General features: G+C 38.5%; 6 protein-coding genes, 1 non-coding gene and 1 pseudogene across 8 annotated transcripts; 7 read left to right on the top strand and 1 right to left on the bottom strand.

Moving 5' to 3' along the window:
• Window positions 1-15479: 15479 nt before the first annotated feature.
• LOC101823115 lies at window positions 15480-16423 on the top strand (annotated as a pseudogene).
• A 10453-nt stretch (window positions 16424-26876) lies between these two features.
• Window positions 26877-27809, bottom strand: LOC101826460 (olfactory receptor 491). The gene has a single exon (XM_005075713.1). The coding sequence runs from the start codon at window positions 27807-27809 to the stop codon at window positions 26877-26879; it is 933 nt and encodes a 310-aa protein (XP_005075770.1).
• A 27973-nt stretch (window positions 27810-55782) lies between these two features.
• LOC101826193 (olfactory receptor 507-like) lies at window positions 55783-56728 on the top strand. The gene has a single exon (XM_005075712.3). The coding sequence runs from the start codon at window positions 55784-55786 to the stop codon at window positions 56726-56728; it is 945 nt and encodes a 314-aa protein (XP_005075769.1). The 5' UTR covers window position 55783.
• A 9714-nt stretch (window positions 56729-66442) lies between these two features.
• On the top strand, window positions 66443-67387 carry LOC101825937 (olfactory receptor 490). The gene has a single exon (XM_005075711.1). The coding sequence runs from the start codon at window positions 66443-66445 to the stop codon at window positions 67385-67387; it is 945 nt and encodes a 314-aa protein (XP_005075768.1).
• An 11428-nt stretch (window positions 67388-78815) lies between these two features.
• Window positions 78816-89716, top strand: LOC101822852 (olfactory receptor 483-like). Of its 2 annotated transcripts, XR_005871931.1 has the most exons (3): window positions 78816-78906; window positions 79726-79836; window positions 89436-89716. XR_005871931.1 is itself a non-coding variant. In XM_005075769.2 (2 exons), exons 1-2 carry the CDS (start codon window positions 82174-82176, stop codon window positions 89450-89452), a joined length of 942 nt encoding a protein of 313 aa, XP_005075826.2. In that variant the 3' UTR covers window positions 89453-89716. The 2 variants fall into 2 exon arrangements, 1 of the variants encoding a protein (XP_005075826.2); XM_005075769.2 differs by lacking the exons at window positions 78816-78906; window positions 79726-79836 and adding an exon at window positions 82174-83098.
• Window positions 89717-94609: 4893 nt separating this feature from the next.
• On the top strand, window positions 94610-94715 carry LOC121135660. The gene has a single exon (XR_005872764.1). It is a non-coding gene; the product is annotated as a small nucleolar RNA U13 (small nucleolar RNA).
• A 1988-nt stretch (window positions 94716-96703) lies between these two features.
• Window positions 96704-97648, top strand: LOC101825675 (olfactory receptor 484-like). Its single transcript, XM_013117509.1, has one exon. It carries the CDS (start codon window positions 96704-96706, stop codon window positions 97646-97648), a length of 945 nt encoding a protein of 314 aa, XP_012972963.1.
• A 22122-nt stretch (window positions 97649-119770) lies between these two features.
• LOC101822584 (olfactory receptor 494-like) lies at window positions 119771-120682 on the top strand. The gene has a single exon (XM_040733295.1). The coding sequence runs from the start codon at window positions 119771-119773 to the stop codon at window positions 120680-120682; it is 912 nt and encodes a 303-aa protein (XP_040589229.1).
• The last annotated feature ends 3870 nt before the right edge of the window (window positions 120683-124552 follow it).

Genomic DNA, 124552 nt, shown 5'->3' with positions numbered 1-124552 from the left:
GTATGATAGCAAATAGGCAAGAAAGTGTGGCTCAATCAGACAACGCCCTTGCTACTCTCGTCTAACCTCTCAAGAAGGTATGCATCTCTAGTCACTGATTACCCGACTCGTGATCAATTTGTCTGTGGCAGTTTCTCCATGTAGCTAGTCTAACAGTGATTTCTGATTAATAATTAGGTGAATGCATTTTTATTAATGCAGTTGTAGTGTTGGGCAAACCCTGTGAAGGCATGGAAACTCCAGTGCACAAATGGACTTCTCAGCCTTGGACTGTTCACTGGCCAGATCAAGCAGATGTCACCTTCTCCTGGAAAATCCTTTGGTAGTTCTCTGCTTCTGGTTTTGAAATTTGTTCATTATACCTCTCTGCTTATATCATTATGAACGTAGACTTTCACCAATGCGGCAGTTCTAGGGTAGAAGCCTACATAGACATACATGGCCTTTGGCACTCAAGGGTTTCACTTCTGCCTGGAAAAAGACTTTCAGCATCATGATGGGAGTCTGAACTCTATTTAATGAAGATTTTCGTTGTTTCTTTCTGGTCATCTTCATCTTTCCTTCCTCACTTTGCTCTTGAGGAAGGCAATGGTATTTCTGTTCCCTTAGAGGACAAATTTCTTCCCTGATGTTTGCTCCAAGACTCTCAAAGTCAGTGTGCTGTACTGAATTGGCTGTATCTCTAATCAATATCTTTTATAATCTACTTTCTTAATGCATACCACCTCGTAAAATGTCATCTTTTTTTTTAATTCATTACTGTGACCAAGTGCCTGATAGAAGCAGCTGAAGGGAGGAAGAGTTCTGTCATAGTGGGAAAGCATGGCACCTGGAATGACCGGTCTTGGTATCAAGAACTTACGGCTTATCACATTGTAGTGAGACAGGAAGCAGAGACGCATGCAGAAACTAATACCACCTTGAAGGCATGCCCCCAATAAAAGCTAGGCCACAGCCTCAAGGATTCCACAGCCTTCTCCTCTAAATACAGTTTCACCAGCAGGGGAGTAAGTAGTCAAATATATAAGCAGGGAATGTGGGAGGAAATGGAACATAGCATTTTATATACAAACTATAACAATTTTGGTACTCTCACAGGCATGGATGGACCTTACTGTAATCCCTTCTAAATGGCCAGTCTACCTCCGTCCTTCTCCTTCATTCAAAAGGAAGATATGCAACATCTTTATCTGAGTATTTTTTGTTCAGAAGTTCAATTTTACTCCAACTGATTATTATAATTTCATACAGAGCTATGCCACATGTTTTTCAACTCTAAGGAGTTCAAATTTTAACTTGCCCAGCTGTAAGGGGTGTGGGTAGATCTGACTTTGGTATAAGCCTTTTAGAAAATGAGGTAGATTCATGTTCTTTTCCCTTGTTCTGAGTAAACATGAAAGAGCAAGACATTATCTGTGCAAACAGAAGAAATGATGCAAGAAAATTCAGTTTATATGGATGGCCACATATTTTCATATTTGCTTTTGTCTTGATTTTGTTTTGGTGCTGGAGATTGAGCATGAAGGCTTGTGGATGCTAGGTGATCACTATACTACTTAGCTAGATCCACAACCCTGTTTTTACACTCTGAGATCTAGAATTTGATCCTTACTCTCTACTACTGGGAAGACATTTAGGCCTTCTCAAAGAAAGTATGTCTTTACCCATTGCTTTACCATATGGACAGAAACAGCCAAGAGTGCTGGGGGTGTGCACACTCCCAAGAGTAAGGTAATGATGGATTAGGGTGCAGTTTGTGGACAAATTGTGACTTTCTAAAATATGCATGAAAGATTTGGAATTCTCAGGATCATTGAGTGTTACTTTATTTGGGAACAGATTCATTGCAGATATAATATTTTAGGAAGATTACTACTGAAGTAAACTGAGCTCCCCATCCAGTATGACTAGGGTCATGGTTTTGAATGCAATCATCACAAAGAACAAAATCACATTATAAAGAAGACACAGATCTGGATGCCGTTGCTATATGCCAATGAAGGCCAAACACTACCTTAAGATTCATAAAACTGGTAGAAAGGAATGGAACAGATTCTCTCTCAGAGCCTTGAGGAAGCTCCCTCACTCTTGAACTCCAAACATCCAGAAATGCAAGACATGTATGTGTAATAAGACATCTAGCTTATGGGCACTTAGCAATAGTAACCTTAGCAAACAAATACAGTTGCATGTTTAATTTACCCTCAATTTTCACTATCAGCTAGAGTACTCCTGGAAAAGAAAGGAATGGAGGGTTGGAGAATACATGCTAAATGATGCGTTCTTTAGAAAAAATGACAAAAATAAAAAGAATATCAGTAGCAATGAAAAGTATTTTACCTGAATAGACTGTGTCAATAAACAAGAATCAATGATTCTACTCCCACTGAGACCAACTGAAAGTCTCTCTCTCTCTCTCTCTCTCTCTCTCTCTCTCTCTCTCTCTCTCTCTCTCTCTCTCTCTCTCTCTCTCTCTCTCCCTCCCTGTCCCTGTCTCTCTCTCTCTCTCTGTCTCTCTCTCTCTGTATGTGTGAAATCTTCACTTATGATCTGTAAGATTCCTAGTTAGAAGGCAGGGATTCAAACTGGAAAATGTTTAAAAACAGTTTTTGCTTCATCCTGTTTTTTCTTTATAAAACTTCCTGGCCTATATAAAATTCAGTAAAATTTCACTTCCCTAAAATGGATAGAGATTTAAGAACCATAAAATTTCTCAAGTTTCTTTAAAATACTGCAGTGGGTTGATGCTTAAAATTCTAAGGGAAGGGAATGAATTCCTAGGGTTGACAAAATTATTGTATATTATACTTGGCTAATAGTTATAGGAGCACATGTACTAGTAAAAAATCATCAGTCTGAATGTTCAAATTTGTGTATGTGATCATTTCAGTAAAGCTTTGCAAAAGAGTATATATGAGAGCTGTTTTTTCTCATTTAACCTGATCCTACAAGCTTGTTGATAAAGACATCAGCTACTAATCTACACAAGCCAAGAAATACTAATTATTTCTCAAAATTGCTGCCTAATCTCTCATGAACCTTATCTAATTTACTATGTATGGATTCTAGATTTTGCAATCCATTGCTTTCTTCAACTGATTTTTATTTTAAAATGTTGTTTCTTCCATAATTCAAGTTTATTGATAATAATTTTGTAATTAAATTTAATTTGCAAAGAAAACAAAATTGGGGTCACTTATTATTTAAATGATTCATAGATTCTAAGTTTTTCTGCACATATTTTAAATCTTAAACAACAATGATAAATCCATAAATCTGAAATCCCAGAATTGATTTTCATCTTTCTGCTCACTCACTTTTTAACTAACTTCTTAGCAGGATCCGGAACGTTACTTCACTTTTGGCACTAGCTTTTTTATTTCTTTGAAACGTATTTTAATGGCATTTTCCCTTGAAGAACTGTTGATGGATTTAGTGAGGCAATGCCTGGAAATGTTCAAAGATCCCTTGGCTCATTTGCAATACAACTTGTAAAAGAGTTTGCTAATAGAATTACCTCAAAGCAAACACACACTCTAGCTGTGTTTGCCTTTGTATTAACCATGGACTTTGGTAAAGCATGTGCTATTAATTTGCTTGTCTTAGACATTCTATTGAAAGCTTGAGAAAATCTGGGACTTATATCATTAATCAATAGCATGAAAATAAGATTAAATTTAATTATCAGATATATGCAACACTAGGAGTGACAACATATTCTTCCAAATGCTCAGTTCTGGATAATTGCAAGAATATTGCTGGTAGCACAGGGCCTCCTGATCAGTACTCTTGTCACAGTGACATTAGGAAAGGCCGCTAGGGCAATGTTGATGTTCTGTCCCTTCAGCCTTTAGCATTTTTAATTTTTTCAAAAACACTCTTATTTACATATCTGTGCCCCCATTCCCTCTCCTTCCCATATTACCATTCTTCCCAAGGATTCCCCAACCCACCCACCACCCACTCCCCAAGGATAGTGAAGACCCTCCACAGGGGATCATGAAAGTCCATCACATATTTTGGGGGAGGGCCCAGGCCCTCCTTTCCGTATCTGGGCTGCAATAGTATCCCTCCATAGAGAATGGGCTCCCCAAGTCCATTTGTGGCCTAGGAATAAACTCTGGCTCCACTTTTAGAGGCTCCATAGACTTTCTGGGCCTCCTACTCCCATTCAAAGGGTGTTGTTTGATCCAATGATGGTTCCCCTGCTTTGCAACTATTGTCTGTGTGCTCTCATTAAGTCAGGTCAACTGTTTCTGTGGGTATTTCCAGTTCTGTCTTGGTTCATTTAGTCATCTCTCCTCCCTCTCTGGAAATGGATTCCAGGAGTATGGCTCAGTGCTCAGCTGTGGGTGCCTGTTTTTGCTTCGATCCAGGCTCTACGAATGGTAACCAAGGTAGTCATCAATCTCATTATAGGGGAAGGGCATCGAAGGCAGCCTCTTCACCACTGCCTAGATTCTTAGTTGAAGCCATCCCTGTGGATCCTCTACCATTTCCTCTGAGTCAGACCTTTCTCCAAACCTTTAGTGGCTCCCTTTATCAAGGCATCTCCTTTTTTGTCCTCTTTTATTCCTCCCCAGTCTCAGTTCTACTCCCCCATTCTTCCATTCTCTTCTTTCCATCTCCCTCCTCTGACCCACACACCCCCGTGCTCCCAATTTTTTCAGGGGTTCTTGTCCCCCTTCCCTTCTTTGGGGGACCATGAATTTTTCTCTTGGGGCCCTCCTTGTTTTCTAGCTCTACTGGAGGTGTGGATTGTAGCCTGGTAATCCTTTTCTCTATGCCTAAAAACCATATATGAGTGAGTACATTCAGGTACACTATGTTTTCAAGAGACACATCTATAATAAATTTTAACATGTTTCTTTTTGTAAACTGACCTATTTTGCATTCTCAATTTTGAGTGTTTTTTTGTTTGGGATAGCATTATGTATTAACAGTTAGGAATATTGTTGCACAAAATGTCACTGGAATCTAGTTTCTATCATTTATTTTCAATGTAACCTATCATTTTAAAATTTTTCCTTCTTAAAGGAAATACATATTTTATAGTCAACAAGCTTCTCTCTCTCTCTCTCTCTCTCTCTCTCTCTCTCTCTGTCTCTCTGTCACCATCACCATCTCTGTCTCTTTATGCCACCTCTATCTTTTATAGTACTAAGAATCAAATTCACCTTCTAAGCAAGAATTCTACTACTGAACTATAACCTCTTCCCACAGTCCCTTTTTGACTTTCTGTAGATTTTTAATACTTTTCTTAAATGTAGACTGTTCTCATACTTCCCATGTTTGATTTTTTTCAGGCTTCAAAAGAAGTCTCAGCTCATGTTCTTTCACCAATTTGGAGATTTTTGGTGACTGTCTTTTTTAGCATGTCTTCTACCTCCTGGCCTCCCATTTTTAACTTCAATTTTCCATGTGTTAGATCACTTAACATCACTCAGAAAGCTCTTGGACTACTTACATTTTATACTGTGACATTTACTTTTTTCTACTGATACATCTTTCATCTACAAATCCCCATTTTTATTATGATTTAGTAACATACCTATTGAATCCTTCAATTAAACTTTATTTCTAAGATTAAAATTTCCTTTCCCCTTTTTATTTTCCCACCCCTTTTCAGCCTTCTCTTTTCCTCTCCCCTACTTTATCTTTCCTTCCTTCCATTTTTCAGTGTGTGTGTGTGTGTGTGTGTGTGTGTGTGTGTGTGTATTTCTAATGCTTGAATTATTTTAATTTGGTCTTCCTTTTGCCATGCCTTAGATTGTTTTTAGTTATTGAATAATGGACAGTGAAGATAAACACTGCAGAAATTAGATAAACATATCTCCCTCTAGGTTCCATTTTATTTTGGAGTCCAACAAATTTGAGTATCAGGTTGACACCTTTCAGGTAATGGAAAACAGGTCAGTCACACAGGAAAAGAGCAGGTGACTTTCTGTATAGTAACACATAAATTCATATTCCAACCTACTACTGAATTTGCAGTTTTGGCTATTGTTTGTAGTGGAGCACCTTCCTAGATTACCGTAAGTCTTCCTGAACTAAAGGAATCTTGAATAAAAGATTATAGGTTCACTCTTCCTCAAACTTACCTACCTCAGACAAATGAACTACAAAAACTAAAATATTTACTCAGATTATCATCTTACTCCTGTCCAGTCAGTTGCTGTGCATCTTGAAAATACTCAAATTTCTTAGTAAAAAATGGCCATGAGAATTTCAAACTCAGTTCTCTAGTCTCTTGCACTCCTGAATACTGTTCTCAGAATTCTTAGCTCCACTCTAATCTTTGGCATATAAATATAACTCCATATACACAGCCTGACACACTGGTATAAAGTTCCAGAACTTACCATTTTTCTAAGTCTTAGAATTCTTGTAAACTCAGAAAGGCCTCACTAACATAAATCTCAGAAACTCCACGAGGAAATGTCTACAGCTTGTAAAAAGTTTCAGAATACAAAATTGATACTCAAAAATCAGATGCCTTCTTATATACAAATGACCAATGGCCTGAAAAAGAGATCAGGGAAACAATGTAACAGTAATATCAAAAGATATATAACTCTAACAAAACAAGTGAAAGACTTGCATAATATTTTAAGACACTGAAAAAAATAAAAGAAATCAGAAGATGGAAAGTTCTCCCATGCTCATGGATTGGAATGATTGATATAGTGAAAATGGTAATCCTCCCAAAAGTAATATATAGAGTGAATGCAATTCCCAGAAAACTTTCAGCACAGTTTTCACAGATTTTGAAAGTACAATTTCAGTTTCCTATGCGAACACAAAAAGCCCATGAAAGTGAAAACAATTCTGAATAATAGAAACTTCTGGAGGTATCACCATCCTCAATTTCAAGTTGTGCCATAGAGTTATAGTAATAAAAACAGCATGATTTTGACATAAGAACATACATGTTGATGAGTAGAATCAAATTGAAGACCCAGACATAAGTTCACATTCCTATGGACTCCTGATATTTTACAAAGAAGCCCAAATTACACAATGGAAAAAAACAAATAATCAGCTTCTTCAAAAAATGGTGCTAGTCAAATCAGATGACTGCATGGAGAAGAATACAAATAGATCTATACTAATCATCTTGCAGAAAACTCAACTCTAAATGTGTCAAAGACCTCAATGTAAGGCTGGCTATCCTGAGTCTGACAGAAGAGTAAGTTGGGGACAGTCTTAAATTCACTGGCACAGTAAAGGACTTTCTGAACACGGAGAAGAATACAAATAGATCTATACTAATAAGGAAGCTGTGGTACATTGACACAATGGGATATTATTCAGCTGTTTAAAAAACAAAATAATGAGATTTGTGGATAAATAAATGGAGCTAGAAAAACAAAACAAAAACAAAAGCATAACAGCCTGAGTGCAGTAAGCCAGATCCTAAAAGATAAATATGGTATGTATCCTTTTACTTGTGAGTATTAGATTTTAAGCTTCAACAGGTGTGTTACTATCTGGGACACATGGATTAAATGAGGAGGGGGGACATGGAGGTAAGGGAGGGAATGTAGAAATGGGAACTAACCCTAAGGGCCATTTGAGTGTCATATGAAAACCTACTCTTAAGAGAAACCTAAATGTCACCAGATAATGGAGGAGACAAAGCCCCAACCAGACATCTCTTACCATCAAATGAAACCTCCAGTGCCAGGAATAGGTTACATCTAATTGAGTTTCTGTCTAAAGGAGCCTAGTGAATACCCCAAAACAACTCAAGCTATTGCCAGCACTATTAATTGCTCTCCACAACCTGATCTTAAGCCCCATTGCTGAAGATGAAATTTACATATCTCATTGAACATAGAGAAGTTAGGTTAGTGCTTTAGTAGAGTCTTTACACTTACTGACCAGTGTTCATTGCACTGGAAGTTACTCTGCACATCAGAGAGAGATAAAAACCAACTCAGCTACAAAAGAAGATAAGGCCATCTCAATCAATAAAACCTGAAGCAGCACACACAGGGCCTGCAATATCTGTTCAGTGTCCTCTGTGCTTATATCATTGTTATCACTTCAATGATTTTAGGGGATTCCTGAGTGTGAGGATGAGTGGGTCTCTGATTCTTGAACCTTCTCTTGGGCTCTTCCTTTGGTTTGTCTTGTCTAGACCCAAAGTGATAGTTTTTGTGTTATCTCATTATACTTTGTTTTGTTATACTTAAAAAAATGGGAGAATGAATAAGTGAAAAACTATGCACTAGGTTTTCTCCCATAGAGTGACACTGGCTCAGCCACTTCAGAACAGGCTTCATGCTTAGGAGTAGTTGACCAACATATAGTGGACTCCACAGTTTTAGTGTGCTTTTACTTGATTGCAGTTTGGTGTCTTGTTTTCTCTTTAAATATGGCTTTGTTGGTTTTTTTGTTGTTGTTTTTTTTTTGGAAAGGGAGATTGTAGTTGCATTGGGTTTTGTTTGTTTTTTTGAGAAAGAACTTAAAGTGTTGTGCCCAAATTCTGAACTCCGAAATCACCAAGAGGCCCATTTTGATGAAAAAGCGAAGAGTCTTTATTGTAGTTGTTTAACGAGCTAACCCCATTAGCTCGGGTCTTTCATCATTCATCCACCATAGCAGATGGCTGGAGAAAGACCCCCAAGAAACCATGAGGCAGGGATCTTACAGGGCAGAGGAAAGGGAGTGTCTAGGGGTACACAACAGTCTCAGGATTGGTGCACTTCCAGGCTTGGACAACCTGCACTGTGTTGATTCGTCAACTGATTGTTATGGCCTATAGACTGTCCCAGGGCGGTTGCTATGCTCTGCACATCACTGTTGTGTGCTTGTCTATAAAGCACACCCAGAGACGTAAAAGCACAGCCCTGCCAGCTAACTTCTGATTGGTTCCTTGCCAAGAGTGTATCTGACCTCCTAGTCAGTAGGACAGCAGGAGCAAGGTCAGGCAAGCACATGGTAGTCTGTCATGTCTGGTCCCTTCAAAATTTGTGTGGGAAGAGAGGGTGAGAAGACCTCTAAGGACTTGGGGAGAAGAAGAATATGATCAAAATATATTTAAATTAAAAAATTTTCTTAAATAATAAAAATATTGCCAGTAGCTATGTCAGAGGAGCAGCAGTAACTATTGAAGTTCAAGGTTTCAGCCCACCAGGAGGAAACTCTCTGATGGGTCAGTCTTGGATAGGCAAGGCCCTGATTGCCCAGACCCTGGAATGTCTTTTGCTTCTTTTGTGCCTTTATGTGTTTGCTGCTGCTATTTTTCTTTGGTATTTGACACGATGTGAATAAGTGTGAGGAGATCCCCACTGCCTGTAATATAGCTTGTTTATCTAATGGAAATATCCCATTCTATTTGGGTATTTTTGTCTATGGATTGTTATGAAGATGATTCCTCCCTAAGCTGTACTGTCTAATTGATAATAATAATGTTATACAGAATTTTGTTGAATAAAAGTAAATACAAGGAAATGTTACATAGCTAGGGCCTATGAGTTTCACTTAAGGAGCTACATAGATTACAGCTCAAGTTAATGATTAAGAGAAATAATTGAGTCTTAAAAGCAAGGTTGGCTCAAATTCTTTTAATTTTTTGTGGGTGATTACTATTCTATTTTATTTAAAAAGATTTATTTTTCATCTTATACATCAACTCCAGTTTCCCCTCTCTCTCCCTTCTCCTGACCCCTGACTTCCCCCTCCTACCCCCATCTACTCCTCAAAGGGGGTAAGGCCTTCCATGGGGAGTCACCAAAAACTGGCATACCAAGTGGAGGCAGAGTCAAGGCCCTCCTCCCTCTATCAAGGATGAACAAGGGACTCCACCATAGGGAATGGCTCGAAAAAGTGAGTTCATACACCTGGGATAGGTCCTGGTGCCATTGTCATCCATCACCCAACAAATCATGCCACATAACTGTCACTCACATTCAGAGGGTCTATTTCAGGCCCATGCAGATTCCCCAGCTGTCAGTCTGGAGTCCCTGAGGTCCCACTAGCCTGGGTCAGCTGTCTCTGTGGTTTTCTCCTTCATGGTCTTGATTCCCCTTGCTCATATGATTCCTCCTCCCTCTCTTCAATTGAATTCCAGCTCAATCCAGTGCTTGGCTGTAGGTCATTGCATCTGCTTCCATTCAGTTACTGGATGTAGGCTGTATGATGACAATTAGGGTAGTCACTAATTTGATTAAAGGAGAAGATCCATTCAGCCACCCTCCCCACTATTGCTAGGAGTCTTAGCTAGGCTCAGAGAATCTGGGTAAAAAGGAGGACCCTAAGAGAGACTCATATGGAGGGCCTTAAGAAGGGAAAATAGTTAAGATCTTCTGGGTAAACTGGGATGGGTTTGGAAGGAGGGAGATGGTGAATGGGGACATGAGTGATCAAGAAGAATATGTTGGGGAAGGGACAGAGGGGAAGAGCAATGAAAGAGATATCTTGATAGAGGGAGCCATTACTAGGTTAGGGAGACATCTGATGCTAGGGAAATTCTCAGGAATCCAAATTCCTTTAATCTTAATGCTGAAAGATGCAGTCAGGTTTTGGTGTGCATCATTAGCTGAAGCAAAGCCTTAAAATAACTTCAGGTTAGATCAGATGTTTAAGATGAATAACCCCAGAAAACAATTAAAGTTCACAAGGACACATAGCTGAGGTAAAAAATGCAAAGCAGTCCAACAGTTATTAGCTGCTGTATTTTCATGCTAAGGTTGATTGATGATCAGAGGTGATGATTAACTCCTTGTACCCACTCCTGCACTCAGCTTCCTGATATAAGAAACTATTGATAAATGGGCATACATCCTAAAGATCTAAAGTGCAACTGACTGTTTTCTCTTATTTATAAAAGTTTAGGTTAGTCCTTTAAGATTCCTCATAAGATTAACTTTCAAGAAAAATACTAAAATGATTGATTATTTCTTTGTAACCACAATATGCAACCTGCCAACAAAAGAGTTGGCTGTGAAAAAAATACTCTCTGCTTGCTCCTGTTATATAAGTCCGTAGCAAGATAACAAGTTGCTTAGATGTAAATATATGTATGTTATCTGGGTGACTTTGTTTTTAATCACATGCGGGAGAAAAAAAATCATGTTTTTACTTGTATTCATTGCAATCATTCACTTAACAAATGGAATGTAACCACATCAATTTTATTTTACATAACAATCTCAGTTCCCTCTCCCTCCAGCCCTCCACTCCCCTTATCTTCTCCCCACCCCACCCCTCATCCACTCCTCAAAGAAGGTGAGGCTTCCCATGTGGAAAAATCAAAGTCTGTCACATCATTTGAGTCAGGACCAAGGCCCTCTCTCCTATTTCTAGGCTGAGCAAGGTATCCCTCCATAGGGAATGGAGTTCAAATATCAAGTTCATGCACTCAGGATAAATACTGGTTCCACCACCAGTGGCCCCATAAACTGCCCAAGCCCCCTCCCAACTGTCACCTACATTCAGCAAGCCTAGTTAGGTCTTATGCAGCGTCCCCATCTGTCAGTCTGGAGTCCCTGAAATCCCACTTGCTCAGGTCAGCTGTTTCTCTGGGTTTCCCCAACATGGTCTTGACATTTTTGCTCATATTATCATTCCTCCCTCTCTACAATTGAACTTCAGGTGTTTGTCCCAGTGCTTAGCTGTGGATTTCTGCATCTGCTTCCATCGATTACTGGATGAAGGCTGTATGATGGCAATTATTACAGGGGAAGGGCAGTTAAGGTACCACTCTACACTATTGCTTAAATTGTTATTTGGTGTCATCCTTGTGGATTCCTGGGAATTTTCCTAATGCCAGATTTCTTGATAACCCCATAATGGCTTCCTCCATCAAGATATACCTTTCCTTACAATTATTCTCTGTTCTTCACCCAACTCAACCTTCCTGATCCCTCATATTCTCTTCCCCCTCCCCATACTCTGCTATAACCCTTCCCCCATGTTCCCAATTTACTCAGGAGATCTTATCTATTTTCTCTTCTTGGGGATCCATGTATGTCTCTCTTAGGAGTCCTCTTTGTTTCCTGGCTTCTCTGGGGATCATATTGTAATTTTTATACTGCCTGAAAATTTTGCTGGGGTATATAAGCTGTAAGGGAAAGAATAGAGATAGAGTTATATAGAGTTAAAATGGGCCAGAAGGAAAGCATTAAGAATGAGAGATAGACTATCCACACCACCAGAGAAACTAGGAAGCAAGGAGGACCCTAAGAGAGAAGCACATGCTCCCCCAAAGAAGGGAAAGGAGACAAGAACTCCTGAGAAAATTGGGAGAACAGGGATGGGGGAGAGGGGAGGTTGGTAGGAAAAAGAGAAAAGGAGAAGGGGGGAGGAGAACAAGAAAGATCAGGAAGACTGAGACAGAGGAGGGAAAGAGGAGAGAAAGAAAAGAGATACTTTAATAGAGGGAGCCAGTATAAGTTTAAAGACAAATCTTGCACTAGGGAAATGTTCAGAGATCCACAAAGATGACCCCCAACTAAGAATCTAGGCAGTAGTGGAGAGGCTGCATTTGATGCCCTTCCCCTATAATAAGATTGGTGACTACCTTAATTGCCATCCTAGAGCCTTCATCCAGTAGCTGATGGAAGTAGAAACAGGTACCCACAGCTAAGCACTTAGCCATACTCCTGGAATCCAGTTGCAGAGAGGGAGGAGTGTTGAGTAAACGGGTTAAGATGATGCTGGAGAAACCCATAGAGACAGTTGACCTGATCTAGTGAGAGCACAGAGACCCCAGTCATAAAGCTGGGTAACCAGCTTTGGACAGACCAAGCTAGGAGGCCTGGGACCTCTAACAGTGGAGTCAGTGTTTATCTCTAGTGCACAAATGGACTTTGGGAGCCCATTCCCTATGGAGGGATACTATTGCAGTCCAGAGACATGGAAGAGTACCTGGACCCTCCTCCAAATGATGTGACAGACTTTGATGATCCCCCATGGAAGACCTCACTATCCTTGGGGAGTGGGTGGGGGATGGGTTGGGGGTTTGGTGGGTGCATGGGATGATGGGAGGGAGAGGGAATGAGGGATTGATGTGTAAAACAAGATTGTTTCTAAAATAAAATAAAAAAGAATGAGAGTTAGAAGGAAAACAATGAGAGAGTTAGAAGGAACTAGAAGGGAAACATCATAGATAAAGATAGAGTTATAAGGAAAACATCAAGAATGAGAGAAGGAAATCACCAGAAACATAAAGAAGAGAGAATACAAAAGGAGAATGAAGAAAAGTTGTGATGGAAACCATCAAGAGAGTTGTGAGTGTCTTTTTCCCCTAACCACTCTGGCTAGAAAAGTCTGGAATATGCTGACACCATGGATTCCTTTCAATACCCTAACTTTGATAAAATATGATAAAAATAAAATAATATATTGCATAGATTTAGAATATAATATAACACAAATCTGCAAGAATTCAGTGTGAAAAATATAATTAGGTATACACTGTTTCTCACCAAACAATATTCACCTGAGATAATTTTTATCATGTTTTGAATAACTATCAGATGGAAGCAAGTTAATTCTTACAAAAGAGGAAACGACCACTTGAGATTGAGAGACCCCTTGAAAAGAAGTTGCGTATGTGTGCAATGAACTTCAAAGCACTCTCTGGTAATGACTTATTAGTCCCTGATGATTTTAATTCACCCTGGAATTCAAAGCCTCAGCAGGGGCTTAGTCTCAGTAACATAATGACCACAGAGACAGCCTTTCAGCTATAAAATCATAACAGCTTTGAAGTTCTTATTTCATAATGAATTCTTGTTTGAAGAGGTAAGTTTTGAGATTTGTGGGCAAATCTTGTTTACTGATTTGTCCCTTATCTTTGGTGACTATTTTTTAAAACAATATATTTAAATTTATAAGTTTTTGTGGATGCATAAGTCAGATGAAATAAAGCAATAAACTAGACCAAATATTAGCTGAATCAACATCTATTTCCATATACAAGCTCCTGTGAATATTGAGGTAATGTCAATTACTAAAGATTTCTTATTTGCCTACCTACTGACGAAATCAGAGTCCAGCAATATCTTTAAGAATATAGGAATTTACTGGTCAGGGAAATGGAGTCACTCTGTTTGAAAATGCTTTGATGGTAACCTCTTGTGGAAATACCTGCTTATTGACTGAATATTTCAGTGCCATTGGCACTAGATATTTGAAATAAACAGAAGATATAATGTCAAAACTCTTGAGATAAGAGTACATGTAGCCCCAAGCTGGATGAACCTCTGTAAACATCTTTACATTTTAGTTGGAATATTTACTCACCACTTTATTGTGTAATAAGAAAATTTATCTTGATGTTGTATTGCTTCACTAAAAGACCATATGTTCTGGGTACTAAGGAAACTCATATTTTGTGTATTCACCACATAGCTGCAAAACTACCCTACTATAACTCCCAAATTTGTTTTACTTTTAATTTAAATTAGAAGCAAGCTTGCTTCACATGTCAATCCCAGCTCCTTTTCCCTCCTCTTCTCTCCCACCTCCCACCAGCCCCCCAAACTCCCCACCCCTCCCCCTCCACTCCACAGGGAGGGTGAGGCCCTCTATGAGGGATCTCCAAAGTCTGTCATATCATCTGGGCAGGGCCTAAGCCCTCACCCATGTGTCTAGGTTGAGAGAGCATCTCTCCATGTAGAATGGGCTCTGAAAGTCCATTTGTATGCCAGGGATAAACACTGATCTACTATCTGAGGCCCTCTAAATTGCAGAGGCCTCCTCACTGACACTCACATTCAGGGAGTCTGGATCAGTCCCATGCTGGCTTCTCAGCCATTGGTCTGGCCTCCATGAGCTCCCCCTTGTTCAGGTCAGCTGTTTATGTAACTCCCAAATTTGTATGTGCTCTGAACTTCATTGTGAAACTTTAATAAATAGTATTTATTAATTAAAGGTTAGATGAAGTTCAACCTGCCTGTGCTTCATATCCTCACTCTTGTCTTCCTGTGAAGTCTTGTTTTTCACCAATAACCAAAGCAAAAAGTCTTGATGAAATAGAAATAACAATAGTGTTTAATACCACCTCTTTGAAATGAAAGAACTATATTTAACATCCCATGCCTTGTACTAGAGTTCAGTAATCATGTAGTAAGGTTAGCCATTATTTTTCTTCTTTACACAATTCTGTGATTCATGTTTTATCCTTGTGGTATTTACATAAGTATCACATTTTCAAACATCAGTTATAAAACCAACCACATAGGTATATTTTAACATATATAAATTTAAAAATAAGAGATATATAGTTTGAAAATTTTCTATCATTTGTGTTTAAAATTCTAAGTCATATTAATTGCATATAAATATGTATACAGTAAGAGTCCTGACTAAAACATTTCTAGATTAAACTGATAAATTCTCTTTGAATGATATACTTATTTGTGATAACCTCATGTTTGAGTTAATGGAAACAAGGGCATCTATTTATAATTTTTTTCTTAAATGTCTTTATCACAGCATTGTTCTTACAGCAACTACACCATCCCATGGCATTCTTAGAGGATGGGAACCACACTGCAGTGACAGTTCATTTTATTGGGATTGACAGATGACCCAGTCCTGAGAGTCGTCCTCTTCACCATCATCCTGTGCATCTACCTGGTGACTGTGTCTGGGAACCTCAGCACCATCCTTCTCATCAGAGTCTCTTCCCAGCTCCATCACCCTATGTACTTTTTTCTCAGCCACTTGGCTTTTGCTGACCTAGGCTACTCATCTTCTGTCACACCCAATATGCTTGTCACCTTCCTTGTGGAGAGAAGCACAATTTCTTACCTTGGATGTGGCATCCAGCTTGGTTCAGCTGCTTTCTTCGGCGGACTCGAATGCTTCATTCTGGCTGCCATGGCTTTTGATCGCTTCATGGCAATCTGCAACCCACTGCTTTATTCAACCAAAATGTCCAAACAAGTCTGTGTCCAGTTGCTCCTAGTGGCTTACATAGGTGGTTTTCTTGACAGTTGCTCTTTCACTGTAAGTTTTTATTCATTAGTCTTCTGTGGACCCAATGGAGTCGATCATTTTTTTTTGTGATTTGGCTCCATTATTAAAATTATCATGTTCCAACGTCAGTGTCACTGCAGTGGTTCTCTCATTCACAGTTGGATTCGTCATTGTGGTGACAGTGCTTGTCATAGCAGTCTCCTACACTTACATCCTCATCACCATCCTGAAGATGCGTTCCACCGAGGGACGCCACAAGGCTTTCTCTACCTGTACCTCACATCTCACTGCAGTCACTCTGTTCTATGGCACCATAACATTCATCTATGTGATGCCCAAGTCCAGCTACTCCACAGATCAGAACAAGGTGTTGTCTGTGTTCTACATGGTGGTAATCCCCATGTTGAACCCCCTCATCTACAGCCTCAGGAATAATGAGATTAAGGGTGCTCTAAAGAGACAACTTGATAGGAAAATATTTTCTTAGAGACATTTGTTATGTTATAGCTATTTGATATAGCAATATTGTTTCACAGATGTAGTCATGAAAGGAAGCTGAATATCCGTGATTGAAAATGTTTGCTGAAATATTTGTAAATGAGAAGTACTGTAATGAATATAGGAATTCAATTTTCAGAAAGAACAGGATCATAGTAAGTTACCTTTAATAAAATCAAATAAAGTTTTAATTAACAGCATATATTCATTCATATAAAACAAAATCTGCTGAAAATAGTTTGAAGTTATTTTCATGTTTTTTCAAACATTTCATAATTAACTTGTTAGAGATTGCATCTTAACTGTCCCCAAAGTGTCATGTGTTTGATATATGTCTGTCCCATAGTGCTGTTGGGAAGGGTTAGAATCAGAGAGGTTGAACCTAATGGGATATCTTTAGTTTACTAGAGGAATGTCATAAAGTAGACACTGGTACTCAGAATATTCTTTGTCTCTTCCCTTTTTTGACCACTAAGCTAGGAGTTTTGTTCCACTATGTGTTCCTTTGGTTATGTACAACACCAGATACACATGAACAGAGAGAGGTACCTCATAAGGGACAGAGACCTAAAAATATTGTGCTAAAAATAAACCTTTATCTTCAGTGCCAGTTGATAAGTGTGGCTACTTGTTTTAGCAAAAGAACACTTACTAACACCTATCACAAGGCGTCATTGTGCGATTGGTTCATCATCAGCTTATCCTGAGATAAGCCTGATAACTATGGTATTGTTGTGGACTCTTGGTTTCATTTTATTTTGTTTTGGGCATTTTTATCCTATTGCTTCTTTGTTTGAACTTTCATTGTGTGTATGTGTTTGTCTTTATGGTTTTTGTTTTGGTCTCTTGGTTGTCATTTTAGAGAGAGAGAAAAGAGGGAGAAGCTAAATTTTGGTGAATGGTGAGGTGGGAAAGGTCTGTGAGGAATTGGGATAGGGGAAAACATGATCAAAATATATCAAAATATATCATGAATTTTTTCAATTAAAAGAAGACTCAGAATAAGAAATAATATACTGAATTCCAAAGAGACAGTGGGGGAGGGTTTAAGAAGTTCACAAATGCAGGGGAAATACATCTGGATACTGTTGAGAAAATATAAACTGTGGTACCCAGCGAGCCCAGCTTCAGGTGAGATTGGGTCTCAGGCTGGGACCGCCCGCCCATCACCCATCCCCCCTCCATCTTCGGGGCCGCTCCCGGCTTCCAGAAGAGCTGCCCACACAGGAAAGAGATCAGCCCCTCCAAGACCCCAACCCAGCGAGCCCAGCTTCAGGTGAGATTGGGTCTCTGGCTGGGACCTCCCGCCCATCACCCATCCCCCTCCATCTTCGGGGCCGCTCCCATCTTCCAGAAGAGCCGCCCACACAGGAAAGACATCAGCCCCTCCAAGACCCCAACCCCAGCGAGTCTAGCTTCAGGAAAGAGATCAGCCCCTCCAAGATCCCAACCCCAGCGAGTCCAGCTTCAGCATCCTCAGCTTCAGCCCGCAGTAAGGAAGGAGACCAGTGGAGACGGAAAGACCCCACCAGCACCCACTGCAAGAAGAGATGGGAAGAAGACAGAATAAGAGATCACTCAGCAATAGAAACACCAACATGACCCCACCAGAATCCAGGGATCCAACACCAGCAAGACCCGAAAAGCACTACATAGATGAAGAAGAGGAGACAGACCTTAAAAATTATTTCATGAAGATGATGGAGAGCCTCAAAGAAGAAACGAGGAAATCCCTTAAAGAAATAGAAGAAAAAACAAACAAAAAAATCCATGAAATGGGGGGGAAAATTCAAGAAATAAACAAATCTCTCAAAGAATCTAAAGAGCACCAAGAAAAAAACAACCAAGAAAATTAAGGAAACAGCTCAAACAGTTGAAGGATTGAAAGCTGAAATAGAAACGATAAAGAAAACACAGAATGAAGGGATGCTGGAAATAGAAAAGCTCGGTAAACGGTCTGGAACTACAGATGCAAGGATCACCAATAGAATACAAGAGATAGAAGAGAGAATCTCAGGTGTTGAAGACTCATTAGAGGATATAGAGTCGTCAACCAAAGAAAATCTCAAAACCAACAAATCCTTAACACAAAATATCCAGGAAATATGGTACACCATGAAGAAGCCAAACCTGAGAATAATAGGTATAGAAGAAGGTGAAGAACTTCAACTTAAAGGTACAGAAAACATATTCAACAAAATCATAGAAGAAAACTTCCCTAACCTAAAGAAAGATATGCCTATGAAAGTACAAGAATCTTACAGAACACCAAATAGGCTTGACCAGAAAAAGAAGTCACCTCGCCATATAATAATCAAAACATCAAACCTACAGAGCAAAGAGAAAATATTAAGAGCAGCTAAAGAAAAAGGCCAAGTAACATACAAAGGCAGACCTATCCGAATTACACCTGACTTCTCAATGGAAACGATGAAAGCCAGAAGATCCTGGTCAGATGTCCTACAAACGCTAAGGGAACAAGGATGCCAGCCCAGACTACTATATCCAGCAAAGCTCTCAATTACCATAGATGGAGAAAACAAAATATTCCATGACAAAGCCAGATTTAAACAATACGTATCCATGAATCCAGCTCTACAGAAAATGCTAGAAGGAAAACCTAGAGCCAAGGAAGATAACTACATTCACAAAGACACAGGCAATATATAATCATACTTTACAAAACACTAAAAGAAAAAGGGAGGAGAAACAACACAAAATAACTTCACTAACAATAAATCAAGTGCAAACAAGGATCACCAATCAATGGTCATTAATATCCCTCAATGTCAACGGCCTCAACTTGCCTATAAAAAGACACAGACTAGCAGAATGGATACGAAGACAGAACCCTTCCTTCTGCTGCATACAAGAAACACATCTCAACAACAAAGACAGACGTTATCTCAGAGTAAAGGGCTGGGAAAAGATCTTCCAATCAAACGGCCCCAAGAAACAAGCGGGCGTAGCAATCCTAATATCTAACAAATTAGACTTCAAATTAAAATCAATCAAAAGAGATGAAGAAGGGCACTTCATATTCATCAAAGGAAAAATGCATCAAGACGAAGTCTCGATTTTAAACATCTACGCCCCAAATAGAAAGGCACCTACATTCGTGAAAGAAACATTACTAAAGCTCAAAATGCACATAAAATCTCACTCACTAATAGTAGGAGACTTCAACACTCCGCTCTTACCGCTAGACAGGACCACCAGACAGAAACTTAACAAAGAAACAAAAGAATTAATAGAAGTTATGACCCAACTGGGTTTAACAGACATCTATAGAACATTCCATCCAAATACAAAGGGATATACCTTCTTCTCAGCACCACATGGAACCTTCTCTAAAATTGACCACATAATAGGAAACATAGCAAATCTCCACAGATACAAAAAAATTGGAATAACCCCCTGCATCTTATCAGACCACCATGCATTAACATTAGAATTCAACAATAACACAAATCGCAGAAACCCTACAAACTCATGGAGATTGAACAATGCACAATTGCACCATCCCTGGGTAAAGGAAGAAATAAAAAAGAAATTAAAGACTTCCTCGATTTCAATGAGAATGAAGACACAACATACACAAACTTATGGGACACTTTGAAAGCAGTGCTGAGAGGAAAGTTTATGCCACTAAGTGCCCACATGAAAAAACTGGAGAACAGTCATACTAGAGAATTAATAGCACAGCTGAATGTTCTAGAACAAAAAGAAGCAAACTCCACCAGGAGGAGCAGACGCCAGGAAATAATCAAATTGAGGGCTGAAAGAAATCAAGTAGAAACCAGGAAAACACTGAGAGGAATCAATGAAACAAAGAGTTGGTTCTTTGAGAAAATCAACAAAATAGACAAACCTCTGTCCAAACTAACCAAAAGACAGAGAGAGAACATGCTAATTAACAAAATCAGGGATGAAAAAGGGGACATAACAACTGACTCTGAGGAAATCAACAGAATCATCAGGGCATACTTTGAAAATCTGTACTCCACAAAATTTGAAAATTTAAAGGAAATGGACAATTTCCTGGATAGATATCACTTGCCAAAACTAAATCAAGAACAGATAAATAATCTAAACAGACCTATAACCCCTAATGAAATAGAAGCAGTCATCAAAAGTCTCCCAAACAAAAAAAGCCCAGGCCCAGATGGCTTCAGTGCAGAATTCTACCAGAAATTCAAAGAAGAGCTCATTCCAATACTCGTCAAAGTATTCCACACAATAGAGGCAGGAGGCTCACTGCCAAACTCTTTCTACGAGGCTACAATTACCTTGATACCCAAGCCACACAAAGACACAACTAAGAAAGAGAAGTATAGACCAATTTCCCTCATGAACATCGATGCAAAAATACTCAATAAAATACTTGCAAACCGGATTCAAGAACACATCAGAAAAATCATCCACCATGATCAAGTAGGCTTCATTCCAGGAATGCAGGGATGGTTCAACATTAGAAAATCTATCAATGTAATCCACCATATTAACAATCTGAGAAAGAAAAACCACATGATCATCTCACTAGATGCTGAAAAAGCCTTTGACAAAATCCAGCACCCCTTCATGATAAAGGTCCTAGAGAGGTCAGGGATAACAGGAACGTACCTGAATATAATAAAAGCAATATACAGTAAACCAACAGCTAACATCAAACTAAATGGAGAAACTCAAAGCAATTCCTCTAAAATCAGGAACAAGACAAGGCTGTCCACTCTCTCCATATCTCTTCAATATTGTACTTGAAGTTCTAGCTACAGCAATAAGACAACAAAAGGAGATAAAGGGGATACAAATAGGAAAAGAAGAAGTCAAACTTTCATTATTTGCAGATGATATGATAGTTTACATAAGTGATCCAAAAAACTCCGCAAGGTTACTCCTAGAGCTGATAAACACCTTCACCAATGTGGCAGGATACAAGGTAAACTCAAAAAAATCAGGGGCCCTAGTATATACAGATGATGAAGTGACTGAGAAAGAAATCAGAGAAACATCACCTTTTCCAATAGCCAAAAACAGCATCAAATATCTGGGGATAATGTTAACCAAGGAAGTGAAAGACCTGTATATCAAGAACTTTGTGTCTTTGAAGAAAGAAATCAAAGAAGATACCAGAAAATGGAAAGATCTCCCATGCTCTTGGATTGGTAGGATCAACATAATAAAAATGGCAATCTTGCCAAAAGCAGTCTATAGATTCAATGCAATCCCTATCAAAATTCCATCACAATTTTTCAAGGACCTGGAAAGAACATTAATCAACTTTATATGGAAAAACAAAAGGCCCAGGATAGCCAAAACAACCCTATACAATAAAGGAACTTCAGGAGGCATCACCATACCTGACTTCAAGCTCTATTATAGAGCTATAGTCCTGAAAACAGCTTGGTATTGGCACAAAAATAGGCAGGTAGATAAATGGAACCGAATTGAAAGCCCTAATTTTAACCCACACACCTATGAACACCTGATTTTTGACAAAGAAGCTAAAACTGTACAATGGAAAAAAGAAAGCATCTTCAACAAATGGTGCTGGTATAACTGAGTACTGGTATGCAGAAGACTGCAGATAGATCCATGTTTATCGCCTTGTACAAAACTTAAGTCCAAATGGATCAAAGATCTCAACATACATCCAGCCACACTGAAACTTTTAGAAGAGAAAGTGGGAGATACTCTTCAACGAGTTGGTACAGGAGACCACTTCCTAAACATAACACCAGTGGCACAGGCACTGAGATCGACAATTAACAAATGGGACCTTCTGAAACTAAAAAGCTTCTGTAAGGCAAAGGACACAGTCAAAAAGACAAAAGGCAGGCCACAGAATGGGAAAAGATATTCACTAACCCTACATCTGACAGAGGGCTAATCTCCAAAATTTACAAAGAACTCAAGAAACACGTCTCCAAAACACCAAAGGATCCAATTAAAAGGTGGGGTACAGAGCTAAATAGAGAATTCTCAGTAGAGAAGGCTAAAATGGCCAAGAGACACTTAAGAAAGTGCTCAACATCCTTAACCATCAGGGAAATGCAAATCAAAACAACTCTGAGATACCATCTTACTCCTGTCAGAATGGCTAGAATCAAAAACACCGAAGACAATTTATGCTGGAGAGGATGTGGAGAGAGAGGAATACTCCTCCACTGCTGGTGGGAATGCTGACTCATACAGCCTCTTTGGAAATCAGTATGGAGATTCCCCAGGAAAATGGGAATTAATATACCACTAGACCCAGAAATTCCACTCTTAGGCATTTATCCAAATGAGGCAGGTTCATACAACAAGGGCATCTGCTCCACTATGTTCATAGCAGCATTGTTTGTAATTGCCAGAACCTGGAAGCAACCTAGATGCCCCTCAACTGAAGAGTGGATAGAGAAAATGTGGTACATTTACACAATGGAGTATTACTCAGCAGAAAAAAACAATGGAATCTTGAAATTCGCAGGGAAATGGATAGCACTGGAAGAAACCATCCTGAGTGAGGTAACCCAGTCGCAAAAAGACAAACATGGTATTTACTCACTCATATATGGATTCTAGATATGGATCAGGATAGTGCCAGTCTGCACTTCCACAGATAGAGAGTCTGGGAAACAGGAAAGAACCTAAAAGATATGCATATATGCATAGTACCCAAGAGAAGAGGATGGAGACAAGATCCTCTGAATGGATGGGGAACACGGCGAGGGGTGGGGGGGAGTGGGACCTGGGAAGAATAGAGGGGGTAAAGAGGAAGGGAGTTGGTCATGGGGGAACAGGAAGTTGAGGGGGTGGGGGTAGAATAGGGGGACGAGGGAATCATAGGATCGAATACAGATCAGGCACCAGAGTGACCTCGAGTGATCTAAAGGTATAACATCAATTGGCAAGCTAAACAATAGTGGAGGGACCACCTCGAATGCCCATTCCTGATAATGAACTTGATGTCTATAACCATCCGGGAGCCTTCATCCTGTGACTGATGGAAGCAGAGGCAAACACACAACTAAGCACTGAACTGAACCCAAGGAACCCAGTGACAGAGAGAGAGGAGTGATGAGCAAATTGGCAAAGAATGGGCTGGCAAAACCAGCAGAGACAGCTGATCTGAACAGGGGAGTGCTCTTAACCCCAGACCGACAGTGGGGAGGCCAGCATGGGACTGATCTGGACCCCCCAAATGTGAGTGTCAGTGAGAAGGCCTGGGCAACCTATGGGGCCCTGAGCTGTGGATCAGTGTCTATCCCTGGTATACAAACTGTCTTCATGTGACTATAGCACAAAGAGAGATGCTCTCTCAGCCTGGACTCTTAGGGGAGTGCCTTGACCCTACCAAGAGTAAAATGACAGACTCTAGATATCCCCTATGTGGAAGGATTTGGCAATAGGGTGGGAGGGAGGGGGGGAAGGGGAGTGTGGGAGGAGGGGAGGGAGAGGGAACTGGGATTGACATGTAAAACAAGCTATTTAAAATTAAAATAAAAAACAAATCAAATAAAAAAAGAAAATATAAACTGTGGAATAGACAGAAAAAAGATTTTTTTCAGGCAATATGCTGTGAAACTGTGTCTCCAAATAAGATCAGAAACTTCACTCAGGAAGTCTTACCAACAAAACTGCCTAAAAATGAACTGAACAAGGACAGTAACAATAGACAAGCTAAGGTGGATGGAGAATAGCCAATGATGCCTAACCCAACATAAAGAAACAGAGAGAGCCAAGTAAGAAATAAAGAATTTCTCTTCTTTACGTGGTTTTTGAATCTCACAGTGCCTTTTCCAATGGTAGCTATGGCCAAAGTGTTAATAAAAGATTTTACTAATACATACATTAGCCTCTGGTTTTCTACTTAATGTTGGAAACTCAATAGAAGAATATTGCATATCACATGGTCTCTGTCTCCTGGAAACCTAGAGTTTACTTCCTAGTCAGTCTCCTGGAATGTTAGGTGCTCAAATTATCTAAACACATCACTTTAACTTGTGTCTAGCCTTTCAGTAGTAATGAAAGGATAAATACACATTTGTGTGGAATTTGTAGCTTTTCTAGACCTATATCCATCTGTGATTACCATCTGTCAACTCTTTCCATCCTCAATCCAATCATTTTTTGTATCTTTTCCATTAGTGAGCAGATATCACAGAATGGCTCTCAGTTTTACAATTACAAACATGGATGTAACACGTTGAGAAAATAGCCACCCCTGTTACCCATTATCACCCCATTCTTAATGCTTTATAATTGTCATACCCATATACTATGCTCTTTCCAATCTGGCTTTTAAATTTTTAATTAATTAAATAATTGTTTTTCCAGTCTGATCACTATTTCTCCTCTCTCCCTCCTCTCCACTCAGTCCTGCTTCCAAACCTCTACTCTCCCCATGCTCCATCCACTCCTCACTTTACTTCTGAAAGGGGCAAGCCTTCCATGTATATTGGCCAGCCATGGTGTATCAAGTTCTAGTAAGACTAGGCACCTCCTCTTCTATTAAAGCTGGAAAAGGCAAGCTAGTAGAAGGAATGGGTCCCCCAAACAGGTAACAGAGTCAGGGACAGCCTCTGCTCTCACTGTTAGGAGTATCATAAGAAGATCAAGATACATATTGTAACAAATGCGCAGAGAGCTGGGTCAGACTCATGTAAGCTTTCAGGTTATTGGTTTAGTCTCTGTGAATCCTCATGAGGCCAGGTTAGATGATTATGTGGGTTTTCTTGTGGTATCCTTGGCTCCCCTGGCTCCCATAATCCTTCCTACCCTTCTTCCACAGGGTTCCTCAAGCTCCCCCTAATGCTTGGCTGTGTGTCTCTGCATTTGTTTCTATTAGTTGCTGAGTAAAGAATCTCTGAAGACAATTGGGTTTCAAAACATTCTATGATTATATCAGAATATGATTAGGAATAATTTCATTGATATTTTTGCCAGTCATGTTTAGTTCTATCCTAGGTCTCTGGGATATCCATCCTTTGGTTTCCATCTCTTCAGGGAGTGGGCTTCCTCTCATGGTATGGGTCTCAAGCGGGACCAGTCATTGGTTGGCCACTCCCATGATTTCTGTACCAGTCTGCTATATCTAGTGTGGTTTCTTATACCTACATTGCTCTAATCTTGTTTTTATCTATTCATATTGTAAGATTTTGTTTGCATCCTCTATTTTCTAAAAAGTGCTGTTCTACAATCCTGGTTGAGATAATGCAGCTTCTTGAGCCTACTGATTTTTGTTATGCTTTCTACATTTAAATTTAAGTACCAAAATTACTCTTGTAAAGGAAACATGTGGGTTTATATGATGTAGCAATAGTTTGGAGTAATATTAGGATTTGGGCATTTTGGTATCAAGACAAAACTTTTTACTTAATAAATGCTCAGTAAACAGTCAACTGAAATAAACTATCTCAAGCAACACCATGAGAACCTGTGTCTCAGTGAAGTGAAAGATGCTTGCCTGGAGAAAGAAAGCCTATCTTTCCCAGGTCACACACTTCTATCTGACTATAGCTTTCCTCTCCATGGCTAAGAAGTGGAATTTAATGCCAGTTACCTAAAGGGGAAATAAGACTTTTGTGCTTTGACTGTTTCAGAACCAATATGTGTTAATTCTTTGCCTATATTTTTATTTAGTTTGTTTTTTCATTTTAGTGTCTCTCTCTCTCTCTCTCCCTCCCTCCCTCCCTCCCTCCCTCCCCCCTCCCTCCCTCCCTCCCTCCCTCCCTCCCTCTCTGTCTCTCTCTCTCTCTCTCTCTCTCTCTCTCTCTCTGTCTCTCTCTGTCTCTCTCTCTCTCTCTCTCTCTCTCTCTCTCTCTCTGTGTGTGTGTGTGTGTGTGTATTCAGGTCCCATACCAACAACCTGGCGAATACAGTGCATGGAAGATAGAATCAAGATACTTGAATACACACCAGTTTGGTTAAACTATTTGATCTCTTTAAGGCCAATACTTTCCCTGATATTTCTCATCTTTCTCATCTGTGAATTGACAGAAGATTTTAATTCCAGGTCAGCAAACTTATTATGGAAATTAATTGTAGAAGTGGAGATTATAGAATTATGTTCTCAATGTCAATCTTATAACTACTTATATACATAGTATGATAATCTAACTACCTCCTCAGACAAGCTATTTGTAAACTAAAACAAACGATACCACCTCACAAGGTTGTTGTATTTATATATAGAATAAATGCAGAGTGATAGGGTACACAGCAAGAGCAAGTTATTGTTTGGTACATGATTTCTAAAAAGGGAAATTTCTTGACATCTGCTGAAATTCCATACTTGATACAAAACCATTTTATAGACTCCAAGATAACCCCCAAATGGACACAGATTAAAAGTGAGATTTAGAACAGAAAAAAAGATGTTGACTTAAACATCATGTGATAGACACTGAGAGTAACATGTATAAATGAAAGTTTTATGTTTCTTCAAAGAACAAATTTTATGAATATATTCTGACAGTTGCCTTTCTCAGGGCCTCCTTTACATCTCTGTTCCTCAGACTATAAATGAGGGGATTCAGCATGGGGATCACCACAGTGTAGAACACAGACACTATCTTGTTCTGTTCAGTAGAGTAGTTGGACTTGGGCATCACATAAATGAAGGTGATGGTCCCATAGTAGAGAGTGACTGCAGTGAGGTGGGAGGTGCAGGTGGAGAAAGCCTTGTGGCGGCCCTCAGTGGAGCTCATCTTCAGGATGGTGATGAGGATGTAGATATAGGAGATGGCTATGACAAACACTGTCACCACAATGATGGATCCAGCAGAAATGGAGGGGATGATTCCAATAATGGAGACATCTGAGCAGGAAAGTTTCAACAAAGGGGAGAAGTCACAGAAGAAGTGATCTATCTGATTTGCTCCACAGAAGGACAGACTTAACAAACAACCTGTAAATGTCCAAGCATTCACACAGCCACCTACATAGGAAGCCCCAACTAAGAGGAAACAGATTTGTGGAGACATATGTGTAGAGTAGAGTAAGGGGGAGCAGATGGCTACATATCGGTCATAGGCCATGGCAGCCAGAAGAAAGCATTCAGCTGTCCCAAAAGTCACAACAGAACAGAGTTGGGCTTCACAGCCATGCAGAGGGAGGGCTGTTCTATGCACGATGAATCCTATCAGCATTATAGGTGTAACTGATGTGGAATAGCCGATGTCCACAAAAGCCAGATGGCTAAGGAACAGATACATGGGGGTGTGGAGCTGGGGACAGTTTCTTACTAAATTGATTATGCTAACATTTCCTACTAACGTGACAATGTATATTCCGAGAAAAAGCACAAAGAAGATGACACAAAGTACAGGATCATCTGTTAGCCCCAAAAGGATGAACTTTGTCACGGTTGTGTAGTTTCCAGGCTCCATCTTCTGTGAGAATTGTCTCTGAGGAAAATGAAGAATTTGTTTAATGTGCTCATTCCATACAGTCCTGGCCGCATATGATTATTTCCCAGACTCAATCAAGTCTTCTATATCCCAGAACACACTTATTAAGGTTCTTCATTCAATATTGAGAGTTTTATCTGTTTGCCTAACATGATAAATATTGAGCCTTACTCTCTGACATGTTATGTAGTATTTCTTGAAGGTGCTTCTCCTGTCTTCTGTAACAGGCAGAATCGTTTCCCAAGGTCTATATCCAGTTCCAGTGATGTACTTGGATTCTCATCATGCTCAATGACACACTGAAAATCGTAGACACACTACCTTTCTTCTCCTTCATCATTCTTTTCAAACACTCCTCTAATGTGTATTTAAGGAATGACACCCAGTCAGGTGTATCTGCAATTTGAAAGACTTTCTGTATTAAAGATTGGGAATTTGTCATATTTCTCTCTAAGGTCCATTCTTTCCAGATATAATTTAAAATGACATTAGTACATTATGAGTAAACAATTTGATAGTAGTATTTTTAATTTATATTTTCATGTAAACATTCTGTAACATCACAATTAATTATAAACAAGTTTTGAGAGTCATCTGACGGAGCACTAAGTAGACATTGATTTCATGAGTATAATTTAATTTAATTTGATAGATGTTAATTTAATGTATGGTGATCAATTATGTTTAGATTTTCACCTGCTCTCAGCCCTTTACTCTCAGAACTAGGAACACTATTTTATAAAAGAAGTCTCAGGGGAAAACACACTAAGGAATAATCAGTTTAAATAATATTATTTTCACTTACTTCTGCTAAGGCAATAATTCAAAAAAGTATGTGTGTGTTCAAAAACAAATTTATCCTTGTGACATGGAGTAATGAGAATACTAAACCAATTTATTCCCTATTTCTCCTTCATTTTTTGTGTATGTACTTTCATGCTTTTTCATTAAACAGTTTCATGCCTTCTCTGTTTAGCCACTTCTTTGTAACAAACACAAAATTCTTGTGTTTTGAGGCAGACCTGATACTGGATAAATAACAATAAATAAGTTATCATCGATTAGAAAAGAAAAAAGTTACAGCAGCCATACTAATACCTCTATGAAAAATTAAAAATGTTACAGTCTTGATATGAAAATTCACAGAATGAAAAACAATTCTAAACCATTACAGTCAAATATGTGGCTTAGGGGTTTATTTTCTTTCAGAGGTTCTTGTTTCCATTCCCAGCACCCACATGGCTCAAAACCATCTGTAACTCCTTTTTCAGGGGTTCCAAGGCCTTTCTTCTGACCTCATGGGATGTATATACACACATGCAGAAAAATATACTCATCAATATAAAATAATATAAACTTTAAACTTTTAACAAAATTATTTTAATTAGGCATTTTTCAGTGTCAGAAATTTAACTTGTTCATACATCATGGTACTTAGTCCAACTATACAACAATATTTTCAGTAAAATCTATCGATTAAGAATTCTATCGACTTGTGCTTTCCTTTAGCTAAAGAAAATATATTCTATGGTGAGGGTCAGGCAGACTCACTGGTCTATACCCTGGAGATTGATGTGCAGGAACTAGTTGGGTGGAGAGGTTGAATACAGTGTTGAATCCTTAATATTTAAAGCACTTCACAATCCATTGAGTTATTTTAATTTGGGGCCATATATAATAGTGTTTCCATTTAGATTAGTAAACTCAAGTTAGTAATATTAGTAAAATGATTCCCATCTTCTGAATCAGTTTTACAGCTGAAATACAGCATCAAATATGTGAAAATGAGAACTCCATAATCAATCCTTAGTTACATTTTGAAATGCATCTCACTGCTGCATTGCTATGTATGTTTTCTCACAGTTCTAATTTCTTCACAATTGTGAGAGGCTTGCTATTTTTGAAGGGAAATGGAAGAGGAGTGGATCTGGGGGAAAGTGGGGGAGACAGGGAGGAGTGGACGGCAAACTGGTGGTGACATTATGTAGGAGAGAAGAATTTAGGAAAAAAAAACAGAATTATGTTGCTATGAGGCTCAGTTTCTACCCCAAGGTGCTTAGCTACAGCAGTAATAAAAATGTAGCTTCCTTCTAATAGCATTATTGCAGTTTTAGGGTTTTTTTGAAGCATTTACCAGAAATAGGAAACATGGTGTGTGTGTGTGTGTGTGTGTGTGTGTGTGTGTGTGTGTGTGTGTGTTGTTTTTGTTTGTTTGTTTTTTGTTTTTCAAGATGGTAACAGCTCTGGATGTCCTAGAACTAGCTCTGTAGGCCAGGCTGGTCTCTAACTCACAGAGATCCACCTGCTTCTGCCTCCTGAGTGAGCAAACATGGCTACTAAGTGGAATGAGAATGTATTAAATCATTAAATGTTTTCAAATGTTTTCAAATGTTTTCTTTACAGTTAGTAATAATATTGTTCCTCCGATGGTTGGACTGAGGTTTTCAGCTAGGAAATTGTAAAATGCAGTAAATCAACAGCTGCAGTCCATTCAAGAATGTATTCCATCTCTTCATTGATAACCCTTAGATGTGTTCAAGTTACTCTGATAACAGGCATCTGACTTCCCCTGATAATCTTATCATTTATAAACCTTTTTCAAATCCTATCAATTTTGCACCATGATTTTAATGATGCAAATCATCTGTTTTCCATACAAAGCCCATAAATGTTTGACTAGAGCTATCATATCTCTCATGTCTTATCATTTCTAAATAGTTTCTGTAGTACCTTCCTCTGTGATGTGCATCCAGATTTTTGAATTTCTCATCTGAACACAGATGGGTCTTAAGGAATGAAGCCATTCCTGTTCTTTGTCTTCTGATTCAGTGGAATTTGGTAGGGGGATTTCTACTTCTGTTGTGATTCACCAAGAGTCCATTTGTGCTGATTGCAGTATCAGAGGCTAGAATCAGATAAGGCCAATGCTGGACACATCACACTATTTTGGGGGACTCTTAGGTTTTGTTCCCACACATTGTAATTTTGTTGTAAAATTAAAAGAAAAATTTTATAAAATTAAGAGAAATACTATCTATAAAAATTTCAGAGGTATTTGATCACATGCCAAGATTAAGCAACTTTTAAATTTAAATAGATATAAATATTGATGCAGTTAATTATTCAATATTTTAATGAGATATATTATTTTTCATTCAACACTTCAGAAAAATTTCACCATAAATCTAAAGGAAAAGAGGAAGCACATAGTCTGATATCTCTTCTGGTCCTAACTAAATCGTTCATGTGCACAAACCTCTACTGGGTTTACCACCCTTTCCCTCTTCATTGGAAACTAAAAGTATAGAGCTCTCACTGGCACACTTGTTGGTTGACTTGGGTCACCAACTGTGACCCTCTATACTTTCCCTGCATTCATCAGTCATCTGCCTGTGTAGATAAATAAAGAATATAGAAGTGTGAACCACACCCAATGAAATACATTTGTTTTCCTCTTGTTTTGTTTTCATAGTCTCTTCTGCTCAAAATTAGCCAGGGTTTTGTCACAAACCATTCACATTACCCTAGCTAACCATGGAAGAATGGTCCAAGTGAGTCAGGCTGATCATTGCACTGTGACTTGTATAAACAAGCTTTCCAAAGGAGTCAAGAGCTAAAACTAGTGAAACATTTCTGTTAATTTAAAAATCCTCCTTGAACTAATAAGATCCATGCATTTCACACTTACCATCAGAAGCAGAATTGTTGATGCTGTTATTTCAAAGAACAGTTTATAAAGTAGATGCATCCCATTTATTCTTATAGTTCAGAACTCTACACTAGTAACCACTGACTGCAACACCTTGTGAAAGCACAAGACACATAAATAAGTATATGTGGTAAGGATGATGGCAGGAGCCTGTTTGATGGCAGAGGGAAAAGAGAAGGTAAATGTCAGCATGATAAAGCCTCTGGGGCTACTGCCATTTGTCCCTTTGAGATAAAAGTCCATAGGCTTCTTGTACATAAATGACTCATGGAACCAGGTGACTCATTAAGGCTTCTCTCTAGCACTTGTTTAATATTTATTACAGCAAAATGTAACAAAATTTCTTACAAAAATAAGCTCCATATTTACATTGACTCTAGTTCCAAAACTTAAATATGTACTTAAGGATAAATATTTTATATTGCCATCTGTAACATACACCATTATGCATCTTGGGAAACATGAAGGGGATCCACATACAAGTTGAGTTTTAAATAAAAAACTTTAAAAATATATTCTATTATCATATCAGAAGGAAGAACATAAATAACTCAAAAATAAAATAAAAACTACAATTACAAGAGGTTCAAATGTCTTCTAGTATCAGAGTGTCACCACATGAGCAGTGTCTCTGGAGTAGGTAGATCTCAGCAGAACATCAACTCTTCAACCCAAAGCTAAGTATTATTCTACTTATCTTGCTAATCCTAATTCAGAAGCTCTTTCATTCTTATGTCTGAAGGAGTGTATTTAAAGCCACTACAGTAGTTGGAAGTAATATCCCTCCACATTTCTCTTTATACTGATAATTGCACAAAAAAACATTTTATACATATTGAACCTTAAAAGCAACTTAGGGATGTAGGTATTTTGATTATTTTAATTTTCTTCACATGAAAGAATGGTGATTTTTTTTTTTGCTCACTTTCGGTGCTGCCCACTAGACTACACATTAATGTTAAACAAAGGTCCTCTGGGAAGCACACATATGGTCATCCCAAATGCAAGCACAAGGAAGTAGTCTCAAATAAGGGAAACTAGAATTCTGTGCGTTCTTGTTTTTTTCTCTCAACATCTAGATAGAAAGTCTAGCATGTGCTCTCTGAGATTCCAGCATGTCCCAGTAGAATTTGGTTAATCTTGCTCCAGCAGTGACCTGAGTTATACAATCAGAAAAAAAAATGGACTTTAGGGAAATTATGGAAATGTCTTACTTGCAAAAACTCATGAAAGAATATATATATATATATATGTATACACACACACACACACACATATATATATATATATATATATATATATATAATTTGGAGTCCATAAATCCCACAAAAAATATAAAGTTACCTAATGGTCCCTGTATATAACTATATGTAAGACACAGACTTATATGCAGTGTTAGGACAGTAAACAATGATAGTCTTGGGTATCTTCATATTCTGTGAAAATTAATATGTTACTAATGGAGAGGAGATAAGCATGACAACCTATGAATGAATATTATAATACCAAAAGAAATCATTTTAAAAGCAATGCAAAGATTCATGATTAAAGAAAAATAGAAAATAGACTGTTCTCTCAGGGGTCCTGAGATCAATTCCCAGCAACCACATGGTGGCTCACAACTGTCTGTAATGAGATCTGGTGCCCTCTTCTGGTCTGCAGGCATATATGCAGACAGAACACTGTATACATAATAAATAAATTAATTAAAAAAGGAAAAATTAGAATAAATTCAAAATTCAAGTAATTCATAGGAAGTGATAAAATATGATGAAATTTAAAAAAACTTTACAAGGAGACTCAGCATCATGTTGAGTGGTAAAATGGTAAATCATATCCATCAGTATTTGGGATAAATGTCTTATGACTCACTCTTTCATGAAACATTAAAGCCAAGTCCCATGATTCAGGAAATAATAAAGAATAATAAAAATTTGGAAAAGAAGTCAAACAGTGAATAGTAATAAACCTATAAAATACTTTATTATATTATTAGCATAGAAATAAAATATATATAAAATAATTTAGGTTTATGTGCCTATAACTGCTAACACAGAAAAATGCATTGATAAGCATAAATTCCTTATCAAAATTGTGAAGAAAAATTAAATAATATTTAACTGAGTACAAAGAGGTATACCATGTTTATATACTTTAAACCCCAATATTATCAAACTGCCAATTCTCCAAAATTACTCTATTTTAGGGCACTCAGATTAGAAGTCAACACTCACCTTTTGTGTAAAATAGCAAGGTGATTTTGAAATGATGTACAAAGTAATCAGAATTAGTGATAAGATGAACAAAACAGCAAAATCAGATAATTTCCCTCTTAAATTTAGAGAATACCAAAATCTAAATTAATGTTGACAGTATGGTATTTGTGAAAGGACAGATATATTCATTAATGGAACAGAACAGAAGATTCAAAAATGATCCCACATGAACCATATTCTGTAGAGTTAAGGGCTAATAAAATATTCTGACATAATTTGACCATGGATAAAACCCAAATTTCCCCAATATTTATAAATGGATATGTTGGTTGAATATTGATTTATAATGAAAATAATTCTTTGTATTTCTTTATTATCTTTGGAACACAGCACAGAACAGAAGTAGAATTCCAAGCACAACTTGGGGGAGTTAGTTCTTTTCTTCTACAGTCTAACCCCAGGCATTGAAAGCAGGTAATCAGGTTTGATGGCAAATACCTTTATCCATTGTGCTGCCTTTTTTAAAAATCTTTTTTATTTAAATTAGAAATAAGCTTGCTTCACATGTCAATCTCAGCTCCCTTTCCCTCCCCTCCTCCCACACACTCCTACCAACTCCCCTAGTCCCCCATCCAATCCCCACTTTGCTCCCCAGGGAGGGTGAAGCCCATCATGGGGGATCTCCAGAGTCTGACATTTCATCCAGATCAGGGCCTAGGCCCTCCCCCATGTGTCCAGGCTGAGACGGCATGTGGGATGGGCACCCAAAGAACATTTGTATGCCAGGGATAAATGATGATCTACTACCCAAGGTCCCATAGATTTGATAGACCTCTTCACTGACACCACCTTCAGGGGGTCTGTATCAGTCCCATGCTGGCCTCTCAGGTATCAGTCTGGGGTCCATAAGCCCCCCTTGTTCAGTTAAGCTGTCTCTGTGGGTTTCACTAGTCTGGTCTTGTGCCCTTTGCTCATCACTCCTCCCTCTCTGCCATTGGGTTCCAGGAGTTCAGTTCAGGAATATTTGAATGGCTACCTTAAATGCCATATAAGGTAGTTTGACGACTACCTTATATGCCATCCTAGAACCTCCATCCAGTGACAGATGGAAGCAGAGGCAGACACTCACAGCTAAACACTGAAATAAATTCAGGGAGGAGTGATGAGCAAAGGGGTCAAGACTGGGCAGGTGAAACCCAGTGGAACAGCTGACCTGAACAAGGGGGAGATCTTGGACCCAAGGCTGAGAAACTAACATGGGACTGATTCAGATCCCCTGAATGTGGGTGTCAGTGAGGAAGCCTGGGCAATCTATGGGGCTTTGGGTAGTAGATCAGTATTTATCCCTGGAATACAAATGGACTTTGGGTGCCCATCCCTCAATGAGGGATGGTCTCTCAGCATGGACACATGAAGGAGGTCCTAGGCCCTGCCTGAATGAAATGAGAGACTATGGAGATGCCACATGGAGGTCCTCACCCTCTCTGGGGAGTGGAGTGGGGATTGGGTGGGCAGCTGGGGGAGCTGCAGGACAGGGAAGGAGGGGAAGGAGAGGGAGGAAGAGGGAGTTAGGATTGGCATGTGAAACAAGCCTGTTTATAATTTAAATAAAAAAAGAAACTCACCTCAATTTCAAAGACAGATGTTACCTCAGAGTTAAAGGTTGGGAAAAGATTTTCCAATCAAATGTATGTAAGAAGCAAGTTGGTATAGTTATCCTAATATCTAGCACTCAAATCACACATTAAATCCCACACACTTATTTATAGTGGGAGACTTCAACACCCCACTCTCACCACTGGACAGGTCCACCAGACAGAAACTTAACAAAGAAACAAAGGAACTAACAGAAGTTATGACACAATTGGGCTTAACAGACATCAATAGAACATTCCATCCAAGCACAAAAGAATATAACTTCTTCTCAGAGCCATATGTAACCTTCTCTAAAATCGACCACATACTTGGCAATAAAGCAAACCTCAACATATACAAAAATTTTTCAATAACCCCCTGTATATTATCGGACCACCATGGCTTATAATTAGAATTCAACATCAACGCAAATTGCAGAAACCCCACAAATTCATGGAAATCGAACAATGCTCAATTGTATCACTCCTGGGTAAAGGAAAAAATAAAGAAATCAAATACTTCCTAGAATACAATGAAAATGAAGGCACTACATACCCAAATGTATGGGACACTCTGAAAGCTGTTCTAAGAGGAAAGTTCATAGCACTAAGTTCCCACATGAAGAAACTGGAGAATAGCCACACTAGTGAATTAACAGAACACCTGAAAGCTCTAGAACAAAAAGAAGCAAAGTCACCCTGGAGGAGTAGATGCTAGGAAATAACCAAATTAAGAGCTGAAATCAATAATGTAGAAACAAAGAAAACAATACAAAGAATCAATGAAACAAAGAGTTGTTTCTTTGAAAAAATATCAACAAGATAGACAAACCTTTATCCAACATAATCAAAAGACAGAGAGAGAACATGCAGATTAACAAAATCAGAAATGAAAAGGGGATATAATAACAGACAATGGGGAAATCCAGAGAATCATTAGATCATACTTTGAAAATCTGTACTCCACAAAATTCAAAAATTTAAAGGAAATGGATGTTTTCCTAGATAGATATCACTTACTAAAATTAAATCAAGAACAGATAAACAATTTAAACAGACCTATAACACCTAAAGAAATAGAAGCAGCCATAAAAAGTCTTCCAACCAAAAATGTCCAGGGCCAGATGGTTTCAGTGCAGAAGTCTACCAGAAATTCAAGGAAGAGCTAACAGCAACACTCTTCAAATTGTCTGACACTATGAAGCAGAAGGATCATTGCCAAACTCTTTTTACAAGGCTACAATTATCTTAGTATCCAAAGCACACAAAGATACAGCTAAATAGGGAACTATAGACCAATCTCCCTCATGAATATTGATGCAAAACTACTCAATAAAGTACTGACAATTCGAATCCAAGAACACATCAGAAAAATCATACACCATAATCAAGTAGGCTTCATCCCAGTGATACAGGGATGGATCAACATACGAAAATCCATCAATGTAATCCACCATTTAAACAATCTGAAAAACGAATCCACTTCATCATTTAACTAGATGCTGAAAAAGCCTTTGACAAAATCCAACACCCCTTCATGATAAAGGTCTTGGAGAGATCAGGGATAATGGGAAAATACCTAAACACAATAAAAGCAATATACAACAAACCGAAAGCCAACATCAAAATAAATGGAGAGAAACTCAAGACAATTCCTCTAAAATTAGGAACAAGACAAGGTTGTCCGCTATCTCCATATCTGTTCAATATTGTACTTGAAGTTCTTGCTAGAACAATAAGACAACAAAAGGAGATCAAGGGTATACAAATTGGAAAAGTAGAAGTCAAACTTTCACTCTTTGCATATGATATGATAGTCTGCATAGGTGACCGGAAGAATTCTACCAGGGAATTCCTACAGCTGATGTACACCTTAAGCAAGGTGGCAAAATACAACATTAACTCAAAAAAACAGTAGCTTTACTATATATAGACATTAAAGGGGCCAAGAAAGAAATCAGAGAAACATCACTCATTACAATAGCCATACACAACATAAAATATCTTGGGGTAACACTGAACAGACAGTTGAAAGATCTGCATGACAAGAACTTTAAGTCTTTAAAGAAAGAAATTAAAGAAGATGTCAGAAATTTTTTTCTCTTTTTTTTCTTGCATCGTTTTTTATTTTAATTTTAAATAGCTTGTTTTACATATCAATCCCAGTTCCCTCTCCTTCCCCTCCTCCCACACTCCCCTTCCTCCCCCACCCTCCCACCCTATTGCCAATTCCTTCCACATAGGGGATATCTAGAGTCTGTCATTTCACTCTGGGTAGGGTCCAGGCACTCCCCTAAGAGTCCAGGCTGAAAGAGCATCCCTGTTTGTATTCCAGGGATAGACACTGATCCACAGCTCAGGGCCCCATAGGTTGCCCAGGCCTCACTGACACTCACATTCGGGGGTCCAGATCAGTCCCGTGCTGGCCTACCCGCTGTCGGTCTTGGGTCCAAGAGTTCTCCCCTGTTCAGATCAGCTGTCCCTGCTGGTTTTGCCAGCCCATTCTTTGCCAATTTGCTCATCACTCCTCTCTCTGTCACTGGGATCCTTGGGTTCAGTTCAGTACTTAATTCTGTGTTTGCCTGTGCTTCCATTAATCACTGAATGAAGGCTACCGGAAGGTTATAGACATCAAGTTCATTATCAGGAATGGGCATTCGAGGTGGTCTCTCCACTATTGCTTAGCTTGCCAATTGGTGTTATCACTTTAGAACACTAGAGGTCACTCTGGTGCCAGATCTGCCTTCTAACCTATGATTCCCTCTTCCCCCTATTCTACCCCTACCCACTCAACTTCCTGTTCCCCCATGACCTACTCTCTCTTCCTCTTCTCCCCCTCTCTTCTTCCCAGCTCCCACTCTCCCCCACCCCTCGCCGTGTTCCCCATCCATTCAGAGCATCTTGTCTCAATCCTCTTATCTTGGGTACTATGCACATATGCATATCTTTTAGGTTCTTTCCTGTTTCCCAGACTCTCTATCAGTGGAAGTGCAGACTGGCACTATCCTGATCCATGTCTAAAATCCATATATGAGTGAGTAAATACCATGTTTGTCTTTTTGCGACTGGGTTACCTCACTCAGGATGGTTTCTTCCAGTGCTATCCATTTACCTGTGAATTTCAAGATTACATTGTTTTTTCTGCTGATTAATACTCCATTGTGTAAATGTACTACATTTTCTCTATCCACTCTTCAGTTGAAGGGCATCTAGGTTTCTTCCAGGTTCTGGCTATTACAAATAATGCTGCTATGGACATAGTGGAGGAGATTCCCTTGTTGCATGAATTTGCCTCATTTGGATATATGCCTAAGAGTAGAATTGCTGGGTCTTCTGGTAGATTAATTCGCATTTTTCTGAGGAATCTCCATACTGATTTCCAAAGAGGCTGTACGAGTTGGCACTCCCACCAGCAGTGGAGTAGTGTTCCCCTCTCTCCACATCCTCTCCAGCATAAATTGTCTTCGGTGTTTTTGATTTTAGCCATTCTGACAGGAGTAAGATGGTATCTCAGAGTTGTTTTGATTTGCATTTCCCTGATGGCTAAGGATGTTGAGCACTTTCTAAAGTGTCTCTCAGCCATTTTAAACTCCTCTATTGAGAATTCTCTATTTAGTTCTGTACCCCACCTTTTAATTGGATCCCTTGGTGTTTTGGAGACTTGCTTCTTGAGTTCTTTGTAAATTTTGGAGATTAGCCCTCTGTCAGATATAGGGTTAGTGAATATCTTTTCCCATTCTGTGGACTGCCTTTTTGTCTTGTTGACTGTGTCCTTTGCCTTACAGAAGCTTTTTAGTTTCAGGAGGTCCCATTTGTTAATTGTCGATCTCAGTCTCTGTGCCACTGATGTTATCTTTAGGAAGTGGTCTCCTGTACCAACTCCTTGAAGAGTACCCCCCACTTTCTCTTCTATAAGTTTCAGTGTGGCTTGGTTTATGTTGAGATCTTTGATCCATTTGGACTTAAGTTTTGTACAAGGCGATAAACATGGATCTATCTGCAGTTTTCTGCATACCAATACCCAGTTATGCCAGCACCATTTGTTGAAGATGCTTTCTTTTTTCCATTGTACAGTTTTAGCTTCTTTGTCAAAAATCAGGTGTTCATAGGTGTGTGGGTTAAAATTAGGGCTTTTGATTCGGTTCCATTGGTCTACCTGCCTATTTTTGTGCCAATACCAAGGTGTTTTCAGGACTATAGCTCTATAATAGAGCTTGAAGTCAGGTACGGTGATGCCTCCTGAAGTTCCTTTATTGTATAGGGTTGTTTTGGCTATCCTGGGCCTTTTGTTTTTCCATATAAAGTTGATTAATGTTCTTTCCAGGTGCTTGAAAAATTGTGATGGAATTTTGATAGGGATTGCATTGAATCTGTAGACTGCTTTTGGCAAGATTGCCATTTTTATTATGTTGATCCTACCAATCCAAGAGCATGGGAGATCTTTCCATTTTCTGGTATCTTCTTTGATTTCTTTCTTTAAAGACACAAGGTTCTTGATATACAGGTCTTTCACTTCCTTGGTTAACATTATCCCCAGATATTTGATGCTGTTTTTGGCTATTGTAAAGGGTCATGTTTCTCTGATTTCATTCTCAGTCACTTCATCATCTGTATATAATAGGGCCACTGATTTTTTTTTGACTTTACCTTGTATCCTGCCACATTGCTGAAGGTGTTTATCAGCTCTAGGAGTAACCTTACAGAGTTTCTTGGGTCACTTATGTAAACTATCATATTGTCTGCAAATAGTGAAAGTTTGACTTCTTCTTTTCCTAAGTGTATCCCCTCTATCTCCTTTTGTTGTCTTATTGCTGTAGCTAGAAATTCAAGTACAATACTGAAGAGATTTGGAGAGAGTGCACAGGCTTGCTTTGTTGCTGATTTTAGAGGAATTGCATTGAGTTTCTCTCCATTTAGTTTGATGTTAGCTGTTGGTTTACTGTATATTGCTTTTATTGTATTCAGGTACATTCCTGTTATCCCTGATCTCTCTAGGACCTTTATCATGAAGGGGTGCTGGATTTTGTCAAAGGCTTTTTCAGCATCTAGTGAGATGATCATGTGGTTTTTCTTTCACAGTTTGTTAATATGGTGGATTACATTGATAGATTTTCTAATGTTGAACCATCCCTGCATTCCTGGGATGAAGCCTACTTGATCATGGTGGATGATTTTTCTGATGTGTTCTTGAATCCGGTTTGCGAGTATTTTATTGAGTATTTTTGCATCGATGTTCATGAGGGAAATTGGCCTATAGTTCTCTTTCTTAGTTGTGTCTTTGTGTGGCTTGGGTATCAAGGTAATTGTAGCCTCGTAAAAAGAGTTTGGCAGTGAGCCTCCTGCTTCTATTGTGTGGAATACTTTGAGGAGTATTGGAATTAGCTCTTCTTTGAATTTCTGGTAGAATTCTGCACTGAAGCCATCTGGGCCTGGGCTTTTTTTGTTTGGGAGACTTTTGATGACTGCTTCTATTTCATTAGGGGTTATAGGTCTGTTTAGATTGTTTTTCTGCTCTTGATTTAGTTTTGGCAAGTGATATCTATCCAGGAATTGTCCGTTTCCTTTAAATCTTCAAATTTTGTGGAGTACAGATTTTCAACGTATGCCCTGATGATTCTCTGGATTTCCTCAGAATCCATTGTTATGTCCCCTTTTTCATTTCTGATTTTGTTAATTAGCATGCTCTCTCTCTGTCTTTTGGTTAGTTTGGACAGAGGTTTGTCTATTTTGTTGATTTTCTCAAAGAACCAACTCTTTGTTTCATTGATTCTTCTCTGTATTTTCCTGGTTTCTACTTGATTGATTTCAGCCCTCAATTTGATTATTTCCTGGTGTCTGCTCCTCCTGGGTGAGTTTGCTTCTTTTTGTTCTACAACATTCAGCTGTGCTATTTATTCTCTAGTATGACTGTTCTCCAGTTTTTTCATGTGGGCACTTAGTGCTATAAACTTTCCTCTCAGCACTGCTTTCAAAGTGTCCCATATGTTTGTGCATGTTGTGTCTTCATTCTCATTGAAATCGAGGAAGTCTTTAATTTCTTTTTTATTTCTTCCTTTACCCAGGGATGGTGCAATTGTGCATTGTTCAATCTCCATGAGTTTGTAGGGTTTCTGCGATTTGTGTTATTGTTGAATTCTAATGTTAATGCATGGTGGTCTGATAAGATACATGGGGTTATTCCAATTTTTTTTGTATCTGTGGAGATTTGCTATGTTTCCTATTATGTGGTCAATTTTAGAGAAGGTTCCATGTGGTGCCGAGAAGAAGGTATATCCCTTTGTATTTGGGTGGAATGGTCTATAGATGTCTGTTAAACCCAGTTGGGTCATAACTTCTATTAGTTCTTTTGTTTCTTTGTTAAGTTTCTGTCTGGTGGTCCTGTCTAGTGGTGAGAGCAGAGTGTTGAAGTCTCCTACTATTAGTGTGTGAGATTTTATGTGCATTTTGAGCTTTAGTAATGTTTCTTTCACGAATGTAGGTGCCTTTGTATTTGGGGCATAGATGTTTAAAACTTCCTTATTGCCCCCACCCTCACCTTTTTTGCTTGCTCCACAGGGTTATCCCCACATATTATTGTAGATGTTTTTCTTGCGCACAAGGACTACTTCGTCCTTGTTGTACTTGTGCCCAAATTGACTGTTCGCCCTGAATCTGATTTATTGCCCCAAAGTGATCCAACTGTAACTCTCTCTCGCCAAAAAAGAGAGCCGGTCACCGCCCTCACACTAGCCATATTGGTTGGTCTGGATGCAGCAGGTGCTGGCACAGGAATTTACTCCCTAATCCACACAAAGGACTCTGTTAATGCTCTAACCCACACTGTTATTAGAGACGTAGATGAGCTAAAAAGAGGTTTAGATTACTTAGAACAAACTGTTGGTTCCTTAGCTGAAGTGGTACAACAAAACCGCCGAGGTCTCGACCTCGCCTTTTTGCGGGAGGGAGGAGTTTGTGCCGCCCTTAAAGAGGAATGTTGCTTTTTCAAAGACAAATCAGGATTAGTTAGAGATAGTATCAGAAGAGTTGAACAGAGTCTGGAAGAAACAAAAATAAATTTGGATCAAAGTGAATCTTGGTACAAAAATTGGTTTTCTACCTCTCCCTGGCTATCGACTTTGCTGCCTAGTTTGTTAGGACCTTTTATTGGCCTTATGTTACTTATTTCCTTTGGTCCTTGGGCATTTCGATGCCTTACTGGTTTTGTTAAAAATCAGGTTGATGAGGCTACCAAAAATTCAGTTCAGGTTCACTATCAGCAGCTCTCTCAACAAGACCCCAAAGAACCTGAGGCTGTAGACAAACCTACATTCCAGCCTTTGAGCTTTCAGGAGTTTGAGTACCTGGCCAACCGCCCGCGTTCACTCTGCTCCAGGCTGTGGAGATGCTTAAGACGGGGATAGCTTGGTGCCAGAATCTGGGAGCAAACATGGCTCTCTAAACATTGCCGGCAAAAACTTAATTCGTATCCTCTCTCGCCATGTCCAGAACTGGAAGCCCACCAGGTAACCTAAGCCAGGCACTTCACCCAACTGCTCTCTTCTTTTACTATATAGAAAAGGGGGAGATGTTGGGGACTGCTAGAACCTTGAACAAAATGGAGTCTGTCAACCGTTTCTTGGCCTTCCGCCTACGTGACTGCGAGCACACATGCCCTTGAGACAAAGGAAAAGGCTAACCATTAAAGTTAAATTTACACAGGGCAGCCCACCCACCTAGCCAGGGGAAATACCCTTACAGAGTAATTGTCTTTGTTAACAAAAGGTTAAAGTGTTCTGTTGTACACTTCCTATCCTTCCCTAATTCTTGCACCTGACTTACACTGACAAGCATTTGTGGAATGTAACTAATGACTGATGGAAAATTACAGCTTTGTCTTTACCGTATTTGGTGTATATTTGAATTGAGACTTGATTGACATGCTTGTACCACCCCCTGAGGTCCTTCCTCTATAAATTCCAGCGCGCCCCAAAAAATAAAGGCTCTTGATCAGCGAACGTTGTCTTGAGCCTGTTTCCATTAACCTCTTGAAGTTCACTTTCCAGATCGGATCTGCTCGTGAAGACCCACTAAATTAGTAGCGACCCTCATCACCTCACCCCCGCAGGTCGGGGGTCCCTTCCCGGGGGTCGCAATCTTGATGTAGTTTTCCTTTGATGAATATGAAGTGTCCTTCGTCATCTCTTTTGATTGATTTTAATTTGAAGTCTAATTTGCTAGATATTAGGATTGCTACACCTGCTTGTTTCTTGGGACCTTTTGATTGGAAGATCTTTTCCCAGCCCTTTACTCTGAGATAACGTCTGTCTTTGATGTTGAGATGTGTTTCTTTTATGCAGCAGAAGGAAGGAGTCTGTCTTCATATCCATTCTGCTAGTTTGTGTCTCTTTTATGGGCAAGTTGAGGCCGTTGACATTGAGGGATATTAATGACCATTGATTGATGATTCTTGTTTGTGCTTGATTTATTGTTAGTGAAGTTATTTTGTACACTTTCTCCTCCCTTCTTCTTTTGGTGTTTTGTAAAGTGGGATTATATATTGCCTGTGTCTTTGTGAATGTAGTTATCTTCCTTGGATCTAGGTTTTCCTTCTAGCACTTTCTGTAGCGCTGGATTCATGGATACGTATTGTTTAAATCTGGCTTTGTCATGGAATATTTTGTTTTCTCCATCTATGGTAATTGAGAACTTTGCTGGATATAGTAGTCTGGGCTGGCATCCTTGTTCCCTTAGCATTTGTAGGTCATATGTCCATGACAAAGGCCACAGTCAACAAGACAAAATGATAGCCCTCAGAATGGGATAAGATATTCACAAATCCCACATCTGACAGAGGGATGATCTCCAAAATTTACAAAGAAATCAAGAAGCTAGTTTCTAAAACATCAGATAATCCAATTAAAAAGTGGAGTACAGAACTAAATAGAGAATTCTCAATAGAGAAGTCTAAAATGTCTGATAGACAATTGAAAAAGTGTTCAGTATCCTTGTCATTAGGGAAATGCAAATCAAAACAACTCTGGGATACTATCGCATTCCCATTAGAATGGCTAAAATCAAAAACACTAGTGACAGTTTATGTTGGAGAGGATGTGGAAAAGGGGGAACACTCTTCCACTGGTGGTGGGAGTGCCAACTTGTACAGCCACTTTGGAGATCGGTATGAAGATTCCTCAGGAAAATGGAAATCAGTGTATCACAAGATCCAGCAATTCAATTCTTAGGCATATACCCAAAAGATGAACATTCATACTATAAGGACATCTGTTCAACTATGTTCATGGCAGCATTATTTGTAATAGCCAGAACCTGGAAGGAACCTAGATGCCCCTCTACTGAAAAGTGGATAAAGAAAATGTGGTACATTTGCACAATGGACTACTACTCAGTGGGAAGAACAGTAGAATCTTGAAATTTGCAGGCAAATGGTTGGCACAAGAAGAAACCATCCTGAGTGAGGTAACTGAGTCACAAAAGATTAACATGGTATGTACTCACTAATTTATGCATTTTAGACATGGATCAGGGGAGTGCCAGTCTACAATCCCACTGACAGAGAGTCTGGGATACAGGGAGGGCCCTAAAAGAGATATATTCAGTGTAACCTGGAGAAGGGGAATGGGATGTGGTCTCTTGAGTGGATTGGGAACATGGGGGTAGGGGAGGGGAGATGGAGCTGGGAGAAAGATGGGGCGAAGAGGAAGGGAGATGAGGACATGGGTGAACAGGAAGGTTGAGTCGGGGTACAAATAGAGAAGAGCAGGATGAGAGATACCATAATAGAAGGAGCCATTATATGTTTGAGGAGAGATCTGGCACTAGTGAGGTTTTCAGTGATCTACAAGAGTGACACCAACTAGCTTTGAGACTACCTTAAATGTCCTCCCCTGATAATGAGATTGATGACTACTTTATATGTCATCCTAGAACCCTCATCCAGTGGCTTATGGAAGCAGAGGCAGATACCCACAGCTAAACACTGAACTTGAACTCCTGGAACCCAGTTGTAAAGAGGAGTGGCAAGCAAAGGAGTCAAAACCTGGTTGGCAAAACTCACAGAGGCAACTAACCTGAACAAGGGGGAATCATGAAACACAGATTGGTGACTGAGACAACAGCATGGGACTGACCCAGTCCCCCGGAACCTGGATGTTAGAGAGGAGGCCTTGGCAATCTATGGGACCTCAGTAGTAGATTAGTATTTGTTCCTGCCATACAAATGGACTTTGGGAGCCCATTCCACATGGAAGGATGCTCTCTCAGCCTGGGCACATGGAGGAAGGCCTAGGCTCCCGAAGATGTGACAGACTTTGAAAATCCTCCATGGAAGGCCTTACCCTCCCTGGGGTGCAAAGGCGGGCTGGAGTAGAAGTTGGGGAGAATCTGCGGGGGGGGGGAGATGGGGATGGAGATGGGAGTAACTTATGTAAAAAGTTAAATAAAAATTTTTAAAAAGAACACAAAGTCCACATCCCCAAGAATTGGAATAAGAGGTTTTTGGTAGTTCAATGGGTCATGAATATTGGTCATTGTTTCAGGTGATTGGTTACAAGTTGTTATTGGTAATGGTTAAAAAAAGAGCTGTGAAGCAGAAATATTAAACTACACAAATTTAGGGATGTCCTATGATATTTATTGAAAGAAAAATTACTTCCATGAAAAGCCAAGAAAGATGGTCCACACACTGCTCTCCAGGTTGAAAACATAACCCAACGTGAAAAAGTCTCCTCCCCCCTCACTCTGTTTACCACAGTACCTTCTACATACCCATGAACACAATCACATGGGAGTAGTCAGCGCTTGCAGATATGTAAAATCACTTCCCCTTTTAGTCTAAAGAAAAGATTTAGACTTAAAACAAAACTAAATTGTGTCAATATAAAAAATGTCTCAAACATATATATGTATATATTTATGTATATATATATGAGATGGTAAACAAATTATAATCTACCCATATCCTATCCTAAGCATATCTACCCCATCTAAACATAAATTTATTTGAAAGAGATGCCCAAGTTTGAATACCTCCTTCCAATTCCAAACCTAAAATAATTGAATACTGACACTAACAGGTGTAAACTATTCTGCAATATCAACAGTAGGAAAAGAGGGCACAGTATTCTCAAAATTACTTCCTGCTGAAATGGGATGATGACAACCTCATGGGATCCTGCAGGAAAAACAATGTTAGTGTAACAAGAGTCTCATTTGCATTCAATCTCTATTGGTGGGAGATGCTTGATTGAAGCTCTTGTCTGAAGCCCTGGCCAGACATAGAAGGTGCATAGTATCAGTTCATTGGTTCAAAATTGTGTCGAGAATTGTATTCCCAAACCAGTTTAGGATGGCACTTGTCAGGTGGCATCGATGAAGTGGAGCCCCATTTTATTCTTGAAGTGTTTGAAAATTAATGCCAGGAAATTCCTTGTTTTCTGGAAAACTCAAACATTGGTGTTAACAGAGAAATTTTCAGCTTTTATATATATGCATACCGGGAAAGGCAAAAATAAGGAAGATAGTAAGCATGAGGGAAATTAGACTTTCCGAAAAGGAACCGAATATAAGTGGATGACAGTCACTAGTTTTGTTTTCTTCTGTCTTATATCAATGGCTCTTTGATACAATACAGGAATTCTGAATTTTATTTTAACAACATGCTTGAATTTGGAGGAGGAGAGCCAATCCAACTCCAACCAGCTTCAAAAGCATTAGGAAGTAAAGAGAAACAGTACAAGGACAAAATTAAGAGAATTAGACATTGATACTAAACATTAGATTCTTCCCCATTTGATGGTTCTTTGGGTAGCTATCCTCTCTTCTTCAGGTACCCAGACTCTCAGTATTTTTTCACTGCTTGGAGATGGGTTTTCCTGTGAAGACAAAACCAAAATCCTTGTCTTTCCCTTTATGAGGTCTCCTTACACATAGAATATAACCTTGTGGATGAGATGTCATCTTTCTTCCTCCCCAGGTTTCTCCTGTTCAGATGGAATCTTTTTTGTTGAATCAGCCAGCAGTATGTCATCCCTATAAAGATAAATTATGGCTTGAGGAAATTGTTGGCAAATTATTTCCAAAGGTTTTTACTGGCATAAAGTGAACTCTTTAAAAATCCCTGTGGCAAAACCTTCCATTGAAATCTTCTAACTGGTTGAGAATTCTTATAGGTAGGCACTGTGAAGGCAAATTTTTCCCTATCTTTTTCTTGTAAAAGTAGAGTAAAGAAGCAATCTTTCAGATCAATTACTATAATTGGTCATCTTTTAGGTATCAGAGAAGGTAATGGCATCCTAGGCTGTAGAGAGCCCATAGGCTGAATTACTTTGTTAATAGCTCTCAGATCAGTAACCATCCTCCATTTCCCATACTTCTTTTTGATAACAAATACAAGGGAATGTCATGGGCAAGTTGATTCTTCAATATGTCCAGCATTTAGCTGTTCCTGAACTAGCTTTTCTAAAGCCTCTAACTTCTCAGGGGTCATTGGCCATTGCCCTACCGAGACAAGTTCATCTGTTAGCCATTTCAAGGGTAGTGTTTTTGGTTCCTCTATAGGTGTGTCCCTACCATGCCGTAATTGTACAGCCTGAATGTGCTGCATCCGTTTACTGTAGTTCCTTACAATATTATTTCTACCACTAACAGACTGCTTATGATTCATAGCTGACACAGGAGGAATGTTAATGAGTGAGTATTCCATTGCTGTAACAAACCCCAGAGATTTATAGTAATATCTATGACATATTGCCTCAATCTTCCTCTTTGTGCTTCTGGCCCAATGTACTCCACCCATATTGTACCTTGCTTTACTTGAGATAGGGTCCCAATCCCTAAAAATTGAACATTTACTTCTTTTAAGGGCCAACTTGAGGGCCATGATTTTGGGTTATGATGGTGACATTTTCAGTGTCCAGAATCCCCAAAAATATCTTATTATTCATTTTAACTAGTAATTTGGGTCTGTAATCCTGTATAGAAGTTTGCCAAAATATACGTTTTTTGTTTCTTCTATATCAACTGATTCATCCTCAATAACTAATTTGTCATCCACAGTTCTATTACTATAGGCAATGGGTCTTCTAATTGTCTTGAGAGAAACCTTCTTCTACAGTGACTGGGAATCACTGAGCTGTTGGGGCCTAGCCTACAAGGTCTCTGAGTTGTTTCTCAGCTGATATTCACAGGTGCATCCTGTTTTCTAGTCCTGGCTTACTGCCCCTGCATTGCCCCACTGGCATCAACATCTAGCACGATGAAAACATGCTCTCTTCCACCTGGGTTTTTCTACTGTGTTGACCATATATAAGACTTCTCCCTCCTACAAGAGAGAGACCTCTTAGCACTTGCAAAATAAAGACACTACTTAATACAAACAGCTAGACATCTGGGTCTTTCTTTTCCTGATACCTCGGAGTTACTTGTGGTGCAGGTGCCGCACTGAACCACTTTTGATATGGGGGCCTTCGATAGGCCCCTGGAGGAGTTTCCTGATTGTAAAGGGTTACCTTGTTTGTCTATGGTCGACCTACATTCATTGGTCCAGTGTTGGCCTTTGCTACATTGCCTGCATAATCTAGAAGGCTGAGGCCTTCTGTTTGAATCATTCATAGGAGAAGCATTATTTCTAGGAATTCTTTGTCTACAGGTTCTACTAAAATGTCCTATTCTCTCATAGTTAAACCATCTAGTATTATGATATCTTTTTAAACATCTGGCGATTGCGTCTCCAACCCAAGTCTGTATCTCCTCACGGTTAGGCCATTTGTCATCTTGATGCCTCTTAGGCCTTTAGAAATGGCTTCTCCTACCCAGGATACTATTTCTGGGCCATTATACTCAATATTAGCTGTATAAAGACCCATTCATCCAATGGCGCTGAACTGATATTTATTGGCCACAGTACCTGCTTGCATTGTGGGTTTGCAATCTTATAAGCTAAAGATTCTATAAGGAGTGGCCTACTATTTGAATCGGTTACCTGTAAGTCTGCTTCTCTGGATAATCTTTGTAAGAATACAGGGAACCTTTCTCTAGGACCCTGTACCACTTTTGAATATAGTTCAAATTTTCTCCTGGTTCATGAACCTTATTCAAAGGATACAGAACTGCTGTATGACATAAAGATAGTGTATGTTCATCAAATTCAGCTTGGGCCTGTGAATTAGCATATTCATCTTCACCAAGGATCTTATCTTGGGAAGCCACAAAGTCATTCTTCAAACATTGAAGGTAGAGGGCTTTGGCTTCTTGTCTTCACATAGCCCTCCATTGTATTTGGGAAGAATGGTCCAGCACTGCTAATATTAAATTACCCCAATCTGTGTTAGTGATCCTATTTTTCTTGCTCAAGAATTCAGCAATACCTTTACATAGGGGTTGTGGACCCTGTAAGCTACTTTTGCCTGATTTATTCCTCTCAGGTCTTTCGTTGTTATAGGTTGCCACTGCTAAGTGATGGACTCATTCTGGTGCCTCCAGGATGCTGGCCTTTCCATCCCAGTTAACAGAAAAGCCACCTTAGGAAGATCTCCTCAGTGTCTTGTAGGTATACCTCTGTCATGACTTGGTGCTAGAACTGGTGAATCTGATGTTTCAGATTGTAAGCCATCTAATAACTGCAGTCTGGTGTCCACCATTTCTCTGAGTGATTGAATTTCCTTGGTCAAAAATTTCCCCTAAGGACTTAATAGAATTTGCAAGTTCCTTTGACTTATCCTTTATACATGATTCCAAGAATTTAATACTTTTGTTCCTAGAGGTTCAGATGGTATGTAAATTGCCTTCTAGATATATAATCCTATATGCTAAATGGCCATTGTCTTCAGACACAGAATGAATTGTCCCTGCTAATTTGGTAACTTCTTCCTGGCTGGACTCTATTTTGGCCATAAATGCAGTGAACATGGAATTAAATGTGTCTTGAAGATTGCTCTGATTAAGTTCCAAGTTATCTATCTACTCTGGTGGCCAGTTCCTCTTTTTCCTGAAGATTCTGAATTTTTTATCTAATTTTTTGATCATCTGTACAATTTCCCCATTGACCTGAATATTTTGAATTTTTGTGTCTAATTTACCAATAGTTTGCACAACTTTCCTGCCTTCTGCCTTATGATCAAGCCCTCTCTTCCAGGATATTATGTGGATTATGAAGCTAATTGTTAGCATTAGACATAAATATATTTGGGGGATGCTATAATCCTCTCCCATGATGTTATTCATCTAATAAGCAATGAGATCTTTAACATTCTGCATCGTAAGACTATCTGCCATGGTATAGAGTAGGTAATCTTAACACAAACTTAAATACCAGAATGCAAAATTTTATTTCCAATGATCTTCAGTTGAGATAAGGATGCTTGCCTGCAATGACTATGCATGGCCAGCAGGGACACATGTGTGCCACCAAACACAGCTCCTCCGTGAAACCTCGGTATTTTTCCAAGTAACAACTGAAAGTTTCTAAACAGCTTGTACAGCAAACTAGCAAACAGATTTGGGGAGGGAAAAGCCTGTGCAGATTGGGAGACCCATGGACAGATAACAGCCATAAAATTTTTCAGGCAGAACAGGGAATGCAAACTGCATGGCCTGGTGAAGTATGCACAGTTTTGTACTAGCAGAGGACACACACTCAAGCTCGCAGGCTTGGGTGGGTGGGCAAATAGTGTAGACTTGCGGTGCTCAGTTGCAGGTTGGGGAGAGGAAGGGCACAGCGCTAACCTAGCAGCACAATCAGGGCCTGGTTTATCGGTGATTTGTGCTCTACAGGTGACAGGGAAAGTCCGGCTACCAGGCAGCAAGGCTTCCTGTGCAGGGAGGGGAGGGGCTAGAATTGCTCAGAAGAGAAAACAGAAAAAACGAAACTGCAGTGCTGCCACTTTTTTTGGGACACAGGTGCCCCGAGGGCTTGCCTCATCGAGCCCGAGTTTTGGGGGCTGGATGAATCACTCTGACACCAGCTGAAGCAGCAATATTAAACTACACAAATTTAGGGATGTCCTAGGATATTTATTGAAAGAAAACTCACTTCTGTGAGATTTCCAGGCCACCTGCCTGTGCCTGGGCACTACCACTGCAGCCTCCATCCCAGAGGCAGCGAGAGCCAAGGTACCCTAGTTTCCTACTCCACCACAGCGGCTGCCTATGCTTGGGGTCTACCGAGGCATCTTCCATCCCAGTGGTGGGAGCCAATGCTCCATAGTTTCCTGCTCCACCCACAGGTCCAGGTAAACCAGGGCCCATGACCGGGTAGCCTGCTGGTGCTTGGGGACTGCCATTGCATCTTCCATCCCAGAGGTGGGAGCCAAAACACCCTAGTCTCCTCTCCGTCCACGGGATCAGGCCACTATTGGTGTTTGGGGACTGCCACTGTAGCTTCCACCCCCAGGCAGGAGCCAATGCACCCAAGCATCCTAGTCTCCTGCTCCACCCACATGACTAACACTATCAGGGCCTGACTCCAGGCCATACTCCTGTGCCTGGGGTATACTACCGGGGTTCCCATCCTTCCCAGTGGGATCCAAAGCACCCCAGCATCCTAGTCCTTTTCTCATTCCACAAGACCAGGAAGTGGAGAGCTACCAGAACATTGGACTTGCTACACCCACCAAAAGGGAACCCTTGTCCCACACACACCAGGAGAGGAAGCGGCACCTCCTGGAACCCACTTCAAGAATGGATGGGAAGGAGACAATATAAAAACACAAGGAGCAACAGATAAACCAATATGACACTGCCTGAGTCCAGAGACCCTACTCCAACAAGACCTGAACAGCCCAACACAAATGAACCAGAAGAGAATGACATTAAAAACAACTTCATGAAAATGACAGAGGCCCTCAAAGGATATGAAAAAATCCCTTAAAGAAATGGAAGAAAAAAACAATCCAAAAATGCAAGAAATGGAAGAAAAGAGAAAGCAAAAATTGCAAGAAACAATTCAAATAGTGCAAGGGCTGAATTTGAAAAAGAAACAATAAAAAAACACAGTCTGAAGGAATGCTGGAAATAGAAAAGCTGAGAAAACTGTCAGGTACTACAGATACAAGCATAACCAACAGAATTCAAGAGATGGAAGAAAGAATCTCAGGTGTTGAAGACACATTAGCAGAAATAGATTCATCGACCAAAGAAAATTTTAAGTCCAACAAAATCCCTAATAGAAAATATCCAGGAAATATGGAAAACCATGAAAAGACCAAACTTAAGAATAATAGGTATAGAAGAAGGTGAAGAAACCCACCTCAAAAGGGCCAGAAAACATATTCAACAAAATAATAGAAGAAAACTTTCCCAACCTAAAGAAAGTTGTGCCAATGAAGGTGCAAGAGGCTTGCAAAACACCAAATAGAGAGTCCCCCCCCAAAAAATTCCCTTGCCACATAATAATGAAGACACCAAGCATACACAATAAAGAAAGAATATTAAGAGCAACTAGGGAAAAGGGCCAAGTAACATATAAAGGCAAACCTATCAGAATTACATCTGACTTCTCCATAGCTCCATAGAAACTATGCAGCCAGAAGGTCCTGGATCGATATTTTACCAACATTAAGAGACCACAGATGCCAGCCAAGACTACTATATCCATCAGATGCCAGCCAAGACTACTATATCCATCAATACAGATGGAGAAAACAAGATATTTCATGACAAAGCCACTAACCCAGCCCTACAGAAAATTCTGGAAGGAAAACTCAAACCCAAGGAAGTTAACTATAACCAGAAAAATATAGGCATTAGATAATCCCACTTTACCAACAGGCAAAAGAAAAAGAGGTGGAAATACACATACAGTTTCACCACCACCTACCATTCCAAAACAAGTGAGAATGATCTATCAATGGTCATTAATTTTCCTCAATATTAATGGTCTTAATTTGCCCATAAGAAGACATAGGTTAACAGAATGGATTCAAAGATAAAATCCATCCTTCTGCTGCATAGAAGAAATCCATCTCAGCTTCAAAGATAGACATTATTTTAGAGTTAAGGGTGGGGAAAAGGTTTTTCAATCAAATGGACCCAAGAAACAAGTGGGAGTAGCAATCCTAATATCTAACAAATTAGATTTTAAAATAGTTTTCCATATTGAGAAAAGAAACTCAGAAAAGATTTTTAAAGACACATAAAAGGGTAGTATTGGGTTGGTAATCCAAGTTAGGATATAAAGTGAGTTGGGTATAAAACTTTGGATTCAATGAGATAGGATAGATAATGCAGTATTTTTTCTGAATTTGCCAAATGAAAATGGACTGGATATTGTGAATGTAATTCTTACTTGATAACTGTGCTAATTATAAATAGTTTTACTATGTTAGAGTTAACTTTCTAACATCTGATAGTTTGATAGTTACTATAAGCCAAGTCAAAAGGCCACAGCATTGTGTGCATAGGCTTCAGTGGAAAAGTCTCTGTTATTGTTCTGTTAAGTTATATGATTGTCATGGTCCCTTCTAAGCATATGTTGTCATGTGCAAGATTATAACTGCTGTCAGTCACAGTTGAGCATGAAAAGAAAGTTCTTCTTACAAATGGAAAGTGTACTACATATGTACACTGAGAATAATTGACTGTATAGCAAAGTGGAACAATTTAGATATATATGGAAGTGAAAGCAAATTTCTATTTTACATCATAGAAGGTTCAGGAAAATTTCAGAAGAGTGTTATTTCCATTAACAAGGTAATTATAAATTGAACAAATATTGAATGAAAGAAGCAAAATTGATCATTGTATTTTTGGTTTATATTACTATAACCTGACCTATAAAATAAACTTAAAACCAATATTCTCCTGAGATAATTTTATCATATTCTTGGAATAGCTATCAAATGGAAGCATGTTAGTTCTTACAAAAGAGGAAAATACCACTTAAGATTGACAAAAAGTGGTCGTGTGTGTATATAAAATGAAATGCACAGTACTCAATGGAACTGAGATGATGGTCCCCAGTGATTTAAATTCACACCTGAATCCAGAGGCTCAGCAGGGACACATCCTTGAGGACAAACGAGGACAGTAAGAGACAGCTGTGCAGCAATAAAAGCAAAGCAGCTTTGACCTTATTACTTCACAATGAATTCATATTGGAAGAGGTAAATTTTGAGATATTTGGGTAAATGTGGCTTACTGATTTTAGCTTCTTCTTTGGAAAATACTTTCTACTTTGGAAATGTACCCAAATTTATAAGCTTTAGTGGACATACAAGTCAGGTGAAATAAGGCAGTAAACTTGAACAAAAAATAGCTGGACCAACTTCTACTTCCATACTCACACTCTTTTGAAAATTCAGGTAACCTTCCCTGTTCAAGATTTCTTATTTATCTAGCCACAGATGAAACCAGAGGCCAGCATGGTTTTTAAGAACACAGGAAATTACTACTCAGGCAAATGAAGTCACTATCCTTAAATGCTTTGATGGTGAACTAGTGATAACCACTAGTGGTAATAACTGCTTTATTTATTGACAGAATATTTTAGTACCAAAGTAACTCAGTAGCTTAGCCAAACAGAAGATTAATGCCAAAAATCTTGAGAGAAGAGTGTATGAAGCCTTGAGCTGGATAAAACTTGGCAAAATTTTTAACTTAGGTTGAATATTTGCTCATCATTGTACTGTGTAGAAAACCATGTGATTTCATTCCATCACACTCCATTTCTAAAACACTGATTCTGATTTTTCAAGTTGAGTAAGAAAAGTTTTCTTGATGTGGCCTTGATTCACTAATGTACTATATGAAATTTGTACTAACAACGCTCAGATTTTGTGTATTAAGCACATAATTGCAAAAATACTCTGTTGTACATCTGAAATGTATATGTACTTTGAACTTCATTGTGATACTTTCATAAGTAATAGTGATTCAAGGTTTAGATCAAAGTCAGTCTGCCTGATGTTCATATGCAGATTCTAGGCTTCTTGCCACTTTTAAATTAAATATTCTCAATAAAGCAGAATTACTAAGATTGCTTAATGCTACTTGTTGGAAGCTAAAGAACCATATATAAAATTGTATATCTTGCCTTGGTGCTTAGTAAGCACTTAGTAAGGTGAGCCACTATTTAAGCCTTCATCACATAATTCTGTGGTTACACATTTTCAGTCTTGTGGTATTTATAACTTTTGTTTTTTACATAAGTCTCACATTTTTAAAATTCAGCTATAAAACCACATAGGTATATTTTGCTATGTATAATTAAAAAGGCAATAGATACATTATTGGGAAGAACACTGACTAAAATATTGTCAACTAAAACTGTCAGATGTCTTTGGATGATATATTTATTTGTTATATCCCAAGATTGAGTGGCTGGAAATGATGACATTTTTATAAATCCCTTCCTGTAATGTCTCTATCACAGACTTGATTTGACAACAGCTACGCTGTCCCATGGCTTTCCTGGAGGATGGGAACCACACTGCAGTGACAGAGTTCAATTTATTGGGATTGACAGATGACCCAGTCCTGAGAGTCGTCCTCTTCACCATCATCCTGTGCATCTACCTGGTGACTGTGTCTGGGAATCTCAGCACCATCCTTCTCATCAGAGTCTCTTCCAAGCTCCATCACCCCATGTACTTCTTTCTCAGCCACTTGGCTTCTGCTGACATAGGCTACTCATCTTCTGTCACACCCAATATGCTTGTCGACTTTCTGGAGGAGAAAAGTACCATTACCTACTTTGGATGTGTCATTCAGCTCGGCTCAGGTGCTTTCTTTGGGACAGTTGAGTGCTTCCTTCTAGCTGCCATGGCTTATGATCGCTTTGTGGCAATCTGTAGCCCACTGCTTTATTCCGTGAAGATGTCCACACGAGTCTGTGTCCAGCTGCTTATAGTAGCATACATAAGTGGCTTTCTTAATGCTTTGTCCTTCACCCTTTCCTTCTTTTCTTTTTTCTTTTGTGGACCAAATAAAGTCAACCATTTTTTCTGTGATTTTACTCCTTTAGTTGAACTCTCCTGTTCTGATGACAGTGTCTCTATTGTTCTGGTCACTATTTCTGTTGGCATTGTCGTTGTGAGCACAGTGCTTGTCGTAGCCGTCTCCTACACTTACATCCTTGTCACCATCCTGAAGATGCGTTCCACTGAGGGCCGCCACAAGGCCTTCTCCACTTGCACCTCCCACCTCACTGCAGTCACTCTGTTCTATGGCACCATCACATTCATCTATGTGATGCCCAAGTCCAGCTACTCCACAGACCAGAACAAAGTATTGTCTGTGTTCTACATAGTAGTGATCCCCATGTTGAACCCTCTCATCTACAGCCTCAGGAATAATGAGATTAAGGATGCCCTGAGGAGACAACTTGATAGGAAAATATTTTCTTAGAAATATTTTTATGTTGTAGGAATTGATATTTCAATAATATCTTATAGATATATTAATGAAATTTGAGTGTCTGTGATTGAAAAAGTGTCAATACATTATCAGCAATAAAGAACATTGAAAAATATCAGAGTTCTATTTTCAGATTACAGAAGAAATAAAAGGGATATAGTAAGTTACATTTAACAAAATAAAATTAATTCTTTAATTAACAGAAAGTATGATTCATATAAAACATGATCTGTCACAATAATTTGAAATTATTTTCATATTTTTAAATATTTCATAGTCAATTTTGTTACAGGTTGCATTTTACCTACCCCTAAAGTTTCATGTGTTTGTTAAATATATGTTTTCTAGTTCTTTTGGAAAGGATAGAATCAGAGAGGCTGAACCTAGTGGGCAATTCTTAGTGTACTAGAAGCATGGCATAAAGGATATTTGGCAATCAGAAAGTTTTTTGTCTCTTCTCTTTATTGACTATAAATTGGAAAGTTTTGTTCTACTCTTTGTTCCCCTGGTAATGTATGACCACAGATACACATCAGTGGAGTCAGTTCATAAGGGACTAGGACCTCAAAAACTTCATGCTAACAATAATCCTTTCTCTCCAATGCTAATTGAGTAGCTCCACTAACTGTTATAAGAAAATAAAGCTTACTAAAGCCTATCATAAGACTTCATGGTGTAACTTGTTCAACAACAGGTTTATCCTATGATAAACCTAATAAACACGGTTATTTCTGCAGACTGTAAAAGAAATGATAGGGAGCTACTTGGGAATTAAGTTGGTGGAAATGTTTTTTATAGAAAAGTTTCTCTGACATATGGGTTTTTTGTATCCATAAAAAATTGATGTGTGGTTTAAGCTTGTGGTACTGTGAGATTTCAAACAAAAAACAAACAAACAAGAAAACCTACTATGGTTAATCTGAATTGCTGTCAAATTCAAACACTGAATTCTTACTTTGGCCTACTTTAGACTGAGTCTTAATCTTGAGCTTGAAAGGACAAAGGAAAGCAAAACACTAGAATAATAGCAGAAATGATTTCCTACAAAAGATTAAAGTTTATAAGTCCAACAGTGAGGCTATGAAAAGGATATTTTTAGAGAGATCTTGACAATAAAACTGAAAGGTAAGTGATTTAGAGTAGTAGAAGAGATTGAAAACTTTTGATAAAGCAAAAATCAATGACAAAGCCAAAGTCATGTATGTGGGGTTGATGTGCCACAGGCAAGGGTTTCACCATGCAAATGTCACTGAGAACCTAAAACCTAAGAAAGGCTTGCAGGATGTGAGGAGCATGCCAAGCAATGTAGTAACTATGTGAATAAGCTGTGTGAATGCACTATTGCATTCATGTGCATTTAGGCTTCTGTTCAAACAGTGACAGAGTTTTCACTTTTATCAGCCCTCTGGTGCATACAACTGGAACAAATGATAAAATGCTAAGTATATCTCCAATATTAAATTATGCCTTACAGAATAAGCATTCTTTAAGCATCCCCAGAAGGTGATAAATCAGGTTAGTAGACTCTCTCTCTCTCTCTCTCTCTCTCTCTCTCTCTCTCTCTCTCTCTCTCTCTCTCTCTCTCTCTCTCTCTGTGTGTGTGTGTGTGTGTGTGTGTAGTTTCAGTGAGATGGGTTAACAGGTTAAAGCTCCATGGTAAAACCTTGATCACTTGAATTCATTTCCTGTAACCCACATAAAAATAGGAAAGAGAAAATCCCCAGACTCCACCCCCTACAGAAACATAGAAAATTTCAAGCAAACAATCATTGCACTGAACACAGCTACAGAGGGACAGGAAACTCAGTCTTTGAAATTGGATCTAATATAGTCAAGAACAAGTGGCATATCAGGACTAATTAAATGTCTAGACAAGCCTCAATTATCCCTGTCAAAAGCAGAGAAAAATATTGATCCACTGAACTGAAACACAAGATTGTAAACAGAGAAGCCAATGTCAATATATAAGAGAAACAAACCACTGGGATATGTTAATAACATTAGATATTTTTTCATATTTCCTGTAGGCGTTGTTCAGATTTTTTTCTTTTTCTTTTTAAATTTAAATTTAAATTAGAAACAAGGTTGCTTCACATGTCAATTCCAGTTCCCTCTCCATTTCCCTCCCCTCCTCCTACGCCCTCCTACCAACCCCACCAATATCTCCTCATTTCCCCAGGGAGGGTGAGGCCCTCCATGGGGGTGTCTATAGTCTGTCATTTCATCCAGGGCAGGGCCTAGACCCTCCCCCAAGACTTCAGGGTGAGAGTGCATCTCTCATTGTTGGATGGGAGCCCAAATTCCATTTGTATACCCGGAATAAATACTGATCTACTACCCAAGGCTCAATAGATTACCTAGGCCTCCTCACTGACAGCCACATTCAGGGGGTCTCAATCAGTCCCATGCTGGATTCCCAGGCATCAGTCTGGGATTCAAGAGCTAACCCTTGTCAGGTCAGTTGTTTCTGGGGGTTAAACCAGCCCAGTATTAACCCCTTTGCTCATCAGTCCTCCCTCTCTGTCACTGCATTTCTCGAATTCAGCTCAGTGCTTAGCCGAGGGAGTCTGCCTCTGCTTCCATCAGGCACAGAATGCAGATTCTGTTTCCCAGACTCTCTGGCCATGGGATTGTAGGCTGGCACTCCCCAATCTATGTCTAAAATCCATATATGAGATTGTAAATGCCATGTTTCTCTTTTTGTGACTGGGTTACCTCGCTCAGGATGGTTTGTTCTAGTGCCATCAAAATGCCTGCAAATTTCAGGATTCCATTTTTTTCTGCTGAATAGTACTCTATTGTGTAAATATACCACATTTTCTCTATCCACTCTTCGGTTGAGGGGAATCTAGGTTGCTTCCAATTTCTGGCTATTACAAATAATGGTCCTATGAACATAGTGGAACATACATCCTTGTTGTATGAATGGGCATCTTTTGTATATATGCCTAAGAGTGGAGTTGATAGGTCTTGTGGTAGGTCTATTCCCATTTTTCTGATGAATCTCCATACTGATTTCCAAAGTGGCTGTACAAGTTGGCACTCCCGCCAGCAGTGGAGGAGTGTTCCCCTTTCACTACAACATCTCCAGCATAAATTGTCATTGGTGTTTTTGATTTTAACCATTCTGACAGGAGTGAGATGGTATCTCAGAGTTGTTTTGATTTGCATTTCCCAGATGGCTAAGGATGTTGAGCACTTTTTCAAGTGCCTCTCAGCCATTTTAGACTCCTCTATTGAGAATTCTCTATTTAGTTCTGTAGCCCACTTTTTAATTGGATCCTTTGGTGCTTTGGAGACTTGCTTCTTGAGTTCTTTATAAATTTTGGAGATAAGCCCTCTGTCAGATGTGGGGTTAGTGAATATTTTTTCCCATTCTGTGGGCTGCTTTTTTGTCTTGCTGACTGTGTCCTTTGTCTTACAGAAGCTTCTCAGTTTCAGGAGGTCCCATTTATTAGTTGTTGATCTCACTGTCTGTGCTACTGGTGTTATGTTCAGGAAGCTGTCTCCTGTACCAATTTGTTCAAGGGTACCACCCACTTTCTCTTCTAAAAGGTTCAGTGTGGCTGGATTTATGTTGAGGTCTTTGATCCATTTGGACTTAAGTTTTGTGCAAGGCGATAGACATGGCTCTATCTGCATTCTTCTACATGTCAGCATCCAGTTATGCCAGCACCATTTGTTGAAGATGCTTTCTTTTTTCCATTGTATATTTTTAGCTTCTTTGTCGAAGATCAGATGTTCATACATGTATGGGTTAATATCAGGGTGTTCAATTCGGTTCCATTGGTCTACCTGTCTATTTTTGTGCCAATACCAAACTGTTTTCAGGACTACAGCTCTATAATAGAGCTTGAGGTCAGGGATGGTGATGCCTCCAGATGTTGTTTTGTTGAGTAAGGTTGTTTTGCCTATCCTGGGTCTTTTGTTTTTCCATACAAAATTGATTATTGTTCTTTCAAGGTCTGTGAAGAATTGTTCTGGTATTTTAATGGGTATTGCATTGAATCAGTAAATTGCTTTTGGCAGGATTGCCATTTTTACTACATTGATCCTATGTATCCAAGAGCATGGAAGATCTTTCCGTTTTCTGAGGGCTTCTTTAGTTTCTTTCTTTAAAGACTCAAAGTTCTTGCGATGCGGGTCTTTCACTTGTTTGGATAGCGTTACCCCAATGTATTTTATGTTGTCTGTGGCAATTGCAAAGGGTGATGTTTCTTGCTTTCTCAGCCCTTTTATCATCTGTATATGGTAGGGCTACTGATGGTCTTGAGTTGATCTTGTAGCCTGCCACTTTGATGAAGGTGTTAATCAGCTGTAAGAGTTCCCTGGTAGAGTTCTTTGGGTCATTTATGTAAACTATCATATCATCTGCAAATAGTGAAAGTTTGGCCTCTTACTTTCCAATTTGTATCCCCTTGATCTCCTTTTGTTGTTGTATGGCTCTGGCTAGAACTTCAAGTACAATATTGAAAAGGTATGCAGAGAGTGGACAGCCTTGTCTTGTTCTTGATATTAGCGGAATTGCGTTGAGTTTCTGTCCATTTAGTTTAATGTTGGCCGTTGGTTTGCTGTATATAGCTTTCATTATGTTTAGGTATGTTCCTGTTATCCCAGATCTCTCCAAGGCTTTTATCATGAAGGGGTGTTGGATTTTGTCAAATAGATTTTCTGCATCAAGTGAAATGATCATGTGATTTTTGTTTTTCAGCTCGTTTATGTGGTGGATTACATTGATGGATTTTCATATGTTGAACCATCCCTGCATCCCTGGTGAATGATTGTTTTGATGTGTTCTTGGATCCGATTTTTCATGGGATTAACAGACATCTATAGAACATTGTATCCACATAAAAAAGAATATACCTTCTTCTCACCATCACATGGAACCTTCTCAAAAATTGACCACATACTTGGCAACATATCAAGCCTCAGCAGCTACAAAAAATTGTAATAACTCCATGCGTCTTACCAGACTACCATGTATTAAAATTAGAATTCAACAACAACACAAAATGCAGAAACACTACAAAATCATGGAAATTGAATTATGCACAACTGCAACATTCCTGGGTCAAAGACAAAATAAAAAATGAAATTAAAGACTTCCTAGATTTTAATGAGAATGAAGACCTAACATACCCAAACCTATGGGACACTTTGAAAGCAGTGCTACGGGGGAAGTTCATAGCACTAAGTGCCCACATGAAGAAACTGGAGAATAGTTATACTAGAGTATTAACAGCACAGCTGAAAGCTCTAGAACTCAAAGAAGCATACTGCCCCAGGATGAGTAGATGCCAGGAAATAATCAAACAGAGGGCTGAAATCAATAAAGTTGAAACTAGGAAAACAATACAAAGAATCAATGCAACGAAGAGTTGGTTCTTTGAGAAAATCAACAAGATCGACAAACCTTTGTCCAAACTTACCAAACAGCAGAGTGTGAACATGCAAATTAACAAAATCAGAAATGAAAAGGGGGGCATAACAACGGACTCTAAAGAAATTCAGAGAATCAGCAGGTCATACTTTGAAAACCTGTACTCCACAAAATTTGAAAATTTAAAGGAAATGGACAACTTCCTGGATAGCTACCTGTTGCCAAAATTAAATCAAGAACAGATAAGCAATTTAAATATATCTATAACCCCTATGGAAATAAAAGCAGTCATCAAAAGTCTCCCAACCAAAAAAAAAAAACCCAGGTCCGGATGGCCTCAGTGCAGAATTCTACCAGAAATTCAAAGAACAGCTTATACCAATTTTTCTCATTGTATTCAACGTAATAGAAGCAAAAGGGTCTTTGCCAAACTCTTTCTATAAGGCTTCAATAACATTGATCCCCAAGACACACAAAGACACAACTAAGAAAGAGAACTTCAGACCAATATCCCTCATGAACATTGATGCAAAAATACTCAATAAAATACTGGCATTGTTCAGAATTTTAAGAATGATTGTACTTTGGGAATTGGACAGTGAACAAGAGATCTTGAATGGTGGAGTAATTAAAGTTGGTTAGTGCTTGGTGGTCACCCATTGCATCAAAGATAGAGTGAAGGACTCCAAAAAATTAAGGTTGCCAGAAGTCAGATTGGGTCTTCTACCTCAGTAATACTGTTTCTACCAAATTCCATCACAATATATAAGACAAAAACTGCTCGAGGTGGGAATTTTGAGATACTAATTTTTTTCTTTTTTGGGTGGGGTTTCGAGACAGGGTTTCTCTGTATTCTTTTGGAGGCTGTCCTGGAACTTGCTCTGTAGACTAGGCTGGCCTCGAACTCACAGAGATCTACCTGCCTCTGCCTCCTGAGTGCTGGGATTAAAGGCATGCACCACCAACACCCAGCTGGAGATACTAATTCTTACTTGAGGATAAGCCATGTATCATTTTATTCACAGTTTTCTATATAACAATATTTTGTATCTTTGGCTGTGAAAAACTTGTTTCCTTTTTTTAAAAATTCAACTTTACACCTCTTCCCTTCCCATATTTCCCAAGGTACCTAAGGAAGTATATCACATCACTTAGTATAAAACACACAGATGAAAAAGTGTGAAATGTCTCCTTCATTATTAAATGAAAGAGACAATGTTGTCTACTTTTTATCTCCGATTCCACCAATATAAAATGTAAAACAAACCTAGAACCAATATTTACTTGAGACAATTATGTTATCATATACTTCCAATAATTATCAAATGAAAATGAACCAATTCTTACATAAAAACAAAATATCCAATGCTGTGGAATATTCCTTTACACTGTGTGAATATATGTCTCTGTGATTGATTTAATAAGCAAGTTGACTGGTCAATGGCTGAACAGGATACAATTAGGGAGTAAAGTCAAACTGAGAATGCTGGGATGAGGAAAGACAGAATCAGAGAGTTGCTGGCAGATGCAGAGAGAGAAAGATGGGAATACCACATTGAGAGAAGGAACCAAGCCAAGTGGCTAATCACAGATTAATAGAAACTGATTAATTTAAATGTAAGAATTAGCTATTAACAAGCCTGATCTATCAGCTGAGCATTTACAAGTAATATAATCCTCTGTGTGGTAATTTGGGAAGAGGCTGCCACATATTTGAGACCAAGCGGTCAGGAGAGAAACATCTGACTATAATCCAAATTTACTCCTTTAAATTTGTGTGTAATGAATGGCTCATTTCACATGAGATAATAGTCCCTGGGGATATGGTTTCACTTTTGAATCCTGAGACTCTTCAGAGAGTTACTCCCAATGATAAATAATGACTGTTGGATACAGCTAGGAGGATATAAAACCATGCTCTAATTATCTTGGCTTTCTACTTTGGAATGAATCCTTATTTCAAAAGGTGAGTGTAAAGACTTCCCCCTGCCTTTATTGAATACATGATATATATGCTATCAACACAAAGAAGTCAAGTATAATTAAGAAAAAATTAACATGATTTATGTATTCATAGTCAAATTCCTATGAATAATTAGACACAGAACTTACTTTCTTATTTATCCATACACTGAGAAGTCGGGAAACCCACATAGTCTCTTTGACATGTAAATTTAAAATTCAAGAACAACTGCAGATGAATTCAAGATGAATTCACTAGCTTTGACACTGGTGATTTCCTGACAAACACCTCATGGGAAAAAAAGACTTTGTTTACCAACTGAATGCTTTAGGGTCAAAGTCTCTAGACACTGTGGACAAACCCAAGAATATAAGGTTAAAAATGTCAATAGATGAGAGTCAGCCTACTCCTAGATGGGGAACCTGGGTAAACTTAATATTTCAGGTTGAATATTTACCTATGTACTTAGTAAGCAATCACATTATTTCATTCTGTTGCACTCCAGCTTGAAAACAACATTATGTTAATACAGGATTTGGTATGTGTGGGAATAAGCATTTACTAATATTATTAAAAATAGTGTTCACATATTTGTATGTGATTAATGATAAGGCAACAGTCTAATTAATAAGTACTTAAAGTATTTAATAAATTTATAGTAGGGTTCCCATTTATACTTTTGGTTCTTCCAAAAAATTTTATTTCTCATTATAAAAATTAGTCTTAAGGTAATCAGGTAGCTGACAGAATTGATGACCCATGTCCCTAACCACAGACTTTCTATTTGAAAATCTGGCCTGCTATCTCTCCCAAATTAACATAAGCTCCTCACTTTAGTGTAATAAGAGTATACTGAATTCACTTTGCCTATGTTTTGTGTCCTCATTCTAGTGCTTCTTATATAACAGTAGGTTACTTAACAATTTCAAATTACTAAAAAACCTGAATCAATAAGAGTCTTAATATTATTCCATGGAAATAGAATACCATACATTATATTAAATTCAGTACAATTAATTTGGAAATGATTTTTAAAGGACAAATTACTTAAAACCACTACAAATTTTACATTAGTAAAATTTAATTTTTCTTGTACATATGATAACTGCTTTGTTATTTTCATAAACCTCACTCACACTAACATCCTTAGTTTTAAATCCAGAGACACATTTTATTATATAGATTAAATGTAACTGAAAGATACATTAAAGGAGATTCCTAACATTTCATTTTGAAATTTATGAAAGATTAAATACATATGAATATACAAATACTGAGTGCCCAATGTAATACTCTAAGTATGTATTTTGAATGATATATTTTAACTTTTTATTGATTATTAGTGAATTTCACATCATACATCCCAATCCCACTCATATTTCTGTCCCCTCACTTCTGTTCTCTGCTCTTGCAACCTCCCTCCCAAAACTACTTTAAAACTGAAAGTTAAAAGCCAAAAAAACAAACAAGCAAACAAATAATAAATTTTAAAAAATCTTGTCATGAAAGCTCTAGTGTGGCAGTGAGTCACACAGTATACCCTTTAGTCTATACATCTTTCTTGTAAGTGTTCCTTGCAATGAGTCATTGGTCTGGTTTGAGGCCTCTGGTTTCTACTACACCCTCAGTATTGGCCCCTCACTGGATCTCCCCTTGGATGTACTATTGTTGCCTTGTGTCATGGAGATCCTGTAGCTTTGAATCTGCAGGTCTAGCCTGTTCACATGCTCTAGCAGTTCATGAATGAGGTGGGTGTTGGGGTGGGCTACCTCATATTCCTGGTTCTGGGTCTGAGTGGTAGCTGGGTTGGGCAGCCTACCAGGTTTCTCTCATCATTACCTCCCAGGCTAGTTCTCCAGCACTACCCAGGCTAGCTCACCCAATGTAGTAGGAGTCAAGAAGGTGGACCATTTCTCTTGCTCTTACAACTCCAGGGCTGTTTCTACTGTTTGCCCCGGTGAGGTACAGGGCCATCTTTTCCATTCCCATGCCCCTGAGGTCAACTCTCCTGCCTTTCACAGGTGGCAAGTGGTAGGCAAAGGCATATTTCCCTTATCCATGCCATCCCATGGAATATGAGAGAGAGAGAAGCTGTGTTTGTCATCCAGAGTCTGCCAGGACTAGAAACACCCAGATGTTTGTGGGTGAAATTCTTCCTGCCCAGTGCTAGAGATCTGGGACAGAGTTGTGCTTGTCCTCCAGAGTCTATCAGGCTTACAAACGTGCAGTGACTTTTTTCATATATATATATATCTATATATTCCTATAATATATATATATTAATGCAGACACATATTTATAAATCCCTTCCTGTAATGTCTCCATTACAGTCTAGATTTGGCAGCAACTACAAAGTCACATGGCTTTCCTGGAGGATAAGAACCACACTGCAGTGACGGAGTTCATCTTATTGGGCTTGACAGATGATCCAGTCCTTAGAGTCATTCTCTTCACCATCATCCTGTGCATCTACCTGGTGACTGTGTCTGGGAACCTCAGCACCATCCTTCTCATCATAGTTTCTTCCCAGCTCCATCACCCCATGTACTTTTTCCTCAGTCACTTGGCTACTGTTGACATAGGCATCTCATCTTCTGTCACACCTAATATGCTTGTCAACTTCCTGGTAATGCAAAATGCCATCTCCTATCTTGGATGTGGCATCCAGCTTAGCTCAGCTGCTTTCTTTGGGGCATGTGAATGTTTTCTTCTGGCTGCCATGGCTTATGATCGCTTTATGGCAATCTGCAACCCACTGCTTTATTCAACCAAAATGTCCTCACAAGTCTGTGTCCAGTTGGTTTTGGGATCTTATTTAGGGGGGTTTCTTAATGCTTCCTCCTTTATTTTTTGCTTCTTTTCTCTTTCCTTTTGTGGACAAAATCGAGTCAATGGATTTTTCTGTGATTTTGCTCCATTGGTGGAACTCTCTTGTTCTGATGTCAGTGTTTCTAGAGTTGTTATCTCATTTTCAGCTGGCTCAGTTACTATGATCACAGTGTTTGTCATAGCCATCTCGTATTCCTATATCCTTATCACTATTCTGAAGATGCGTTCCACTGAAGGCCGCCACAAAGCCTTCTCTACTTGTACCTCTCACCTCACTGCAGTCATGCTGTTCTATGGGACTGTCGCATTCATCTATGTTATGCCCAAGTCCAGCTACTCAATGGATCAGAACAAGGTGGTGTCTGTATTCTATATGGTGTTGGTCCCCATGTTGAATCCCCTCATCTACAGCCTTAAAAATAAAGAGATTAAGGGTGCTCTGAAGAGACAGTTTAGTAAGAAAATACTTTCTTAGATATGTCTCCTAATTCATTATGTTTGCACATGCTGTATAGTAATGACACATCATATATATTGTACTAAATGGAAAATGGCTATTGATTGGTGAAATAAATGTCATAATATAAATTTCACTAGACTTGGAGTTTTGTAGTAAATGCACAGTGCGAGTGTTTATAAAGTAAATTATATGTACATGATAAGTTGTACCTAATACATTTCATGTATAACCAAAAATTTTTCCACGCAAAATCATTTCGTTTTTTATTTATGAGAGTTGAATACAGAGACTGGTAGAATCAATGTGTTTTACCTATTCATCATATCCCCAGCACCCCTTGAGAATCTTTATATCATTTTATCTTTACATTTTTATTTGTTGATCTCTCCTATCTTGTTTCTTTATGCTTAGGAATCTCATAATTGGATCAATTAATTGAGGAACATAAGGGCATCTTCTCCCTTCCCTTTCTGTGGTTCTACTTTGTCAGAAAATTTGTCAGTTTATGATCAAATTTGATCTATTATTGTTCTTTGTCAGTGTCTTTACTTCAAGCTGACCTCCAGTAGATAGTGCCAATAAGATGATTAACTTAATATGTCATCTTGATTACAATGTGGTTCTCAGGTGTTTTTTACAAGTAAGTCATAGATGGTTTGGAGAGGTAATTAACATAATGAATAAAGCAGATTATTTCATATGAACACCATTTTCTAATCAGTTTTATGAGGTTCTACTTGTCATTTGTTGGCTTTAATTTATGGGCAAATAGAGTTCTATATCAAAATTCCTTTCCCATACCTATATCTTGCAGAGGATGTATACATTTTCTTCCATAGTTTCAGAGTTTCATGGTTCACACTGAGGTTTTTGGTTAATTTAGAATTGATTTTTCACAGGTGATAGATAAGCATATAGTTTTATTCTTCTTCATAGTGATATCCTATTTCAAAGTACTATTGTTTAAGATGATGTCTTTTCTCCAGTGTGGGTTTGTCAGCTTTGGCAAAGATCTATATTTATTATTATGCCCTATATGTTGCTTCTTATCTCTCATGACTTTTTAAAATACATGGTCTTTATGAATTAATCATTTGCTATTATTTCAAAACCTTAAGCTTGTCTACATGCTCTGTGATCTCTATACCCTCTCACACACAGTCTCACAATTCCACTATCTGAAATGTACTCTTCTTTTCATATGGGCAACACTCTGATTCATCTTCAGTTACCAGTTTGTACACCATTTGGCCATTTCAGGAAGACTGCTATAAAAATCCATAGAAAACAAAGGATACCATTCAATAAGCTCTGAATGTTTTACATGACATGGAAAGAGGTACTGCAGTGTAAGGAAAAGGCCAGGATCAAAGGTATCTTCTTATTATATGCCATGCTTAAGGCCAATTCTTTGATGATGAAAAAAGAACAATGTAGTTAGGAGATTTCTCCATGAGGATACTTTGTTTTCTGACATTTTTTGCAGTAAACCTCTGTTTTAAGTAAAATTCAGGACTTCACCATTGTACATGCATGCTGGTTGTATTAAACTAACTTCATGAGTGATAAGGAAAGAGAATGATACAAAATTTTATGAAAGAGACAAATTTTGTAAATCTTTTGTTGACAAGATTTTCTATTAGAAGGGTATTTCTATATGCATAAGAGTTGAACTATTGTCCTGTCCTCTGACTCTAATATTAGCTACTTGTTTTGTGGGTGTTTCACATTGAGATTCCCCTTGGGTCTTTGATGCCTAGATAAACATTTTTTAATGTTGCATATTGAGCCTGGGAAAAAGTGTTCTGCACCTTCCCACAGAATGTTAATTTATCCATACTAATAATTAATTTGTATTTATATTTGTATGCAGTCCCTTTTATTTCAAACTCATTCCCTTCCAGTAATAAATCACATCATCTACTCAGTGAATAGATTCAGAAATATGAAAGCACTTTATCTCTCTTTTGTCTGTGCTCCTACAGTAAAACAACATGTTTGTGTATTCTGGTTAGCATGATTCCACCATTTATCTCCATCTTCACTGATGCCAATATTTAAGTTGACCCTTTTCCCATTTACTTTACACAAATTACACTGTTAAGAGGTTTAATATTATGTGTGAACATGACTAAGATGTGCTGACCACATTGTTCATTTAACATGAACCTCTGATAGCATTTTAAGATGTGATTAGCATTTAATAGTCCTTGACTAAAACAGATATTTCTTCATAATCCAATTGGTCACAGTCAATATAGATCAAGGCCTTTATGAATGAGGTCCTCAGGAAAGTAAGGACTTTTTACTCTATTCTGGATTTACCTACCCTTCCAGGTGTGTGTATTGTAGCTTGATTACCAGTAACTTAAGAGCTAGTCTGGGTTACCTCACTTAGGATGGTCCTTTTCTAATTGCTTCCATTTGCTTACAAATTTCATGTTGTTGTTGTTTGGTTTTGCCTACAAATTTCATGTTGTTGTTGTTTGGTTTTGCCTACAAATTTCATGTTGTTGTGGTTTGGTTGTTGTTGCTTTTTTGAGATAAGTAATACTCCATTAAGTAAATGTGCCACATTTTCTTTACCAGTCTTCAGTTGAGGGACATATAGATCATTTTTGGGTTCTGGCTATTAAAAATAAAAATGCTTTGATCATAGTTGAGCAAGTGTCCTTATGGTATGATTGAGCATCCTTTGGATATATGTCCAAGAGTGGTATAACTGGGTCTTGTAGTAGATTTATTCCCATTTTTCTGAGAAACCACCATATTGATTTCCAAAGTGACTGCACTAGTTTGTACTCTCACCAGCTGTAGAGGAGTGTTCCCATTATGTAGACTGCCTCTGTGTCTTGTTGATGGTGTCCTTTGCCTTATAGAAGCTCTTTATTTTTGTGAGGTCCTAGTTGTTAATTGTTGATCCCAGTGTGTTAATTGTAGAATAAAAGGGCCCACCAAAGAAACACAACCTGACACTGAAACCAGAGCTAAAAGGTAAAAAAGGACCAATGAAAGAAACATACTTCAGTCCTGAAACAAAAACTAAATAAATACACTTTATCCCTGACGAGCTCAGCACAAAAACCAACCAATCCTTGAGCATGAAATCCATCCCGTCTCTGAGCTTGTCTAAGCTTAGGGAATGAAATCCAACCAAATCCCATGCTGAAAATCTCCACCCTGGAAAAAATCCATCCCTTGGAAACCTATATAAGACCTGTACCTGTTCAGTTGGGAGCTGCCTTTTTATGCCTTGGCAGAGGCAATCACTCTCCTTGATTCCTTCCTACCAATAAATTTCTTGTAAGACGTTTGTATGAAAACCTTCTTTCACTGGAATGGAGTGAGTCAGGGAAGTAACAGCTTTTGCCAGAGCAAGAGTAGAATTGTTACATTCCTGAGGGTGAAACCCCCTTAGCAGAGTGGATCAGAGAAGTAATGGATGTCTCTGTCAGGAAATCCCCTTAGTGGAATGGAGCAGAGCTGAGCTGTAACAGCTCTCTTGGAGAGGGACAGACTGCTACATTCCTGTGGGAGAAAGCATCTCCCACCAGGATAGAGCTGTAAATATTGCCTGGCTTCTGATGGCCAGGATACTTTTCCCTGCACAGCTGTAACACTTGCAGGTATAGACTGGCTTTGGATGGCCAGGATAACTTTCCCTTTATTTACTAACACTGTTTTGTTCAGTAAGTTGTTTCTTGTGCCAATGCTTTCAAGGTTGTCTCCCACTTTTTCTTCTATCAGGTTCAGTATGTCTCATTGTATGTTGAGATCTTTGATCTACTCGAAGTTTTGTTTTAGGCAGAGTGATAAACATGAGTCTATTTGCATTCTTCTACATGTAGACACTCAGTTTGAGCAGCACCATTTATTGAAGGTGCTTTCTTTTTTTCCAGTTAATATTTCTAGCTTCTTAATAAAAAAGAACATCTTGTGACCATAGGTGTGTGAATATCTGGGTCTTCAATTTGATTCCATTGATTAATGTGTCTGTTTTTATGCCAATAACATGTGGGTTTAATTACTATCACTTAAAACATTCTCTTGATTCATGTTTTTGAATGTCTGCATATGTGAGTATGCTTATATATGTTCAGGTATGTGTTCTCACTTGTGTGTGTTCTGTTTATGTAGGCTAACCTATGACAATTCTACAAAGATTTCCTCTTCTGTCCTCACTCTTTTCTAATTTATCCTCCATGCATCAGCTGTAGCCATAAATCTAAAGAAATTATTGTCTTTCTTAATCCTCAAAAGAATTGCATTACTTACTATGTCTTACAATCATTGACATGGTTGCCATGGTGCTCCCGACTAATCATCAGCTAGATAAGATCTAGAAACACCTATGATATAAATTTCTGGACATTTCTGTGAGTGAGTTGCTACATTGGGTTAATTGAATAAAGAAGACCAAATGTAAATGCCTGAGAAAGTATCCCATAACCCACACTAAATTGACTACAATAACTTAATATATGTTAGTACATAGTGTAATGATTGTTACATACTGATGGTTTGCTTTCCCACAACACTAGATGCTTCATTTAGGTAAAAAATGTATTTCTCTTTCTCTGGACTTGAATTTCGCCATACTTCAGGGATCTCAATAAACTTAAATAAATAATGAGCCTCAGTAAATGAAAAAAGCCAATTAATGAAAGAAAAGATGAAAAATAATTGATTTGCTGATTGTGGATATGTTTCCTGGACATCTGAGCAGTCTCTTCAGGCTATGGCAAAGTTCATGGTAAAAACATTTGACATCCTTTAAGGTCCACTCCTTGAGAAGGGAATGATCAGATTTGTAGAACTCTCATGACAAGACTTTGTTTTTGACATTAGGTGACTCTGTTTTTGACACATTTTTCTTAGTAAGTCCTTTCCATAGTAAAGATAGAGGCCTCCCTATCAGAACTGGATTATATTCAATTACTTCTTTAAAATGAATGTGACTTAAGATAAATACTTTTGGTTCTCATTATTTAAAAATGGAATTATGGGGATACTTGCAAAGGAAAGGAAACTAACTGCTTGGGTACCTCAGGACTAGTGGGATAACATACTAGTAAATCTTCTTGAGTTTCAGGGTTTCATTCACTGATGATAATATGGAACTTCCATACCAGAACTCCAGTTATGCACAGGCTACAAAGTTACAAGCCTGAGCTTCCTAATTTACAAAAATGGTGAAACGGTGACCTTAGACAACAGACATTCTTTGGGTTGCACTTTCTGTAATTCACACAATTACAACTGAAGAAGCAATACCATCCCACTCTCCCAGTTTCAGGGGCTCAATGGGATAGAAAGCTGACTTATCCTCTCCTCTTTTCTGATCTCTCTGTTTGGGTCAGCAACTATACTTGGGAATGAGCCCCCCACCCCCATCATCCTGCAGTTTAATGACATGATGTGGTGGTTAGAATTTTTGTCAATTTGAAACCAGCTATCTATGAAGAGGGCAGAGCAGTTGAGAATATGTCTCCCTTACAATGACCATTGGACACTTCTATGAGGCATTTCTTGTTTAATGATTGATGTGGGAAGACCCAGCTCATGGTGAGTGATGCCACTTCTGGGCAGATGATCTTTTGTAGTGTAAGAAAGCTGGCTGATAAAGCCATAGATAACAAGCCAGTAAGCACCATTCTTCCACTGTCTCTGCTTTAGTTTCTGCTTCTAGATTCCATCTTTTAATTCCTACCTCAATGACAGACTGTGACATTGAAGTAAAAAACAACTAAACCCTTTCTTCTCTAAGTTGGTTTTACTGAGTGATTTATCACAGCAAATGTTGCTACTGAAAGAGAGGACAATTACATCAAGATGATGAACCAATAGTCAAATAAATGCTTCATGAGAAATTTAAAAATGAATTAATGGAACTTGAAAAAAAATCATCCTGAATAAGGTAACCCAGATCCAGAGAGACAAACTCTATATATACTGACATAAGTAGATGTAAAGCAAAGGATAACCAGGCTACAATCATCAGTCCCAGAGAAGCTAGGTAACAAGGAGGACCCTAAGAGGGTCCTCCTTCTCTCTTCCTCTGGAAGCCTGCCATGCTTCTGACTCCCCAGCCTTTTGTGTGTAAGTTTTTATTCTGGTAAATAAATATATTATATTCCATATTGCATTGACCTTTCACATTAGCTGGTGTCAGGGTAGAAAGTCCATGCCTACACAGAGGTGAAAGCCTCTGCTGCAGGTGGCCAGCCAGCTGGCTTGGGTCCCAAGGTGAGTGCCACCCACCCCTTCCCAACCCCCATTAGCTTTCTGCCATCTGGCAGCAACATTTTGTTCTGGGATACCATGCAAAGCTGGGCCATGCTCTCATTCACGTTGCCTGTGCAAACCCATGGTTTCTGGCACAGCCCTGAGGTGAGTGCTCATCGGGATTCCAGCTGCTTCCCTTGCCACGGAAAACTGTGTCATTCATTCCTACAGTTCCAGCCCTCTTCAAGAGGCATTTGTGCTATAAGCACTCCCACTGCAGGCTCCAACACCCTACCCTGAGCCTCGTGGCCAGAGAACCATGTACCCTGCCTCCAGGTCCTGCGATGGACACTGGCCTTGGCCCCATGGGCACCCGCCACTGCCTCCTGCCGCCTGCCCCCTCCTTCGGCTTGCATGCTCTCCTGGTGCATGCCCACTTTTCTCCCCTCCCCGCTTAAGGAGTCTTCTCCAGCTCACACCCAGGAGAGCTGGCAAGACGAAAGTGGGTGCAGGCGGCAGGAATTGGAAGAATAAAAACCCAAAAAATGTAAGAATTGGAGGAAAGACAAACCAAAAAATGGAATAAACAAATCTCCTAAAGAAAGCAAGGAAAGCCAAGAATAAACAAACAAATGAAGGAAGTAATTCAAACAGTTCAAGACTAGAAAACTTAATAGAGACAATAAAGAAAACACAGACTGAGAAAATGCTGGAAGTAGAAAATGTGGGTAAATAATAAGGAACTACTGATGCTAGCATAACATGTGGAGATAGAAAATGTGGGTAAGCGATCAGGAACTACAGATGCAAGCATAACAAACAGAATACAAGAGATGGAAGAGAGAATTTCAGGTGTTGAAGATAAGCTAGGAGAAATAGGTTCATTGGCCAAAGAAAATCCTAAGTGTAACAAATCCCTAACACAACATATCCAGGAAATATGGGACACTGTGAAAAGACCAAACTAAGAATAATAGTTATAAACAAAGGACAAAGAAACACAGTTCAAATGTGCAGAAAACATATTCAACAAAATCATAGAAGAAAACTTTCCCCACCTAAGGAAAGTCATTCTTATGAAAGTACAAGAAGCTTACAGAACACCAAATAGATTGGACCAAAAAAAGTCCTCTACCGCAAAATAATCAAAACAGCAAATATACTAAAAGTGAAAGAATATTGAGAGCAGCAAATAAAAATGACCAAGTAACATATAAAGGCAAACCTATCAGAATTACACCTGACTTCTCCATGGAAACTCTAAAAGCCAGAAGGTCCTTGATAGATGTTCTATGAATGCCAGCCAAGACTACTATACCCAGCAAAACTTTCAATCACTATAAATGGAGAAAACAAGATACTCCATGAGAAAACCAGATTTAAACAATACATGTCTCCAAATACAGCCCTACAGAAAGTACTGGAAGGAACATTCCAACCCAAGGAAGTTAGCTACACTCAGAAACAGAGGCAATAATAGATAATCTCACTTTACCAAAAGTCAAAGGGGGGGGATTCACAAACAATATCACCACTACCACCATACCCAAAACAAACAAGAATCAATAATCAGTGGTCATTTATACACTTCATTATCAATGGTTTTAACTCGCCTATAAAAAGACATTGGCTAACGGAATGGATACTAAGAATTCATCCTTCTGCTGCATACAGGAAGCACACCTCAACTTCAAAGACAGATGCTACTTCAGGGTAAAGGGCTCTATCATTATCTACAGACAATTATTCTTTCTTCAAAAAGCAGCTTCTGGCTTGAAATTGGGCCTTAGTGTAAACTAAATGCTTGAAAATGGGTAGATAAATTAGCATGAAACCTGAGATGCTCATCATGAGCTGGATGTTATGTGACCCACCAAGTCATAAGATAGGATGTACAGAGCAGCAATGTATTATCACACAGAAGTGAGTGTGTATATGCATGCATGCATGTATGTTTGAATCTAAACAGGTCCTGAAGCAACAGGCAAGCTACATGAAGAATTTGTCCAATTTCCCATAGTTTTTATTCCTGTTACAGTGCAGTGTGCTGCTAGATATGCACCTATAGCCTCATGAGGTGTTCCCTATAATAGATCAACTGATTATGGGAAGACCAGGGACTTATTTACTGATGGCTCTGCATACATATAGGGACCACCCAGAGGTGAACAGCTGCAGCATTTCAGCCCCTTTCTGTAACAACAATGAAAGACACAAACAAATGGAAATTTTCTCAGCAGGCAGAGCTTTGGGTAGTGCACGTTCTTTTGAAAGAGAAATGGACAGATGTGCAATTATTGACTGATGTATGCGTTGTAGCCAGTGGATTGGCTAGATGGTTACAGACTTGGAAGAGAATGATTAGAAAATTGGTAAGAAAGACATCTGTGGAAGAAGTATGTGAGTAGTTCTCTCCAAATGTGTGGGGATGTGAAGATACTTGTGTCCAGTATAAATGCTCATCAAAGGGTAAATTCATCTGAGGAGTTCACTAATCAAATAGAAAGGACCACCCATTCTGTGGACAGCCAGTCTCATCCCCTAGCTATTCCTGGGTCCGTGAACAATGTGGATATGATGTCAGAGATGGATATTATGCATAGATTCACAACATTCCATTCAACAAGGCTGACATTACAGTTGTTTTTGAGTGTCAAATGTGCAAACAGTAGAAAATAGCAATGACCCTCCCACATGTATCTCCACTCTTCATGGTGACAAGCCAGTGACTGGTAGAAGCCTACCTTGGACCACTTCCTTCATAGAAAGGATAATACATTGTCATTACTAGAGTAGATTTTTATTCTGTTTATAGATTTGCTTTTCCTGCATGTAATGCTTTTGCCAAAACACAATCCATGGACATACAGAATATCTTATCCAATATCATAGTTTTCCAGTTTTCCACATAGTATTTCTTCAGATATAAGGAACTTAACTCATAGCAAGACAAGTATGACAGTGTGTCTATAATCCCTAAATACACTGTCTTAACATGTTCCCCACCATCCTGAAGCAGCTGACATGATAGAAAGATGGAATAACCTTTTGAATTTAGAGCATCAGTATGTGGCAGCTCCCTGAAGGCTTGGGGCAGGTTTCTTCAGAAGTTAGAACATGCTTTGCATGAGTATCAAATGTATGGTATGGTTTCTCCTGTAGTCAGGATCTACAAGTTCAGGAATCGAGGTGTAGACAAAGGAATAGATCCACAGTTCCACTCACTATCACCCATATTGACCCACTAGGAAATTTTCCTTCTTGTTCCTGTTACTATGATCTTGTGTTCTGTTGGCCTAGAAGTTTTGCTTTCAAGAGCAGAAGTACTCCTGTCAGGAGTCACAACAAACATTCCATTGAGCTATAATCTTAGACTACCTCTGGACCATTTTGAGCTTTTAGTTCTCTTAAACCAACAGGCTAGGAAAGGAATAACAGTGTTAGGAGGGGTGGTTGATCCATTTTTCCATGTGGAAATTGGATAGGTTGTCAACAATGGAAGTAAGAGTATGTCTGGAGTGCAAGAGATCCTTTAAGATATCTCTTGGATGTTTTTGCACAATACTTTCCATGTTTGGTATTCATTCTCTACTGGTTTGTCCACTGAAGTATAAATTTTATAAGAGGCCCACTTTCCTGTCTTCATTATTACCCAGTTTCTATAATATAGCAAATATTCAACACATTTTTGAAAGGAATGGATGAATGAGTGATTTTTCCATATCTGGTTGTGAAGCTTCATTGGCGACAGTTTTTCAAACAATACATTTTCCAGCATCATAATCCTAAATTAATTCTGATGTAACTCATGAATACTTTTATAAAAGTAGTTTAAACTCAACCTCTGCTCACTCTCATCTGTAAAAGAGAATATTGTGTGTATGTTCAAATCATTAAACTAAACTATGACCTGTGAAGTAGTACAACTTGTATAATTCTTGCCTGATATGAATAAAGTCCTGTGCTAGTTCCCTAATACCACATATGCTGTGTGTGGGATGCTTGTAAATTAAGTACTTGGGAGATGGAGACAGGAAGACAAGAAGTTCAAGATCTTCCTTAGCTGCCTAACAAGTTCAAAATCAACCTGGTTTACCTGAGACCATCTTATAAAGAAAGAGATAATTTATATGAAGCATTAAATATGCAGTTTAGCAAAGGAAGCTTTGACTGATATTTATGTATATTCTGTGTATGAAGTTTGTATGCACGATGTGTGTGTGTGTGTGTGTGTGTGTGCATTCATATGACTCCAGATGCAGGCATGCCAAAGTATACATATTAAGGTAGAAAGACAATGTCACTGGGTGTCCTGATCTTTCACCATATTTGATACTGGGTCTTTTCTGTTATTCATTGCTCCATACTCCAGGCTAGTGGACCTGGGAGCTTCTAGTAATGGTCCTGTGTCTACCTTTTATATGATGGTAAGGGCAGAAGATACTTTGAATGAAAGTAGATTGATTCTCAGTGATCAACCACTTTCATCAGGGTGATATCAAGGGCCCACTGTAGGACTTAATGAATGTAAGATTAGGGAGAGACTTTCATCAATGTAATATCAGTGGAATAGTGTAGGACTTAAGGAAACTCAGATTCATGAGAGAGCTGAGCTTACTCTTTGGGTACAGGATCACTATGCCTTCTATCCTCCATTATAGCATAAAAGCTAAAACCAATATCATTTCTTTGAGGTATGAATTGTGAAATGTTAATTCTTACCTGGAAAATATCCATACATACATATAGTAACTATTTTCTAGGTAACAATGATATATTATTCTCTTGCCTATATAAATTATGTTTATCCCAAATAATTATTAAACTTTACATCTCATCCTTCCATGTGTTCACCAAAGTACCTAATAGAGTATGTTATATCAACCACTAAAATACTAAAAGAAAAATTGATGCATACAAAGGAAACTAAAATAGCTCACTTGGTTTAATATCTCCTAACATTAACTAACCTGAATCAAATATCAACTTGGGTGATTTACCTAAAATAATTTGTTATCATTACCTCCCATGGTTATCAAACGAAAGTTCCCCAGTGCTACATGAAGAGGAAAATAAGAGATTTCTTGACATTGAAGACTCAGTGAAAATTAATTGCATTTGCTCAAAATGAACTCAGTACTCAGTGGAAATGAGGTCATAATCCCTTGTGATTTGAGTTCACAATGGAATCTAGAGACTCAGAGGGACTTCTATTCAGTGACAGACAATGGCAGTAGAAGCAGCTTTGCAGGTATAAAATCATCATAACTTTGGACTTGTTACTTTGAAATGAATTCTTATTTAAAGAGGTAAGATTTTGACTTTGTTGGTAAATGGAAATATTTTATTCTTTGGAAATGCATTGTATCTATGAACTGTGATAGAGAAACAAGTCAGATAGAGTCAGGCAATCATGTAACAGAAGGGAAATAAACAAACTTAGGGAATCATGTTGTATTTCCACAAATAAATTATCAAGAATTATTAGACATGAAGCTAAATTTTCTTACTGAAAATAGAGTTTTCTTTCCCAATCATAGTTTACCCTCCCTCTACTACTCTCATATATCCCCCAGTTTTCAAAGATTCCTTATTCCATTAGTAAGACGAGAAATCAACATTAACTTCAAAGGTGTCCACATGTGGTATTCAGCCAAATGATTAAAAGTTTACTAGGTTTCAAATGCTTTGGTGGCTTATGTCAGTGACTACAGTGTGTGAGGACCTGCTTTGCATAGGGACTGAGGGCTGCAGCATCACAGGCATCATTGTGAACAAATGAGGACATGAATATAGAATGTGAGGAATGAGAGTCAATCAACACCTTTGCTGGGGGAACCTTGATAAACCTCTTAACTTCTTAGTTTGAGTATTTATCGATCCATGTCCTCTGTTGAAAATTACCTGAATTTACTCCATCACAATCCATCTGTGACGTTGGGGATGTATTTAGTGTGTTTCCATAAAAAATTAATAATATTTTCGAGGTATTTTAAAGACAGATGATCTATTTAGAATCACTTAAAATATTTAATGAGATTAACACCAGGAAGTTCCATTTATAAATTTAGTGTGATCTCTGTTCTATTTCTTCTCAGATCTAACAAAATCTATCATCTTTTAAACAGCTGATCAAGATATTACCTTTCTTACATAAATGACAGACTGTGATCAATGTCATGAACATAGAACCTCTCTATTATTAACAATTGGAAAGCTGAATTATCCTGCTCTCTGTCGTATGTATCCTCAACTACATTGCTACCCTTTATAATGTCTTGTGTTCATATTTAATTCTTTTTTTAAAGAGAAATTATTTTAACTTTGTGTGTGTGTGTGTGTTTCATATATATATTGTGCATGCCTGCTGCTTGTAAATACCACAGGAGATAAGTGGTTGCCTAGAACTGGAAAAACAGAGTGTCTTGAGAAACTGTGTGAGTGAGTGTTGGAGATTAAATCTGGGTTTTCTGAAAGTCTAGCAAATGCTCTTAACCATTGAACCATCTCCTAGTCCTATGATTCTATTACTTCTCATATTTGTTATTAACATATAACTATTTTCTTCTGCAAAATGAAAATGATAAAATAAGCCAATGGGTTGTAGACACAAAAATAGATAAAATATTAATAGTTGACACATATTTAAGTCTACATTAAATACTACAATGATTTTACCTTTTAACTCTTCGTGGCATTTGAAATGAATATACTGTTGTTAAGACTCTATATATTCATATTTTTATTTGTGTGACCAGAATAGGGCAGAAAATATAACGTATGTGTGGATACCAAAGGACAAAATTCAGGAGTTGGTTCTTTCCTTCCACCATGTTAGCTCCAGAAATCACACTTTGGATGTGAGGTTTCAGGGTTAGTGGAAAGAAACTTTAGCTGAAAAGTCATCTCACCAGGCAAAATATCATAATTTTAAGTTGTTAGTTTAATGACAAATAAGTATGCTTTTATTATAAGCGAATATAAATGATAATTATATACTATTGATAACATATTTCTAGCATTTCTGCTTAAACAATTTTGAAGGCCTTATTTCACACAAACATGTGTGAACTGCACCTGGGGTAGCAAAGAAAAGCCTTCTCAGATCAGTGAGGAATTTAGGAAATATTTTTCTCTATCTTTGGGCTAGACTTTTCTATCTGAGGGGTAAATAAGGAAACACATGCTAGCTGATGGTAACTTAAATAAAAATGAACAAGCACACACTTTCCTGATGGTAACCTTCCCTTTGACTTCAACTTAATCTCTTTCTTGACAATCTCTCTACACGGTTGCATTTCTTTACATACGCTTACATTTCTCTCTTTGCATACATATATATCCCTCCTGCACATGTCTTTCACATAGTTACATCTCTTTCCCATTACATCTACCTTTCATGCAGTCGCACATCTCTATACACAGTTATGCCTATTCTCTCAGTTAAATTCTCCACACAGCTACAGACTTTCACACTTCTTCTTCCTCTTTACACAGTTGTAACTTCCTCATCTCTCCTACTCCTCCCTTGCACTTCTCTCTGCACATTCAGCTACACACACACACACACACACACACACACACACACACACACACTTCTCTAACATTTCTCTCCTAATTCCCCCTACACCTTTCCTGCTGCTTCTCACAGCCAAATCCTCTGAACAAAAATAAATCACAACTTTCAGGGTCACACAGCTCTTCTTGAATAAACAATAATAAACAGAGCCAAGGTGATCACACAGTTTCTCTCAGGCAAGGGAGTAAAGTAAGCATGAAACTGAATATTCAGGGTTCCCAAACAAAAAGCAACATTGAAATTCAGGAGTTAAACAACAAGCAGTTAGTTGGATGAATCTTGAGGTTGGGAAGTACTGCAGAAAGTTTGTTGCTTGAGAAAGTTATGTCTACTAAAGTTGCTTCATGTTCTGACCTTGAATCAGCAATAAACACCTGTGAAATTAATCTCATGTATATGTCTCTAGGGGAAACCAGGTATTTGTCTCCACGACAACCTATTTGCTTTGAAATTACTCTGAAGTCTAAAATTATCTGTCTTTGTGACTGAGAATACTATTACTTTGTATGCCAGTCTGAGTAATGAAAAATATCCTATTATTTCTATTCATCAGAATTATATAGTTTAAGCAGGAATCATATGCCTGACCATCTCCTGCTATATGTGTGCCCAGTAGATGGAAGATATATATGATATAAATACACAAGCAGTGGAAGTAATACCCATAGTTGTTTTTAGTAGCACATGAGAAAAATTACATAGACAGTCAGTGACCAAATGGTGTTTTCCAAGTGTGTTCCTCATCAGAGAATCACTCATCTAGTAGGTTGGCCTGTTGAATACTAGTTGTCACCTGCTGTATACTCCCACAGTCTCCGGCATATATAAACAATGAAAACCCTAAATAAAATGTCTATTGTTAGTTCTAGTTTTTGAATACTATATTAGTTGGTAATGCTCTCCATGTATGAATTAAATTAAATGGAATGACCTGTTTATAAATCCCTTCTGTAATGTCTCCACCAAAGCCTTGATCTGGCAGCAGCTGCACAGTGCCATGGCTTTCCTGGAGGATGGGAACCACACTGCAGTGACAGAGTTCATTTTATTGGGATTGACAGATGACCCGGTTCTCAGAGTCGTCCTCTTCATTATCATCCTGTGCATCTACCTGGTGACTGTGTCTGGGAACCTCAGCACCATCCTTCTCATCAGAGTCTCTTCCCAGCTCCATCATCCCATGTACTTTTTTCTCAGTCACTTGGCTTCTGTTGACATAGGCATGTCATCTTCTGTCACACCCAATATGCTTGTCAATTTCCTGGCTAGTCAAAGCACCATCTCCTACCTTGGATGTGGCATCCAACTCAGCTCAGCTGATTTCTTTGGGTCAGTCGAATGTTTCATTCTGGCTGCCATGGCTTATGATCGATTCATAGCAATCTGCAACCCACTGCTATATTCAGTCAAATTGTCCGCACAGGTCTGTGTCCTTTTGGTCATGGGATCTTATGTAGGGGGATTTCTTAATGCTTTCTTTGCTATAGTTTACTTTTTCTCTTTTATTTTTTGTGGACCAAATAGAATCAATCACTTTTTCTGTGATCTTGCTCCTGTGATGGAACTCTCTTGTTCTGATGTCACTGTCTTTGTAGTTGTTACCTCATTTTCAGCTGGCTCAGTTATTATGATCACCGTGTTTGTCATAACGATCTCTTATTCCTATATCCTCATCACTATCCTGAAGATGCATTCCACTGAGGGTCGCCAGAAGGCCTTCTCCACCTGCACCTCCCACCTCACTGCAGTCACTCTCTACTATGGCACCATCACATTCATTTATGTGATGCCCAAGTCCAGCTACTCCACAAACCAAAATAAGGTGGTCTCTTTGTTCTATATGGTGGTGATCCCCATGTTAAACCCACTCATCTACAGCCTGAGGAATAAGGAGATGAAGGATGCACTGAAGAGACAGCTTGGTAAGAAAATATTTCAATAAAAAATGGAAATCATGCAAGACAATGTGACTATTGTCTCAGGTTAAGTTATTTGCCTTCTCATTCCTCATTTTCCCCTCATCTCCTTTCCTCGCATTACATATTTTCATTTAACTTTATTGTATGTCTCTTTCTGTGTGTTTTTTAAAATGTGTTTTTGATAATGTTATACAATGTAATTAGATCATGTTCATCCTCTCTCCACAACTTTTTTCAGTTATTTACCTCCTTTTCTTACACACCCAACACCATTTTTCTGTCAAATAATACTTGTGCTTCCTGTATACACTCTGTTGTATAGGTATCCACTGAAACATGGTTATCCTACCAAAGACCAAACCCTTAAAGAAAATTGGCTCTCCTTCTCCTGGAAGATATCAATTGCCAGTAACTTTTCAGCTATGGATGGACTTTACCTCACCTCCCATTTCCATACTGTGATTTTGTCCTGTTGATCTTATACATGCTGACACAGCTACACCCATTGTGTTGTGTCTGAAAATAAGGTTTCTTTGCAGCTATCCACCAGCTCTAGCTCTTAAATTCTTCCACCCACTTTTTCAAATTCCTGAGCTTGAAGAGAAAGAAGAATAATAATGATGTCCTATGTAGTGCTGAGAATTCCACAGTCTCTACTTCTCTGCATGTTGGCAAGTTGTATACTAATTATCAACTACTACAAAAAAAGCTTCTTTGATGAGGACTTGGAAGTTCACTAAACTGTGGGTATAACAGTAAATCATTGCAAATTGGTATAATACTAGGTCCATTTAGCAGTATAATGATAGTAGGTTCTTTGATAGGGCCTCTGACCTGTCTAGCACAGGTTTTGGGATAGATGGTAGTATTAGGTGGGGGTTTCATCTTTAAGAGCTAGCTTTATATCTAGTCAGAAAGTGGTTGGTTGTTTTCATGACATTTGTTTCACTATAACACCAGTCAGTATATCATACCAGGCTGGTGATAATTATGTAGTGTTCACAAGAAGAATTATCTGTACAACACAAATGATACTTACAGGCATGGTTGTATGAGAGTGGCTGCAGGACAGGAAAACTTCCTACAGTATGCCAAGTAATAAAAGACTAGGAACATGCTATCAGGAGAAATATGTACATAGGTCCCAATATACAAGTTGTTAAGATGAAGGAGGGGCTCAGCAGGAAAAGTTAATACCACCAAGCCTGATAATCTGACTTTGAACTTGGGGACCTATACAATTAAAGGAATGAACCAACGTCTATAAGTTGTGCTCTGACTTACACACACACACACACACACACACACACACACACACTAAATGAAGAAGTTAAAGAAGAAAGCAAGACAGAATAGACATATGAGAAAAAGAGATGTAGACCAGAATTAAGAGGAGATGGGATGAAGGGGCCCAGTGAATAAGATGAGCCCCTCTTGCAGATGAGCTTGGCTCAGTTCCCAGAACCTACATTGTAGCTCACAATCATCTACAATTCCAAGTCTAGGAAATTCATCACACTATTTTGAAATTTGCAGGGAATAGGCATGAATATGGTGTACATCCATACATGAAAAGCACTCATACACATAAAAAAGTAAAAATAAATAATTCTTTTTAAAAAAGAAGAAAGAGGATTTTGAAGACAGTTGGTCTATGGGAACTCAAGGAATTTCTCTGCTTTATCCAGGTCTTGAATCTCACAGTGCTATTTCCTAGGATAACAATGGTCATTGTTATCAACAGGTTTTACTGATACATATATTAGACTCTGATTTTCTACTTAACCCTGGAACTTCAACAGGAGAAAAGTGTGGATCAGAAAATCCATTCAACACATCTGGGTTGTGAGAGTAATGGCACACCCTTCTCTTTGATTGATCCCCATTTAACAGTCTCATAATATTTTTCAGTATATAGTTTCCTTATTTTCTAGCATCATTACAGAACTGATTTACATGGCTTCTCTATCCAGAAGATCTAGAGTTTACTTCCTAGTCAGTCTCATGGAATGATAGGTGTTAAAATTATCTAAACATATCTAATCACTTATTACCTTGCATGCAACCTTTCAGTAGTACTGAGATGAATAACTATTCTTTTGCTTGGAATTTGTGGTTTATTAAAACCTATTTCCCATGGACACCTTCTATCACTACATGCCAATTTAATCTTCAACCCAATTCTCTTTCTATACCTTTTTCATTACTGAATGAATATCACAGAATGGTTCTCATTTTTTACAATCTCACACATGCACATAAAAAACTGAGAAAACATCTACCACATTTACCCACCCCACCCCATTCTTAATGCTTTATAAATGTCACTCCCTACACACCCAGATCTTTCCAATCTATTTCTAGTGTGACTTCTCATATCTCCATTGCCCTAATATTGCTTTTATCTATTCATATTGTAAGATTTTGTGTGCTTTATTTTATGCAAAGTGCTATTCTACAATCCTGGTTGAGAAAAATGCACCTACCTCCCCTGGGTCTACTTCTTGTGGCATGTACTACCTTTAAACTTGAGTACCAAAATGTCTCTACACAATGAAGCATATGGGTTTATACAATGTTACAATATTTTGATGATCCAAATCATTATTTTGGGGTTCAAATGATGATTTGGGTATTTTGGTATCCATACAATGTCTGTTGCTTAATAAATGCTCAGTAAACAGTTAAACTGATTTGAACTGTTTTAAAGACTAGCTTAAAAAACTTATGTCTCAGTGATGCCCACGCTGCAGTTTTGAATGGCTTGATTGTGGACAGGTCTTGTGTAAGCATCTAGAGCTGTTGTGAGTCCTGACTTCAGTTGTGCTGTCAGTTAAAGAAGACACTATTTTTGCTGCTGCCCTTTCCCAGACATTGCTTCTAATGTGTCCTGTTAGCTAGATTATTTTATTTTATTTTTCAATATATTTTAAACTCAAATATAATACTTTATTTTGCTTCCTCCCTTTACTCCCTCTAGCCCCTCCCAGCTTAAATCCCTTCAGTCATTCCCATGTTCACTTGCTCTCTTAAGTTGATAGCTACTTTTACTTGATTATAATTGTTGCATACATGTGTATGTATATATATACATATGTATATCTATACACACATACACGCATACACATTCACACACACAAACTTGTAGGACCTGTTTTGTTGTTTGTGTATAAGATATCAGGGTGGACTTTGAACCAAATAACTTAACATAAAAACTGGTACATTGACCCTGACAGAAGAGAAAGTAATGAATAACATTGAACACATTGACACAGGAGAAGACCTTCTGAACAGATCACTATTATTGCAGGCACTGAGATCAACAATTAATGAATGAGAACTCATGAAACTAATGCTTCTGTAAGTCAAAGGAAACCTTTATCGAGGACAGATAAACACAGCCTTACAGAACAGTAAAGGATTTTTACCAACTTCACATCTGATAGAGGACTAAAATACAAAATATATAAAGAAGTTAAGAAACTAGATACCAAAAAATCAAATTTAAAAATGGGGTATATATCTAAACAGTGAATTCTCAATACAGGTAACACTTAAATGGCCAAGAATCAGTTAAAGAAATGTTCAACGTCCTCAGTCATCAAGGAATTGCAAATCAAAACTACATTGGGATTTCATCCAACACCTTTAAGAATGGCTAAGATCAATAACACAGGACCTAGGTCATGCTGTCAAGAATGTGGGATAAGGGGAACATTGATTAGTTGCTGGTAGGAGTGCAAACTTGTACACCACTATGGAAATCAATGTAGCATTTCCACTGGAATATAGGAATTGATATATCTCAGCATCCAACTATACCACTTTTGGGCAAAAGCCTAAAGGATGCTTCATTCTTCTACAGAGATATTTGCTGAAGGATGTTTGGTGCTTCTCTACTCATGATAGCCAGGAACTGGAAACAATGCAGATATCCCTCAACAGAAGAATAGATAAAATAAATGTTATACATTTATACAATGTAATATTACTTAGCTGTTTAAAAACTGAGATCATGAAATTTGCAGTCAAATGGATGGCACTAGAAAGTATCCTGAGTGAGGTTACGCAGACAAAGAAAGATAAATATGATAAGTGATAACCAAGCTGTAATCTGTAGACCCTGAGAAGTTAGGTATAGAGGAAGGTACTAGGGTGGAAACATGTATCTCCATAGCAGGGGAGAATAGGACAGATTCTATGAATGAACTAGATGGGGAAGATTAAATATGGAGTGTGAGGGTAGAGGGACCCGAGGGAGCAAATGCAAGACAAACAAGTAGAATTGAGGGTTGTGTAGAGTTTTCCACTATAAGAATAAATGGGATGTATCTATTTTATAGACACTTCTTTGAAATTCACCATCAGTCTGCCTCTAAAAAGTAAGTGTGAAATTCCTGGATCTTAACATGAATTTTTATTAGTTCAAAAAGAATTGGAAAAAAACAAAATTGCTTTGCTGGTTTTAGCTGTTGACTCTGGTGGAAAGCTTATTTACACAAGAGTTACTGTTCAATGATCAGCCTGGCTAACCTGAACCGTTCTTCCACAGGAGCCCAATGACCTGCGGCAAAACAATTGCTAAGTTTGAGCAGAAGAGTCTATGAAAAGTAAATCAGAGGAAAAAGCCAGATATTTGGTTGGATTAGGCTTACATTTCCATAGTCATTATTTATCTACACAGGTGGCTGGTGGATACAGAGAAAAGACAGGATCACAGTTGTTTTCCTAAGTCAGCCAGCAAGTGTACCAGTCAGAGTTCTCATCTTTCAGTGTCGAAAGGAGAGGCAAAAGGGGCAAGGGGTGTGCATGCATATAAATGGTTTAGTAAGGAACAGGAGAGACCGAGACATCACGTTCTGTGCTTCCTACCTTTCTTTAGATTTGTGTTGACAATCCCCTCATATGTTGATTGAAAAAATGTAATGCATCTCATCAAAATAATGAATAATCAATAGCTCACCAATGTTTAATTATCATTTAAATTTAAAAGCCACTTAGATCTGATGTGTGACTAAATACCGCTGGAAATTGTATAATGTATGTAATTTTATAAAACTTTTTTTCATTTTTTACTCCTTCTTTTATTAAGCATGTATTCTTTTATCATACAATACCTACTGAATACATGCTTCTCTTCCCCCCAGCTCCTTCACATTTAGTTGCCTCTCTAGATACAGCCCCTTTCTGTCTCTCATTAGAAAAGAGCATGTTTCTAAGAGATAACAACAAAACACAGTAATATAAAATACAATATGATAAAACAATGCCATCATGTTGAAGATGAACAAGACAAGCCAACAGAAAAACAAAGGAATCTCAAGAAAAGGCACAAGAGTCAGAGATCCACTTATTAACACATTCATGAGTTCCATAAAAGCACTAAATTGAAAGCTAGAGTATTTATGCAGAGTACATGGTGCAGACCAATGTAGACCCTGTGATTGCTACTAAACATTTCTTTTAATTTCACAACAAAACTACATTATATGCGAAATAGCCTTACTGTACAAGTACAATAACTAAGAGCCAAAAGAAAATAGGGTGATGTGTTCAGCATCGCCCTTGTCTGCCTCAAGCCTCCTGATGCTGTGGTAAACACAGATGGAAAACACTCTTGGAAAATCAGAACAGGTGTGGGATTTCCCCCATTGAACTCTGCTGATGCAGGCAAAGAGCAGGAATAGCCTCATTTGTGAAAACCCAGATGTGTTCAGGGTTTGATGAAGAGAATTTCAAAATCTGGAAAGCATACCAGTGGAATGAACAACAGTGACTGTGGAAGCTTAATTTTTTAAATGGGAAGGAAGAAGAGGCATGAAAGCTCTAGTCAAATATTTAAGGGCATTATATGGAAAATAGATGGTTTGTACAATAATGATTGGATTTAAAACATATTTTTAAAATGATAGAGCTAGCATCAACTACAGTAAGGTGCCTGTTACTGCAGTGACCTGAACACATCTAAGAAAGTGTTGTCAATGAAGAGAAAGAATACATTCTTGAATGGGCTGCAGCTATTGATTCATTTCACTTTACAATTCCCTAACTGAAAACCTCAGCCCAACAATCAGAAGAAATAAAATATTATGCAATCTATTAGAAACATTTGAAACTGTCAAATAATTAATACATTCTCATAATACTTAATATCTGCATTTACTATTTCTGATAGATGCTTGATAAACCTTAAGGACTGCAATAATGCTGTTTGAAGGAAGTTTTGTATGTATGAGTGCTGCAACTAAGGGCCTTGGGTAGAAACTGAGCATTACAGTAACACAGGCATTATGCAGAGGGAGGCTCTAAATTGGGTGTTTCCATTGATCCCTCCCCTTAGAGATTGAAGAACCCTGAAGAAAAGGTGAGGAAGACTGTAGGAATCAGAGGGGATGAAGGACACCAGAAGAATATGGCTCACCAAATCAACTAAGCATGACTCACATTGGCTCACAGTGACTGACATGGCAAGCACATGGCCTGCATGGGTCTGTACGTGAAATGTTATGACTGTTATCATGATTTTGTGGTTCTCCTAACAGTGGGAACAGGTATATCTCTGACTCCTTTGCCTGTACTTGTGACTCTTCATGATTTGGTAGGAGGGCAGGGAAGAGAAAATTAGGCAATTTTATCATAATATCAAAAATTAAAAGAAATAATTTGAAAAAACAGGTGATATACTTAAAAGAAATGGGCCAATTAGAACAGAGATCTGGCAACTAGGTACCCACAGTAGGGTGTGGGTATCAGGAACTTCTTTAGCAGATAAGCCAGGAATTCCTGGTGGAAAGAACGGACGGTTCCATTGTCAGGACAAGTCTATTGCCCGCATGAACTTCAAATCCAGTTGCTGGTTTTAGTAAGACTGATTTCTCTGGTAGATGGATTACCAGTAGAGAGATCCCATTTGTCATTCTCAATGACAGTAGTAGTCAGACACCATCTTAACAGGTAATCTATCATTTAAAATTGGCTTGCTCTTTGGGCCCTGAGAACATGGTACAACCACAAGTTAGGAAGGCTAAGTTTAGCCTTCCACAGCTCTACAGTGAGAGACAGCCCGGGAAGGCAGTTGTGGGAAAAGAAAGAACCAGAAACTGGCAGGCTAAAGAGGACAAGTTTCAGAAGCTTCCTTACATAACTACCCTCAAGCCTGAAGTGTACAGGTAGCTCAATCTCCAGAGTCATCTATCAGACATCCACTTCCCTAAATCCCATGAACACTGAAATGTATCTCTCTATGAGGTTGTTTCACACTTAGGAGATTTTGTAATTTAAAGATATGTCCCTCGTCTCTATAGATCTCAGTCCATTTTTTGCTTCTCACACTTGAGAAGCATCCTTAATTGAAATGTCAGGCTATAATGTTAGGAATCCTAGTTAGTAAAACCTGAAACCTAGAGACTCCGGAGGGTGAAAGTACCTACTCAGACAACAAATTTAAAAACTAAATGTTCCTAGACAAGGCCCCAAGTGCACAGAGAATAAAACTAGTGACATGAGAAAAGCTGTCAAACAACAGGAAATACAGACATCACCAACAGAAACCATGGGAAGATGAGCTCACCCATTTGCCTACATCCCACTGCCACCCGCTTCCAGGGAGCAGGGGCTGCTCCAAAGCTCAGTCTTTTTGCTCTTCTTCACTTGTCCCACCTATTTGATTCACATTTGCGTGTAACTTATGTATACATTAAAAAATTTGGTAACATTTTGTCTTTCCTCATGTTTTTTTAATTTTATCTTTAATTGTATTTTACTTTACCTCGATTTTCAATATTAATTTTAAAAAATCCATCCAATGTATTTTGAATGTGTTCTTTTTTCCAACATATATTTATTTAAATTAGAAACATTCTTGCTTCACATGCCAATCCCCAGCTCCCTCTACCACCCCTCCTCTCTCACCCCTCTACCAGTACCCCAGCCCCCCTAGTCCACCACCCAATCCCCACATCATTCCCCAGGGAGGGTGAAGCCCTACGTGGGGGATCTCCAGAGTCTGTCATTTCATCCAGGGCAAGACCTAGGTTCTCTCCATGTGTCCAGGCTGAGAGAGCATCCCTCCATGTGGAATGGGCTCCCAAAGTTCATCCGTACGCACACCATGGTAAACACTGATCTACTACCCAAGGCCCCAGAAATTGCCGAGGCCTCCTCACTGACACTATATTCAGGGTGTCTGGATCAGTCCCCTGCTGGTCTCTCAGTCATCAGTCTGGGGTCCAAGAGCTCCTTCTTGTCAGGTCAGTACATTTACTCCATTATGCAAATGTACTACATTTTCTCTATCTACTCTTCATTTGTGGGGCATCTAGGGTTCTTCCAGGATCTGGCTATTACAAATAATGCTACTATGAACATAGGGAAACAGGCATCCTTGTTGTATGAATGGGCATCTTTTGGGTATATGTCTAAGAGTGGAATTGCTGGGTCTTGTGGTAGACTGAGTCCCATTTTCCTGAGGAATCTCCATACTGATTTCCAAATGATTGTATGAGCTGGCACTCCCACCAGCAGTGGAGGACTGTTCCCCTTTCTCCACATCCTCTCCAGCATAATCTGTCATTGGCATTTTTGATTTTAGCCATTCTGACAGGAGTAAGATGATATCTCAGAGTTGTTTTGATTTGCATTTCCCTTATGGCTAAGGATGTTGAGCACTTTCTTGAGTGTCTCTCAGTCATTTTAGACTCCTCTATTGTTAATTCTCTACTTAGTTCTGTACCCAACTTTTAATTGGATCCGTTGGTGTTTTGGAGACTTGTTTCTTGAGTTCTTTGTAAATTTTGGAGATCGGCCCTCTGTCAGATGTGGGGTTAGTAAATATCTTTTCCCATTTTGTGGGCTGCCTTTTTGTCTTGCTGACTGTGTCCTTTGCCTTACAGAAGCTTCTAAGTTTCAGGAGGCCCCCTTTTATTAATTGTCGGTCTCAGTGTCTTCAGATAGATCCATGTTTATTGCGATGCCCAAAACTTAAGTTCAAATAGATCAAAGACCTCAACATAAATCCAGCCACACTGAACCTCTTAGAAAAGAAAGTGGGAGGTACACTTGATTGAATTGGTACAGGAAACTGCTTCCTGAACATAACACCAGTAGCACAGACACTGAGATTGATTATTTTCTTTTACCAACTCCTCTCAGATCCTCTCCACCTCCAAAATCACCCATTTTCTTGTCCTCTGTTTCTGTCTAAAAACAAATCAAATCCAGCAAAAAATAGAAAAGCAACATAAGAATCATACAGTCTTTTTCTTGTTGGTTTTCTTGTTGGTTGGCATGGAGATTGCCCTGAAGTGTGGTTGACATATCTAGTGCCACCCCACTGGAGAAAACTGATTTGCCATTCCCCACAAAGAATCAACTACAAGAGAAGGAAAACTGTTAGCTGTTACTGTCTGTACCTCAGCAGTAAGGACAACTAGCAAGCAATTGTCACTGTAGAGAAAGCCTATGTTGATAAAAATGTGACATGTGGTATATAACCCTTGTTGAGTTCCTGGTCTGCTTGTTAAAATTCCACTGAAATTCATCATGACTGAGAAAATTACAGGTACTTGTGTTCATATAAATATGTCAACCTTTAGTTACTTTTTTTGCACTGACACAAAAAAATGATGTAAAGTTTTACAATTTTCTAAAAATCATTCCAATTGTATTCCTCCCCTTTTTCCTTCCAGATAAATTCATCAATAAAGGTCATCTCTCTGTCCTGAAATACATAAGGAACACATTAAGGTGAAGACCTGAAAGTATGCTGCTCAAAATATGGCTTGTTATTGCACAGGCAATTCATACATGATTTTTTTAAGATTCTCTGCTACATATAAAAAGTAACAAGCTTTAAACACAGTCTCTCTCTTTCTCTCTCTCTCTCTCACACACACACATACACACACACATACATACATACATATATCTATCTATTTCTATATATACATATATATATATGACGTGCATACAGAAATAGTATCATCTAGGAAGATTAAATGGATTTTAACCTTAATGGAATCAAGATTAGCAAGAGCTGAGCTAATCTGTCAAGGCAACTGTGGTTTTTGTTCAATATTATGTCACATAAGGTGACAAAAACTGTCACTTGTTTGGAGTATGAATTGTGACATGGTTATTCTTACCTGGAAATCATTCATACCTCTTTCTAATCACTGTTTTCTATTTTAAAAATATTTTATACTCTTGCCTATAAAAATGTGTATACCTCAAAGAATTGTTATTCTACATAACATCTCATCCCTCCCTACAGTCACAAAAGTACTTAGTAGGGTATGTAACATCAACCAATAAAATATAAAAAGAAAAATTGATGCACATTGAATTAAAGAAACCAAAATAGTCCATTTTAATGATTGGTTTAGTATCTTCTAACTTGACCAAAACTGAAAGAATTATCAACTAATACAAATACTCTCTAAGATAATTTGTTATCATTAGCTCCCATTATTGTCAAGTGAAAGGGCACCAGTACTCATGGAAAGTGGAAAACACGAGGTCACTTGAGGTTGACAGACTACTTGAAAATTAATTGTGTTTGTAAGAAATGAACTGCTCAGCACTCACTGGGAATGAGGTAATGATTACTGGTGATTTGAATTCACACTGGAATCCAGACCCTCACTGGGGACTTATCCTCAGTGACAACAACAGTGTAGATAATTTTGCAGTTATAAAATCATAATAGCATTGAACTTCTTACTTTGAAATGAATTCGTATAACAAGGGGTAAGTTTGTGACTTTGTTGGAAAATGGTGATACTTTAATATTTAAATGTACTATATCTATGAACTATGGTGAAGAAATAATTCAGATGAAATCAAGCAATTATGGGAACAGACTGAAAAAACCTAAACTTTCTTAGAATCACCTTATATTGCCATAAGTAAATTATTCAGTCTCTACCAACTGGTGAGACAGAAATCAGCATGAATTTCATATATGTACACATGTAACATTCAGTCGAATTTAAATGCTTTGGTGACAAATATCATTTGCAAAGACCCATTTGTTTGTAGACTGAATGTTCCAGTATCATAGGCATCACTGTGGACAAATGAGGATGTAACTATACAATATGAGGGATGGAAATCAATCTGTCCCTTATTGGGTAAGCTTTGGTAAAGGTCTTAACTTCTTAGTATTAATGTTTATTGACGAGTGTCCTGTGTTAAAAACATGACATTATTTACCACATTCCAGTTAGAAGATACTGTGACATTGGAAAGAGGTTTGCTGTACCTAGACAAAATGATAATAATAATAATGTGTTAAATATTATTCATATTTTACATGATGGTAAAATTGATATTTCAAATTATTTTAAAGGGCAATGCTCTGTTTAGAAGTACTTAATAAAGTATTTCAGGAATTAAAGACAGGAAGTTTCATTTGTAAATTTAGTGTGATTTTTATTTAGTTTTACAGACTTTGGGATCTATGTTATCAACAAAACACCTTTCTATGTACTAACCATAAGAAAGCTGAAGTGACTGATCATTTTTTTGGTTCACAAGCCTGATAATTTGGGATCCACGAAAATAAATTACATGTGCCACTTATTAAACTTTGCTAGGCCTTGGGCATATTATCCATCTGACACGAGCAATAAGAAAAAAAGGAGAAAAAGAGAAAAGAAAATTAAAATGCTATCAGTTTATCTATAATTTGTGTATGCTCTGAAGGGAACTGCCACCTTTATTTAGACTCTGGCTACTAAAATTAACAGATTGAGTTCAACCTGCCTGGTTTTCATATCTAATAGTCTTTTAAAACATGTTATTTTTATTTTGTGTATATGCGTGCTGCCTGCCTATAGATATATATGCCATGTGTGTGCCTCATGCCTGTGAGGACCAGAAGAGGCATTGGGTCTTCAGAGCTATAAAAACATACTGCTGTGAGAAACCCAGGTCATCTGCAAGTGTAGCCAGTGCAATTAGACACAGAGACGTCTCTTGAGCACCATAATTCTGTTACTTCATATATTTAATTTAAAAACCATACATATATATGTGTGTGTGTTTCTCCTGTAAAATGGAAATCATAAAAGAACTTAATTCTACTTCATGAAAATAAAAATAGAAATGCACATATATTTTTAAAAGTCATCTGCTGGTGATTTAGTAAGTTTTAGATAAATTTAGCAATGATCTAAGGTTTCATTATATAATCCTATGATTTTACTTTTTAATCCTTTGTTACACTTATAATAAATGAATTGATATTTGAAAAAGACTTATTATTTTTTTCAGATATTTTAATTTAAATTAGAAACAAGCTTGGTTTACATGTTAATACCAATTCCCTCTCCTTCCCCTCCTCTCCTGCCCCAGACCAATTCCTTATCGCATTCCCTTCCTGTTACCCTGGGAGGGTGAGGCCTTCCATGGGGGAATCTTCAAAGTCTGTCATATCATTTTGAGCAGGGCCTAGCTAGGCTTTTACTCATGTGTCTAGGCTGAGAGAGTATCCCTCTATGTGGAATGGGCCCCCAAAGTCCATTCCTATACTAGGGATGAATATTGATCTACTGCCAGAGGCTCCATAGATTACCCAGGGACTCCTGAAATCCACATTCAGGGGGTCTGGGTCAGTCTTTTGCTTGTTTCCCAGCTATCAGTCTGGAGTCCATGAGCTCCCCCTTGTTCAGGTCAGCTGTCTCTGTGGGTTTCTCCAGCCTGGTCTTGACCCCTTTGCTGATCACTCTTCCCTCTCTGCAACTGGATTCCAGGAATTCTTTTCAGTGTTTAGTGGTGGGTTCCTGATTCTGCTTCCATCAGCTACTGGAAGAATGCTCTAGGATGTCATATAAGGTATTCATTAATCTCATTATCAGGTAAGGACACTTAATGTAGCCTCTCCACTATTGTTAAGATTGTTAGTTGGTATCATCCCTGTAGATCTCTGGAAATTTCCCTAGTGCCAGATATCTCTTTAAACCTATAATGGTTCCCTCTATTATGGAATCTCTTTTCTTTCTCTCTTCTATTCTTCACCTGACTCAACATTCCTGCTCTCTCATGTCCTCCTCTCCCCTACTCTTCTCCCCTTCTCTATCTCCTAACTCCATCTCCAAGGTTTATTATTTTACATTAATTTATCTATTTGAGTGAAGGGAATATTACAGGCAACATAGCATAGGTGTGGCTGTCAAAGAATAACATGTAAGATTTAGTTTTCTCTTCCCACCATGAGAATTCCAGGAAACAAACTCTGACCATCATGTGTCAGGCTTGGTGATAAGAACATTTACCTGCCAAGCAACCTCATCAGGCTATCTCATGATTTTAAATCTTTACATTTAATTACAATTAGGAATATTTTACTATAAAGACAAATAAAAGTTATTTGTTATTTATACTACATCTCTAGTATTTTTGTTTAATTCTTTGAGGTACTTACTGCACAGAAACGTGAAATCAATGAAATCCCTGATTAAAATATCCATCATTGGTCCTAGTTTTTGAATAATATATTAATTTGCATTTCTATCCATGTCTGCATTAAATGAAATGGAGTGACCTATTTATAAATCTCTTCCTGTAATCTCTATCACAGACTTGTTTTGGGAAGGGCTACATCATCCCATGGCTTTCCTGGAGGATGGGAACCACACTGCAGTGACAGAGTTCATTTTATTGGGATTGACAGATGACCCAGTCCTGAGAATCGTCCTCTTCATTATCATCCTGTGCATCTACCTGGTGACTGTGTCTGGGAACCTCAGCACCATGCTTCTCATCATAGTCTCTTCCCAGCTTCATCACCCCATGTACTTTTTCCTCAGTCATTTGGCTTCTGTTGACATAGGCATCTCATCTTCTGTCACACCTAATATGCTTGCCACTTTCCTGGCAAGTCAAAATACGATCTCCTACCTTGGATGTGGAATCCAGCTCAGCTCAGCTGCTTTCTTTGGAACAGCTGAATGCTTCCTTCTAGCTGCCATGTCTTATGATCGCTTTATGGCAATTTGCAACCCACTGCTTTATTCAACCAAAATGTCTGCACAAGTCTGTGCCCAGTTGATTGTAGGATCTTATATAGGAGGATTTCTTAATGCTTCCTTTGGAACTCTTTTCTTTTTTTCTTTTCTTTTCTGTGGACCAAATATAGTCAATCACTTTTTCTGTGATTTTGTTCCTTTGATGGAACTCTCTTGTTCTGATGTCAGTGTTTCTGGAGGTGTTATCTCATTTTCTGTTGGCTCAGTCACTATGACCACACTGTTTGTCATATTCATATCCTATATCTATATCCTCATCACCATCCTGCAGATGCGCTCCTCTGAAGGCCGCAAAAAGGCCTTCTCCACCTGCACCTCCCACCTCACTGCCGTCACTCTCTACTATGGCACCATCACATTCATATATGTGATGCCCAAGTCCAGATACTCCACAGACCAGAACAAGGTAGTGTCTATGTTCTACATGGTGGTGATCCCCATGTTGAACCCACTCATCTACAGCCTCAGGAATAATGAGATTAAGGGTGCTCTAAATAGACAGCTTGGTAAGAAATTATTTTCATAGGGTAACTAGTTCTGTAAAACTTAATATAGTAATGGCAATCATCAAGACCTATGTGACCATCATCTCAAGTTTGGTTCTTAGATTTCTTGTTACTCTTTTTGTTCTAATCTCTCTCCTTTTTAAGATAATAATTTTTATTTAACTTTTTACACATGTTTATCTCAGTTCCCTCACCCTCCCCTCCTCTCCCGGCCCCCCATTCTTCCCAATCTCCCATGCCACTCCATCTCTCCTCTGCTCCCCAAGGGAGGGTAAGGCCTTACATGAGGTATTTTCAGAGTCTGTCATATAATCCTGGGCAGGGCCTAGGTACTCCCCCATGTGTCCATGCTGTGGATCATCTCTCCATGTGGAATGGGCTCCAAGAGTCCATTTGTATGCCAGGAATAAATACTGATCTACTCTCCAAGGTCTCATAAATTGCTGAGACCTCTTCTCTTACACCCAGTTTGGGGGAGTAGTGGTCTGGATCAGTCCCATGCTGGTCTCTCAGTCATCAGTCTGGGATCCATGCATTCCCCCTTGTTTAGGTCAGCTGCCTCTGTGGGTTTCGCCAGCCTGGTCTTGATTCCTTTGCTCATCTTTGCAACTGGGTTCCAGGAGTTCAGTTCTGTTTTTAGCTGTGGGTATTCACTTCTGCTTCCTCCAGCCATTGGATGAGGGTTCCAAGATGGCATATAAGGTAGTCATCAATTTCATTATCAGGGGAGGGCATTTAAGGTAGCCTTAATGCCAATTGGTGTCATTTTTTAGATCTGTGAAGATCTCACTAATGCCATATCTCTCTTCCAACTTATAATGTCTCCCTTTATTATGGTATTTCTTCCATATATAAATATATATAGCTAGGGTATTTTATGCATTTCTCTATAATATTAAATGTGTCTTTCAGAATCTTATATGATGTATTTTGATCACATTCACATCCTCCCCACAACTTCTCTCCGTTCAGTCCTATAGCTCCATCTCCTACCCATGCAACACTATGTCAATATCTCCATGGCTAGTCTCCTGGGGCTACACTCTTAAAGATAATTGATGCTCCTCCTCTTGCAGATATCAATTGACAATTATACCTCAGCTAAGGCTGCACTTCATCTCCAGTTCTCTCCTTGATGGGATTTTGTCTGGTTTGATCTTGTAGATGCTTACATCTACCACAAGTTCATATCTACAACCATTTTGTTGTGTCCTGAAAACAATATTTCTTTGTAGTCATCCAACACCTCAGTTTTTACGATCTGTCCTCCTGCTCTTTCACAATGATTCTGAGCTGGGAGAGAAGAGGTTGTGATAAAATGTCCTGTTTAGAGATGACAATTCCACAGACTCTAATTCTCTGGACATTGTCAAGTTGTGTGTTATTCTCCATCTACAGCAAAAAGAAGCTGTTTTAATAAAGGCTGGGAGATGAACTAATCTATGGGTATAATTATAATCCATTGCAAATTGGCTTGATACTGTTACTTTTAAGAAAGATAATGGTGACAGGTTATTCCCAAGGGCCTACAACCTGTCTAGCTTAGGTTTTGGTCCTGATAGTGTCAGTGTGTAATGACACCCATGACATTTGTGCCACTATAACACCAGTAGGCATGTCTTGTCATGCAGGTGGTTACTTTAGCTTGAAAGTTTCAAAAGACAACACATATAATGTTTATAAATATGGCCATATTAGGTTGTTGCTATTTACACATTTAATTCCTTCCATTCACTTCAGAATAAAATTCAGACACTTTTGTATCTTCCCTAATTCTCCCCTTGAATTACCCTGACTTGTATTTTATTTCTAGAGATTATTCAGATCAGTGTACTTGCTATTTGGCAGATTTTTGTCCACTTTTCATACTTATAAGCCCTTCTAAGTTTCCTGCTCAAATATAATTTGCCCATGGAAATTTCATTGCTATCCTGCCTAAGCTAAAAGCACCCACCCATTACCACTCATAACATTTCCATTTATTCCATTGATTGCAGAAAATTCCCTTTTCCAAGTCTGGCATTCAGATAAAAGCCAGTATTCCTTTGGGAACTTAAAAAGTTAGTTCCTACTTGCTAAAATGTGTTGTTCTCATTATCTCTGGAAAAGGGGGCTTACAGCTATTCTGTTAACTTATGCCTGTGATGCCTATTAGCATATCAAGTTGATGCCAGTGTCTAGGCTTCCTCAATCCCTACTCACAAGTACCAGTTACAGAATCAGCCTAACTAACATACTCTCCCTCTAACTTAAATCTCTCCAGGACCTAAACTTCCCTTCCATTCCCTCAATTTTTCTTTCCTACATAACTCAGTCATTTTGGCTATACATTCTCTTGGTTCTGCTCTGAACTCCACTCCTGGACTTCTCTTTGTCCATTTGCCCCCTCTCCTCCTTCTCTCTTTTCCTCCTCTCTCACCCCCCACTTAATCCTGCTAGTTCAGTTTAGTCTGGAAACTTTAAGATGCCTCTAACTGTCTCCTTAATATCTGCACAAAACTATCTTTTCAACCATACCTCATTTTCATTTAAATAAACAAGTAAGATTCATTCCAAATATTTGAGGATGGTTCACTATACAAAATTCTATAAATGTAATACATCATATAAACAAACAGAAGGAAACAAATGTGTGATAATCTAAATACATAAAAAAGACCTTTGACAAAATCCAAATCTTCTTCATGATGAAAGCTCTGATGAAATTAGGATACAAGTAACATATGTAAACACAATGAGTACCTGAAGTAGACTCATACATTTGAGTCACAGCAAGAGAGCAAGAGCTTTGGGACTGAAAAATTATTTGGTGTTAAAAAAATTATATATATATATATATATATATGGCAGAAATGTTTTCAGAATAATGAGAATGCCCTTTTAAGTGATTATTTATAAAACAACCAAAGAAAAAAAGTTAAATTTGAGCTTGTGACTATGATAAAACTAGTCAGTATTCTACCAGTGATTAAATTAATATCTTATCATAACTCCATTGATTAATGTTAAAACTACAAACCTCAAGTCTTAATATAACAATAGTATACTGGTCTTACAGATACAGAGAGAAAAAAAGTTCATATTTCAGAAGGATTTTAAATAGCAATGTCATTGAATTGGGTAACTTAATTAATTTTTTATTAAATTGAAAACAATCTTATTTTACATAACAATCCCAGTTTCCTCTCCCTCCCATCCTCCCACCTCCTATCCCCCCATCCCACCCCATTCACTCCTCAGAGAGGGTGAGGCCTCCCATGGGGATCATCAAAGTCAATCACAACATTTGGGGCAGGCCCTTCCCCTGTATCTAGGCTGAGAGAGTATCCCTTCATCAGGAATGAGTTCCAAAAAGCCAGTTCATGCACTAGGGATAAATACTGGTTCCACTTGCAGTGGCCTGGTAGGCTGCCCAAGCCCACAACTGACACACACAAGTTCAGGGGGCCCAGTTTGACCCAATGCAGGTTCTTCAGTTGTCAGTCTGGAGTTCATGAGCTCCCACTTGCTGTGGTCAACTATTTCTGTGGGTTACCTCAACATGGTCTTGAGCCCTTTTCGTGATGACCCCAACTAGGAATATAAGCAATAATGAAGAGGCTACCTTAAATGTTCTTCCCCTATAATGAGATTGATGACTATCACAAATGCCATCATAGAGTCTTCATCCAGTAGCTGATGGAAGCAGAAGCACAGATTCACAGCTAAGCACTGAGTCAAATTCATGAAATCCAGTTGTAGAAAGAGAGGTGTAATGAATTTTTTTAAACAAGAAATGGGGAAGAAGTCAAAGAGCTAGACATCTGTTGATGACATTTAGTCTTCTTAATTTATATGTTAGTTTTTATTAAAAAATTTAGATAACATGAGACATAACAATAACAAATACACTCAGCATTTCTCATAAGACTATGAATAATGTAGGTTGTAGGCAATATCTGGAGTGTTTGCCCAGTGTATATAAGTTTTTCCCTCGTCGCATAGATGTATCACTTTCTTATTTAGGGTTGCAGAAGGATTTTTGTCTTTATGCCTTTTCAGGAGAATATAGGCATCCAGCTAAGGAATCTGGAGACCACTGGACAATTGAGACATTTGGAGAGAAGGGACAAATAACCCAGAAAAATCACCCCAAGGAAAGCAATAAATTGGTCTGTTGGTATATCATATTTCCAATAGTGTAGGGAGAGATCTTAGATACCTGTAGCACTTACCAAGTCCATTTGGGTGTGGTCACAGATATGTAGAAAGATATGTGGAATAAAGAACTGAGGGAGAGGGGACTCACTCTCTTTTTGGGGTACCAGTCAGTTCTCGGAGTACAGCAATAACCAATCTGGTTATCAGTATCCCTTGTGAATGGTTTTCTTTAATAAATTGACCATTAATGCAGAAGTTTTAAACTACATGAAATATGAATGTCCTATGATATTTATTGAAAGAGAAATCACTTACTTGAAAAGCCAAGAAAACCAAGAACCAAAGGTCCGCATGCTTCTCTCCAGGTGAAAACCGAAACCAAAAGAGAGAGAGTCTTCTCCACCTAGGTCTATTTATTTGTGAACACACCCACATGGGAGTGGTTAGTGCTAAGGATACATAAAATCTCTTCCTACAATTCCCCTTTTAGTCTAAAGAAAAGATTTAGACTTAAGACAAAACTAAATTGTGTCAATATACAAAATGTCTCAAACATATATAAAGCATGTATATATAGAAGCTGATAAACAAATTATAATCTACCTATATCCTATCCTAAGCTATCTAACCCATCTAAATCCCAAACTTATATGAAAGAGATGTCCAAGTCTGAACACCTCCTTCCAATCCCAACCCTAAATAATTAAAAACTAACACTAACAGGTGTAAACTATCCTGCAATATCAATAGTAGAGAAAGGGAGAGAAGTATTCTTTTTTTTATTTAAAAATTTATTTCCTTAAAAGAGTATTTTAGTATTCTGGAATTGTTTTGAGGAAATAATTATTTTTTTCTTTTCTTTATATATTTTATTTTCCAGTTTAAATTTAGATAAGAAACGAGGTTGCTTCACAAGTCAGTTCCAGGTCCCTCTCCCTTTCCCTTCCCTCCTCCCGTGCCCTCCCCTCAACCCCCCCTTATCCCCTCATTCCCCCAGGGAGGGTGAGGCCCTCCATGGGGGTGTCCATAGTCTGTCATTTCATATAGGGCAGGGCATAGACCCTTCCCCAAGAGTTCAGGGTGAGAGTGTACCTCACATTGTTCTATGGGAGTCCAAAGTCCGTGTGTATACTTGGGATGGGTACTGATCTGCTGCCCAAGGCTCAATAGATTACCTAGGCCTCCTCACTGACACCCACATTCAGGGGGTCTCAATCAGTCCCATGCTGGATTCCCAGGCTGATGCCTGGAATTCAAGAGTTAACCTTTGTCTGGCCAGCTGTTTCTGGGGGTTAAACCAGCCCAGTCTTAATCCCTTTGATCATCAGTCCTCCCTCTCTGTTACTGGCTTTCTTGAGTTCAGCTCAGTACTTAACCAAGGGAGTCTGCCTCTTCTTCCATCAGCCACTAAATGAAGTTTCTGTTTCCCAGACTCTCTGGCCATAGGATTGTAGGCTGGCACTCCCCAGATCTATGTCTAAAATCCATATATGAGAGAGTACATGCCATGTTTCTCTTTTTGTGACTGGGTTACCTCACTCAGGATGGTTTCTTCTAGTGTCATCCATTTGCCTGCGAATCTCATGATTCCATTACTTTTTTCTGCTGAATAGTACTCCATTGTGTGGATGTACCACATTTTCTCTATCCACTCTTCGGGTGAGGGACATCTAGGTTGCTTCCAAGTTCTGGCTATTACAAGTAAAGCTGCTATGAACATAGTGGAACAGACATCTTTGTTGTATGAATGGGCATCTTTTGGATATATGCCTAAGAGTGGAGTTGCTGGGTCTTGTGGTAGGTTTATTCCCATTTTTCTGAGGAATCGCCATACTGATTTCGAAAGTGGCTGAACCAGTTGGCACTCCCACCAGCAATGGAGGAGTGTCCCCCTTTCACCACATCCTCTCCAGCATAAATTGTCATTGGTGTTTTTGATTTTAGCCATTCTGACAGGAGTGAGATGGTATCTCAGAGTTGTTTTGATTTGCACTTCCCGGATGGCTAAGGATGTTGAGCACTTTCTCAAGTGCCTCTCAGCCATTTTAGATTCCTCTATTGAAAACTCTCTATTTAGTTCTGCAGCCCACTTTTTAATAGGGTCCTTTGATGTTTTGGAGACTTGCTTCTTGAGTTCTTTGTAAATTTTGGAGATCAACCCTCTGTCAGATGTGGGATTAGTGAATATTTTTTCCCATTCTGTGGGCTGCCTATTTGTCTTGCTGACTGTGTCCTTTGCCTTACAGAAGCTTCTCAGTTTCAGTAGGTCCCATTTATTAATTGTTGATCTCACTGTCTGTGCTACTGGTGTTATGTTCAGGAAGCTGTCTCCTGTACCAATTCGTTCAAGGGTACCCCCCACTTTCTCTTCTAAGAGTTTCAGTGTGGCTGGATTTATGTTGAAGTCTTTGATCCATTTGGACTTAAGTTTTGTGCATGGCGATAAACATGGATCGATCCACATTCTTCTACATGCCAGTCTCCAGTTATGCCAGCACCATTTGTTGAAGATGCTTTCTTTATTCCATTGTATATTTTTAGCTTCTTTGTCAAAGATCAGATGTTTGTACGTGTGTGGGTTAATACCCGGGTTTTCAATTCGATTCCATTGGTCTACCTGTCTATTTTTGTGCCAATACCAAGCTGTTTTCAGGACTATAGCTCTGTAATAGAGCTTGAGGTCAGGGATGGTGATGCCTCTGGACGTTGCCTTGTTGAACAGGGTTGTTTTGGCTATCCTGGGTCTTTTGTTTTTCCATACAAAATTGATTATTGTTCTTTCAAGGTCTGTGAAGAATTGTGCTGGGATTTTAATGGGGATTGCATTGAATCTGTAGATTGCTTTTGGCAGGATTGCCATTTCTACTACATTGATCCTACCTATCAAAGAGCATGGGAGATCTTTCCATTTTCTGAGGGCTTCTTTAATTTCTTTCTTTAAAGATTCAAAGTTCATACGATACAGGTCTTTCACTTGTTTGGTTAGCATTACCCCAAAGTATTTTATGTTGTTTGTGGCAATTGTAAAGGGTGATGTTTCTCTGATTTCTCTTTCAGCCCTTTTATCATCTGTATGTAGTAGGGCTACTGATTTTCTTGAGTTGATCTTGTAGCCTGCCACTTTGCTGAAGGTGTTAATCAGCTGTAAGAGTTCCCTGGTAGAGTTCTTTGGGTCATTGATGTAAACTATCATATCGTCTGCAAACAGTGAAAGTTTGACCTCTTCCTTCCCAATTTGTATCCCCTTGATCCCCCTTTGTTGTCGTATGTCAATAGCTAGAACTTCAAGTACCATGTTGAAAAGGTATGGAGAGAGTGGACAGCCTTGTTTTGTTCCTGATTTCAGAGGAATTGCGTTGAGTTTCTGTCCGTTTAGTTTGATGTTGGCTGTTGGTTTACTGTATATAGCTTTTATTATGTTTAAGTATGTCCCTGTTATCCCAGATCTCTCCAAGACCTTTATCATGAAGGGGTGTTGGATTTTGTCAAAGGCTTTTTCAGCATCTAGTGAGATGATCATGTGATTTTTGTTTTTCAGCTTGTTTATATGGTGGATTACGTTGATGGATTTTCGTATGTGGAACCATCCCTGCATCCCTGGGATGAAACCTACTTGATCGTGGTGAATGATTGTTTTGATGTGTTCTTGGATCCGATTTGCCAGTATTTTATTGAGTATTTTTGCATCAATGTTCATGAGGGATATTGGTCTGAAGTTCTCTTTCTTAGTTGTATCTTTGTGTGGCTTGGGGATCAAGGTTATTGAAGCCTCATAGAAAGAGTTTGGCAAAGACCCTTCTGCTTCTATTATGTGGAATACTTTGAGAAGAATTGGTATAAGCTGTTCTTTGAATTTCTGGTAAAATTCTGCACTGAGGCCATCTGGACCTGGACTTTTTTTGGTTGGGAGACTTTTGATGACAGCTTCTATTTCCATAGGGGTTATAGGTCTATTTAAGTTGCTTATCTGTTCTTGATTTAGTTTTGGTAAATGATAGCTGTCCAGGAAGTCACCAATTTCTTTAAATTTTCGAATTTTGTGGAGTACAGGTTTTCAAAGTATGACCTAATGATTCTCTGGATTTCCTCAGAGTCTGTTGTTATGTCCCCCTTTTCATTTCTGATTTTGTTAATTTGCGTGTTCTCTCTCTGCTGTTTGGTAAGTTTGGACAAAGGTTTGTCTGTCTTGTTGATTTTCTCAAAGAACCAACTCTTCGTTGCATTGATTCTTTGTATTGTTTTCCTGGTTTCTACTTTATTGATTTCAGCCCTCAATTTGATTATTTCCTGGCGTCTACTCCTCCTGGGGGAGTTTGCTTCTTTGTGTTCTAGAGCTTTCAGCTGTGATGTTAATTCTCTGGTATAACTGTTCTCCTGTTTCTTCATGTGAGCACTTAGTGCTATGAACTTCCCCCGTAGCACTGCTTTCAAATTGTCCCATAGTTTTGGGTATATAGTGTCTTCATTCTCATTGAATTAGAGGAAGTCTTTAATTTTATTTTTTTATTTCCTCTTTGACCCAGGGATGGTGCAGCTGAGCATTATTCAATTTCCATGAGTTTGTAGGTTTTCTGCAATTTGTGTTGTTGTTGAATTCTAATTTTAAAGCATGGTGGTCTGATAAGATGCATGGTGTTATTCCAATTTTTTTTGTAGCTGCTGAGGTTTGATATGTTGCCAAGTATGTGGTCGAGTTTTGAGAAGGTCCCATGTGGTGGTGAGAAGAAGGTATATTCTTTTTTATGTGGATGAAATGTTCTATAGATATCTGTTAATCCCAGTTGGGTCATTACTTCTATTAGACCCTTTGCTTCTTTGTTGAGTTTCTGTCTCGTATTCCTGTCTAGTGGTGAGAGTGCTGTGTTGAAATCTCCCACTATAACTGTGTGGGGCTTTAGATGAGATTTAAGTTCTAATAATGTTTCTTTAACGAATGTGGATGCCTTTGTATTTGGGGCATAGATGTTCAGGATAGACACTTCATCTTGGTGCGTTTCACCTGTGATTATTATGTAATGACCTCCTTCATCTCTTTTGATTGATTTTATTTTAAAGTCTAGTTTGTTAGATATTAGGATTGCTACCCCTGCTTGTTTCTTGGGTCCATTTGATTGAAAAAAGTTTTCCCAACCTTTAACTCTCAGGTAATGTCTGTCTTTGAGGGTGAGGTGTGTTTCTTGTATGCAGCAGAAGGAAGGGTTCTGTCTTCGAATCCATTCTGCTAGTCTGTGTCTTTTTATGGGTGAGTTAAGGCCATTAATATTGAGGGATATTAATGACCATTGATTGCTCATCCTTCTTCGATTTGCGATGGTTGTTGTTGTTGGAATTATGTGTGGAATTTCACCCCTTTGTTCTTTTGGCTGTTGGTAGAGAGGGATTCTCTAATGCTTATGTTTTTCTGGTTTTAGTTAGCTGGGAGAGAAGTATTCTTAAAACTACTTCCTGCTGAAATGGGACAACGACCTCATGGAATCATGTAGGGAAAAATATTAGTGTAACGAGAGTCTCATTTACATTCAGACTCTGTTGGGGGGAGATGCTTGATTGAAGTTCTTGACTGAAGTTCTAATGTTGATTGAATCTCTTGTCTGAAGCTCTGGCAAGATTGTAGAAGGTGCACTCTATCAGTTCATTGGTCTGGAGTTGTGTGGGGCGATGTAGTCCCAAACTGGTTTCAGGATGGTAGTTGTCAGAGATGATGGAAGAATTCTTCTGTGTATGTATAAATAAAGCACTGTTGGTCAATAGGGAAGCAAGATAAGTGGGACTAGGAGCCTAGGAGGATTCTGGGATATGTAGTGAAGGGAGTGGTCGTGATGTGATCCCTGGAGGAGAGAATGCAAGTCTGGCATAAGATATGTATTTGTGATTATGGGTCAATGATTAAGTCAGAGCTAAAGTGGCAACAGGACCCAGGTGGGAATTCCACAACAATATGGTGCCAACAACATGGCATTAAGAACTTCCACTTAAAAACATGGCAAAAGCTTAAAAAGTGATTGTATAATCAAAAGAACAGAGGCAAACACAGCTTCTTGGTAGCAGCATTTTTCTTAGGTGGCCTGTGTTTTGCTAGAGACAAACAGACTCACTCGGCTCCTTCAAGGAAGGTTTCCTGACTCAGCATAAACGGAAAAATCACAGGGCTCTTTTTAGAGGCCCCAGGACCAAACAACAATGTGTATGAGCAGCTGGCAGTGGCAGTGACTACATCGGCAGGCTGGCAGCAGGCGGCTTGATGGTGACAGAGGCTCAGGCAGTGACCAGAGCTACCAATGCTGACAGCAAACTTATGCCCACCATGTTGGGAAGCCAGTGACTGTTTCTGCTTTAACTTTAGCAATGTTGTTTAGCAGATAACAGACACATGGCCAGAAAAACATAAGATCTACAGTAAAATCATATTAAGATGAAGTGGAACCTCTAAAGGCCTATAGTGTGGTTAAAAATAGACGTAGGCTTGGGAGAGATAAAGAAACATGATAAAGTGGTAAAAAAAATAGAGAGAATGGCTAGGTAGTGGTAGTGCCCTCCAGAGGCAGAGGCAGGCAGATTCCCACAAAGAAACTCTGTCTCAGAGAAAAAAAATAAAAAGAGTAATAAAAAAGCCATGTAAAGATGGAAAATACACAGTGTCTGGATACTGCATGCTATTGTGTTTTTCAGTTGTTCAGTTGCTAAGGAAGGAACAACTGCTAAAATACACTTGATTATAAATGCTGATGAATGAATCCTACTTATATCTCTTGAAAATGCCTTGACTTCAAAATTTAAGTATAAGGACAGGCTACTTGGGAAAGGAATTTCTGCTTTTATTTCCACAGGAAATGGAAAGCTGTGGATTCCTTCTAGGCTTCTGTGGTTTGATGAGGCAAGACCCCAGAAAATAGCGTCCCAAGTGATCCAGCATCTGGAATAGCTGAGATGATGCAGCCTTGCAGACTACAAAATCAAGGACTTAGCTAGGTTTATGTGTTTTGTCATGATCCCCATGGTATGGACAGTGCCCCCTACCAGAAGGAAGCAGTTTGGAATGAACGACACCCAAATTCCCAAATGTTGTTTACAAATCTCTGTTTTCACTTAATTGGGTTGGTTATAAATAGTAATGATCACAGTCAATCTCTTTCTAAAGGGAAAAAAGAGAATGTGATATAGAAATGAATACTTTGCATTGGTGTGGATTTTCATTTGTTGATACAAGTTCAGGATCGATTTTGTGATGTGTGTGTTTCTCCTCTTGCCTAGATATTGTGTTTATACTGACCTTTAAGAATGCAGTGTATAATTAAGTGCAGATTATAGGTGGTTGCCTATAATGTTCAAAGCTTATAGTTGGGTTGGTTGGGTTTTCTAGATATACAATGATATATCTGAGATGGATAAATAATCTTCAAACCTTTCAAGGACATTAAGAAAATGGCATTTGAAATGGTTTGGGGTTTTCTTGACAATGAGAAATATCTGTTCCTGGCACATTGGTTGCATCTGAGAGGAAGATGGGCATCGAGGAAACTTGTTGTGGAGTTTGCTTTCAACATGCCAAGATTGGCCATTTGGGCAAGGAAGTGTTTTTGCCTGGACTGTTTAACTATTGCTGTATAGACTGAACATGCACCACAGGAAAGTGACTGCTGAACTTGGACAGTCATGCAAGGTTTGTGCTTCATGAAAGAGTCTGCCAGACTTTCTGCAAGACACAGAGAAATGGCTGACAAACTGCTAATGAAGATGGACACTTTGGGATTTCCTGCTTTGCTGAGAAGTCTGCCAGACACACTGTGGCCTATGGGCTGAGGATGGGTTCCCAATGTTGCAGAGGAACTTTGGGTGTATGTCCAGGTGGCTAGATGTCTCTGTCAATTCTAGTGTTTGTATGTTATCCTTCTGTGGTCTTTGATGGAGTTGAAGACAGATAGTTATAATTATAGTTATCCTTAGTTATGTTTCATATAAGCATTAGACTCACGCACATAGGATAGATAATAAAATACTTTCTTTAAATCTTACTAAATGTTAAAATGTTAATGGACACAATATTGTAACTATAGTTCTTACTTGATAATTGTTCCGTTATATATAATTTGACTATGTTAAAGTTAAAACCTTTCTTTTTATTTAGACATTAAAGAGGATGATGGGAGAAGTCCTTCTGAGTATATGTAAATAAAGCACTGTTGGCCAAGAGGGAAGCAAGATAAGTGGGCCTAGGAGCCTAGGATTCTGAGAAATGTAGCAAAGGGAGTGGTTTCCATGTGATCTCCAGAGGAGAATACAAGTCTGGCATTCTCAGAAAGATAAGTCCTTATGAAAATATATATTGGTGATTTGTAATAATCAAAATATATATTAATGATTAAGTCAGAGAAAAAGTGGCAATGGGACCCAAGTGGGAATCCCACAACAGACCATCAATACTCATACTCCTTGTATGGTTATATTTCCTCAACAAGGAAGAATATATATATGATAAGATAAAAAGGTAGGTTATTTAATTCACTTTTAAAAAGCAACTGCTAGTTTTAAATGCTTTACATTGGATTGGACTTTTGTCTATTGTATAAATATTGTATATTGAGACAAATTTGAGATTACTTTGTTAAAACATACTGTACATACATTTGTAATATTGTTCAAGGTATTGTACTTATACAGTTCATTTAACAAAGTAATGCAAATTTCTAGTCCTTGAAAGTTATTATTACCCTCTCTATAAGATAATAAGGAAATGCAGATTAGTATTTAGTTAACTATTACAAGTAAAACTTATAATCATATTAGGTATGCTGTCAAAGTAAAACAGAAATATATTTTCGATATTTTGATCGTCTTCAAACACTTCAGAGTTCTACAGAATAAGGCATTTAAAATGTTTTAATAACATTTTTATGACAATGAGACATGTTTATTCCTTGCAGCACCAATCTACTTCAGAGAAGATGATGGGCATAGAAGAAATTCCAAATGGAATTTATTTTCTTTGTGGCAAAAGTGAGTCACTGGGCAAGAAAGTGCCCTAGTCTTGACTGCTGACAGTATGTTGTTCAACAAGGAGGACACAAAAAGAAAAGACTGCTGAACTTTGCTAAGACAAGGCAGGACAGCCCTTCAGAAATTATTGCTTCACAGAAAAGTCTGTCAGAGATGCTAGGCCTGTAGGCTGAAGATTGATGCTCCAATAATGTTGCAGAAGAACCTTGGGTGACTGTCCAGACAGTCAGGAGTTTTTTATCATTTCTCACATTTGGTGGAAATTGTTTATTTGCAGTTCCTGTTTACTCAGTTAGCAATATTTCCTTCTCAGGTCTCTGAGGGAGTTGAAGACTACATAGTATAGTTACAGCTTTCATTGTTTACAACACTCAGAAAAGAAATTCACTACAGATATGTAAAGTGTAAAATGTTAAGAGACATTAAAAGATAATTTGATAATGAAAATTAGAATAGAAAATAAATTACATTTAAGACTGTAAACTCACCAAGATAGAATGGATAATGAAGTATTTTTCCTGAATTTGTCAAATGCAAATGGACTAGATGTTGTCTCTGAATTTGTCAAATGCAAATGAACTAGGTATTTTCTCTGAATTTGTCAAATGCAAATGGACTAGACAATGCTGATGAGCTTGTTGCCTGTATATATTGTATATACTTATTGTACTTAATGTTTATAGTTTTTCATATGTTAGTTGTAGCCTTCTTTTTGTTTTAGAAAAAAAGGGGAATTGTATTATTTATGATTTATTGAAGGTTCCCTGAGGATTCAGAGGCTGCAAGCCAAAGAAGCCAGCCAAACCTTTAATCCCAGGACTCAGGATTAAGAGGTAGATGAATGTCTGCTAGTTCAAGGCCACACTGAGCTGTACAAAATTGATCCAGTCCTAAAGAGAAATAGCTCACATTAAGATGATCTTAGCACTTGTGATCATGTCCCTTTAATCCTAGGATTCATGAAAGTTATTTAAGACAGGAAGAGGATCTCAGAGCTGGAATTCATTCTGGAGCCACATTGAGGATAGATATCTGTAAAGTAGAACATTGTGTATGCTATATGTGCATGGGTGACTAAATTAAGCTAACAGGCTGTATATAAAGCCCAGTTGGTGGAATCCTTGCCCAGAATGTGTAAATTCCTATGCTATATCCCTAATACCACATAATACATACTGAGTTTGGGATTCCTGTAAATTAAGTACTTGGGAGATGGAGACAGGAATATCAGAAGTTCAAAGTCTTCCTTAGCAGTCTAACAAATTCAAAATCAACCTGGATTACATGGACCATGTTAAGGAGAGAGATAATTACATCAAACATGAAATATACAGCCTAGAAAAGGGAACTTTGACTGATTGATATATAGTGTGATGTGAAGTGTGTATGCATGTTGTGTGGGTGGGTGTGTTTGTATAAGACCTGCTGTATGCATGCGATAGTATTCATATGAAGGTCAGAAGACAATGTCACTGTCAATATTGTTTTTCCATCATTTTTGATACAGGGTCTTTTTAGTCATTCACCACTCCTTATTCCATTTAATGGACCGGGGAACCTCCAATGATGATTGTCTCTCTGCCTCTCATCTGTCAGGAGGAACAGGAAACACTTGGATGAAAGTTGATTATCAGTGGTCAATAACTTTTACCTGGGCAATATCATGGGTATAATGTACAACTCAATGAAAGGACTTTTATCAAGGCAATAGATGTCAGGGGTACAGTGTGGGACTTAATGAAAGGAAGATTCATGAAAGACTTGAGCTGGCTTTGGGTGGAGGATCACTGTGTCTTCCATCCTCCATTAAAACATAAAAGCTGAGGCCAGCTGTCATGTGTTTGATGTGAGAATTATGCAATGTTAATTCTTACCTGGAAAACATCCATACATATTTGTACTCACTGTATACTGGGTAACTTACATTTTTTACTTTTGTCTATAAAAACTGTGTGTGCCTCAAATAATTATTCAACTTTGAATCTCATTCCTCCCTGTACTCACCACAGTACCTAATAGAGTAGGTTACATCAACCATTATAATACTGAAAGAGAACTGGTGATCATGAATGGAAGAAACAAAAATAGTTCATTTAATGACTTGATTAGTATCTTCTAACATGAAATAGCTTTAATTAAATATCAACTTACATGAATATTTACCTAATATAATTTGTTATTATGTACATCCCATAATTTTGAAGTGAAGTGAAAGTGTACTAATGGTCACATAAATGGGAAAGCAAGAGATCACTTGAGATTGACAGGTGACCCCTTGACATTAATTATGTTTGTGTAAAATGAACTGCTCAACACTCAATGGGAGTAAGATAATGATCCCCTGGTGATTAAGTTCACACTGGAATCCAGAGCCTCATCAGGATTTATCCTCAGTGATAAATAACATTGGAAACAGCTTTGCAGCTATAAAGCATAACTTTGAACTTGCTATTTTGAAATGAATTCTTACTTCAAGAGGTAAGTTTGTGACTTTGTTGGTAAATGGGAATACTTTATTCTTGGCAAATGTACTGTATTTACAAACCATGGAAGAGAAACAGGTCAGACTGAATCAAGCAATCATATAGGAGAAGGAAAATAAACACGCATTTATGGAATCAACTTATATTTTCATAGGCAAATTATTCAGAATGATCAGGTATAAAACTAAATTTTCAAAGATTCCTTGCTCATCCATTCATTGGTAAGACCAGAAATCAACATGACCTTCAAATGTGTACACACATAAAGCTTTGAAATGCTTTGGTGTCTTGCCTTCAGCTAATATCCTGCGCAAAGAACTGGTTTGCATATGTACTGAATTTTCCAGCATCACAGGCATCACTTCACACAAACAAGGATGTGAGTGTAGAATGTGAGAGATGATAATCAATCGGCCCCTACCAAGGGAGCCTTGATAAACCTCTTAACTTGTTTGTTTGAATATTTATAAATCAGTGCCTTCTATTGTAAATAATGTAAATTTATCCCATCAACTCCTGTTAGAAAACACTGTGACAGGGAAAATATAAACCAAGATTCAGTGCCTTAAGCCCAGACATGTTCTTCATTTTTATTTTCTATTTCCACAAAATGATTTCTAATGTTTAACAAGTGTAGGAAAACAAAATGTTAAAGAAAATCTCATATACAGCTAGCAGCTAACATTATTACCTGTTTCAATTTTAAGTTTTATTCAAAATAAATAATGCACTTGTAGATGGATTTATATTTACAAATAGTTAATGCAGTATCAGTATTATTATCTATTGTCTTCTTGTCCTATGCCCTTCTTTTGAGATGCAATCACTATCATGTAACCCTACTCACTATTTTATCTCTTTTATGTACACAACATATCATTTTTCTGTTGTTTTTACTTTTGTTCTGGCTAGCCTTATGTCAACTTGACCCACAACCTACAGCTATCTGAAAGGAGGGAACTTCAATTGAGAAAAACCTGGTTTCTATTAAAACATAGCTTTAGCAAGTCAGGGGAAGCAAGCTAGTAAGTAGCACCCATCCACAGCCTCTTCATCAGGTCCTGCATCCAGGTTCATGACCAGTTTGAGTTCCTGTCTTGAATGCTTTCAATAATGAGCAGCAATTTGGAAGTGTAAAACAAAAAAATCATTTCCTTCCCAATTTGCTTTTTGGTCAGGGTGTTTAGTAGTACGAATAGAAACCCTAAGATAACTGTGCTTGCCACTGAACCTAACATTGACTTTTCTTATAGCGACTGTTACAATTCTTAGCATTTTAATAGAATATCTGTTAGTATTCAGGCATCTGTACAGGCCTGTCCCTGGGGTCCTGACAGGATATTCCCTTAGCTGCTGCCACTAAGAACACCACCTGTGTCTATTCACTATGCTCCTTTTTAAAAGGACTCTGCCCACCTCCCACTCTCTCTCCCCTGCCATACACCTGCTCTTTCCTCACTCCTGACGCTCCTGTCTGCAGTGGCTGGTCTCCCCTTTCCCCTTTTTATGATCCCTTTTCCCTAATAAAAACCCCCTCTGCCTAAAAAAGGAAACCACTGTAATATTAGGAAAGGATTTGGTGTGTTTTAATAAAAAATTAATAATAATGTGATGAACATTATTCATGTTTTACATGTTGATGAAATTAATATTTCAAAGTATTTTAAAGATTGATGATCTATTTAGAAGTCTTAATGAGCTTATGACAAGGAGTTCCACTGGTAAATTCGGTGTGATCTCTCTTCTATTCTCAGATGTAACAAGAAAAATTATATTCTTTTAAAAAGTTGATCAAGATATGACCTTAATTACAGAAATAATATACGTTTTGACCAAGGTTGCCAACAAAGCACTTCTCTATGTATTAACCACAAGAAAACTGTAATGCAACCCTGATGTCTATCCCTAATTTCTATGTGCCCTGGCCACCCATCATTCATACTGAGGTTACTAAAAGAAATAGTCTATGTTCAATCTGACTCATGTTCATTTCTACTTCTTTTTTTTTTTTCTTTCTCCTTGTTTTTTTTCCTTTCGCTTTCCTTCCTTTCACTTTCGTGGTCAGCTGACAGGGGTAGGCCCGAGTCCAGGACAACCTTCACTATGTTTCGGCCAGCATAATAATGGCCGGTGGCATTTGTGCCCCTTGAGAGAGGTGGTGGGTGAGATCCCTGCCCTGCTGTCTGCTTGTTCCTCTCCCCTCTCCCCCCAGCATGAGCGTGGGAGGACCCTCTGGAGCCAGGCACCTCTTCTTCTTCCTCTTCCTCATTTTCCTTTTCCTCTTCCTCTCCTTTTATTCTTCTCCTCTTCATCTTCTTCCTGTTCCTCCTCTTCTTCTTCCTCAATGTTTCCTTTTTTAAGACAAGGTTTGTCTGTGGCCTTGATTTGTTTCCCCAGGTGTGATTTCAGGACCAATGTGCATTCATTGATTTGTTTCTTTTTTTATTTATTTTATTTTCCAGTTTAAATTTAGATAAGAAACAAGGTTGCTTCACAAGTCAGTTCCAGGTTCCTCTCCCTTTCCCTCCCCACCTCCCATGCCCACCCCCAACCCCCCCCCCCCCCCGTTATCCCCTCATACCCCCAGGGAGGGTGAGGCCCTCCATGGGGGTGTCCATAGTCTGTCATTTCATATAGGGCAGGGCCTAGACCCTTCCCCAAGAGTTCAGGGTGAGAGTGCACCTCATATTGTTCTATGGGAGTCCAAAGTCCCTGTGTAAACTTGGGATGGGTACTGATCTGCTGCCCAAGGCTCAATAGATTACCTAGGCCTCCTCACTGACACTCACATTCAGGGGGTCTTGATCAGTCCCATGTTGGATTCCCAGGCTGATGCCTGGGATTCAAGAGTTAACCTTTGTCTGGTCAGCTGTTTCTGGGGGTTAAACCAGCCCAGTCTTAATCCCTTTGATCATCAGTCCTCCCTCTCTGTTACTGGCTTTCTTGAGTTCAGCTCAGTACTTAACCAAGGGAGTCTGCCTCTTCTTCGATCAGCCACTAAATGAAGTTCTTAAAGATTTGTTATTTTTATTTTTGTGTGTATGAATGTTTACTGCATATGCATTTGTGCACCACACACATGCCTTGTGAATGTAAAGACCAGAAGAGGGCATTGTGTCTCCAGATATAGAACCACAGACTTCTGTGATAAATCAAATGGGTCATAAGGAATGAACTCAGGTTCTTTACAAGTGCAATAAGTGATCTTAGTCACTGAACATCTCGGAAAACCCATAATTTGGTATGTGTGTGTGTGTGTGTGTGTGTGTGTGTGTGTGCGTGTGTGTGTGTGTGTGTATGTGTGTGTGTGTGTGTTATAGCTTTAGAGGTTTTTCTGCTGGAAATGGAAACAATAAAAAGAACTTTGTGATTTAATAAAAATATAAAAATTTTCAAATTTTTAAAAATCAAGTGTTGTGATATAGTAAATATTTAAAACCATTATTTCCCAAGAGGCTGTATGAGTCGGCACTCCCACCAGCAGTGGAGGAGTGTTCCCCCTCTCTCCACATCCTCTCCAGCATAAATTGTCTTCAGTGTTTTTGATTTTAGCCATTCTGACAGGAGTAAGATGGTGTCTCAGAGTTGTTTTGATTTGCATTTCCCTGATGGCTAAGGATGTTGAGAACTTTCTTAAGTGTCTCTTGGCCATTTTAGCCTCCTCTATTGAGAATTCTCTATTTAGTTCTGTACCCCACCTTTTTTATCATTCTTTATTTTAATTTTAAATAGCTTGTTTTACATGTCAATCCCAGTTCCCTCTCCCTCCCCTCCTCCCGCACTCCCCTTCCCCGCCTCCCTCCCACCCTATTGCTAAATCCTTCCACATAGGGGATATCTAGAGTCTGTCAATTTACTCTTGGTAGGGTCCAGGCACTCCCCTAAGAGTCCAGGCTGAGAGAGCATCTCTCTTTGTGCTATAGGTACACGAAGACAGTTTGTATACCAGGGATAGACACTGATCCACAGCTCAGGGCCCCATAGGTTGCCCAGGCCTTCTCACTGACACTCACATTTGGGGGGGGTCCAGATCAGTCCCATGCTGGCCTCCCCACTGTCGGTCTGGGGTCCTAGAGCTCTCCCCTGTTCAGATCAGCTGTCTCTGCTGGTTTTGCCAGCCCATTCTTTGCCAATTTGCTCATCACTCCTCTCTCTCTGTCACTGGGTTCCTTGGGTTCAGTTCAGTGATTAATTGTGTGTACCCCACCCTTTAATTGGATCCTTTGGTGTTTTGGAGACTTGTTTCTTGAGTTCTTTGTAAATTTTGGAGATTAGCCCTCTGTCAGATGTAGGGTTAGTGAATATCTTTTCCCATTCTGTGGCCTGCCTTTTTGTCTTTTTGACTGTGTCCTTTGCCTTACAGAAGCTTTTTAGTTTCAGAAGGTCCCATTTGTTAATTGTCGATCTCAGTGCCTGTGCCACTGGTGTTATGTTTAGGAAGTGGTCTCCTGTACCAACTCGTTGAAGAGTTTCTCCCACTTTCTCTTCTAAAAGTTTCAGTGTGGCTGGATTTATGTTGAGATCTTTGATCCATTTGGACTTAAGTTTTGTACAAGGCGATAAACATGGATCTATCTGCAGTCTTCTGCATACCAGTACCCAGTTATGCCAGCACCATTGGTTGAAGATGCTTTCTTTTATCCATTGTACAGTTTTAGATTCCTCAGGAAAATGGGAATTAATCTACCACTAGTCCCAGCAATTCCACTCTTAGGCATATATCCAAATGAGGCAAATTCATACAACAAGGGCATCTGCTCCACTATGTTAATAGCAGCATTATTTGTAATAGCCAGAACCTGGAAGCAACCTAGATGCTCCTCAACTGAAGAGTGGATAGAGAAAATGTGGTACATTTACACAATGGAGTATTACTCAGCAGAAAAAACAATGGAATCTTGAAATTCGCAGGTAAATGGATAGCACTGGAAGAAACCATCCTGAGTGAGGTAACCCAGTCGCAAAAAGACAAACATGGTATGTACTCACTCATATATTGATGTTAGACATGGATCAGGATAGTGCTAGTCTGCACTTCCACTGATAGAGAGTCTGGGAAACAGGAAAGAACCTAAAAGATATGCATGGTACCCAAGAGAAGAGAAGTGAGGCAAGATCCTCTGAACAGATGGGGAACACGGTGAGGGGTGGGGGGGAGTGGGAGCTGGGAAGAAGAGAGGGGGTGAAGAGGAAGAGAGTTGGTCATGGGGGAACAGGAAGTTGAGTGGGTGGGGGTAGAATAGGGAGAAGAGGGAATCATAGGATAGAAGACAGATCAGGCACCAGAGTGGCCTCGAGTGATCTAAAGGGATAACACCAACTGGCAAGCTAAGCAATAGTGGAGAGACCACCTCGAATGCTCATTCCTGATAATGAACTTGATATCTATAACCATCCGGGAGCCTTCATCCTGTTACTGATGGAAGCAGAGGCAAACACACAATTAATCACTGAACTGAACCCAAGGAACCCAGTGACAGAGAGAGAGGAGTGATGAGCAAATTGGCAAAGAATGGGCTGGCAAAACCAGCAGAGACAGCTGATCTGAACAGGGGAGAGCTCTAGGACCCCAGAGCCACAGTGGGGAGGCCAGCATGGGACTGATCTGGACCCCCCAAATGTGAGTGTCAGTGAGAAGGCCTGGGCAACCTATGGGGCCCTGAGCTGTGGATCAGTGTCTATCCCTGGAATACAAACAGTCATCGTGTGCCTATAGCACAAAGAGGGATGCTCTCTCAGCCTGGACTCTTAGGGGAGTGCCTGGACCCTACTCAGAGTGAAATGACAGACTCTAGATATCCCCTATGTGGAAGGATTTGGCAATAGGGTGGGAGGGTGGGGGAGAGGGGGAGTGCGGGAGGAGGGGAGGGAGAGGGAACTGGGATTGACATGTAAAACAAGCTATTTAAAATTAAAATAAAAAATGATTTAAAAAACTATTATTTCATTCTTCGTTACCAAATCCTATGCTTTTATATTTTGGTCTTTTGATATGCTAAATACATCATTATTTTCTCAAAATTGTCATTACTTTATATTTATTTATTTATTTGTGTGAGGGGAAGATGCAAGATGGATGGATAAAAACATGGCAACATTCAGGAGTTGGTTCTATCTTCCCATCTTGTAGGATCCAGGAATCCAATTCTAACTGTCAGGTGTTAGGCTTGGTGACAAGAGTCTTCACCTATCAAGCTGTCTCACCAAGCTAAGACTCATAATTTTAATCTTTAACCTTAATTTCAATTAGGAATGCTTTATTATAAGTAAATGCACATAAAATTTATTTATTTGTAAAAATTCTAGCATTATTATTTAAATAAGTTTATTGTCCATATATATGTATACATAAAATATAAATAATGACAACCCAAATAACCATTCATTGTTGGTTCAAGTTTTTGAAAAACATATTGGTTTGCAATGATCCCCATGTGTATTATATGAAATAAAATGACCTACTTATAAAGTGCTTCCTGTAATATCTCTATCACAGCTTGGTTCTGGCAGCAGCTATTCTGTGCCATGGCTTTCCTGGAAGATGGAAACTACACTGCAGTGACGGAGTTCATCTTATTGGGCTTAACAAATGACCCAGTCCTTAGGGTGGTCCTCTTCAACATCATCCTGTGCATCTACCTGGTGACTGTGTCTGGGAACCTCAGCACCATCCTTCTCATCAGAGTCTCTTCCCAGCTCCATCACCCCATGTACTTTTTTCTCAGTCACTTGGCTTCTGTTGACATAGGCTACTCATCTTCTGTCACACCCAATATGCTTGTCAACTTCCTGGTGGAGAGGAGTACCATCTCCTATCTTGGATGTTTTATACAATTTGGCTCAGCTGGTTTTTTGGGGACACTTGAATGCTTCCTTCTGGCTGTCATGGCTTATGATCGCTTTGTAGCAATTTGCAATCCACTGCTTTATTCAACCAAAATGTCCACACAAGTCTGTATTCAGTTGGTTGTAGGATCTTACATAGGGGGTTTTCTTGATGCTTTCCTGTTCACCCTTCCTTTTTTTTCTTTTCTTTTCTGTGGACCAAACAGAATCAATCACTTTTACTGTGATTTTGCTCCTTTGATGGAACTTTCCTGTTCTGATGTCAGTTTCTCTGTAGTTGTTACCTCCTTTTCTGCTGGCGCAGTAGTCATAATCACAGTGTTTGTCATTGTTGTATCCTATACCTACATCCTCATCACCATCCTGAAGATGCACTCCTCTGAAGGCCGCAGAAAGGCCTTCTCTACCTGCACCTCCCACCTCACTGCAGTCACTCTCTACTATGGCACCGTCACCTTCATTTATGTGATGCCCAAATCCAGCTACTCCACAGACCAGAACAAAGTGATATCTGTGTTCTACATGGTGGTGATCCCCATGTTGAACCCCCTCATCTACAGCCTCAGGAATAATGAATTAAGGGTGCTTTGAAGAAATATCTGGTAAGAAAACAGTTTCTTAGGGTAATCTATTGTTTTTGTAAAACTTAATATAATAAGAACAATTACCCAAAATCTAGTGGACTATCATCTCAGGCCTGGTTATTAGGCTTTTTGTTACTCCTTTTGTGCTCATCTTCTTTTTCTCTCATTATACATAGCTATTGTATTTATTGCATTTCTATTTTTTTGTATTTTCAAATGTGTCTTTGAAAACATTATACAATATATTTTGATCATATCCATCTTCTCTCTCTACTCCTCTCATTGTCAAGTCCCTCTCCTACAAACCAAGCTTTATTCATTTTAAAATTCAACTTGTGATACCTGTACATGCTTAGATAGTTAGGTTTCTCTTGAAGCATCACTCATCTACAAGATGCCACAAGGTTTACAAAAACTGATTCTTCTTCTAAAAGATATCAGTTGCCAACCACTCCTCAACTATGTGTTGCCTTTGTGCTCATGTCCCCTCTTCATGCTGGGAATTTTGTCTGTTTTAATTTTGTGCATGCTGGCATAGGTAATATAAATCCATGTCTACAATTATTCTGTGGTGTTCTGAAAGCCTGGTTTATTTTTTAGTCATCCACCAGCTCTAGCTATTACAATCTTTTTTTCAAATATACTCTGTAGTTTATTTAATGTGTTAATTGGTTATAAGGCATGAGTATGCAAGCTATTAACATTAGAAGAAAAGATGAGGGGCATAGAGAATTGTTCAGTTCTATTTTTATATCTCTTTTAAACCCAAAATTAACCAAAAATGAAATAGTCTAAGAAATATGTTTAAGAACACATTTTACATGAATCATACCTTTCTTAAACCAAATAATTGCTTCTTATTTTCAATTTATAGGTGAAAATTCGATTTTTTAAATTTTTAAATAATTTTTCCACCCACATTTTGTAATAATTCCTGATCTTGGAGGGAAGGAGTTATGATGCAGATATAGTACTGAGCCTTCCACATTATATAATTCCATGTTCAAAAAGTTGTGTCTTAATCATTATCTCTTGCAAAAAGAAGCTGTTCTTTTTTTTTTTCGAGACAGGGTTTCTCTGTGGCTTTGGAGGCTGTCCTGGAACTAACTCTGTAGACCAGGCTGGTCTCGAACTCACAGAGATCCGCCTGCCTCTGCCTCCCAAGTACTGGGATTAAAGGCGTCCGCCACCAACGCCCGGCAAAAAGAACCTGTTCTAATGAGGGTTAGGAGATGAACTAATCTGTAGGTATAGTGATAAGTCATTGCAAATTGGTTTAATACTATGTCCATTTAGGGGAACGATGATGGTGGATTCTTCCCTAGGGCCTATGTCCTTTGTAGTATAGGTTTTGGGCCTAATAGTAGTGTTAGGTGTGAATTTCATTTTGTCCAGTTAGACTTAGATCCATTCAGAAAGTGATTGTTTACTCGTTTACTCCCATAATATTTGTGATACCATAGCACCAGTAGGCATATCTTGCCAGACTGGTGTTTATTTTACTTGAAATGTTGACAACACAAATTGTCTATACAACACATATTTTAAAACATATACTAAGCTACTCCTATTTTTACATTTTAATTCACTCTATTCACTTTAGAATAGTATCCAGATACTCTTCCATTTTCCATGAGTCCTTCCTTGGATTACTCTGACTTTCTTTTTAAATTGTGAGATTCTCCAGGCTGAGGCACTTGCTATTTTCTGTCTGGAGGCTTTTTGCCCACTCTCCATACCTTATGCACCTCTTAGTTTCCTGTTTAAATATAACTTGCCCAATGGGGATTTCATTGCTAGCCTACACAAGTTAATGCCACTCAGTTCTGTCACAGCTAACACTACCCAATCTCACCACAGCTATCTTTACTTTTCATATGAGCTCAATTTATTCTTCTCTATTACCTTCTAAGTTTAAAAGGTTCATTCTCCTCTAGTCCATTCTCCACTCAAGCATCAATTTCATGAGAATTGTTTCATTCAGTAACATATTGTTAATGTCTACTTGGTTCTACAATACAATACATACTCAACAAAAGCATCTAGATGGAATTGATGTCTCAATGGTTATCCTGTAAACTAATCCTAAAGTTCTGGCAAAATGTTCCTGAAAAAAAATTTAATTTATGAGAAAGGACACTACTGGTTTATCCCTTCCTTCTTCCTAAACTATTCCCAAATATGTAAAGAATAAGCCTGAAAACTTCATTGATATGTAAATTATTGTTTCTTACCGGGGATTATTTTTTTTATTTCTCAGTTATCTACAGTCAGTTAATACTTACTGTAAAATGGAGAAAATAGTTGAACATTCTGACCTCAGAGATATGGATTATGTGTTTGCAGGGAGGCTAGTCTTTATGTTCAGGAATTTGGGATTTACAAGATTAAAGCTCTAAGGTCTCATGCAGTCAGATGTAACTTAAAATTTTACCAGATATTTAGGATGTTCATGGAATGATAAAGACTAGCAACAAACTTTTGGTAGAGGTAGGTATAAAACTTCCAACATGAGTGTTTTTAAAATGAAGAAGCAGAGGCTCCGTGGGAATAAGTCATTGCCACCAAACATGATAATCTGGCTTTGATCACAGGGACCTACATGGTGGAAGGAAAGAACCAACTCATAATTTGTGCTCTTAAATAAATACACACACACACACAAGTGAAACAAAAAATAAAGAAGCATTCTAGACAGATCAGAAATAAAAGACAAGGGAATATAGGGTGTAATTAAGTTACTCTAGTACCTTTGATGCTAGCTCTATCATTTAAAAATCTGTTTTAAATTCTATCAATATTATATCAATGATTTTAATGTTAGAAAACATCATTTTTCCATACATAGCCCTTAAATATTTTATTAGAGCTGTAAAGCCTCTGCTGTAAATTAAGCCTCCACAGTTCCTTTTGTCCCTTCCATTGTGGTGTCCATTCTAGATTTTGAAAATTATCCAAGTCAATTCTGAACACATCTGGATCTCCATGAAGTGGCCATTCCTGCTTTTTTCCTTCTACTTCAGCAGAGTTCAGTGGGGATAAAATCCTACTTCTGTTCTGATTCTGCAATAATCCATCCACGCTAACCACAGCATCAGGGGACTGAAGTCAGACAAGGCAGATGAGATTATTTCCTATAAATGTAGTTATGTTGTGAAATTAAAACAAATGTTTTATAAAATTTAATGAAATACTATGTATAAAATTCTCAGAGGTCTTTTGTCAAGCATCATGAATAAGCGACATTCAAAGTTGAGTAGGAACAAAATGTTTGTGGGTTTTAATTGTTCAATACTTTTAGGAGATATATTATTTTTCATTCAACACTTCAGAGGATCTTCACCATCCACAAATCTAAAGGAAAGCATGAAGCAATGAGTCTGATATCTCCTCTGTTCCTGACTAAACCATTCATATTCATGAACACCTCTTGAGTTTGGCACTCTCTTCCTCTCCACTGTGGGGGGAAACATCTAGAGCTCTGGCACACCTGCTGGTTGACTCAGGTCAGCAACTATGACTCTCTATCCTTTCCCTGTGTCCACCAGTTACCTGTGTAGATAAAAGTGTGAGCCTAATCCATCCAAATATCTGGCTTTTTCCTATGATTTCCTTTTCATAGGCTCTTCTACACAAACTTAGCCATGTTTCTTTCTCCTGACTATTCACGTTACCGGGCCACCCTTGGAAGAATGGTTTAGGTCAGTCAGGCTGACCTTTACATGTTCTTTTAACAAAGTCTCTATTGTTCTATTTTATCAATAAATGGGAATCAGATGCTGGAGTCAAAACCTACTTGCTTAGAAAGGCAGAGAAAACACCCAGCTGCTTCCTCTTCTGCCATCATCCCAGAAAGAGAGCTTTCTCCTATGCCATT

The sequence above is a fragment of the Mesocricetus auratus genome, unplaced genomic scaffold (genome assembly GCF_017639785.1).
Source record: "Mesocricetus auratus isolate SY011 unplaced genomic scaffold, BCM_Maur_2.0 Super-Scaffold_4256, whole genome shotgun sequence".
Taxonomy (NCBI): domain Eukaryota; kingdom Metazoa; phylum Chordata; class Mammalia; order Rodentia; family Cricetidae; genus Mesocricetus; species Mesocricetus auratus.
This window is presented reverse-complemented; position numbering and strand designations above follow the sequence as displayed.

Bases quoted from the DNA above. Each gene is read 5' to 3' on its own strand.
- LOC101826460 (XM_005075713.1), bottom strand. From the start codon at position 27,809: ATGGAGCCTGGAAACTACACAACCGTGACAAAGTTCATCCTTTTGGGG.
- LOC101826193 (XM_005075712.3), top strand. From the start codon at position 55,784: ATGGCTTTCCTGGAGGATGGGAACCACACTGCAGTGACAGAGTTCAAT.
- LOC101825937 (XM_005075711.1), top strand. From the start codon at position 66,443: ATGGCTTTCCTGGAGGATAAGAACCACACTGCAGTGACGGAGTTCATC.
- LOC101822852 (XM_005075769.2), top strand. From the start codon at position 82,174: ATGGCTTTCCTGGAGGATGGGAACCACACTGCAGTGACAGAGTTCATT.
- LOC101825675 (XM_013117509.1), top strand. From the start codon at position 96,704: ATGGCTTTCCTGGAGGATGGGAACCACACTGCAGTGACAGAGTTCATT.
- LOC101822584 (XM_040733295.1), top strand. From the start codon at position 119,771: ATGGCTTTCCTGGAAGATGGAAACTACACTGCAGTGACGGAGTTCATC.